Source organism: Gallinula chloropus, assembly GCF_964237585.1.
Source record: "Gallinula chloropus genome assembly, chromosome: Z".
In the NCBI taxonomy this organism is placed as follows: domain Eukaryota; kingdom Metazoa; phylum Chordata; class Aves; order Gruiformes; family Rallidae; genus Gallinula; species Gallinula chloropus.
The window spans coordinates 46,362,705-46,506,883 of record NC_140089.1 but is presented as its reverse complement, the minus strand read 5'-3'; the positions used below and the strand labels follow the sequence as shown (position 1 = coordinate 46,506,883).

Sequence of the window (144,179 nt, the reverse complement as noted above, 5' to 3'; positions counted from 1 at the left end):
TTGGAGAAGAGCAGGTTCTCGGGAGACCTACTGCAGATTTTCAGTATGTAAAGAAGGCTTATAAGAAAAGACAGTGAGATGCTTTGTAGCAGGACCTGTAGGGACACTACAGGGGCAACATTTTTATAATAAAAAAGGACAGACTTACATCAGCTATGAGGAAGAATTTTTTTGAAATTATACTGGTGATACACTGGAGCAGGTTAACTGGAGAAGTTGTGGATGACCAATCACTGAAAGTGTTCAAAGTCAGGCAGGATAGGACTTTGAGCAACCTGATCTAGTGAAAAATGTCCCTGTCTGTGTCCACGAGGTTGGACTAGGTGGTCTGTGAGTCTCCCTTTCAATTCAAAACAGTCTGTAATTCTGCAATTCTGCAAAAGCAGACCCTTGAGAAAGAGATTTGAAATTCAAAACCTCTAACATAATTTTCCAATCAATTAGGGAAATTGCAAAAATCCATACTGTTCCAAGTTTTCTCTTCCTTTATCTCTTCTCTCCACTACAAAATTGATCAGCTTAAGGAGAAAAATTCAAAATGTAACTCTGATCCAAACAGGTCAAGGCTACTTGCACAACATATTCTGAACTGTGCTCAAAGCACAAGCATGTTTTGCCTAGATGTCCTAGGCATGTGAAGACCACTCCACATCCTTCAGGAAATGTTGGTTTTTTGGGGCATTTTTCATTCCTTCAGGCCTGGACCTGCTCTTTCAAATGTGCAGGCACCAGGCAACACATGTACCACTTGGTGGAGTGGCAGCTGGTAAATTGTTTTCCACTGAGCAGGGTTCAATACAACCTACCAATCAAACAGCCTGCCACAGGAAATGATCATAGGCCACTTCAGCAGTCTACTTTTAAGGATAGTTTGGTTGGGGGAGTCGGGTTAAGGAAAAGAAAAAACACTGACTGAAACTTTAAATGGCTTCTAATTCTACAAGGAGGAACGGAACAATTTTATTCCAACACTAGATCACAGAAGGCTTATATATATCATGAGGCAAGTATTACATGATTCTACCTTCAATAAACATATATAAGGTGTCTGTAGGGAAATTAGAACCTGTAGTCCTCTAGTTTCCTGAAAAATTTCAGTGCTGATAGAAAATCTTACTCAGAAGTAGAATCTTTTACTGAACATCTGCACCCCCTGCTAACCTTGGCCACATTTACCAAGGATGATCATCATACTCGCCTCATAAATATTTACATGACCTATAAAAATGTTTATAGAGTCACTCTCAATTCCAGTAGCGTCTTAGAATATGTTCTGCAGAACATCTTAACCCATTTAGTGCCCTGTAGCTTAATGGCTAGCAGTGCAAATTCTTGCCAACTATAAAAAATACAGATAAAACATAATTGAGTGGTACAGCTGTGCCTGTCATCAGTAGAGCATAAAGAGTTTTATCCAGATGATTTGTCTGAAGACATTTTGACAGTCCTTATCCCCAGGTTCATATACTATACTTTAGTTTCATCAGTTGAGAAACATGGAAACATGGAAACATGGAAATTCTTAGAAAAACAGAAAGAAAAAAAAAAAGAAATGAAATAATATTCATTTAAGTTTTGTAAAAACACAGCTAACTGGTGCAACTCCTCACATGCCTGTGGAAAGGTGACCAAATTCCTCGACTTCAGAGCCGCAGAGTCAGTTTGTTGGCCTGAAAAGTAACATTGCTTTTCTGGTGCTAGAATATCAGTAAGTACAGTTCATCATAGACAGCAGTTTTGTTCGTGAAACTGCTGCCAAGAAACTTACTCAGTACATGCCAAATTCTTTGATGCAAGTCCTTTGTAGTCCTATGTGAATGACCATCAGCAATTCTGAGAAAGGGCAGACTCAAAAAAAAAATAGGGAGAAACTCAGAAAAACAAAAGCTTTCAAAGTAGTTTATCGCAAATCAGATAATTATATTTGGGAAAGGAATGATCTCTGTATTATTACTTTTAACGTGAATTAACAGAGTATTATAAAAGCAGCTGGTGAGGGAAAGTCAATGATGTGAAGTTTAAGACTGGCCTGGTATCCTCAAAAAAGATCAGGAGGTTAAATATACAGCTATTAGGCAACTTAGTTTGCACAGCTGCAGCATTGCTCGACAGAATCTGGCTGTTGTGTACTTCACTTTTAAGAACATTTAAGAACGAAGGTATTACAATTTTTTTTCAGCTGCTACAGTTCAAGTTAAACATAAATAGGCTAAAAGCTAAATAGTTGTTGGGTTGGGTTTTTTTTAAATTCCTAGCCATAAATCACACCAAACAAAAAAGCATTGATTTTAATAGCCACAAAGTGCCTATTCATGCCTCATCAGAGGAATGGAAATATTAAGAGTAGCCAGCCCTATAATTAACAAGCACAGCAACTGCCCTGCTTTCACATTTGTTAGAAGACATATTCCAGATGGGCTCAAAATTAATGAAACACTAGTTAATAAGTGTAAGTCAATGTGCCCTTCTAGTCTTTTTTTTTCATAATACCTCAACCTGTTGTTATATTCCTGCATCTTTCACTGAGCTACTGGGATACATTTTCACTTCTATACAACCTGTCAATATCATCTTAAGAATTTTTTCTTTCTGCTGTGAATATCATCCACAGCTTCAGTTCAGTACCATCTGCTATACACCTTAGGACTCCCAAACAAAAGCCTTTTCCTTCAAAACAACAATCATTTGGAGGCATAAAATCCCCTACTGTGTCAGTATAATTTGGAAAGCATCACACAATCACAAATTTCATTTAATGTTTCTCCACTGACTCTTTTACTTACATTTTTTCCTTCATTTTTATTAACATTTTGAGCCAAAGCATGTTAGATAGAATTGTTCTCTCTTTTCCTGCTGATTTGAAAGTGATAAAATATGAAGAAGAGACAGCATAAGGAGGGCATGTTAAATTTCCTCTGCTGGTGATACTCTGTTGTTCAGATGTTTATGAAGAATGGCCACCTTTCTGGAAACCTTTGTCCTCTTTGTCCTCAGTACTCCAGTTTTTTGAGGACAAAGAAGGAGATAAGAATTAATTCTGATGCAGAACTGGCAAAAGGTTTGGAGACAACTGAGTCAAGACAAGCATAAGTAAATTATTTCTTCTGTCATTTCAAAAAATGTTTAGAAATATATTCGGGTTTGATCAGTCTGAAAGAAAATCCAGATATTTCCCTTAAGTTTGAAAAAAAAAAACGTTCATAACCATCTAAAATATTATAAATCAAAGAAATTAATTATAGCCACACTTTCAGAAATGCTTCTGACGCATCTTTATCATGGCTCTGGTCTGAGACAATGCTAAGCTTTGAGGACCCAGAGATGTGTATTTCTGATAGTGGTATAGGTACATAAATTGTGTATAAACAAGTGAGTTTGCACCAGAAACATCTAGTGGTAATTAGACAGAACTTCACATGATAATTAAGGTAAACCATCCCTGTAAAGGTAAACCAGGCTGCAAAAGGGCTGATTCCAGTATCCAAGGTGGCTCAGCTAGCTCTAGTTTCTTCTACAGTCTGCACTGTAACCCACCCACAGACAAACTGAGGTCTTGGGAACTTTGTTTAGTTTTCATTGGTACCTGAAGCACACCCTAGTGTTACATTTGTGTGCACAGAGCTTTTGCCTGTGCCCAGTTCAGCATCACGGGGTACAAATGCTCACTAGACTGCATTGCACTTCTGCTAAATTAGCACTGTTTCCAGCACACAGCTTTTCAGTGTGGCCAAATATCCCATGTACTCTCATATTTTTTGTTTGTTTGCTTGTTTGTTTGCTTATATATGCAGGAAATTACTAAAGGAAAAATTGAAATAAAATTGACTCCAGGTCTGCTGAAAACATGATTGGATTCCTGATTTTTCTGTCAATTCCTAATGAAAGGACGTCATACTTTCTGTCTATATAAAAGGGAACGGTATAACAAGATTATGAATGAAAATATTATTTGAGGAGATATGACTTGCTTAGCTGACCTTGCTACTTGAAAACAACCAGCACTGTGGTTATGGTCCAGCAAGCATACTTTTAAAAATTTAACAGTAGTTAAAGGTGTTTGAAAACAACCTGTATAAAAATCATAATAACAGAAGTTATAGATACCATAGATGGATGCAGTTTGACTGAAAATGTCAATTAAATAAAATTCTAGGAATTACCGCACAGTAACTGAAACCTACAATAAGGTCAAACAGCTACTATGACACGACAAATAAAATTATCTCTGTTTGAAATCATTGCTCTAGATTTCCCCAGCTGTCATGGTGTAGAAATAGCAAACATATTCCTTAGTGGTTTTTTATTCTTTCTTACTTGGTTGTTGGTTTGTTTGTTGGTTGGACAGGTTTTTGTTGGCTGACAATTTTGCTATAATATAGAATTTATAGTTTTGTACCTAATTTTTATCTGCACCATGTCACATACAGGTTGGTAAGTCTGCCAGGGAGTGGGCAGCAAATCTAGCCTCTTTCAGTTTAAACCCACTGTCCCTCACCCTGTCTCTACGGTCTGTGAGAGTCCCTTCCAAACTTTCATGAAATCCCACTTTAAGTACTAGAAAACTGCTATATGTTCTCCTGGGAGACTTATCTAAATGACATAAATTTAAACACAAAGCAGAATTTGTCTGGGTTAGGCATGCACACATATAAATGCAACCAGCTTCAAAAACAAGAAGTAAATTTTTTTATAACTTGGTTTGCAGCTAAACAAAAATCCCTTTGACTAGTGGTTCAGTTTGTCTCAGGTAACATTAAGCAAATTAATGAATTCAATAATTCGAAGTCTTCTCAAGACACTTGTCAAGAATTTCCTTGTATCCTTTCCAAAGGAAGTAGAATTACAGATAAGGGATCTTTTTGTTGTCTTCCTTTCCTCTGCATCCCTTATCCAAAATATATAAGACATCTCTAGCATATGATCATAAAGAGGAAGAGGAAATATTTCAACTAGGATTGAAACATGCCTTCCCTGAAACCTCTGCAGGGGTCATAGCTCAGCTTTCTGTCTGTAGTTCTGCCCTTCCAAACACATACTGACACTACTGGATCTCCCTCTTCTTGCTCAAGAGCTCGCTGCATGCAGTTAAACTCTGTTTTGTAGAACTTCCTCATTTTTTTTCCATTTTTCTCTTGTGATACATTATATCTTCTATCTTAATCTTTCTCATTAAACATTTCATCTCTCCTTGCAGTTTTCAGCCTATAAAACAGGAACACAGTGAACTACGGACTTGCTTCAATAACCATATTTACAAAGCACCCTACTTCCTACTAGAAATAAATTTCATGGTTACTTCAAGCTTTCCAGTTTGGGGTTGTTCTTTTTTCTGTCTTGCTTTTTCCCAGGAGACTCTTCCAACCTGTTCTGAGAGGAAACTTTGGACGAATGGCAAGGAAATGGAAATATAAACACTGAAATTTAGCACTACTGGGGACTGAAAGCTTGGGGGATCAGCAATAGGAGATAAAGTATTTAGCTCCTAGGTAATTTTTTAGGTTGCAATATCCAAGTCAGCAGCAAGCTTCGAAAAGCTGCAAGAAACTGATGCTTATACTAAAAGCACATGTTGCACAGGTAGTTTCTTGACAATCCAGAGTCCAGTACAGAATATCCCTATCAGACACCATAACTGAAATGTGTGCTTTTGCTGCAGCTAGGAAAGACCACTGGTCAGTGATGAAGGATGGTCACCTCACAAGCTCAATTCCCTTTGACAATGTCAAGGTCCTACAGCAGGCTGTGATCTGTACATGGAGTTTTGCACTAAAGGAAAGCTGTGAGGAAAATAATTATTTCAGATTTCTTGTAGCTTTCAATAGAAGAAGAGAACTCAAGCACCACTACATTTTTATTATTAATATTTGCCTTTTAAAGGTGATAATTAAGTCCATATTCATTAAATAAAATGTCCAGAAACATATGTATGTTTCATAGTTGACAGAAATGCTGATTAATTAAATAAGTGTTTAGATATCAGGAATTTCAAAACTAGTTTCCATTCAGCAATGAGTTTTTCAAAAATCTTTGGGACTTAACAGTTCACCATTTAATTTGAAGCAAATTGCAGCCTCAGTGGCCCTTTAACATCACTCACTCTTTATCTTTCACGTCTTGTTCCAGGACACTAATATGCATCCTGTGTTGGTTCAGTAGTTCTTTCTTTTCATGTCATGAGTACAATTTTTTCTCTGAAGTGAAATGCTTCTAGTTTAACCTTCTGATATTCTTATTAAATGAAGACACAGCAGGAGTTAGTAAAGAAAGAGTGAAACTTCATGTTAAAATCAACAAAAAATAAATCCTCTTTGATGGCTGTAGTTGAAAGCATTCAGAAACATTTTGGTCTTCTTTACTTAAAGAACCTGTTTAATTTTCTGTTTTACACTATTATGTAACTCGATTTTTCTCATAACCCATTGACCTTTGTCTGTTTCACTGGAAGCTTCATCAATATGATTCTTACTTTCATTCATGGTATCAGAAAGAAGCATGGGATGCTTCAGCTCTGTGACTTTGTAACATTTAGACCATAGGTTTTTTGGTACATGTATTACTCTTCCTAATTTGAGCCTAAACAGGGGCTATCCAAGGTGTCAGTTTAAAACAATAAATTTATTACCTATAAAGCTTACCTGAAACCTATGAAGTTCTTTTACCTAGCATCCTAAAGCCACTGCTGAAAGAAAAGAATATGTTAAGGTCGATTTTCAATTATCTGAAATTTAATATCTCTTAATCTCTTAATCTCTTTATAAATTGAAACTTTATGTTTTAGGTGATAATTTTCCCTGACCTCAGAAGTCACAAGCATCCTTACACAAAAGCAAAACAGGTACACACAGAATCCTATACACAGTAAGACAAATTGTCATGCTGATAAAGCACCAGTCTCATCATTGCTTTGATAGAAACCATAAGAGCTGGCTATAAGGTGGAGAAAATTGCATAGAAGAGTTTGAATAACATTTGGGGAGGAGGGAATAAAGAAATCCCAACAAAAAAAAAAAGATTAACCTAAGTTAACCTGTGACTATAATTAATGTTCAAAAACATCAATTTCCATGTTTATTTTCTTTTTTACTAAGGTAAAAATATGGACATTTTTTCTAGAAAGAGAGACACCTGCAGAGTAACCAATTCATTTTATGGATGATTTCTGCTAAGAAAGTAATAATAAAAGCAGAAAGCATTTCTTTTTTGTCAGCTTGAGAATAAATATGGATGGTTCTGTCATGTGTCTTTGGATAGTCTGGCTCCTAATACAAACAAGTGCTTGTTGAAAGTGAAAAGAGGAGGGAGAAAAAAAAAATCCTCTTACTAATTGCAAACAAGTCTCTCTCTCTCTGCTCAATTAAAATTTAAACTAAGTGGAATAATTGTACATATGGCATGCATAATAACGACAGCGATAACATCCTGTTTGGTTCACTGTAATGGAAATCTACTACTGCTGCTAATGGTATATAATAGCACCAAATTAAAAAATTGAATGAAATAGCAGGTAAAAAATACAGTCCCTCAGGAAGCCTCATGCACACAGAACATCAGCATCTGACAGGACATCAGAAAATAAGCTCGTGACTGTAAGGTGGAAGAAGGTTTCACAAATGACAGCCTTCATTGTAAAGGCCTTAGTTTTCTAATCTTTGCAATAAACTTCTCCCAATTTACAGGGCAATTGCACCAGCACCAGATTTCTAAGCTTCATGCATTCATGACTCCAACACAGTAGGAAAGAACTACAAATTTTGAATCAAATCAGATTATATTATCATGAGTTCTATGATTGAAAGGGCTGCTCATGAGAATCTGACACCAAATTTTATTGCAACTGTTGATGACAGTCTAGGAAAAATAGTTATAATTCTGTCACAGATATTATGGTTTTTATTATTCAGAACATCAGTGCCTATACCAATATTTTCAGTCTGTTTTGCAAAAGAAGACAGTTCATTTCCAAAGAAAAGACCTCATTTCATTTTTAATTACAATGGTCTGAAATTATACATACTACAGAGTTAATGGACATCATCAATGTACATCTCATTCCTCATTATCTAGTTAGCTAACTGGTGCAATTCTATATTCTCTGCCATTAGGACCAGGCATCTCAGTATTTTCTTCCTTTCTCTATAACTTTTTAGCCCTAGTAATAGAGGTTTTAGAAAAAGCTGATGATCTTTATCTTTTAAAACAGGTTTCAGATTATTTAAAATCTATTTAATTTTATTTTTTATAGAAAAAAAAAGTTCTAAAATATCAAGACACCATACCATCACAAGATAACTGGCAAGCAAGATCATAAATTGGTTTTAATTAGTGTTAGATGGGCTGTGAAAAACTGTGGGTTTAACCATAATTAGGTGGGTCGTGAAAAAGAATAAACCATTTATACGGAATTTTTTATCAGAATTTTCCATCAATTTTCACAATGTGATCAAAACCTTTTTATCTATTTAATGCTTTTTAATATTCTGATTTTAATCACATCAAGATTTAAGACTTCAACTTCCATAAAATCATTTTATTACAACTCATAGACAGCTACTATCCAAACTAATTCTCTGGCTTCACAGAATCCTCTTCTTCATATTGTCATTTAACTATATTAATTCTATATGCACAAACATTGTTGCTCTAAACTTGACGTGACAGAAATTTCCTTTTATTCTTATTGCCTCTTATATTTTGTTCTGGAAAGGGTTTTTTTTTACATATTTGGTTCAAGGCTTTTGATATATAAAGCAGATGAAAATTTTCTAATGCACAAGATGATCCTTCAAACTGGAGGGCTGAAGGGAGGGAGAGAGGAAGGAAAGGGAAGAAAGAAAGAAATACTGAAACATCAGCCAGTCAGTCTTAATTGATTAAGTTATTGTCAAGTCTTTATTTCTCCTTCCTCCACTGCTGAGATTGTGATTTCTTCTTGAAGATAAGTTGCATTTTAGTCTCTGAGGGAAAGAAAGACATGGTAGGCATGGAAACAAAAAGTTTTGGCATGGCTTCAGAGGAAAGACGGTCTGATGGCTGCAGCAAGTTAACGTGGAAATATCTGATAGGCACTTCATGGTTATTCAGCAATAACTATGTAATAATTATGCAAATCAACCCTTCCTCAGTCAGAGTGCAGGGATTTGCATAATTGAGAAATAAACATACAATTATGGGTCAGCAGTGGCATAGCATTGAGGTACTTGTGAGAAAATGTTTCAGTATCAACTGTATTTAAACCAAAAATATGGAGTAATTGAAGGGACTAGAGGCAGCATACTAAGCTTCAGTCTACACAATTATGAAACCTATGAAAAATTTCACTGTATGCATCAGAATAAAGCTCCAATCCTCAGCTGTTGAAGGCCTGAATTATAGCAGAACTACACTAATTCCTATATTTAGGAACAGAGAACTTGCAGAACAAGTCAGAGTGATGTAAAACTGACCAAGGCTGACCAAAGGGATTTTCCACACCATATGACATCTGCTCCATAATAAGAGCTAAGAGAAAGGAAGAGAAATTGGGTGCATTCATTTTTCCTTTGGTTTGGCATATGGCCTTTGCTTTTGCTTTATTAAACTGCCTTTATCTTGATCCATGAGATTTATCTTATTTTTTCCTCTCCCTATCTTGCACAGGAGGGGAATGATAGAGCAGTTTGGTGGGCACCTGGTAGCTGGTCAACTCACCGGTCAACTCAATCAGGAAGATAAGTGTGTGGAAAATTTCCTAGAGAATTACAGAATTTTGTTTTCAATTTACCCCACAACACAAAATGTGGTTTGGAATTGGGATGTTATGATGAGCTGATCAGTTCCTTGACAGTACTGAAGCTGCAAGTACTGGCAGCTTTGTAGTCTCCCCAGTTCTCTGCTTGTGCTACACACCAGTACCCACAGGACTTACATGGTTTGGGCTTAGTGGCAGATATTTGGACAAAACTTTTTTGTCTTCAGAAGATGGGATTAAATAATTTTGTACTTACTTCCGGTATAATCTTTCTCTAGCTGACCCACATAGTGCCTGACCCATCCAGTTTGATTTTAAGGTTTGAAAATGCATAACAAGTCAGTTTGAAAGATAAATATTGGGTTTATCTGCATCACAGTATCCTTTCATTACAAGGAAATAAAATACACCTACCACACTCATCCCAACATTATTTTAATTTCTTTAAAAGACTAAAACACCCCTTAGTACAGGCCCTACAACACTGCATCAGCTAATCTTCAACTACCTCCTAAAGGATTAGGTGATCTTTTATGTCTTTCTTGATACTGAAAGTTTGGGTCTCAATTCCTACTCATGACATGCAGTCTTATCTTTTCTTGCAACAAGATTTTCATTAAGGTTTTCCAGCTCAAATATCCTACTTTCTAAACTATTGAGTTTCTTGCCAAATGCTGTTTCCATCTCTTTCTTGCTATTCATGCTGGAATTGATGCTACCCTTCAATGTCAAGCAGGAAACGTGAATTAATGAAGTCATATAAATGTGTCAGATTTTACAGACACTTCTTAAACCATCTAGTAAAAAGAAAGAAAGCATGCCAGACATGAGATGGAAAAAAAATTAAGAAATACACATATACTCTCTATTTGTTCATCAGAACAGGGAACTGGGAGAACAGGGAAAGACTTCCCTGAGTGAAAGACGACAAATAACCTTTGCTGGCACTCAATACATTATGTCACAGAAGGTAGAGGGATTCCCAGCATTAGAAAAGCAGCTTTTGCCTTACCATTAATGCTTCTTACTTTTCCATTGAAATTTCTTGAGTTTACTTAGCCAATACAGATGTCTGTCCTTTTGTTCGTTTGCTTGTTTATTTGTTTGCTTTGCAAAAGCCTAAATAAATCCACTGGATTATGTCTGTTTATGTAGCTGAAATATGTCTGAGGGCAACTGAAATAACATTATCATGTCAATTAACAATGTAGTGTCAGGTTAATATTGTTTATTTACTCTATAAAGGCTGTTTCTTACCTGTTGTGTTACATGAAGTCTTTTCCTAAAACAAAGGAATGATACAAAACTCCACATTAAAACAGAGGATGTGGATTATCATATAAAATAATCTTTATATCAGTACTGATTTGGAAAAGATTTTTTTAATAGAAGAATGCAAGAAATTTATTTTGATCCCTGTTACTAAATTCTGTGACAGCATCTTCTTTTCCCACTGGCCTCATACTACCATTTACTAACTCATGTTTTCACTACAGCACATAATCCTACCAATTGGAGAGTTGGTATAGTAAATTCAGCAGAAGTGCTAATATCTAGTTTCACACTCATCTGAAAGCTGATATAAAACACTGGCCTTTGTTTTCCTTTAATTCAAGATGGTTTAAAAATAATAATAAAATCAAGAACTGAATTTTAAAAAAATAAATAATCCCTCTTCTTGCTCCTACAACTAGCATACAATGGCATACGAACCCTGCAGTTTGTATAATGACACAAACAATGGCAATACAATTAGCTGCTATGTTAATTGAAAGCTGTAAGCATTTATAGAATCAGATATAAATGTTTGGAAGAAATACAGGTTGGAAGAGATCTTTAGAGGCCAGCTAGTCCAAACCCCCTGTAGTAAATAAGAACATCTTCACTAGATCAAGTTGATCAGAGTCCCATTAAGCCTGACCTTGAATATCTCCAGGGATGGGCCCTCCACTGCTTCTCTGGACAACCTGTTCCAGTCATCTACCACACTCATCCAACCTAAATCTCCTCTTTTCAAGTTTAAAACGGTTACCCCTTGTCCTACTCTACATGCCCCCTTCCCCAGCTTTCTTATAGCCACCTTTGGCATGGTCTCCCACAACATCCTTCTCTCTAAGTTGGAGAGATATTGATTTGGTGAGTGGACTGTTCAGTGGATAAGGAATTGACTGAATGGTCACATCCAGAAGGTAGTGGTCAATAGCTCCAACTCAATGGCTCTGAATCAAGTAGTCAATGGCTCCAAGGAAGACAGTAACAAGCGGAATTCCTCAAGGGTCTGTGCTGGGACCAGTGCTGTTTAATATCTTTATTAATGATATTGACAGTGGTATTATGTGCATCCTCAGTAAATCTGCTGATAACACCAAGCTGAGTGGTGAAGGTAATGTTCCAGAGGGACAGGATGTCATCCAGAGGGACCTGGACAGTATGGAGAAGTAAGCCTTCCTATTACGTTTGATATTGCTACTACTTCCTATTGCTTTTCATAATGCAGAAGATACTGTCCTTAATAAGTACATGGCATCAGTAACAGCATCATGCTGCTGCACAAAAGAAAGGAGAACACCTCCACAGTTCTAACGTAGCAATCCAGGCCCTGACTGTAATGTATAACAGGGACAGCAAAAGTACTAACCTATGTAGGAACTTAATCCTAATGTAGGAACTCTAAATCACAACCTTTAAATTTTTAAATGAAATGGGAAAGTTACTTTTCCCATCTTCATGGTGGCGTCCTGGATAGAGTTGTAATGACAAGCAAATTCTGTGAGTGATCAGCCTTACTGTGTTTAAACATGCTTACGTGCTACTCAGAACAAAACAGTTTTATAAGCTGAATTGAGAACCCACAGCACAGCAATAAACAATAAGAATTAAGAAGACATTATTAAAAGCACTTTAACTTTTAGGACAATCTCTGGAGACAGCATGCCCTGTTTTTAACCAGAAAACAGAGGTATGTTATCAGTCTCTGAAGTCTTACATGCCACTTCTCAGTTTTGCACCTGCAAATATTCTGCAGTAGTTATTGTTTGTACAAATTCAGGGCTTTTTGGACAAGCAGTCAGACTGTGTCTCTTTTTGTCAGCTGGCAATTTTTTCCATAAAGGATTCCAGCAAGGTTGAGCAGGCCAGTCCTAAGCACATTTCTGTAAACCAACCTGTTCAAAATGGACCTGGCTATATCATAGAATCACAGAATATCCTGAGTTGGAAGCGACCCTTAAGGATCATCACACAGGGCCAGGCAAGTCATAGCATGGGGCTGAGTGCATCACCCAGACGCTTCTGGAACTTAGTCAAGCTTGGTGTTGTGACCACACCCTGGGGAGCCTGTTTCAGTGCCTGACCACCCTCTCAGTAAAGAAACGCTTCCTAATACCCAATCTAAACCTCTCCTGTCACAGCTTCATGCTGTTTCCTCAGGTTCTGTCACTGGTCACCAAAGAGAGATTGGTGACTGCCCCTTCGCTCCCCCTCATCAGGAAGCCATAGACCACAATGAGGTCTCCCCTCAGTCTCCTCTTCTCCAAGCTGAAGAAACCAAGGGACTTCAGTGTCTTCTCATAAGACTTCCAGAGCCCCACCGGTCAGACAATTGCCCACCCAATACATTACAGATTTGTCTAATTGCAGGTTGGACATTTTGTCCAGCAAGATGCTGTGAGACACAATATCGAAAGCCTTGCTGAAATAAAAAAGAAAATAATATAAACTGGTTTCCCTTGATCATCCAGCTGGGTGACCTTGTCGCAAAAGGAAATCAAGTTAGATAAACAGGACCTTCCTCTCCTGAACCGGTGTTGGCTGTGACCAATGACTGTCTTATCATTTCTGAACAACGTGAACAATATGAACAGTAAAGACTGAGAGAAGACAATTTTACCCAGCTCATATCCTCTGAACTAACATTAGGAACCTACAGTGCATTCACTGATGGAAGTATATCTTCAAGTATGAATTTGCAGGCTTTGCCTCATTAATTAAGAATGTTTCTTAATGTTTAGAATATAATCACTAAACCATGCAAAACGAAGACAAGGCAAACTACATCAGAAACTTCACAGTGTAATGTTATATAGAAAGCCAGAGCCAGTTTCACAAGTGCAGCAGACAACTTCATATGTGTGTGTTAAGGATGACTTCTTTCCAGCCTACAAGGAGCATTTCAGTGGTGGCTGAAATAGGATAAGCTTTCCTTTGATGAAAGTAGAGTGATATAAGATCCCTCAGATCTTTCCTAACTTGAGCTATTTTTATCGACTCTTAACTCAAGTTCATTAGCACAGTTACAAGAGCTCTTCCTAAACATAATAATCATGATGCTCACAATCTAGCTGTTGTACATCTAGAGCAGAACCTCCAGTTTATTAAATTAATATAAATAGGTCACCTGTAGAGAACACAAACTCACCTAACATCTGAGGCTGGGATGCAATTAACATTCTCCGTAATGGCTTGTAGGCTGTTGTCTTCTGCACTCGTTGCTAGGACAGTACTGGCAACATACCAGTGTTTTGACTATAGCTGAACAATGTCTGTTTGCATAGCATTAAGGATTTCTTTCTTCTCCTGCTCTGAGCAGACTGGGGGAGGGAAAGAGGGTTGGAAGGCACATAGCCAAGACAGCTGCCCTGAACTAGCCAGTGTTATCTCATAGCTCAAGCATGGTGTCTTCTTCGGCTATAAAAGTTTGGAGAGAGGAGAAACGAGGGACCTTTGTGGTTCTGGCATTTGTTTGCCATGCAACCATTACACTTGCTGAGGTCCTGCTTACCAAGAAGAAGCTTCTTCCGCGTTTGCATGAATTCCTCATTTTACTTTTCTTAAACATGAAAACTTTGTTTTTCTTATTAAACTGTCATTGTCTCTATCTGTGAGTCTTCTTACCTTCCTTTTATTTTCTCCCTGTCCTACAAGGATGAGAAGCTGGGTGGGTCTTTACTTCTGGCTAAGATCAACCCAGCCACTCTCAACCTATAATTTAAAGTTATTTTTGCACAGTCCATTTACTGTAATATCTCCTCTCCATTGTTCACTTTGTTCAATTAAAATGTTATCCTGAAAAACTTGAAAATACTTTTCCCCCTTCCTTCTCCTTTTTATTTCCCTGGCGAAAAGTGTGTTTGAAAATTTTATAAAGCATAATTTAATGAGGCAAATGAAACAACTATGTACATTGTTGATCATACACTAACTAAATAAATATACTTAAACAGAATCATAAGAAGCTTCGTTTTCAACTTTTTCTGCTTTGAGTGTGGGAAAAGGCATATGTTTAAGGTTCAAGAAATATTTTAAAACACCCACATAAACTCTTTACAGGATTATAAGCAAGCACAAGGACTTACCTGTGAACATAACTCAAATTTAACAATATCATTTTAAGGTGGAATATTACATAAGGAGAATATACTAAACATGAACAATAATTTAAGATTCGTTGCAATAGTCTCCTTTTTTCTCCATAAAACTTTTCCTAAGGCAAAAATACCTCCTTCAAAATGAAACCCATTCATTTTGCTTCATTGCAAACAAATGGCTGAAGTACTTTGTAGAAAGCTGAAATCAAGGTGATAGATAACTAACAGTGGTTGTGCAAGGTAAGCAATTGGTTGAAATGGAGTCTTGTGACTTCTTTTCAATCATTTCCAACATAATCAGAAAAACCAGATTTTTCAGTAAATAACAGCGTGATGATGAGTCTACAGTGCTGGAGAGACATAGAGCTACAGTTTTGGCTGGTACATGACCAAACATTAATGTTGCTGCACACAGCGGTGCTGAAACATATATGTAATTCAACATACTGGATTAGTCACCAATGCAAAAGGGGAAAAAAAAGGGATTTAAAAAACTTGTACAGAGTAAAGCACCTAAGATCAGTGCAAATACCACTAAGGGAAAGCAACAGATCTTATTAGAGAAAACAAGCATGGCTTAAGAAGGAACAATATTCCTGCCAGTATACATTAGAGAATTATGTAAAAAGTCAAAAAAAAATCTTGTACCAACCCTGGTGCAAGACCAAACAAATACTGACTGGACACAAGTAAACAGGAAGAAGGAGACCTGTAATCGCCAGAATAAAAAGGCTTGACAACAGCAGTTGAGAGCACAGATAACATATGAACTTGGGAAAAGACTAAGGAAAAGAGTTGCTGAAATTCTCAGCTGCAACATGCCAGTTTGCAAGAGAGAGTGTTATAAGCATAGTCATGAGCAGAGTAGGCCTGGACTCGAACAATATGCCTTCCAGTCCTGTATGTCAAAACACCACACTGCCTGTAGTGCAAAAACTTTAAAGGTCTTCCAGAAATAACAAGCAAGACAAAATGAGATGCACTTCGTTCAATTTCTGAAACAGCCTACTGTCTCCTGGAGAAAAGGAAAACAAATATTTTACTTCTGAAATCTTCCTCTGTATTAAAAATGAATGGAAAATTATGGATATTTATTATCTGAAATATGACCTGAAAATTATTGTCACCTGAAATTATGCAGAACAACAGAGTCTCGCTTCTAAGTTTGGGATGACACCGCAGAGGACTTTTTATTTAAAAAAAAAAAATCATTTAGCTGGTTTACAAAAACATTGAAAAGTAAGTCAAGTTCAATAGCCAGTCAAAGTAGAAAACAGTAATTGCTGACTACAGATAAATAGAACAATTTTTCTGCCATTATCCACCCATTTAATTCTCTGCTTTCTTTTCATATCAGCAGAACTTTTAACCAAATATATTAACAAATTTATGATATATTAATAACATCAAAATATAATCTGTGAGAAAGAGCTACATTTTCAACATTACAAGTGGCAAGAAAAAATAATAATTTCTAAAACAGCTTAAAATGTTCTGAAAACACCTGTAGACTTAGCAGAAAAATAGATCTGCTTCAAAAGGTATAGTCAAAACAAAGAAAATAATTAAAGATTTTAAAGCTCTCAAGAAAAGCAATACCACAATCTTATGAAACTTATGCACCTATGTAGTGAGTCAAGCTGCATTGTATATTACATTACAGCTATAGTAAATAGCACACTGTAGTCTCCTGCCTTTTTGCTATGAGGCTACAGGTTTTATAAAACCTTTTCCACATAACTGGGGTGGGGGGAAGGGTAAGCAGTGGGTTGTTCATTTTTTTATAAACAAGTGTCAGCATTGAAGTTAAATCAGCAAGTTTCGAAAACCTCATGGAAGAAAAGTCTACGAGACTGGTACCTCCAATGCTTCTAACAAAAGACGGCTTTAACGATGTGAGACACATTGAACAGAAGCAAGAAAAGACCCATTTGTGAAGCAGTGGAGTTTGTTAGATAGTTTGGCTAGAAATCAGTCACAGGCTACTCACCTTGGGATTTACAATCGCTATGAACCCAGCAAGAACCTAAAGTTTGCAGGATATTCCTGTCTTGTGAATCTAAAGACATTGTCCTATACACATGAACCAGGTCAAAACAGTAACAAATATGTAAGCTGGGGGGAAAATTAAATATTTGTCCAGCTTCAGAACTGTTCAAAATCACCTGATCAGTTGCCAGCAATGTAACCACAACACTGTGAATTTACACTTAGTTTTAATTTTGTCAGTATATATAAAAATTACGGGTAAAAAGAAAAGCCCTACTTATCCACCCACACAGTGCATTTCATAGTCTGTTCCACAGTGATGGATGTTTCATCTAGATACCTTAAACTTATTTATTTTGCAGAATAATCCCTTTCAATCAGTTTCATTGCTACAGTATACACTCAGTGCTGTAGTCTTCTTCCTCCAACAGTTCTACTACAAATACCTGATTTTAAAAATATTATGTAAACATAAAATTTATGCTATTTTCTTTAACAAAACTAATCTGGGTGGACATTAAAATGCAGACAAGTATCTAGCATAAGGCTCGTTAATGCAAAAGAAATTAATATATATGAGTGCATGTAATTTCCTGAAAATTTCTACTATAACTTCAGAAGTCAAAGCAGAACTTGGGAACTCTTCTCCATTGGCAGTGCCACTGATTTCCAAGGCATGCATTATATGGAATCAGACTAATCCCCCCAATGCTGGGTAGCTTCCTTTCTAATAAGCCTTTCTACATCTGGAGTATGACAAGGCTTTAAATTAAAGTGCTAGACATTACAGTAATCTTCAGTAGCTGTAATACTGAGGAGGAAAATCTACATGCTGTACAGTGTACTTATTAAACATGATTCCTAATCATTTGATCAAAGCCTCTCTCAAGTAGTTGTGATATAAGGAATAGTAAAAGTACGCAACACATATTTGTATACCTCTAGGGCATAGCACAAATCACAAGAATAAAGCAGACAGCAGTACACCTAACATTTGTGATGCCACTTTCAGCGGCTGCATGCGAGTCCTGGACATATGTATTTTCTCCAGCCAGACAAGGAAAGGACATGAAATAGTCACAAACTGAGGTGACAGCAACCTTCTCTGCCCGGCCCGCGCTACTACCAGTGCATGTTGCAGAGGCGCAACAAGCAGGATAAAATGGTAGACTTCAGGATTACTGAGTGAGCTAGAGAGCTGGATCTCTGTGAATGTGGCAAGGTGGCTAGAGACAGGTAGACAGCCTCCTGCTGCAGAGAAGGAGACAGGTCAAGGGATAGAGTAGAAGTGGGAAAAAGGAGCTGAAGGATGCTACCTGGCTCCTACACATGGTAGGAGCTGCCGGGCCTGGCTCCTCAAACTTTGTCTTCGTTCATGCCACTTCTGGTGACTAAATACATCACATTTAGGAATCTATGAACCAGACTAGAAAGCAAGTCTCCAGTGCACACAGCTGTCATTTCTTCCAAGCTCCATTGTCAGGCAGAAGACAGGACAGCAGGAAGTTTTCTTATCACCACAGAAGTTACCCAGATAAGCCACTTCTCTCACTGCCTGCACTTAAAGTCAGCCTCTATGCTTCCTTGATGTCTCCTACAAACCATGAGCAGCCTGCACCTGGCTGAGCTGGAAATGGTTCTGCCCACACTCTTAGCACTCCTCACTCGGTGTGTGTGTGTGTGAAATGGCAACAGTAGTAAATGTCCCATTTATACATTACAAAAAACAGAAGAACTGTACTAAACCCTGGAAATTTCTTCCAGTATGTGTAGTTGCCACATTTTCTAAACACAAATGCAGCCTGCTATAAAATTAAAATGGAAATTTCTGTCCCATAAAGATGGGACCATGGAGATTCAGAGTGAATTTCCTTCCTGCTGCCCAGATTGTACTACTTTTTAATATAAAGATTTGTTGAAAGACAGCTGGCTAATTTCTATCTTGAAGTGACACAAATGAGAAGAGGCAGATACGTCTTCTGGGCTAAAAATCTGTCTGACACCTCAGAAACCAAAGCTTATACAAGTTTGGAGGCATGGGGTTTTTTTTATAGATCACTTGTAAATGCTAAGTTAATAAAAGCCTTTTGTGCTGAGTGTAGAGTTTAAGCTACTGTGCCTAGGAGAGATGGCAGTCTTTCTTTTTTGCAAGAGAGACTTGTGACTGTGATACCTTGTTCAGCATCCTTCTCAAAACCTCACAGGTCCTACTGCCTCTACTGTCCCTGCATTGCAGCGCTTCTGCTGTCAGCCCTTGTTATTTGCCTACAGAGGTTGAAATTTTACATACAGAAATAGACAGATAAAATCAAATTCTAATTATCTGGCTGCCCATAGCTTTTCACCACAGTTCTCGCTGCATCTGGACACAGGCTTTCAGGATGCCCCTTTTGGTCAGAGTGAACGTATGATATTTGTTAGGTGAGTTGATTAAGAAATAGTTACATGTTAGGTATCAAAAAATTAAGTAATTAAAAATATTTTTCTAAATTCAGGTGTGGTATAAAGCTACGTAATACACAAGGAAAAGATAATAAAGGCACAATGTAGGGTGAGGTGTATCAAAAAGGTAAAACAATGAAAAATAGTATGTGGTATGTGTTGACTGAAATAGCCTACATTGCTTCAAAATACAGTAGGTCATCTAGCCTTCATTAAACTTTTGCTTTGGTTCTGTTATTTTAGGGTTTCATTTTCATAAAGATCACATCTTTCAGTAAGTTAGAAAAATAAAAATTTATGTTCATGTTTGGAATGACCTAGGTAAGTCATGAAACTGGAAAACTAGAAAAATACTCTATTTCTAAACAGAAATTTGTCAACTTAGCCAGAGCAATTGTAGGGATGAAAGAAATTCATAACTCACACCCAAATTCCAGTGCATCTTTTAAATTAAAAAACTTTTTCAGGTATTCCAGTATGGGCTGATAAGCCTTTGGGCTTGGAAGAACACACCTGTTTATGTATTGCAACATTAATAAGGAGAGCAGGTCACATGTTCAACAGCATTCCAGAATTTTTCGAGGAACAGGTCCCAGCAAAATGTCCCACACTTGTATGAGAATAAAGACTGGACTGTTTTTCCCACTTGCCCAAGGAAATTCTATTCTAACAGACTGAAAAAGGAAATGGTTCTAACTATAGTTGCTAGAAGTTGCAAAAAATTTGAAAGTAAAAGATATTCCTGCGTTAAGAAGTAAATTCGTTATACTTTCTAAATTCCTCTCTCATGTATCATGCAGCAACTATTCCATTTTACATTTACAGCCACCTAAAACAATGCCCACAAAAAGTGAAAACTTTGAAGCCTCAGACCCATATATTGAATCAATATAAATTAAAACCTTTCCAAAATACTGACTTGTAGACAGTCATGCCTTCCAGACAACAGAAGACCTCTCATTTCATTTAGAAACACCAAGAGAAACACCTCAGTTTTATAAATTTTTTAACTTTCCCAAAGTCTCTAGCTTTCCCTTCCAATTGCATGATTTGTCTTTCAAACGCTCATATTGCTTCCTAGCAATTTAGAAAATAAAACAGGATAAAAATGGCATAAAACTGGAAGATCTTAAAAAATGTAACCCTTGCACTGTGATTTGCAGTAACACATTGAACTGTGTTTGAAAATATCTATATATCAGTGTTTCCTTCCAATCAGCTGACACTTAATGATATACTCTAAATTAAAGCATTGAGCTTATTGAAAAATACTGAGGACACAAGACACTAGTTTTCCCACATACAATTTATGAAAGCAGTTGTGATTAAATTAAGAGTTTCAATGGAAAACTCCTCCAGAAATGTTTATGTCCCTCTGATACAAGTGTAGGAAGGATCAGAGAATTCTCTTCAGAGCTATGATTGCTCAGACAATGGCTAGTTGGCCTTGGGATTTCTTGTTTCTCATATTTTTATATCTATATGCATTTAAATAGGTCATAAAGAATTCATTGTGAGCTTTGGAGTAAAGGAAGTGAAACAATCAACCAGATATGAAAGCCCTTGAAATTAGGAACTGCACAGAGCGTGGGGGACAGAGTACAATGACCAGAAAATTGCATGCAAAATACAATAGTTAAATACTACAGATGTGGCTGACATTTTGTTTTCCAGAGTTCATTCTTATTCCCATATTAGAGACGTGCCAATTACAATTGTTATTCTGATAGTTCACAGTGGCACTTCCCATGTGTATCTGCTACATTGGTTTTAAATGGATCACACAACATCAGGAGCCAGGTCTAACTAGATAACCTGCAACTCCGTCACAACTTGGTTACTAATGCAGCAAAGGCTGTAGTTTGGTGAAAATATATTTCAGATGTATTGTTAGAGTTCCTTTTCAGAGAAAATGCTTTCCTAAGCCTCTCTGTGATAGTAGATACAGTTAAACAGACTGAGGATCTGAGTTGAATTAAAAATAACCCACAAAAATCTTAACCCACATCAATTCCCCGAGGAGGCAGAAAGCAATATGAAGAACTAATTATGCTGACACTACTGCAAAAAGAAATGACTGTCAAACTCTGACCAGGATATCTTATTAGTGTCTTCAGAGATTTCCTCTGAAATTGTTCTCTCCTTCACTTAGTCTTTTATATTTAAAATTACTTTACTTACTGACCTGAGCCTGTCAGTGCTCCTCATATTTCAGATTGGATTTTAAACACAGCCAAGAAAAAGCTTTTTTTTTTTTTATTGAAACACCAAAAGCAATAAGCTCTAACAAAAGCTACAGCATCTGGACACACCAAACCAACTGTTCATTTAGACACTTGTTCACTACCTTTACCTGGAAGTCCTGCGGTACTAACAAGCATTGTGATTCAGCCACAGCTGGCAGCTGAGCACCACATGGCCTCTCACTCTCCTCAACAGCAGGATGGGAAGGGTAATGGGGAGACAAAGGCAAACCTCAGGATTTGGGATAAGGACAGTTTTTTGGGACAGCAAGGGGATAGAGAAATGACTACGATAGGACTTAGAATATACAACTGGTGACACACAATCCAATTTCTCACCAGAAAAACCCCACACAATTCAGACCATCCCCAAACTATATGTTCCCAGTTAGGCCACTTTGGTACTGAGCATGACGACATCTGGCCAGCACATGACCACTTCCAGAATTCATGGGGGACTGGAGATTCCAATGCTAACCCACTGTTTTATCAGTGTGACCCACTTACTCCACATAGCATCAGTTGCCTGACAAGTAAAGAAGCCCATCCCTTTGAACATGCAGTCCAGCACCTGTAGGGTGCCTACTGTGCCAGGAGGAGCTGGGCTTCAGTTCCAATCACTTGTGAAGTAGATCAAAAATGTGCATTAGCGATATCAGTTGTGGAATACCACCTGGCTGCTTGTGACTCCAGTTCACACTGGAGTTCTAGCATGTCCAGCACAGCAACACTTACAGGTGGCGTGACTTCATTCAGGCTATAATAGTCCTCTGTCAGCCTCCACTCTCCATTAGACTTCTGCACTGGCCATATGGGACTACTAAAGGGTGAGCAGGTTCTGCCAATCACTCCCTGACTCTCCAGTTGATGAAACAGCTTCCAAATGGGAATCAAGGAGTCATGGTTGGTGCAGTAGTGTGGCCAGTGCACAGTTGTGGTAGCAATCTGCTTACTCCTAATAGCTGCAATACTGTTCTGTACAGGTGGGAAATAGAGCAAATTCTCTTCAAGTTGATGAACCCTCTGGGACAGTTTCTTCACAGCTGAGACAAGGGAGGAAGAGAGACTTTCTTCATATTGTCAGAGGCAGCAAACCAATTCATCCACTGTTGGTGCCTCTTCACTTTTCTAGTACATTACTGCCAGTGAGTTGGCGCACAAAGATGTTGCAGTCCATATAAATTCCCACCACACCGGGAAGGTACATTCACCAGCATTAGTGAGTAACTGTGCTTTGTCCAAATCACAGTGAACTATCACCCACATAGCTCTGCTTCCTTGGAATAGCAACAGCATTTTCCTTTCAGATACTCTATCACTTTAGCAGAGTCCTGTGCTTGTTCAGGACTGAAGTTCCAAACCATTGGAGGTGAGAAGTTCCCTAGACAGATGCCCGTACTCTGTCACGTGCCATGTGACACCTGCCTATGCAGCCTTAGGGAAAATCTATGGGTGGTATTCTTCAATAGTATTTCATGTTCCTGAACAGGACTTGAAAGACATTCAGAAGGTATAACAATAGGAACATGTGGCCTGAACATCCCAAGGGTATTCAAAATTCACAAAAACTGCTGTAACTGGACTGAAGGGAAATGGGGAGGTGGAAGAGTGGGAGAAAGTATCTCACTTTGCTTACCCATAGATTGGGAGACATTATTAATCAATTCAAAAAGATTCCAGGTTCAAGGTATGGACAGGACAGTAATATCCCACATAAATACCAGATTAAGCTCATGCCCACGATTTTATCATAAGTTGATATCACACATACAGCAAAAATGAGAGTTGAAAATCAAGAATCCCTCTGCCAGAGGTGATAAACAGCACCACAAAGAATAGACACAGCAAGTATGAGTATATATACCACAGACACATGATCAAACACACCATGACTGTGCCCAATGACTGTTTAAATAATGAAATTGAATACTGATCACAATTTTGATTTTAACACAATTGGGTCAGATCTATCATCACACCAACTCTTCGTGCCCCATATCTGGCTTCAAAATGAACTGTTGTGGTTCAGCCTCATTTGGCAGCTGAGCACCACATAGTTGCTTGCTCAATCCCCCAAACAGCACAATAGGGAGGAAAACAGGGAGTCACAGAATCACAGAATTGTAGGGGTTGACCTCAAGAGATCATCGGGTCCAACCCCCCTGCCAAAGCAGGATCCCTAGGACATATCACTCAGATAGGCGTCCAGACGGGTCTTGAATATCTCCAGAGATGGAGACTCCACCACCTCCCTGGGCAGCCTGTCCCAGGGCTCTGTCACCCTCACTGGAAAAAAGTTCTTCCGCATGTTGGTGCGGAACTTCCTGTGCTCCAACTTGCAGCCATTGCCCCTAGTCCTGTCTCCACAGACCACTGAAAAGGGGCTGGCTGATTCCCCCTGAATCCCCTGCTTAAGATAATTATAAACTTTAATTAGGTCCCCCCTTAGTCTTCTCTTCTCAAGGCTGAACAGTCCCAACTTACTCAGCCTATCCTCACAGGGGAGATGTTCCAGGCCCCTAATCATCTCTGTGGCCCTGGACTCTCCTGGACTCTCCTGGACTCTCTCCAGGAGATCCCTGTCCTTTTTAAACCAGGGAGCCCAGAACTGGACACAGTACTCCAGGTGGGGCCTGACCAGGGCAGAGTAGAGGGGGAGGATCACCTCCTTTGACCTGCTGGCCACACTCCTCCTGATGCACCCGAGGATCCCATTGGCTCTCTTAGCCACCAGGGCACACTGCTGGCTCATGGCCAACCTGTCATCAACCAGGACCCCCAGGTCCTTCTCCACTGAGCTCTTCTCCAGCAGGTCATCCCCCAGCCTGTACTGATACAAATGGTTGTTCCTTCCCAGGTGCAAGACTCTACACTTGCTTTTGTTGAATCTCATCTGGTTTCTCCCTGCCCAGCTCTCCAGCCTGTCCAGGTCTCTCTGGATGGCAGCGCAGTGTTCCTGCATGTCAGCCACTCCTCCCAGCTTTGTATCATCGGTGTACTTGCTGAGGGTGGATGCTATTCCCTCATCAAGGTCGTCAATGAAGATATTAAACAGAACTGGACCCAACACTGAGACCTGGGGAACACCGCTGGTCACAGGTCTCCAGTCAGATTCTGCTCCACGAATCACAACCCTCTGGGTTCAGTCCGACAGCCAATTCTCAACCCACCTCTCTGTCCACTCATCTATCCCTTAAGCAAACTTCAGGTTTGGGATGAGGACAGTTTACTTGGATGCAGTTTCTAAAAAAGAAAAAAAAAAACTTGTCCAACTCAGACCATACAGCTCATACCCATCCCAAAGCCAGACTGTCCCCAAGCTACATGTCCTGAAGCAGCACTGCCCCTTTCTGACTAGCCCCCTTTTATGCTGAGCATGATGTCACATGATATGGAATACCCACTTTGGTTAGTTTGAGTGACCTGTTCTGGCTGTGTCCATCACAACTTCTGCTGAAAATGAACCTTATCCTAGCTGAATCCAGGATAAAGAAGAAGGGAATACAGTAAACTGCAGGACATTTGGTCATCTAGTCTGCAGTTTCCACCAGTCTAAGTCAATAGAAATGAGATGTAGTGAAGAAGCCATACCTTAGAAAATTCAGGGCTCGGCAGGCCTTCTCAACATGCAGCTCCTAGTGGTACACACCACAGGCCTGAAACACCCTGACAGTGGTGCAAAATGACAGCATCATTGCAAACTTCTGCTAAATTTCGTTCTGATACCCACATGTATTAATCCAAACATATGATGCGCAGTAGAGTGATACGGGTTTCAGTAGATATAGAGGGAAGGAGGTCTAGCACAGAGTGAATTGCTCTGTTTATTCAAGCAGCTTGTAATATCCTCAAATTATGATGAATGTCAGGCAGTATTCACTAATGACTTAAGATACTATTTCAGTCTAGTTCTCCCAAACACTAATGCTTTATAGAAATATTCAGTCAGGATTTATACTCAGGGTGTCAGAGTTGACAACACAGCAGATAACACTCTTCCATTAAATCTGCCATACTGAACCTGCACCCAGATCATACAAACAAACTTCCAATAATGCAGAAACATTACAGGTGGAATCAGCCACATGAAACAAAGCCTCTTTCAGTACACCTGTTCTGCACCTGTATCACAGAACGGTTCAAGATGGAAAGGACCTCTAAGCATCACCTTGTCCAACACCCATGTTAATGCCCATCACCTCTTTTCCTATCACTGAGCACAACTGAGATGAACATAGCTCCATCTTCTTTGCACCCTCCCTTCAGGTATTTGTATCCACAGATAAAATCTCCCAAGCCTTCTCTTCTCCAGACTAAACAGTCTGAGCTCTCTTATCCTTTCATCATAGAAGAGATGATCCTGTCCCTTAATCATTGTAATGGCCCTACAATGGACACTTTTCAGAGTGTCCATACATCTCTTGCAATAGGAAGCCCTACTGGGACACAGTATCCCAGGTGTGACCTCACCAGTGTCAAGCATCACCTCCCTCAACCTGTTTCCAAGAGTCCTCTTAATGCAGCCTGGGATACCATCAGCCCATGACTTCTCATAGCAAGGGCATATTGATGATTCGTGTTCAATTTGATGTCTACCACTAATCCCAGGGTAGTTTGGTAGTTTGGGTTTGGCAGACCCCAGTCTATATTGATGTTTGGGGATGTTCCAGGCCAGGTGCACAAGAGGTTTATACCTCTTGTGGAATTTCATGATGTTCCTGTCAACCATTGAGGTCTATCTGGATGGCAGCAGAATTCTCTTTTGTATCAGCCACTCCACACAGTTTTCTGTAATCAGCAGACTTGCCAAGGGTACACTGTTGTATCATCCAGATCATTAATCAAGGTGTTAAACACAACCAGACCCAGTATTGACCCCTGGGGTGCACTGCTTGCTACTGGGCTCCCATTAGACTGCACAGTGGATCACTCTTTGGGCCTGACCATTCAGTCAATTTTCAGTTCACCTCACTGTCTCTTCATCCAGCCTATGCATCAACAGCTTGTCCATGAGGACTTTATAGGAGACAGTAAGAGAATTCACCTTCTCTGGAGATATTCAAGACCAGTCTGGATGCAGGTCTCTGCAGGTAATCCTGCTTTAGCAGGGAAGTCGGACTAGATGATGTCCAGGGGCTCCTTCCAACCCCTATGAATTTGTGAATCTCTGAAGTTCATAGACAATATCCACTCCTCTCACATCATCTATCAGGCCAGACACCAGCAATGTCAGCACCCATGGGTGAATCCCAGTGACCATGTTCCTAGGTATGTCCCGTTTGCTGAAGTATTCCATGACCTGAAATGGAAGGATAGAGACACTTTAGGAAGGACAGGCAGGGGAGACCAGGAAGTGGTGTCACCCTTTGCATCAATGACTGGCTGAATGGCATGGAGCTCTGCCTGGGGATGGATGAGGAGGTGACCAAGAGCTTATGTGTCAAAATTAAAGGGAGGGCAGGGCCAGGGGATACTATAGAGAGGATCTGCTACAGGCCACCTGACCAGGAAGGCCAAGGTCCTCTGTGTGCAGACAGGAGCAGCCTGATGTTCATAAGACCTGATCTTCATGGGGGGCTTCAATCACCCTCATATATTTTGGAGGGAGAGCACAGCACAGCAGGGCATAAGATATCCATGAGGTTCCTGGAATACATTGATGTTAACTTCCTCCACCAAATGGTAAAGAAGCCAATAAGGAGAGGTGCCATGCTGGAACTTCATCTTATTAACAAGGATAGGTTGTTGGGGAATGTGACGCCCAAGGGCAGCCTTGGTTCCAGTCAGAATGAAGTGGTGGAGTTCAGTATAACTCTGGACAGTGGGAAGGGTGCAGGTGATTGTGTCCGTCCTCTCCACTTTTGTTTGACCCCATGTGGAAAACTGCATCCAGTTCTAGGGTCCCCAACATAAGAAGGACATGGATCCATTGGAGCGAGTTGAGAGGGGGTTCTGCGAAGATGATGGGATGGAGCACCTCTCCTCTGAAGACAAGCTGAGAGAGTTGGGCTTGTTCAGCCAGCTAGGAGAAGAGAAGGTTCTGCAGAGATATTGTAGCAGCCTTTCAGTTCCTGAAGGGAGCCTAAAAGAAAGCTGTAGAGGGACTGTTTACCAGAGAATGTCATGACAAGACAAGGGGTAATGGCTTTAAAATGAAAGAAGATAAATTTAGATCAGATATTAGGAAGAATTTCTTCCCTATGAGGGTGGTGACACAGGTTACTGTGGCTGCCCCCTCCCTGGAAGTGTTCAAGGCCAGGTTGGATGAGCAACCTTGTCTAGTGGAGGGTGTCCCAGCCCATGGCTCTCTAATGCCCACAAATCTTCTGTGCCTTGTGTTTATTTCCCATGTGTTGCATTAAGGGTAGCGATGCCCAGTTTATTGTTATAAGTCCAGTCATGTTCAGTGCACTGAACTATCACATTACAGACTCACAAATAACAAAATACGCCTTCAGGCTAGTCGTGTTCCTTGAACTACCACAGCTGCACTTAAAATATTTCAGTCGCGTTCAATGAGAACTAGCACAGCTAGCTTAATGAAACTGTAGTTTATTAAAGCTACACAGATTCTTTGGATTGCCTGTGATAAATTCACTGTCTGGAAAGAGGTTGTAAATATCAAGGGTCTCAACTGCTAACACGTTCAAAGATATACAGCAGCTCTATAGAGATTTATAGTCTCCCAGAGAAGCACTTGGCATTACCAAGTGTTTGAATCTTACCCAAAGGTGTCCTGAGTGGGGGGGAAGAGAGGCTTAGCCCATCAACTGATCCCAGCAATCAGAATAGTATGCTGTGGTATCTTCCCTACATGATGGTATCTTCCTTAACATCCTCTCTCCTGTATGCTATGTTTATGTTATTTCTTATCTCTAAGATGGAGCTTGAGTGACTCTACTCATGCACACCTTCATTACAACTGGTATACATTTCTCTCACTTTGTGTTTAAAGGTAAAGGCTGCCAAAATTCAGAATGTATGCTCAGTGGAGGGTGGTTGCATCTTGGACACAGGTAGCTTTCCGGATGGAGGTGTGGTTTTGCATTGTAGTGATATTATAATGGTCAAAGTTTAGTAAAGGACAACATTTTATCAAATACATGACAGATTGATAACTCAGGGCAAAAAATATGCTGCTTGTCAGTTCCATTTAACCTTCAAGTTCCCATATTATCACAGAGCCTGCCCATGATGTCTCTGCTCCACCCTCCATGCAGCTATCTCAGAGTTAGAACATCAACCTCCCCTGATGTCACCTTCAAGGTTGCCTTGGAACTTACTCCAAGGAAGGATGTTTAGGAAGTTATGGTGACAAGGATGCTTGGCCTATCTGTTGCTCATCACCCTGGAATATTTCTTGAATGCTGAAACTTTCTTTGAAATGTGAACATAAGTTTATTTTCTAAGTTACCCCCAGTAATTATTCAACACCATGCTGTGTGCATTAGTGTGCAGGCACTCCAAAGAGGCACTTCAACATGCTGATTCCTCAGAAACAGTCTGGGAGGTTTCCCAATAACAGTGTCTTCTAGGCACTTCCTTACATGAAAATATTTGAGCCTTGCCTTGTGGATTTTGTTCCCTTCCACTCACATTGCTGCAGCCCTCTATATGTCAATGCTGTCCATCCTTCACAGAGCTTCTGATGATTCTCTCCCTCTCTATCATCTCCAGATTAAAGCTCTTACCAGGCCAACCATCCTTCTAGCAAAGATACATTTGCCACTTAATTGGAGCCATTTTCTCTAAAGTAGATGTTGATTGTCAACCAGGATCACATGGCCATAGAAACCAAACCCAGCTGGCAATGCCAGCACTGAAACCAATTGTTAACATGAGGCCAACCCTTTCCCCTCATCAGCAGAACTGAGTGGAACAACACCTGTGTTCCATATACCTGACTGTCACCCCCAAAAGTGTCTATTTACTACTGACACACTTTAGGTTGTCCCTGGTAGACTCCTGCCCACATGGGAGAACAACAGGGGGTAATATAGTTGGACAAACTGTAACAGGCTCTCTATGGCATCCCAGATCCGCATCCCCAGGAAGCAGAAAAATCTTTTGAACAACAGGGCCGGCTGACAAGTGCATGCCTTAATCCCCCACAGGGCGGATTTGCCCACTGCTATCACTTTCCACTTTCTCCAGGTTATCCTGCATGGTTCAGAGTTAGTCATACTGATTATTTCGCTTAAAGACACCTGTCTCCTCTGCAGTTTTGAGGGCAGAAAATCTGTCCCACAGCTGCAAGGCTGCAAGCTGGAGCAGGAAACTTCCTGCTACTTCATGATGTGCCCTAGGATGAAACATACAACATATTTTTAACAAACATACAATATATTTCTAACAAACCTAGGAATTAGAAGAGAAGAAGGTCATGAGGAGTAGTCAGCATGAACTCACCAAGGGGAGATCGTGCTCGACCACTCTCACAGCCTTCTATGATCTCATCACCGGCTGGATAGATGGAGGGAGAGCAGTGGATGTCATCTTCCTTGACTTCAGCAAGGCTTTCAATACTGTCTCCCATGACATCCTGATAGCAAAGCTAAGAGACCATGGTATAGATGAGTGGACAGTGAGGTGGGTTGAGAACTGGCTGTCGGTCTGAGCCCAGGGGGTGGTGATCAGTGGAGCAGAATCTGGCTGGAGACCTGTGACCAGCGGTGTTCCCCAGGGCTCAGTGTTGGGACCAGTCCTGTTTAATATCTTCACTGACGACCTTGATGAGAGAATAGCATCCACCCTCAGCAAGTACCCGATGACACAAAGCTGGGAGGAGTGGCTGACACGCAGGAGCACTGTGCTGCCATCCAGAGAGACCTGGACAGGCTGCAGAGCTGGGCAGGGAGAAACCAGATGAGATTCAACAAAAGCAAGTGTAGAGTCTTGCACCTGGGAAGGAAGAACTGCTTGAATAAGTACAGGCTGGGGGATGACCTGCTGGAGAGGAGCTCTGCAGAGAAGGACCTGGGGGTCCTGGTTGATGACAGGTTGGCCATGAGCCAGCAGTGTGCCCTGGTGGTTAAGAGGGCCAATGGGATCCTGGGGTGCATCCGGAGGAGTGTGGCCAGCAGGTCAAAGGAGGTGATCCTCCCCCTCTACTCTGTCCTGGTCAGGCCCCACCTGGAATATTGTGTCCAGTTCTGGGTTCCCTGGTATAAAAAAGACAGTGATCTCCTGGAGAGAGTCCAGCAGAGGGCTACAAAGAAGATTGAGGGTCTGGAGCTTCTCCCCTATGAGGAAAGGCTGAGTAAGCTGGGACTCTTCAGCCTGGAGAAAAGAAGACTAAGGGGGAACCTTATTTATGTTTATAAATATCTTAAGTATGGGATGCAGGGGGAAATGGCCAGCCCCTTTTCAGTGGTCTGTGGAGACAGGACAAAGGGAAATGGCTGCAAGTTGGAGCACAGGAAGTTCCGCACCAACATGTAGCAGAACTTTTTCACAGTGAGGGTGACAGAGCCCTGGGACAGGCTGCCCAGGGAGGTGGTGGAGTCTCCTTCTCTGGAGATATTTTAGACCCGTCTGGCTGCCTATCTGAGTGATATGTCCTAGGGAGCTGCTTTGGCAGGGGTGTTGGACCCGATGATCTCTTGAGGTCCCTTCCAACCCCTACAATTCTATGATTCTATGATTCTATGAAACGCCAGTGTTAATTTAATGTCATACATAGAGCATTAAGTGACAGAACAAGCAGGAGACAAAAGGGATATAAATGAATCCCTTCAGCCAGGCTATCATGTTTCGCTGTTAAGAACTTCTAACCAGCAAGCCAACCCCTATTATACACATAACACAGGCCAATTGCTAATTACTGCATCTGATTCAGGGACAACTCAGTTTAGCAGATGATTGTCAGTACCAGGTACCAAATAATCTCCTGAAAATTACATGCATTACATGCTAATTTTTAATTTTTTTTTAATTTGTAGGAGAGACTTCTGATTTTTTTAGTTGTAAGATAAGTAAGACAGTGAAAGAAAATAGAGTAGGAAAGGAAAATTCAGGTAAAGCTGACTCCTGAAGTCTTTCCCCATTTGGCCTGAGCATGAAAGCTCCAGGTATAATACAGTTTAGCCTTATACTAGTCCCAAGTAAGAAGAAAAGGAACTGCAGGACATCTTCTGGGCAGAAACTTTCCTATAGCAAGTCCATCCAACATACAAAAGGGCTACTTCTAGAATAAAAGCAGATAATACACAAATCATTTTCAGCTATACCTCAGTAATGTCAATGGTCACTTTACTGCAACTAAAACACTATTGCTTTCTTTAAACCCTCATTCCTGAAATCATATGATATCTTAAAATGCCAACATGTGCTTTGACATACAGATCCCATAGCTATTGTGAAAGGAATCCTAGTGACACGGACCTTTTAAAAATTTAAAAACAAACCAAACATACATCTCATTTTAACAAAATTGAAAGCTCAACCTTCTCTAGCAACCTGGTCATATCAGGTGTTGTCACTGGTGGTTCCTGCAGCTGCCCATGTCTAAGCATCTAACTCACCTTCCCTCAATGCACTCAGATCAGACAACTGGCCTGTTCTGCCTCCCTGGAGCCGAGGCAGCACCAAGATAAACTTGGGATCAACTTATTTTCAAATATTCCTCTTGACAGAAAATTATACAGATACCACAGGTAACATACCATTTGCAGTTTTTAAAACAGCAGACACAGAATAAGAAGGAATTATGGAGTAACTTCCATGCCATTCATAAACCTGTAGAAATCCTGAAAGAAAAATATTCTGGTGTTACTTTGTGCAAAACTAGTGTACACACAAAATATCTGACATGTCCCAGGCACAGATAGCAGATCGGTAGCTCAGAGGAGTACCACATGTATTTATCAGCTTAAGGCCCTACAGAGCAACACTTTTTTCTCCCTTAAACGTATTATTTTATGTCATTATGTAGTACACAGGGCTGACTCAACCTCAGCTCATCTGGATCTGTGTTACAAACGGAAAAGAAAATTTTGTGTTGTATATATGTAAATCTAGATTCAGTCATTGTTCTTGTATAGACTAAAACTGATTTTTAGTTGTCTAGCTGATATCTCTCCTTGAAGATCTATTCACCATGTTTTGACAGCTAATCTAATTACTTTATAAATGCCACTGTTGATTTTAGGAAAAGGCTGCAAGCATTAGTGGAAAACAGAAGCTCTGAACATAGCAGAAGTAATACGTTTAAAATGTAATTGCTTTTCAGATATAAAATGCATCTTTACGAAGGTTTTGCTGAACCTCAGGTAGCTATGTTGCTGTTGGCAACAAGAAAACAGAAAGTTCAAGGGATAGGTAAGAAACAGTAATGATCATTTGATACAAATGTCAGTCAGCACATAATGAAAGCATCGTGCAGATCCCCTATTTACGCCAAGAAACACCCATAGATGTTAATGAACCAGTGAAGTGAAGAAGAGAGTGAGCTGTAGGATAGACCATTGTCATGGCTAGAATCAGCCGAAGTGGTTTAAAATATTGAAAAGAATCACGGAATAGCAGAATTTTAGGAGTTAGAAGGGACCTCAAGAGAGTGTTCTGTCACCCTTACTGCAAAAAAGTTCTTCTATGGGTGCAGAATTTCCTGCGTTCCAGCATGAGGCGATTGCCCCTTGTCCTACCCCACAGACAACTGAAAAGAGGCTGGCCATTTCCGCCTATGTCCCACACTTGAGCTATTTATAAACATTAATAAGATCCCCTCTTAGTCTTCTTTTCTTAAGGCTGAACAGCACCAAGTCATTCAGCCTTTCATCACAGGGAAAATGCTCCAGGCCTTTAATCAGGGTTGGAAGGAGTATCTGGGGAACTACAGTCCTGTCAGTCTGACCTCAGTCCCGGGGAAGACCATGGAGAGGGTCATCTTGGGAGCTGTCATGCAGCACATGCGTGATGGCCAGGGGATGAGGCCTAGTCAACATGGGGTTACAAAAAGTAGATCCTGTCAAACTAACCTGATCACCTTCTATGACAAGGTGACCTGCTTAATGGACGAGGGGAAGGCTGTGGATGTGGTCTACCTGGACTTCAGGAAAGCCTTTGACACGGTTTCTCACAGCATTCTGACTGAGAAACTGGCTGCCACTGGCCTAGACAGGTGGACCTTCAGCTGGGTTAGAAACTGGATGGATGGACGGGCCCAAAGAGTGGTGGTGAATGGCACAAAATCCATCTGGAGGCCGGTCACTAGTGGTGTCCCTCAGGGCTCAGTCCTGGGTCCAATCTTGTTCAACATCTTTATCAATGACCTCGAGCAAGGGATTGAATGCTCCCTCAGTAAGTTTGCAGATGACACTAAGCTGGGAGGAAGTGTTGATCTGCCTGAGGATAGGGAGGCTCTTTAGAGGGATCTGAATAGACTGGACTGATGGGCTGAGACCAATGGGATAAAGTTTAACAAGGCCAAGTGTAGAGTGCTGCACATGGGATTTAACAACCCTATGCAGCACTACAGGCTTGGGGGAGACTGGCTGGAGAGCTGTCAGGCAGAGAAGGACCTGGGGGTGTTGGTTGACTGCAGGCTGAATATGTCATCAGTGTGCCCAGGTGGCCAGGAAAACCAATGGCATCCTGGCTTGTATCAAAAATAGTGTGGCCAGTAGGTGTAGGAAGGTGATTGTGAGGCATTGGTGAGGCCGCACCCTGAGTACATAAGAAGGACACTGAGGTCCTCAAGAGAGACAGCATAAGGGCAACTGGGCTGGTGAAGGGGCTGGAGGGCAAATCATATAAGGAGCAGCTGAGGGAGCTGGGGATGTTTAGCCTGGAGAAGAGGAGGCTGACGGGAGACCTTATCACCGCCTACAACCACCTGAAAGGAGATTGTAGAGAGGTGGACAATGGTTCATCCAAGTAACAGGAGATAGGACAAGGGGAAATGGCACAAAGCTGTGCCAGGGCAGGTTCAGATTAGATGTTAGGAAAAAATTTTTTACTGAAAGAGTTGTCGGGGCCTGGAACAGGCTGCCCAGGAGGGGGTTGAGCCACCTTCCCTGAATGTGTTTTTAAAAAGGATAGATGAGGTACTTAGAGATATGGTTTAGCATAGGATGAGAACAGTTGGACTTGATCTCAAAGGTATTTTCCAACCTTGTGATTCTGTGATTCTCTGTAGCCCTCTGCTGGTCTCTCTCCAGGACATCCCTATCTGTTTTATACCAGGGAGCCCAGAACTGGACACAGTACTCCAGGTGGGGCCTGACCAGGGCAGAGTAGAGGGGGAGGATCACTTCTTTCTACCTGTTGGCCACGCTCCTTTTGATGCATCCCAGGATCCCATTGGCTCTCTTAGCCACCAGGGCACACTGCTGGCTCACGGCCAACCTGTCATCAACCAGGACCCGCAGGTCCTTCTCCGCAGAGCTCCTCTCCAACGGGCCATCCCCCAGCCTGTATTGATACAAGTGGTTCTTCCTTCCCAGGTGCAAGACTCCACACTTGCTTTTATTGAACCTCATCTGGTTTCTCCCTGCCCAGCTCTCCAGCCTGTCCAGGTCTCTCTGGATGGCAGCACAGTGTTCCTGCGTGTCAGCCACTCCTCCCACCTTTGTGTCATTGGTGTACTTGCTGAGGGTGGATGCTATTCCCTCATCAAGGTCGTCAATGAAGATATTAAACAGGACTGGTCCCAACACCGAGCCCTGGGGAACACCGCTGGTCACAGGTCTCCAGCCAGATTCTGCTCCACTGATCACCACTCTCTGAGTTCAGTCCGACAGCCAGTCCTCAACCCACTTCACACTCGACTCATCTATCTCATGCTGTCTTAGCTTTGCTATCAGGATGTCATGGGAGACAGTAACGAAAGCCTTGCTGAAGTCAAGGTAGATGACATGCAAAAAAGGGAGGACACTCTTCCTGAATTCCTCAACATACAGGAGGATATACCCGAGAAGTACATAACCAGAGTTATTCTGAGTTACAGTTCTATTTATTGGGACTAGTTCAAATGAGGCCTCAAAATCAGAAGAAAAAAAAAAAAAAACAAACCAACAAAAAAACCTTTCCAATCTCCTCACATTCTCTGTGAAACAGGAGTTAATCTGTACAGAAATTGTCCTTAGACCAGGACCTAGCAGGTACTGAAATAAAGTCACATCATCAAGAAAAGAGCATTCACTGTTTATCGTTTTGCTTGGTGTTTCCTTTATAGAAAATAAAAACAGTAAAACAGTCCTGACAGTGTGTTCAAGAAGGGTGGGGAGGGAAGATATTGCCCAACATTAACTGTGAATTTTAAACGAGTATCAGTAAGGCTTTTGGCACTGTCTCCTCACCAGTGAACTTAACAAGTGTGGGTTGGATGAGTGCACAGTGAGGTGGTTTGAGAACTGGCTGAATGGCAGAGCCTGGAGGGTTGTGATAAGTGGTTCAGAGTCTAGCTGGAGGCCTGTATCAAGTGGTGTGTCACAGGGGTCAGTGCTGGGTCCAGTCTTATTTAACATATCTATCAATGACCTGGATGAGGGGACAGAGTGTATCGTCATCAAGTTTGCTGGTGATACCAAGCTGGGAGAGGTGGCTTGCACACCTGAAGGCTTCACTGTCATTCAGCAAGACCTATACAGGCTGGGGAGTTGAGCAAAGAGTAACCTTATGAAATTTAACAAGGACAAGTCTAGGTTCCTACACCTAGGAAAGAACATCTCCAGGCACCAGTACAGTTTAGGGGCTGACCTGCTGGGAAACAGTTCTGCAGTGAAGGACCTAAGAGTCCTGGTGGATGACAAGCTCTCCATGAGCCAGCAGTGTGTCCTCACAGCCAAGAAGATTAATAGTACCCTGGGGTGCATCAAGAAGAATTTGCTCAGCAGGTCGAGGGAGGTTGTCCTCCCCTTCTGCTCTACCCCAGTGAGGCAATAGCTGGAGGCCCGAGTCCAGTTCTGGGCTCCCCAGTTCAAGAAAGACAGGGAGCTACTGCAGAGTGTCCAGCAGAGGGCTACCAGGACTTCAACATTTTCCATATGAGGAAAGGCGGAGACACCTGGGTCTGTTTAGCTTAAAGAAGACTGAGAGTGGATCTCATCAACCTGAAGGGTGGTGTCTAGAAGGAGGGGGCAGACTCTTTTCAGTAGTGCCCAGTGACAGGACAAGGGGCAACAAGCACAAGCTAGAACGCAGAAAGTTCCATCTCCATATGAGAAAAAACTTCTATCCTGGTGACCAAGCACTGTAACAGGCTGCAGTCACATCCCACCAGATGGGCAAAACAGGGAGATTCAAACCTGTCTGTCCTGTCCCAGCAGATAGATACATATAGAGTTAACCTTTCCTACCTGCTCCAGGGGCCAGGATAACCCTCTCTTAACTAGTCTCTTTTTAGCAACCACTCCAGTGAGAGTAGCTCCTGTAATCCTCTGCGCTGTACTCAGGAGTAAAACAATTACCCAGGAGGTCCAACCAAAGCACAACTTTACTTAAAAGCCAGTACAATTATAAAACTTGCAAACAAAATCACACCACAGAGCAATGGATCCCTTCAGAGCAATGGATTACAATTAGTAGAATTTAGCAAAGCTGGAAATGCTGTTAATTGTGTCCCGAGAATACAGTTGGAAGTTCAGAATGAGACAAAGATTGAGAAAGAGAGTAAAAGAGAAAAAAATAGAAGATATCACCACTCAGAGATCCAGCGTAGATTGTCATAAAGTTGTAGTCCTTGGATGATGAACATGCACCAGATGTCCCAAATCTGCATCTTTTATGATCCCTTGCCTACCCTTCAGTGGGGTAGTATCTTGTGCAGACTTAGTGTTGAGTTGCAGAGTGTTCTGGAAATGAGTTGATGGGGAATGGGGTCATTTGGTCATCTGACCCCCCACAACTGGGCTGATGGAGCAGTGGCCTCATTCAGTAGCCTCACACCAGATTTTAGCAAGAAGGTGCTGTGCCTTCGCAGGGCCCCACTTGCCTGTCACTGTTCCTTATCAGATAAGGACAGTGTCCTGTTTGTCAGGCTGGCTACTGACTGAGGGGCTGCCCTTGCAGGGACACTGTCCAGATGGTTTATCAAATAAGGAAACAGAATGTCCAGTTTGTCCAAGCAGCTGCTTTGAAATCGAGTCTGCAGGCCCTTCTAGCCGTGGGAGGATGGAAGCCCTAGTCCAATGCCCCACAGATGCTTGCAGGATCAAGCCCCTTCTGAGACAAGAGCCAGTCCACAAAACATTACCCTGTCTCTTCAAGTTCTGTTATTTTGCAAGACAGATTGTTTGAAACAAACCACTCATTCCAGTTCCTGTGAAATCATATTTGGAACAATACATCTGCCCAGAGAGGTTGTGGAGTCTCCTTCTCGGGAGATATTTGAGACACATCTGGATGCAATCCTGTGCAACCTACTCTAGGTAATCCTACTTTAGCAGGGGTGTGGGACTACATGTCCTCCAGAGGTCCTTTCCTACCCTTATGAATCAATTAATCTGTCAACCTGTGAATATCTGATGCAAGACTGTTATTCCTACATACTCATTAATTAATATTCAGGTTATTTTATTAATTTTAAATTTATCTTCCTGACTTATACTTTGCTATCCGTAAAAACAAGGCCATAACAACTTAGAAAAAGGATGGGGCCCTGGGCAGCCTTGTGTAGATCCAGGCCTGGAGGTTGGTGTCCCTGCCTGTGGCAGGGGGGTTGGAGTTCTATGATCCTTGGGGTCCCTTCCAACCCAGACCATTCTATGATTCTATGATTCTATGAAAGGAAAAGGAATACATTAAAAAGCAATTATCTGATTTACTTTTATACATAGAACCAGTGAGTATTCTGTAACACGTATTTCAATTGCTCCCAGTCTTGCTGCTTTCGAATAGCAGCTACTTGCACAGCAGAACGAAAGTGTTGAGTGTGGAGTTTTAGGAAGTATAGTATTTGGCAGCTAGTCATAGTCAATAAAAATGCTGTACACAGCACACATGCATTGAGTTTGCAGCTTGGAAGAAAAGCCAAATTTCCCTCTTTAGGTATCTAAGTATCTGACATCAGAAACTGGAAAATAGCATAAACTGCAATCAGTACAATTTCTTTCATTCAAAAAATTATTAACTTTTGAATATTGAAAAAGAAAGCATGCAACATGCTGACAACAGAATTCTCTTCTCTGGAAGTGGTGATTTTTAGTGAGAGATAGTTTAAAACAAAATTACTAGTAAAGTAAGCTAAAACATAAAAATTAGACAAAATTCAAAATGAGGTGTCTTTCGACCGGCAGATTTTGTACTGCAATCAATTATATCTAACAGCATGTGATAAGCATGTTCTCGATGTATTTTTCCTGTACAGGACATAGAAGTAGAAATCAAAGGCAGTTATTTGAAATTAGGACTTTCTGTTATAGCTGACACTACCCACTGGCCTTCTTAGGTGTAATTGAGGCAGCTGTGCAGGCACACTCTTTAAATAGAGGAATTCAACAAGTTTTGTGACAAAAATAATCCTCTCTTTCTGTGAATAAAATTTTAGAAAGCAACATTCTACAAGAAGTAGGAATAAAAGCTCTCAGGCCTGCAGGAAAGTATTTGAGGGTACTAGTGGAAGAAAATTGGACATAAGCCAGCAACATGTGCTCACAGCCCAGAAACCCAACTGCATGCTGGGCTGCATCAAAAGGACCATGACCAGCAGGTTGAGGGAAATTATTCTGCCACTTCAATCTGCTCTCAGGAGATCTCACTGGAGTACAGCTTCCAGCTCTAGGGCCCCAACATCAGAAGGACATTGAGCTGATGGAGCAATCAAGAGGAAGTGCATGAAGATGATCAGAGGGATGGTGCATTTCTCTTCTGAAAATAGGCTGAGAGACTTGGGCTTGTTTGGTCTGGAGAAGAGAAGGCTCCAGGGAGACCTTATAGCAGCCTTCCAGTACCTGAAGGGGGGGCTACAGGAAAGCCAGGCTGTTTACAAAGACATGTAGTGATAGGACAAGGGCTTTCAGTTGAAGGAGGGAAGGTTTAGAGTAGATACTGGGAAAAAGTCCTATGAGCATGGTGAGACACTGACACAGGTTGCCCAGAGAAGTTGTGGATGCCCCAATATGGGAAAGAGGCAAGGTCAGGTTGGACAAGACTTTGAAAAATCTGATCTAGTAAAAGATGTCCCTGCATGAAGCAGAGAGGTTGTGTTGGATGGTGTCTTAAGGCCCTTCCAACCAAAACCATTCTGTGATTCTATGAAAATTAGATTCATAGAGGTCCAAGGTCAAGTTAGGGAACACTAGCTTGATCCCCTCTAAACAGCTGATCTTACATTTCCCGTTGCTTAATTGTTACAGCAATTTCTTAATGAAAGTTTTAACCTGGAATTTGCTAGTGACTGCAAATTTATTGGTGTTTTGTGAGTTGTCCCATGGTTGACCTTACTGAAAAACAGGGCACTTTTTTTTTTTTAAGTTCAAATCTGTGAACATAGTCTTCTGCCTTATGCTTGTCTGCTGCAGTAAAAAAAATGTTTCTAGACTGATTTCTCATTGACAAGCATTGACAAGTAAATGGACTTGATCACTGTTCAATGAACTTAAAAATGCATGTTTTCTATTTATGCAATTATTTTTCTTCCGATTGTTCTCTAGTTTATCTACATCACTCTTATATGTGAACATTAGAAATCTTTCAAGTTAAATTAACAGCAATGCTAAATCAGAACTAATCCAACTTCTCCATTCAAGTACATTTTTTCCAACCATTCTGATGCTAGAATTTGCACTGGGAACTTTTGTTTAGTTAATTACATTATAACTTCTATCACCATCCTATAAACATACCAGTTATGATTTCCAGTCCTTGTTTTCAGAGTATCATATTACATTACAGTAGAACTCTAGAAATATGATTTCAAGAAATGCTATATCAATTATCTTAAAGAACTTTATTATATCAATATCAATACCAAATCAATCAAATTTATAATTTCACTGGAAGAAAGTTTGGTAGAGAAGTTTCAGATAGCCTGATTGCACACTTTGATTGCCACAGTTTTATCACATTTCAGTATCTTTGTAATTAAAAAAAGACCCAAACCCGTACTTCAGATCTTTCATTATACTGCTTCAGATCAGTGTCACATTTTCTTGGAGTTTTTTGCAACTTTCTTTTTGTTCCAGAACATGCTTAGAGTTATCACTAACACTTAGAAAACAACTCAAGAGGGATAGAAATTTTGGATAGTAATAGAACTGCATGAGTTTGTGAGAGGAATAGATAGCACACCTAGTATTTACAGATTCTCTTCTTTCAAAAGAATGAATGCTTAAAAGCTAATAAACAAAACCAAAAGCAGTGGTTTTATATGGAAGTCTTGAGGAGCATATAATTTGTTGCTTTGCTTTTTAAAGATGCTGGATTTAAGTGGCATTCTGCTGCACAAAGCTGGGCATAGCTGTCCTGGTTTCGACTAGAACAGGGTGAGTTTTTACCAGAAGCTGGAAAGGGACACAACCAGATGACTCTAACTAACCAAAGCATGTATTCCATACCATATAATGAAGGGCCTAGTCAGGGAGTATCAGCATGGCTTCAGGACGTGCAGCCTGGGGATGGTCCAAGCGCAATGGTTCTTGATTGTGTGGTCTGAGTGGTAGGGGTTTTGGTGAGAAAACTGCATTTTGTATCACCAGTTACGGCTATTCTGTTACAAGTCCTGTTGTTGTTTCCCTCTCCCTGTACTGTTATGGTAAAATGTCCTTATCCCAACCCATGAGGTTTGCCTTTGTCTCCCTGTTCTCCCCAACATCCTGTTGTTGAGGGAAGGGAGAAGTGCTGAACGAGCAACTGCATGGTGCTCAGCTGGGGACTGGGGCAAAACCACACCAATAGCTGATCCATAATTAAAAAGCAAGATATCTCTATGTATACTGTATATCATTCTCTACTTTCAGTCTAAATTCTCAAAATATCAAGCCTTTTAGATTAAAAAGTACTGATTTATTAAACAAAAAATGTATGTAAAACTAGATTTCTGAAACTCTACAGTATATACACTTACATAATTATATATAAATATACTATTAAATAGCAAGCAACATAAGTTTTTATCCAGCATATGCACACAATACATCTTGGAAAACTCCAATAAATGTCCACTAAACCCTGTAATCTGAAACCATTAGAAGAAGACCTTTATAATCATTTTGCTGATAGTATTTGTTCATGTCGCTTAGTCCTTAAAATCTTATTTAATACATGGCTGTATTACAAAACTGCTTAGCACAGAACTTTCAGTCATACTGGTGCTTGAATTTGCAAACCGGTAAAAGCTTATAATGTGCTTGAAAAATGCAGCAGAATTGTTACAGTTTCTAAATAAAAAGTTCTTGAAACTTATCTAAACTTAAAATCCCCAGAAGGAAAAGTTCCTCAAAGAAAGTAAATGCAAACAACTATGTATGTGTTTACATTTAAATATTGTAAAGAACTAAATGCATTATTTGGTCTTAAGAATACAGCAGATCACATTCATTTTCTAAATTAATCCTTACCCTCTTATAAAATCAAATCTCTTTTTAAGATGATGATTCCACTCTTTCAATTACAACATACAATGTCTTCATCCTGAGGGCATCTATGCCTGCATGAATGTTATTGAAGTGAATATACTTTCATCAGGTCTATGTAAATTAGTGGCTGTTGCTGTGAACTTGAGAATAAATATGTTTATTTAAAAGGTGAAACAGCATCTTAATGAAAGCTCTGCTGCTTTTTGTTTTATCTGGTAGCAACTATGGTAACAAAAAATTCATTATAATTTTGAAGTGTTTCTGGCTATCTATGGTGTCCAGTGTTTTCTATTCAGGTGGATAAAAATAGACTTATTTTGATATTCACCAGTGATTTAGAGATTTTTTTATCTTCAAAGCTGAAGACTAAGTAATACTTTCGTAGTGTAGGAAGGAGTAGAATCTGTGAAAAGAGAAAAGAGAAAAAAGAAATAACTCTCAGACTTCAGCTGGGTAATCCTGCACAAACTAATGGAGCCTTTAGGTAGAAACAGCTTGGTATGGTTTTATTTCAAAGGTACTCTACAAGCGATCTCTGTCCTTTCAGTCAGAAATTCTGTTGGCTCATATTATGCAGAAACTATTCTTTCTCCAGTCTGCACAGGTATTCAGAAGCAGGAAATCTAACAGTGGTTCATGATCCAAACTCATCATAAAAAGCATAGATATAAGGTTTTTTTAGGAAGGCAGAAAAATGTCTCTCTAAGCTGCTTTGCTCCAAAGGAGTATAAAGAGGGTCTCTGTTTGACAGGGCCAAACGCAGGTTTCAGGCAGCTTTATCTCAGACTCCAAGTTTCAAAAGTATGTAAATACAACTGCACCACTACATATTTAATGAGTATCTCTAAAACCAAAGTATGAGCTCAGTTTTTCCTCCATGATTCTCTGCATTTTGACCACTGTTGCTACCATTAACAGAATCTAGCACTTTTATAACAGGCTTTACTTCAGAAGTAGATGGCTTGAAGACTCAAGTGTGCAGCTTATGTACATTCAGGAAACAGAATCCAGTATCAGAACATGAAAAGAATTCTGCAGCTACCTCCTGTAGCATTTCTTTACAGTTCTCTCTTAGGAGGTCTTGCAGGACCACTACAGAGGTCACTTACATGGAATGCAAGGAAAGAAAAAGTATCATAAGATTCATTCCACAAACATTCATTCCTACACACAAACTCTCAAAGAGATTTAAACAGAGCCTGTAGGATAATTCCTGGCTCACAGATATTTTTCTCTGTTTCTTAACATGTTTTTACTAAGCAAGATGCGAGACAGTTACTTAATTCTAGTGAATGTAAGACAGAGCAGCAAAATAAAGTGATATGTAAACTTTCAGGTGCTGGGCAACAAAGACAAAAGCAGTGGGTTTACTGTAATAATTTTACAGTGGTTAATCAAGTAACACATTGATACAGATACACTGCTAAAATCTATTCATGCAGAGAGCACTTTGTATATACATTGTGTTTCCTTTTGAGGAGAGGCACTTCTGCAGGAATTCAAAATCACTAATGTTAATCCTAAGAGAAGTAAGTGTATCTGGAGAATGAGTATAATAATTGCACACATCATCACTGAATTAAGGTTAGTGCCTGTACAAACACACCATTAATTTTGTATACATTTGTTCAATATCAAGTGTTTTTAGTCAGGGCTTAATCTTTTAACAAAAAACATCTTACTTAATTTCATGATAGAAATTACAGTTTAAGGCTATATTGCTTTTACTCTTAAAAATTAATGTTCCCAATCTATGTCTGCATATATATCCCCGATAGCAGGAAGTATACTGCAGTTTAACACATACCCCTTTCCTTTAGATCTTCAATATATGCCTTCATAAACTCTTTCTCATATTGCTCCCGTTCACGTTCACTTTCTACAATTTTTTCAGTGTCTTCACATACAATAGTTTCAACTGGACTGTCCTTGAGACTTACAAATCTAGTGAGAAATTAACACAAGAATGTATTCAACATGACTGGGCAACATGGATCACATTTCAGAAGTTTCTACTTCAACCAGGAAGAAAAATGTAAAGAGCATTTTCTTGATTTTTGGACTATGGCATCATAAGGTTCCATCTATTAGTAGAAATAAAGATTTCAAATTACACTTTCTCTATATTCCACTTTCCATATAAAAATAATCAGATTTATCTCTTTCTGCCTATGTACATAAATCATTCTTTGCAATAACAGGTATATTTATTTATTATGGAACTTCTGACAGACAACACTGTAATTTCATTTTTTAATGACCAGTAGTTCATACAGCTCAATATTGTCTAGTAATCTGGAATTTTGCTAGCATCACATACCCGACAATATGTATCTTCACTTTTTGGTGGTGTTACATTATTTCTCTTTTACAATGCCTGACTGGGTGTGCATCATGTCATACTTGCAAGTTTCCTAAAGCTACACATTTCAGGTGAAAAACTAGATTGCCACACAAGCAGCTTACATAATGTGTAAATTAAGTACACAGGATTCTGAAAATCTCTGAAGATATTACAATTCCAAGAAGGCAATATATATATATATCATTAAAATTATTACATTCAAAAGAAAAAAAATTTACAGCAAATCATACGGCTTTTTAAAAGCTCTTGAGTTTTTGTGAGTCTGTGGTTGCCTGACATTGGCTGTCCAGGTGTCCACCAAGCAGCTCTCTCGCTTGTGAGAATTGCATGTAAGAGGTTAAAAGTGCTAGTGTCTGCACTTCTCTGATGCAAGCATTGCCAATGGAGATAGAGATAAGCAGATAAACGGTTTTAACACAGAATCTTCAAGGCCTCAGAGCACAGACAGAGACTTTTTGCTCAATTATCCATTAAATTAATATGAAAGTTGATACCCCTGAATATGATAATGAGCTTAAAGAAGTGCATGCTAAACATATGTGACTACAGTACTCAACTCTTCTCACAAATCATGCTAAATATCACCCCACAGAGGGGAACAGCTAAGATGAGAGTATAAAGGAATTGAGGAAAATACCCTGGTGAGGAAAGAAAAGACTGAAAACCCTGAAGAGGCAGTTGTCAGGCTGTGCTCCATCTCCTCTGCCCAAGACAGGGATGCCTTCCTGGTAAGTATTGCACCTTCATCTTTTGGTGAAGAATAGCTGGGATAGCAGTTTGCTGGCTCCACCATCCTACAGTAGCGCTGGTGCAGGAAGTGCATTTGTCAATGGCGACTCTGAACTCTTTATATCTGTCATCTGTACAAGTTATCTACCCTTTTCAACTTTATGAAACTACATCAGTGAAAGTCCTTAAGGGGACTCCAACAGGCACGTACTGGATCTGATAAGTGGCTACACACATAAACCCTTAGACATAAATCATTGAGCAGGTCTGGGACTAAGACTGGACCCACACCTAGGCTCTTCTCTGAGAAGGAGTTAGGAAAGCAAGGGAGTCCTTTCTGACTTTTTGACTCAATGGGAGGGCCTCCCTCACCCACACATCAAACTCATACCCTTTCACACAACCCTACCCTTCCACAACAAGACATGGAGCGAATATAAAAATAAAACTCACACCAAGATAAAATCAGCCTAATGAAGCAAAGCAAAAGCCATATGTGGAAGCAAAGAAAAGCAAAAACAAGTCAGAATTTGACCATCATGTACAGTAGAAACTAACACTTATGAAAGCATTTCTCCTGTGTGCACCTACCTTGTCTTCTTAAGAACATATTCCTTTCTCTTCAACTTTTACTTACTTTAAACCTGTAGTTGACTCACAGACGGCTGTGGGTATCTCAACCAGGTCATCACCACTGACAACTAGCAAACTGAGCTTTGGCATATTGACCAGAGCTCGTGGAAGATAAGTCAACTTGTTTTTCTGTATGAGAAGTGTCTGCAGTTGATCTAACCTTTAAAAAAGTAAAATATAGAGATAACTTAAAATTTATTTCGGACAGGACCATCTAAAGTAGCAATGCAGACCTAATCTTTTATAAAAGAATAATAATTATATTCACCATCACTGGCTTCTCAAAAAATTACTCTTACCACAATTTCACAAATTGTCATTACTTTTAATGGCAGTACCCAGAGATCGTTCAACATTATAGTTATTAACAGCACGCTTCTGACAAGTATTCAGAAGCATTCCCAAGAAAAAATGTTACAGAAATTACTGTCCTTTCATACAGAAGTTGTTGACAGAACTTTATATAAAGCCTTACCATTTTTATCCCAGAAACAACATAAAATACAGGTGACCAACTCACACCTTTGCCCATATGCTGATTTCTATGAACTAGGTACATCTGTGCTAGGCAGTACATTCCCATTTATTCATTTCGCTAGTAATTAGTACTGTGGGGAGCAAGAAAAAGACCATCTTCTGGTCATACCACTCTTGCAAGTTGCCCCACTGAAATCAATTTAATGACAATATTTTGGGAGGAAAATATTGAGCTTTTGCTTTATTTCCCCTGACTTCTCCTAATTCAATTGTAATTTGTGTTTGAGCATTAATTCCTTGGTGTAAATAGAAGACAAAAAGCATAACAAACTGATGAAACCTGTTTGTCTCATTTGACCAGAAGGGTCCATTCCTAAAACACTGTTACAGGTTGTCGGTTCTCAGGCCCATATAGTTTGAATTCAGTGAAAGACATTAACTAAGGCTTCAGTTTACTGCCAACTCCTCTTTTTTAATCACAGACTTCATGGTAGTTCATTAAACTTCTTTGACACTTCGAGCATTGAAATAATGAATCTGAATAAGAGTATCACTTCATTGGGGGAGGGGGAGATAGCAAGACACACCATTAATTTCCTAAACATTTTTCTAGTCTTCTGAATACACATGAGCCCAAGAGATCTCAAAATTCAAAACTCAAAGTCAGACAGGGAAAGCATTATTTTGTGGTGCCTGATCATAAGGCTATAGTATTGGGACTGGCAACTCAATATAAAATGAAGATGAAATGTAGTAAAGAAATATTTTGGAGATAGAGAAATATATATAGGTTTCAGAGGGGAAAATGACCCTTAAGTTGAGTGGATATCCTTTCATAAAATAAAAATATCCTCTTAGAAACTCATCAAATCTCTGCTCAGATCCCCTGGGGGGGCGGGGGGGGGGGGGACGGGGGGCGGGGAGGAATGGCAGGTTTATGCTGTTGTGGCTAGAGCATGTGAATTATTAATACAAATTAAGATTTCAGCCCTGCTGTCAGAGAAATCCATGATTATAAAATGTTCCAGAAAAGCCTTTTTTGCCCAGCCACAAAAGTCTTGGGAAAAGTTAAGGTTGAGTGAGTTTTCTGTGAAGTAGTTTCTTCTCCCTGAGGGATATTTATTCCCAGATAAATAAACTATGTTTGGGTTTTTTTTTTTTCATTTTGGGTTGTGGGGTTGTTTCTTTATTATTATTTAAATAAAGTTTAGTTAATATATGTTTTGTTTTACTCTATGGCTAAGTACAGTTTGGTAAACCAAGTTGCAACAGGACTCCAGAGTTAATAAACAGGCCCAGGAAAAAGAAAAGGGTTTCTTGGGCTAGTAAGTCTCATTAAAGGGACCAGCATAATGTTTTTAAAACTACTTCTAGCAGATCTCTAAATTGAGGGAATGACTATATATGTCTATATATTTCTTGGGCTAGTAAGTCTCATTAAAGGGATCAGCATAATGTTTTTAAAACTACTTCTAGCAGATCTCTAAATTGAGGGAATGACTATATATGTGCACAGGTATATATACTTCGGAGTGGGAGAGAAGGATTATCAGTGTGGGGTTTTTTTAATATTACCAGTATTTTGGCTTTATTACCAAATTTATCAGGTTCTTTCAGTAATTTAAGTATGTTTTAGTTCATCTTTCCCTCCACCCTATCTACTTTCTAAAGGAATACTGCTACCAACATCAAGTGACAAGTCTCACTTGCTGGAACTGGTGCAAAGTATGCACCATGAACTTCCCAAATAACAGTGCCTGAAATAATAACGAATTACCATGAATGCAACAGAAATAATAATTAGTTAACTGAACTGTGCAGTCACTGACTCTGCAATCTGCCATCAATGAGCTAGAAAATGTAGTTTCTGTTCTCCAAAATAGTCTAACAATAATAATGGTAAAGCTTACAAGCATAACTCTGATGCATTTCCAGATATGATTTTTTTCATTAACAGTGTCCCTTGGAAGCTTGTTACTTTCTAGATTTGTTTTATAGATCCCAATCTTGTCAATGAATTAAAACACAAACTACCTGTCTATGTCTTCTGGGAGATCTTTCAGGTTGTTGCTGCTAATATCCAACGACTGTAAATTAGACATCCGGAGTACACAAATTGGAATAGAATGGAATTTGTTTGCTGACACATCCACAACTGTGACTTGTTTCAGGTTACTAAGCTAAAAAGAAGTGGTGATTTATTTTAGTTACATTTTGCAAATACAAGAAGACATTTAATTCATCAATTCAGTTAGACAAATAAGAATCACACTATTTTTTTACCTCAGCTTTTTGCCTGTCTTATGTCTTAGTCATCATTTCATAAGAAAAAGGATTTCAGAAAAAACTACCTCCCAAAGTGTTCATCACTTGTCTAATACTGTCACGGTTTTGAATGAAATTGTCTTTCTGAAAAAGCCTATAAATTCAGACAACACCAAGGTTGGAACCAGACATTGACTTTGTTCCTTCTTAGGTTAAGCTCTGAAGTGACAAAACACAGTTTTCATAATTAATAGGTGTCAGGTTACCATTCTTAAAATCAGAATTTATAAATCTCATCAAAAATACATAGATTTCTTTTGCTATAACTCTGTTGTGTACTGAGTGTGTATTCCTAGGATACCCTTAGAAAATGAAACTGCCAATTTAAGATCGACAGAAAATTTGGTCTAATATTTTTCAAGGACCTCTTAAAATATATTTTCCAATGTGCAAAATAAATATATAATCAGGTGCACTAGAGCTTTTTATTTGAATACTTTGCAAAATAATTACATTTTTAAGAAATAAAATTTTAGCAGAATGAAGTATTTAGCACAATGTCGTATTTTATACTACAAGTATAAAATATATCTGTTAAAGAAAGCAAGGCGTGAAATAAATCTCTCTGTGTACTATATCAATTATTCACACTACCACTGTTCATAAAACCATGTAGCTAGCTAAACAGAATGTCTAAGAAGTATAAATGTTAAACAGAGAAAAAGTACTTTAGGATGGAAAATGTCTGAGTTTCTAATCCTATGTCATCATCACAGTCTAGCTCTACAGATCTTGATATGGAAAAGGAAATAGCAAGAAAATTTAATTGGCACTTGCCTAAAGGTTTCTTAGAATGTAGAAAATTATTAGGAGTTGAAAACTACAAACGAAATATATTTTCCACTTCATAATTGAGCAAATTGCAAGAAACAGCATAAATTATGAAAAAATAAGAAAGTAATAAAATGCATTCAAAATCCTTGAGAAGGATTTTTATTATTATTTACCAAGAATCAAGTCCCGTTTTGTTATATTTTATGGCCAAAATTAAAATACTGCCAGACTTTCATCTTAGATTGACGTCTGTGATTAAGAATTCTCACATTCGCAGCTTGGTGCTGTCTTGGAGCAAGTTTGATTGGGGTTTTCTTAGTGGTCTTTTGTTTGTTTCTTTGTTTCTGGGGTTTGTTTTTAAGGTTTTTGAGGGGGTTGTTTTTCCTAGATATAACCTCGTATTGTTGCCAGACCTAACACTTTCAGGAAATCTTTTAAGGGAGATTTACCAACATTATCATAGGAGAAATTACTACACAACTAAATTTACCTTCCAAAACTGTTATAATAGAGTTCAGTGTTTCTCAAGTCAAAGTTACAATTTCAAAACCTGCCCACCACTGTGTTAAAACAGCCTTGGTAATGTATTACCACAGAAATGTCTCACTCCTGATTCATAACAGACAAGCACACATTTTATTCTGATGCTTCTCACTTCCAAACCATTTCGTCATTTTGAGGACTACTACTAGCAATGAACACGTACTCCTAAACTGTAAATTTTCCAGATACTGAATCTTTTTTTCCAATAAAACAGAACCTGCCTTTGTAGAAAGAAAGAAGAGCAACTCTTCTAGACTTTTCTAGGCAATGACAGAGTAGAGAAAATAATTAGCACCATCCTCAGGCTGCATTTACTTTGTGGTTTCAAATTATTATCACTATTACAAATCCCAAGCAAACATTTCAAGTTTCTCTGCACTCAGAATTAATTACTAGAACTGCTGCTATATTTCTTTCAACAAACTCTCCCCAAATGGAATGTAGCAGGCACAGCATTAAAACTATGTCCCAGAGACTTAAACACCACCCAAAATGCTCTCAAACCATCCCCAAAGAATGTCTCTAAACACTAAGTAGTAGAATATTTCGAAATAAATTAACATCACAGTTCATCCAAGTTCCTAAACGCTTTGCTTTCACATGTGATCACCTGTCATGCTGAAACAACTTGGCAACATTAACACTAGGTGGTAAAATTTTATGCCTGCAACAGCAGTAACTAGTTTTATATGTTTTCCTGAAAATGCTTTATTGCATTAAATATTAAAAGTAACACTAATTTAGCAGTATTATTTTTTAATAAACAGAGTGGTTTCTGCCATTTTTCATGTAAAAAAATAGATTGTTTTCATACTTGATTAGATTAAAACCTACATTTTTCAGGAGTTTGTACACTTATAAAAATGTACGAAAAAATATAAGGCCATGGACTCTCTTGATATAAAGTTTGGTACAGCATGCTACAGAATATATGGACTTATGATTATATTGTGTAAGGTGCAAGCCCTCAGTACTTGTTCTTTTAGGGTAATATTTAACAACACCTGTCCATTTTCTATAGTATGTTGAAACTTAATGGAGTTTTTATTTAATCTGACTCTGGTATGTTACCAATAAACACCTATGATATATGATACATGGGAAATTATGGCAGCTTTGTATTATATTTTCTAAAGAAAACCATGTGTATTTTATTTCTTCTTGAAGGACTGATGGATTTTTGTACCTTTTATAACATTTCATTTTGAAACAAGCATGGTTCCCTTATCATTTTTATATTATAATTTATTTTTGCTTGATGTTGATTTTTGCTGCTTTCCTCTATTATGTGACTTTGAATCAATCAGTATATAGGCTTTATGCAAGTTCCATTTAAAAACAAAAAGCTGCATTTTATAGTCTAGCTACCTGAATCCACTTATTGTGGTCTTTATGTTTAATCATTGCTGTCGTTTTTATTTGACAAACTGTCCCATTTTTGCTTATCTTAATATTTTTGTTCATAGAAATAATCCAGATACCATTGTAGAACTGCATAGCATCTCTTTCCCTCTGACAGTTAAACCTTCAGTTGAAAGAAAAGGACACCTTGTCTCAGACTGAACAAGTTATTTGATTAATGGGTGTGTTTTTATTTCTGTTCTGCTTTTTGCCATGAAAGGGATTTACTGATAAGGTTGCCTGCAAGTTTATCAAGAGTTGCCTACTACTTAGCAACAATAAATGAAACGGTATAGAGTCATGTCAAGCCTTACCACAAAAATACTGTATTTTTCAATTATATGTAAACATTTTGTGACAGAAGCATCATCCCATCAAAGTCAGTGTATGACAAGACATACAAAGGATTAACCAGAGAATGTCTATCAACGCGTTACAGGCATGCTTTCACCCAGAAATTTCACACTCAATGAATTCAAAGAAAATTTGTACCACTTCAGTAGGATCAGATTATCATGTATGTTGTCTCCACAAGGTATATATTGCCATTCAGCATCTCATTAGATGGCTGAAAGCAGTATGTACATTTGTCAAAGGAGTACCCCAGGTGCAAAATGCACAGTTGACACTTAGATCTCATGTATTCAAACCAAATCTTCAGCTTTAGTTGCACAGAGCTGTAAGTGTAACCTCTTCTGTAATCTCACTGACATTCCTTGAGAAAAGCACCAATTAAAGAGACAGGGTGCAAACATCTTTACAGGCAGAACACATATTTTGCGAAGATATATATTTATAGCCCAGTCCACCATCAGACTTCCAAACTCGACTTTTAAACTTGAGGACACAAAGGTATTTAACAGCAACAGAATACTCGTTAATGTGCTTTGTGACAAAACACTCTGAAGCATAAAAATGCATGACTTCAAAAAGCACTTCATTTGGTGATAACACGATAAGCTAAATCCAAGAAACCTACGTGGAAGAAAGTCTTCACCCAAATGGCATTATAATTCTGCAATGTTAAAATCCTAAATCTTTTGCAAAGCTAATCCACAAACAGTCGCTGCTATTTGAATGCCAAACCATTTACTTGGAAGTTTAACATTATACCCTTTCAGCATATATCCCCTATGTAGCATCATCACAATTCAAATAACTAATGTTTAAAGTCTAATAGAGTAATTATAGTTATGATAATTTAAGCATAAAAAGTTCTTAGAAAGGGACTTCGTTCTTTATTAGAGCAGGTTTTTTGTATATGCAAGCCTTCATCAGCTCTGCAAAGAGTGAGAAAGCTGGCTTCTTATGCAATAATCACAAAAATATCAGGTATTGATTATTCACAGGTGATTGGAGAACCACACGGCAATAGGAGCGGAATCTCTTCATACAGTCAAAATTCATAGGAGTGTGTATCATGTTCAAATTTAAGTATAGGACTTTTTCCAAAACAATAGATAAGTCACATGCATGAAATTAAGTATCCAATTAATAATTTTCTGGGCTGAAGCCAAAATAAGCCTGCTGTCCCAAAAAATAAATTTATGTTGATTAGTTACATTAAATTTTCATAGTATTACTACTGCAGCTACACACAGTCTGCATTTATTATTGCACTTTGCCATCATAAAGTCATCTCATGTTCAAATCTCCAAAACTTGTAATTTAAGGACACACATTAGAAGGGAAAACTAGGCTCTACCAAAAATCAACTACAGGTTTCTCACCAACTTGGGTAACTTCAGGTGCATACTCTTCATAAGTTTTAATTAAAACCATTAGGAGAGAAAGAGCAGCAATGTCAGTAGCATATTGGTATTAACTGACCTTTCCAGAACGTTTGGATAGGAAGTGTACTTAGGATATATCAAGAGATCCTTTTAAGGCTCTGTTGCTTCACTGTTGTGGTTTAACCCAGCACGCAGCTGAACACCACACAGCCATTCTCACACTCCACCCCCTCCCGCAGTAGGATGGGGGGACAGAATCTGGAAAACCCAAAAAAAGCTAAAACTTGTGGCTTGAGATAATAACAGTTTAATAGGACAGAAAAGGAGGTGGAAATAACAACAACAACAACAACAACAACAACAACAACAACAACAACAACAACAACAACAACAACAATAATAATAATAATAATAATAATAATAATAATAAATGATTATTATAATGTTTCTTAATGAATATTATTACAATTATTAATTATTAATTATTGTTATTTTTATATATATGTTTTTCATATATATATATGAAAAACAAGTGATGTGCATTGCAATTGCTCCCTAGCCACTGGCTAGTCAGTTCTCCCTTCCTCTCCCAACTCCTTCAGTTCTATTGTTCAGCATGATGGCATATGGTATGGAATATCTCTGTGGCCAGTTTGCGTCAGCTGTCCTGGATGTGTCCCCTTCTGTATTCTCGCACACCCCCAGTCTGCTCACTGGCAGGGCAGCTGAAAAGTCTTAACTTAGTGTAAGCACTGCACACCAGTAAGTAAAACATCAGTGTGTTATCATCCTAAATCCCAAATACAGCATTAAAACAGCTGATAGGAAGACAATTAACTCTATCCCAGATAAAAGCAAAATATTCACCAAGACATGACCAAAATTTATCACTCTCAGAACAAAATAAGCAAAATAACCTTTTTAATTTCTGCTCCAGTATGCAAAAGCAGTTGAACAGATACTATTTAAATTATGCCATCTTAATTAATATTTAATTAATATTTAATTAATATTTAATTAATATTTAATTAATATTTAATTAATATTTAAATCCATACAACAACTCTGTTGTCAATACACTGTAGCCTGTGAACTGAATCTTCTGATTTTGAAAACTAAGTATGTTCATGTGACCTCATTCTGAAACCCAGAGTAAATCATTCTTTGACAAAGTGGGGCAAGGGTAAAACCACACAAAAGAGAAATTAATTTTATTCTGTAGGAACTCAAAAATATATTTTAGACAAAGATGACAGCAGAAAATAAATAATTGTAACACACTGTTCGATGGCTTTGTTTTACATTGATAAATCAGTGATCATTCGAAAGCAACAAAAAAAGGATATTTGAAGAGACAATATGAGTAGCACGGAGAACCAGATAATAGCATAATTTTGACATAAGCAAAATAAATAGTAAGAAAAAGAGTGTGAGAAAAACATTCAAGTGAAATTAATAATGTGGTCCTATTCCTGTAACCTATTACAGTAGCACTATTTTAATGATTGATGATGAAATCATGTACATTGGAATTATATATATTGGTACTGGGCAATGACAACAGCTTTCTATACTAGATTGAGCAAATATAGCCTGATAAACTTGGACAGAAGAGTTTCATGGAATGTCAGCCAGAAATCATCATGCTTATAAATGCAAGTGCAAGACAGAATATTAAGGGGAAAAAGACATTCTGACTTCAGCAGCAGAGGTCAAAAGGTTTATGATCTGTGAGCTGCCTCTTACGGTACCAGGGATAAGCATCAACATGTCTTTTTGTTTTACAAGCAGAAATGGTAGAACTTCTTTTGCCATGACACAGAGTAAATTCACTAAAACACACAAGATTCTTGTGTGCTGGGGTTCTGGGCAACCAAAGCAGTTTGACAAATACCACTAATTGGCTACCAGGCAGGAGAACCTTGCAAATTGCAACTGGGCTTATCTGTTCATGAAGCAGGAGATTCATAAAGAAAATCCCCAATTTCAAAAAAGTCACAATGGAGAGATAAGTCTGTTTTGCACTCCGTGACATAACCAGTCTGGAATTAGACCTTATCTAGTTGAGCAAACTGTTGCAAAATGTTTATCATCAAAATTATTTTTCTTTTAATGCCACAGACTACATGTGCATGACACTGATAGTACACAAGCCCACAACTCAGAACACTCAACAATTGAACTCAACAGCTCACAGCATTGTGTCTTGCAGGGAGTATAGCGAATTTTCTCCCCCTCCTCTTCTTTCCTTTCTCACAGTGCTGTTAGATACATGTGAGGGGTGTTTATATACTTTCTTTGAAGTGATGAGAAATCAAACATGAAAAATATTGAGTTAATTTCTTCCAAAATTACCTTTTTCTTTCTGTATTATAGCAATATATTTAGAAGGCTTTATATCTTGCTCTGATACAAACACGTAAAAATTTGAAATATAGTAATATTAGTAAAAGATTCAGGTATGGGAGACATCTTTTCCTGAACTGGACAAAAAACCTGAGGAATGGCACATACATCGTATGAATAGTAGGCAGAGGGTTTTTGCACAAATTGACATTTGGCTACTTTCTAAGAACTTGTTGGTGCAATTAAGAACATTAGGCTATGACCTCTTGCTGTGTCCAAGTAAACTGGGGGGTCCAAGTAACTTAAAATATTGCATTATTGTTCTTATTGAGTGTCTGCTAATAAATATGTAACTAAGTTGTATTCATATATGTACATATGAAAGCTTGTAATGAAGTTAGGCTTTCAAGACTCGTTTTGCAGGAAGAATTCCCATGATGTAGAATTTGAGTCATGGCAATGACGATGTTTTGTTTGATCACTTGGCTCTGCTATGTCAACCCACACCCACTTTATGTAATTCCTGTCCTGTTGTTTATCATCTCAGGGAGAGGAGTCAGGTTTCTAATTCTGTTATATTGTGTTTCCAATTTATGACAAGATAACATCCATGTTTGTCAGCATTTCTGTCATTTACATTCTACTGGGAAACATATCTCAGCATTGTTTAATATTCACACTCAATTTATGGGGAAGACAGGAGGGGATGTTTTCCCCTCGTCTTTTTGCCATTAGGTTAGTTATAACATCTTTCAAGAACTTTGAATGTTCCTGCAATGTTCAGACCAGTTCATGGCAAGATGTGCCTGTTGTTCACCCTCCTGCATGTGTTTCAAGTCGTCTAAGTTACAAAAAATTGTTTCAAGAATATTGCCCAGACATCCTCTCTGGGGCTGAATGGTCAGGGGTGGCATGGCATATGGGAGGGTATGAGCAAATATCTAGGCAAGAAAAACAGATTCATAGACACTGTGGCTATCCAAACCTCAGAAACCAACAGCGTAACTGAACCAGAAAAAAAACTTACAACAGGCACAGTAGCTATACAGACCTCAGAAGTTGCAGCTCCTCCAATCCCCACAACAAGCGCTATGGATACTCAAACCTCAGAGGCCAACACTGTAGCTAAGACAGAAAGCCAACTGGTACCAATATCAGTCACCCCTATACAGAAGAAGATATACACAAAGAAATCAGTCTGCATTGTGAAAGACAATGATGAACTGGGACCATCATGAGAACCTGAAGAGGAGGAAGTACTGCAGGTCATCACCCAATCCCTGTCCTTAAGAGAGCTGAGAGACATGCAAAAAGATTTCAGCTGCCTCTCAGGGGAACACATCATCACCTGGCTACTCCCATGCTGGGAAAATGGGGCCAGAAGGCAGGAATTAGAAGACAGGGAAGCCAAGCAACTGGGAACCCTGTCCAGAGAAAGAGGCATCGACAAGGTGATTCAAAGAAAGTCAATATGTAAGAGAAAGATACCCACTCAGCCAAGATGTTGTGTGTCAGCCAGGCAAGTGCACAACCATGGAGCAAGTATCCAGTACCTGAGGGAGTTAGCCGTGGGAGAGATGGTTTACCACGATCCTGATGATCTGTAGCTACCCACTGGTCCTGATGAAGTCCCATGTTCCCAATGCATGTGCTGTAAGTTTGTGTGGAGGGCACCAGTGTTATATGCCAACTCACCAGCCATAATACACCGGGGAAATGGAAGAAGCACCAACAGTGGATGAGGTGGCCGGTCGACTCTGTCTATTCAAAGAAAGTCTTTCTTTCTGCCTTGTCTTGGCTGTGCAGAAACGGTCCCAGAAGGTCCAGCGACTTGAACAGTGCAGGCCACAGTCTGCTTTCACTTGGAAGGGAATCCAGAACACCTGGAATTGGCTGCCCCAGGGGTGGAAACACAGCCCCACCATCTGCCATGGAATGATCCAGACTGAGTTAGAACAGGGTGAAGCCCCAGAGCACCTGCAGTATATTGATGACATCATTGTATGGGGTGACACAGCCAAGGAAGATTTTCAGAAAAGGAAAAAAATAACCCATATTTTGCTAAAAGCTGGTTTTGCCATCAAACAAAGTAAGGTCAAGGGACCTGCTCAAGAAATCCAGTTTTTAAGGAATAAGACGGCAGGACAGATATTGTCAGATCCCAATGGACGTTATCAATAAAATAGCAGTTATATCTCCTCTGACCAACAAAAAGGAGACCCGAGCTTTCCTCAGCATTGTGGCTTTCTGGCAAATGCATGTCCCAGTCTCATTGTGAGCTCTCCCTACCATGTAACCCAGAAGAGGAATCGGTTCCAGTGGGGCCCTGAGCCTTCAAGAAGATCATTCAGGAAACCCGTGGATTAGAACATAGCAACTCTATAAACCTCATCTGCTTTTTGCTAGAAATTCTTTTTTCTCTCTCCTTTCCTTTCCTTTCCTTTCCTTTCCTTTCCTTTCCTTTCCTTTCCTTTCCTTTCCTTTCCTTTCCTTTCCTTTCCTTTCCTTTCCTTTCCTTTCCTTTCCTTTCCTTTCCTTTCCTTTCCTTTCCTTTCCTTTCCTTTCCTTTCCTTTCCTTTCCTTTCCTTTCCTTTCCTTTCCTTTCCTTTCCTTTCCTTTCCTTTCCTTTCCTTTCCTTTCCTTTCCTTTCCTTTCCTTTCCTTTCCTTTCCTTTCCTTTCCTTTCCTTTCCTTTCCTCCCCTCCCATCCCCTTCCCTTCCATTTATTTTATTTTATTTCATTTTATTTTATTTCATTTTATTTCATTTTATTTCATTTTATTTCTTCCTTACTTTCTTTCTTTTATTTTCTTTTCTTTCTTCCTTTCTTTGTTTATTTCTTTCTTTCTCACTTTCTTTCTCTCCCTCTTTCTCTTTCTCTCCTTCTCTCTCTTCTTCTTTCTCTCTCTTTCTCTCTCTCTTTATTTCTTTATTTCTCTCTCTCTTTCTTTTTCCCTCTTTCTCTCTTTCTTTCTTGCTCTCTTGCTCTCTTGCTCTTCTTATCCCATGTACACTAAAGCACTCATTGAAATTGTCCTAAAAAAACCCACACAGAAAAATAGCTTTTTCCTCTATCTCTTAAACTACAAGGAGAAGTTGTCTAATAAAATTAGTCATCTGGACTGTCCTGGCATAGTCACACTGAAGATTAATTGTGTAGAATCAAGTTTCATGGTTCTGAAACAGTATAAACTCAGATTCTACACTTTTGCTTCTATGTCCTACATCAACACAGGCAGCTTCCAAACAAGTGTTCTATCATCCAGTCCCCTTCAGATTGTGTCCAAGCAACTTTTCTTAGCTACACATTGCTGCTGGAGACATATATTCCCCTAGTAATTTTTTAATAGTCAACAGAAAAAATCTTTATATTTCTGTAAATAATGTGCAATATTTTCTGCGAACACGACATTTTACAAAATTCCTATGTAATGTTTAGGCATATAAAACCATAAACATAACATAGGAAACTATGGCTGTTGAACAAATACCTAGAAAGAGCCACATCTGCTATTAAGATAATATATCTAACACTGTCAAGATTTTCATAACTGTGAATAAAATCTAATATGGAAAAGTGCAAACTAATACAAAAGTGAAGTACACATCTTTCTTAAACTGGCTAAAACCTGGGAAGAGATGGAAAGATTAACAAATTGACTATATAATTCAGTGAAAGTCTTGTGTTCAATATGCACTAAGTCTTGTGTTCAATATGCACTAGTGACCAAAAAAGAAAATAAATATTTAGATATGTATTTAATTTCATATTCAATAATTAATCTCAAAATTATTTGCCACTAAATAAAATAACTGTATGTCTACATATGTCTACACTTCTTGCTAGCTTTTCTCAAGGCAATATGCAGCAGTTCATGGGATTCAGAGATGAGCAACTATCATTAGCAGACTAGAAAGACATCTATTTTTCGGGGATTTTTTTACAGTAGTTCTGAAAGACCTAAATGAAGACTGTAAAGGAAAGACTGTAAAAAAATTAGAAGAGCAATAAGTAATAAATACATGGTGCATTATTCTTTCACAAGAGCATCGTAACCTAAAAGCATTGCACTTCCTAATAAAATGAAACTTCTATGCAATTAGGCTATAGGACTTGCAACAACAACAACATGGTTTCCAATTTAAGAACTTTCAGAATTCAGAGAAAGCTGACATTTAAACAAGTGATGAAAACCTCTATTTCTATGTCACAGTTCAAACAAGCACAGTTCAGATTTTTTCAACCTTAGAATAAGACACAAACACCTTACTGATATTCCAGTAGAATAATTCTGAAGACTCTATATTCAGCTTGCTTATTGAGGTTTCAAAGGTGAACACTGCTAAAAGTTGAATTCTTTGGAAAGAAGATCTGCAACTTAGTGTACTACAATACCCACGTCATTGTTATCACAGCACATAGAACTGCAAATAAAGCTCTGTGATACTGTGCTGTAAAAATGCACGTGGAGACATCACTATTGTGTAGTTTTAATAGCATTAATAGCCATGACAAGAAAATGAGAGAAAGCAAAACTGAAACACAGTGGCAAGAAGTCACTTGCCAAGGTCAAAAAATACATCAGAGAAAGTATAGCACCAGTTTCTTGGTTTCTAATCTTCAGATACTATAGACCACTCCAGGTATGTATTATGAAAAGTCGAAGGCACCTACTAAGAAATTATTTGGTTATTGTAAATAAATTAGTGGTGATTTAAGATGTTCTATGTATTTTAAAATTCTTATTTCTTCATTTTTTAAAAAATATGTACTTCAGCATTCTACAATTCTGAAGCATCCTGTTAGATCCTTGTGTCTAGTCAACTTTTTTTATTGCCTCTAACCACCATTTCAAAGAGCATCTTGTAGTAGTAACCTGAAGACTTGGAGCCAGCTTCAACTATATTAAAAGCAGTTTGAGGCAGCCTGTCCTCTTCTTAACCATCTCCCTGCCACGCAATGAGTATATTCAAAGAAAACAAAACAAAAACCAACCAAACAAACAAAAAACCCCAAACATAAACAAAGCCAACCAACCAACCACAAAATCCACCAGTAACAAAGACAGAAAAGAACAGCGAATCATGAAATTGTGATGGCCATCTGTGTTCCTGACAAATGTATCTTCTAGTTCATTGCATTCTTTCTGCCACTGCAATCATACAGGTCAGATATAACTTCTACCTGACCAGTTCTGTATTTCAAGATGAGACAAAATAGCATCTCAAGAAAGCTTGGAAGGTAGTGTATGCCGCCAGACAGTATTGAAGGTAGGAGTCATAGCCCTCAGCAGCGGTCTAGTGATCCATACTCTCCCCAGTCATATAGCTATATAATCATGTACCACACAACAAGACACAGTCAGGAGAAATTCTGTCACATAGTCATACATATTCTTCACAGAAACTCTATGCTAGGTGAGCATTGGCCATATACACCCAAAATCCACACTGCTCATGTAAACTGAAGCATGGAGTCTCAAGTTTTGGGTCTAGGAATTTGACGGGCTGGGATTAACAGTATCACCTCAGATTAGTCCAGAAGATCAAATGTCTGACATGGCTACAGTAATGCAGTATATGGGGAAGCAAACAGAATATATGTCAATTAAAAATAGATAGGAAGAAAAAATATCAGGATGAATTCTGCAAAGTAAAAGATAAGGGAGGTCAAGGAAATCTCACTCCTGCAAAGCTATATTTACACAATTAAGTATGAAGTTAATTTAACCTCACCATAACCTTTGTAACTTGTGTTTTTATTTTTCATAATATCGCCCACCAACTTCTAAATACCATCAACTCTATGACAAGCCACAATAGTGAATTAGCTGGATAGTCTAAACAGCAGGTAGAGACACCTCATTTTTTAAATTTGTTCTGAGTTTTTCAGCCATTAATTTCTTAACCTGAAGCTGATTATGCTTTGCACTGCAGTTCAGAAGCATCGCTAGAAGCCCATGTTTGTGAGCTAGCACCTCTTCAATAAGAAAAGCAGGAAGCTCTGGGCTATGCACTCCATTGTATTCCCTTGCTTCTTCAGTATCACTTCCACTTTGCATTGGGTATAATTCTACCCTCTTTTGTCCAGCACTAGTAGATCAGAGGTCTTACCTGACTTACCCGTATGTGAAAGAAAAAAATAAGATGATACCTGCTTTCAACTGATAGTACTGGCTCTTGTCTTTATGCCTTTCCCACTGATACATGATGATGAATAAAAACCACAGTCAGCCTTAACAAATGTTGTTTACAGCTGTGAAGAGTTGATCAATCATGTAACTACCTATAATTAGTTAGCAACTGATAGGAATGTATTCAGTAATAAGTGCATTAAGTTCAGTTAGACTCTCCAACTGTATTCTTCTTACGGAATAATACCTTTTACTAGGTGCACTTTATGGAATAACAAATAACATGCTTTTCTCTCCCTCTACCTACAACTCCCTTCTGACTCTCATCAATCTATGTATGTGTGCACCAGAGGCATTTCTCTTTACGTTAAAATATGCAAATGCGATATTTTCTCCTCTCTATTTCTATTCAGTATTTATACAATATCTGCCTCAGATTATCTCGCTGACAAACGGAGGATACGTAACCAGAGTTCTGAAAGCCTATTTTGCTATTGAACTCAATGAGACTTGGAACTGTTTCCAGAGCAAGCTGAGATGCAACAGTACCAAACACTCTTTCCTACCAGTGAATTCTTGTACAATTAGGTTCATGCTTTTTGTAACAAGATAGCCATTTTGTAGTGTTCACATTACGCCCCTTTGCTCATTGTTAAGTCTTCCCTTACACTGTAAGACTACTTCTCTGTCATTCCCTACTGTTAAAAAGAATCAAACCATGAATGGTGATGTTACTTTCATTGAACTCTTGTGAATGGTAAATGAAAGGTCACTAGCACCACAGCACGGACGTAGACATGGGTTGGTTCTCCAGTGAAGTAGGCTGTTATTATTAGCTGCTGACTTGCTCTGATAGTGGTTTTGAAGTGTTGCTATATTAATTAGTAGACTTTGGAAGCACAGGGTCAAGAACAGGATCAACTGACACACTTTCCTGTGCCTAACTGCATAATCCTGTTTCCTAACATAGACTAGTGCCCTTCTTTAGCCCCTTGTCTATTAAAACTTTTATAAGAGCTCCTGCAGCAGTAAGGCCTCCATGAATCTCTTCTGACACCTAACACCTTTGCACCTGCTCTTTTGGGTTTCACACTCCTCGTGCTAATGTTTGAAGTTACATCTTATACCAGATCTATAAAGCAGCTGTTGCTTTGCATGGATTGACAGCACTTTGGCCAACTGTATTGAAAAGCAACTCATAAGCATGGACATGAAGTAAATTCAAAGAGAACACAAGCACTGATCAACAAAAGGCCAGATGAAAACCACTCTAACAGAAATGCACCCAAGACTGGAAAAACATCTCTGAAATTGTTAAATTTATGCTGGTCTGATTTAAGTCAAGTGGGTATTTGCCAGTGATTTAAAATTAATAATTTTGCCAGAGGTTGTCTTAATGCTGTTGGCTCCACAGTACCAAGCTAAGCCCTTTGTTACACCACTCTTTTCAAATACAACACGACTCCTTTGCAACTTGCTGAAAAATCTACAAATGTGAAGATTTTACATGTCCTTCATAATCCCATTGAATGAGAGAGGAAGGATCTAAGGGTGAGTACTTACACTGCCTGACTGGATAGTGACACTCCATGGAAATTAATGTCCTGTACATTCCACTATGTTTTTTATTTTATAACTTTACAACCTTCCAGTTCCTAAAAGGAGACTACAGGAAAGCTGAAGGGGAACGCTTTATTGGAGAGTGTAGTGATAGGACTAGGGGTAATGGCTATAAACTAAAAAAAGGGTAGATTTAGATTAGATTTAAGGAAAAAATTCTTTACCGCAAGGGTGCTGAGGCACTGGAAGAGGTTCCCCAAAGAAGTTGTGGTTAGGACAGATTGGATGGAAATTTGGGAAACCTGGTTTAGTGGAGGGTGTCCCTGCCCATGGCAGGGAGCTTGGAACTAGATCATCTTTAAGTTCCCATTCAAGCTAAACCTGCCTGTGAACCTCTGATTCTATAATTGTTACATGCATGAAAAAGAAATGCAAGGGAAAGAAACAGGTTTCGAAGTTTACTGCTTTGAAGAACAACATGCTGATAAAACAACCTGTCATTTTACATTTCTGTCAAGACAGTTGATGTCCTGCCAGCATAACGAGGGCATGACTTTGGGAAGTGTGAGTCACAGATCACAAAGACAGGGGAAATGTCCAGTCAGTACTTGGCTGAAGTCTCCCCACACTTGCATAAAGCTTGTGCCTTTGCTTTTCTTGCTAAATGTTTCCCTTTGCTGCATAGGACTGGTCAGAGAAAAAGAACCAGACCAAAAAAGATGGAAAACTTTCTAGCTGTTAAACCTTGGATTTAAAGCTTCTTTTGAAGCTACATTCATGTGTAAAAAGATATTTATGTCTGTTCTAGGTGTTACAGTATTTGAAAACATTAGGAGACTAATAGCAGTGCTTAATGAATCTCTAATCACATCAGTTTGGGGTTTTTTTTAGGGTCACACACGTTGGCATTGTTGAAAGGTGCAGGAGACAACTAATTACGTTTTTCAGGTAACAAGCAGAAAAAAGAGTGCTAGCTATAACTCCTATAACTCTAGACAGCCTTACCATTACTGGGCCTGTTGGTCACCAACATAAGTGAGCTAACTGGTGGCATGAAGATTGAAGACAGTCTGGGCTGCAGTGATCATGCACTGGTAGAGTTCACAGTCCTGAAGGATGTGGATTAGTCAAAAAGTAAAGTCATGACCCTGAATTTTAGGAAAGTAAATTTCCAGCTGTAAAAGTGAGTTAGAATTTCCTGGAAACTGTCCTCAGGGACAAGGGAGCAAAGCAAAGCAGATCTTTAAGGACACTTTCCAAAGACCACAAGAGGTCTCAATGCCCCAGGCATAAGAAATCAGGAAGGGAAGGCAAAATGCTGACATGGATGAGTCAAGACCTGCTGGAAAAAGTGAAGGGAAAGCAGGAAAAGCACAGACATTGTTAACTGGGAAAGGTATTCCAGTAAAAGTACAGGGACACTTGCCAGTTGTTTAAGGATGGGATCAGGAAGAGGCTGGAACCAAACTTGGCAATGGGTACAAAGAATAATAAGAAAGCATACTACAGGTATGTCAGCCAGAAAAAGGTCAAAGAATGTGTACACACACCCCCTCCTCAATGAATGTTACTAGCAAATTGGTAACAACGGACAAGGAAAAGACTTAGATACTGAACAAATTTTTTGTGTCAGTCTTCACTGGCAAATTCTCTTCCAACACATTCAGTGGATGGACCACATGACAGGGGGAGTAAAGTCCCTCCCATTGTAAGAGAAGTTCAGGTTCATGACCCTCTGATTAGTCTGAATATACATAAATCTGTGGGACCTGATTAGAGACACAAAAGAGTAGAAAAGTAGAAAGGAGGAGCCTGGAAATTTCCAAACTGTCATCTACAGCTCTGTGCTTGGGAAGATCATGAAATCCTCTTAGATGTTATGCTAAGGCACATGGAGGACAAGGAGGTGATTCAAGAGAGCCAGCATGGCTCCCCCAAGGTCAAGTGTTGCCTGAGCATGTGTACCAATTTTGACTGGTATAGAGTTCATTTTCTTCACGCTAGCTACCATGGAACTATGCATCATAATAGAGATGTTCTAGTGTCCTGGTTCCAGCCAGGACAGACTTAAGTTCTCCAAGCAGCCACACAGGTGAGCTAAGTTGGCCCAGGCCAACCATGTGGCATCACTCCCCCATAAAAGGTGCTGGTCAGAGAGGGGTGCTCCTGTGCTGTTCTGGGGCAGTATGCATGGGACGGGGCTGGTCCTGCATGTCAAACTGTAGAAGCTGCTGAAGGACAAGATGAATCCAGACAGTTTGCAGAGGTAAAAGCTTTCCACATGGCTTTAAACATTGCCAGACAAGAAAAGTGGCCAAAATTGTACCTCTACACTGACTCATGGATGGTGGCCAGTACCCTGCAGGAGTGGTTGCAGCAATGGAAACAGAGCAACTGGCAGCACAGAGGCAAACTCATCTGGGCTGCTCCATCATGGCAAGATATTTCTGCCCAGTTAGAGAACCTAACTGTAAAAGTATGTTATGTAAACACCCATATATCCAAGAGTCAAGCCACTGAAGAACATCAAAACAGCCAGCAGGTGGATCAGGCTGCTAAGACTGAAGTAGCTCAAGTAGACCTAGACTGGCAATGTGAGGATGATTTATTTATAGCTAGCTGGGCCCATGACACCTCAGGCTATCAAAGAAGAGATGCCACATATAGATGGGCTCGTGATCGAAGGCTGGATTTGACCATGGACGCTATCTGACAGGTCATCCATGAATGTGAAACATGTGCCTTGATCAAGCAAGCCAAGTGGTTAAAGCCTGTGTGGTATGGGAGATGACGGCTGAAACATAGATATGGAGAGTCCTGGCATATCAATTACATAACTCTCCAACAGTCATGCCAAGGCAAGCAGTATGTGCTCACCATGGTAGAAGCAACCACTGTCTGGCTAGAAACTTAACCTGTGCCCCATGCCACCACCCGGAACACCATCCTGGGTCTTGAGAAGCAAGTCCTCTGTCACATGGCACTCCATAAAGAATTAAGTTGGACAATGGGACTCATTTGCAGAACAATCTCATAGACACCTGGGCCAAAGAACACAGCATCAAGTGCGTATATCATATACCCTACCATGCACCAGCCTTTAGGAAAATTGGGAGGTATAATGGACTATTAAGAACTACACTAAACACAATGGGTGATAGAAGCCTAAAAAGCTGGGATATGCATTTAGCCAAAGCTACCTGATTAGTTAACTCCAGGGGATTTACCAGTTGACCTGGCCCTGCCCAATCAAAACTCCCACAGGCTGTGGAAAGGGATAAAGTCCCTGTAGTGCACATGAAAAACCTGTTGGAGAAGACAGTCTGGGTTGTTCCTGCTTCAGGCAAAGGCAAACCCATTTGTGGGATTGCTCAGAGATGCGAGTACACTTGCTGGGTGATGCGAAAGGATGGGGAAGACCAGTGTGCACCCCAAGGGGATTTAATTTTAGCTGAGGACAGACACTAAATTTTTGCTGTATAATGAATCTGTGCATGGCAGATGATATAAATAAGGTATAAATTATATGTTATGAACCACACGAATCAACTGGAAATGTAAGATCCGGGTGTGATGTAGATGGTGTGGAAAAAATTCCTGGTTCTGGCTAGGCCAGAGTTAACTTCCCCAAGCAGCCAGCACAGGTGAGCTGAATTGCCCCAGGGTATTTTCTACACCAGGAGACATCACACCCCCATAAAGGGGGCTGGGGGGATGAGGGATGTTATGTGGTGCTCAGCTGCTGCCTGGGGCTGAACCACCACATTTAGTTACTGCTAAATAGTGCTTACATGAGTGAAGACCTTTTGTGCTTCTTATATCACCCTACATGTGAGGAGGCTGGGGATGCACAAGAGGTTGAGAGGGAACACAGATAGGAAACCTGATCCCAACTGACCAAAGAGGTACTTCATACCATGTGACTTCATGTTCAGCATATAAAGCTGGGGGAAAAAGGAAGGGGTGGGTGTTCAGAGCACTGATATTTGTCTCCCTAGGTAACTGTAATGCATGATGGAGCCCTGCTTTTCTGGAGATACCTAAACTTCTGCCTGCCCATGGGAAGTGGGGGATAAATTCTGTGTTTCACTTTGTTTGCATGTACAGCTTTTGCTCTACCTATTAAATAGTCTTTATCTCAACCCAGGAGTTTTCTCATTTTTACTTTTTTGATTCTCTCCCCCATCCCACCAGCAGTGAGTGACAGATCCGCTCTGTGGTGCCTAACTGTTAAATCACTACACCAACCTAGTGGCTTTCTATGACTGTGTGGGCAAGGAAAAAGCTGTGGGTGTCATCTTGACTTCCATAAGTCCTCTGACACAGTCCACAATAACATCCTTCTCTCTAAATTAGAGGTATGGATTTAATAGATGAACTATTTGGTGGATAAGGAATTGGCTGTATGGCCGCTTCCAGACAGTAGTGGTCAATAGATTGATGTCTAGATGCAGACTGCTGACAAATGATATCTGTCAGAAGTCTGTACTGGGACAAGTACTTTGTAATATCTTCATCAGTGACACATAGACAACGGGATCAAATGCATCGTCAGCAAATTTTCTGACAAGACCTAGCTAGATTTACACATCTGAGGGATGGGACATCATCCAGAGGGGCCTGGACAAGCTCAAGAATTGACCTATATGTACCCCATGAGGTTCAACAAGACCAAGTGTAGGGTTCTGCACATGAGTCAAGGCAACCCCTGGCATCAATACAGGCTGGGGGGTAAAGGGATTGAGAGCAGCCCTGAGAATAAAGACTTGAGGGTACTGGTGGGTGAAAAATTAGACATGAGGCAGCAATGTGCACTCACAGCCTAGAAAGCAAACTGTATCCTGGACTGCATCAAAAGAAGCATGACCAGGAGGCTGAGAGATGTGACTCTCCCCTTCTATTCTGCTTTCATAAGACCACAGCTGGAGTACAATGTCCAGCTTTGGAGTCCCATGTCTAGCTCTGAAGTTTCCTCAGTACAAGAAAGGCAGAAACCCATTGTAGGGACTCCAGAGAAGTGCCACAAAAAAGATTGAAGGGCTGGAGCACCTTTCCTATGAAGAAGGGCTGAGAAAGCTAGGCTTGTTCAGCCTGGAGAAGAGAAGGTTCTGGGGAGGTCTTCTTGTGGCCTTTCAGTACTTAAAAGATGCTTATAAGAAAAATGGGGACAGACTTTTTAATAGGGCCTGTGGCAATAGGGCAAGGGGCAATGGGTTTAAACTAAAAGATGGTAGATTCAGACTAGATATAATGAAGAAATTTGTTATGATAGGGTAATGGAGCACTGAAACAGGTGGCTGAGATAGGTGGTAGATGCCCCACCCCTGCAAACACTATCAGGTTGGACAGGACACTGAGCAACCTGATTTACTTGAAGATGTCTCTGCCCATGGCAGGGACATTGGACTAGATTACCTTTAATAGGTCCCTTCAAACCCAAACTATTCTATGATTCTGTGATTTTGAAAGGTCCTCAAGTCTGTACTTGCTTATATTAGGATTTAGCCAAAACCTTCTACCCATCAGAAATACAAAACAAGATTTTATTTGATCTGTTGAAAACACAACGTGCTAAAACAGTCAGAAAGCATAACCTTGGCATTTCTCTGTACTTCAAAGATTAGTTTATACTGGATTGACATGGAAATGCAGGCATACATACATATGATCTTTCCTTGAAAAAGTATTCATATGCCATAACTGTCTCATTTCTTCACTTTGCATTACTGAGACCTCATAAAAATATAGAAAACATGTTAGATCGCGTGCTGGGACTGTTCAGATGTGGTATTGAACACTGCTGAAAGCAAAATAACTTTGTAAAGCTGCTTTTAAAATTTATTTTCAATATCAGAACATCTATCTGTAAGCATTCCTGTCTTGCTGCTGCTAGTGTGGAGTGACTTGCTTGTCCTGCCTCTGAGAGGATGTGCTACACCATATGGTACAGGAAATGAGAATTTCTTCATCTCTCCTCTCTTCTCATTAAAGTTCTTTCGGGTCACATCTATAGATACTCTTGGCTGATGTAGCATTATTAACAGAATTTTACACTATGGAAGAACTGGCCCTTCAATACAGCATAGCTGTCCCTTTGAAACATCAGCACAAAAGCAGGTATTCTGCCATGCACAGGAAACGTTAATTGGGTGAATCAGAAAATAACTGTAGAAAGAAATATTTTCTGAAGGAAGCGCACCTTAAAATGAGGTCAGAGCATCTTTTCTACAAACTTAAAGCAGAAAACATGTCATTTATAATACTGATTTTATTCCTAGAAAAAAACCAAATTAGCTGTTTGATGTGTATGAAAGTAGCAATAGAAACTCTATCCAACAGTTAAAATACAAATACCAGTATCGTACTAAATCTTAAATTTACACATAGAAGGAACAAGAAATTTAGAAACAAATCCATCCTTCTCTCTGCAGCTACAGGGTATGATACCCAGAATAAACCTGCTATGCCTGGAGAGGGACTGAATAGCATACACTCATTTTATGATTCAGTGAGATGACTTACAAAGTGCTGGAAGTGGCCCTTGGAAACAAGGAAAGAGCTTTCTGCAAGAAATGAACAGACAAGTGAGCAGCGTGCTTGCCTCCGGATGTTATGGCATAAGGCAAGTCACTCAAGTTATGGCTCCAAAGCACACCCAAATAGAAATACTGACAGAAGTTCAGGTACTGGACACTACATTTTCTTAGCAGGCTGATACAGCAACACCATGAGACAAGTTCTAAGGAGAATGCTATGTTTTGTGGGCAGGGTGCAGGGATCACATACATTGAAAAAGGTGGATGTATTACTGACAAATATTGAATCTATTAACAGAGAATGAAGGTCCATAAGATTTCAGTTGTGCTACAGCATCTCAATCATAGCATACCTTGGCTTAAAAAAGCTGCACTGAAAAACAAAATCAGTAGATTAAAAACACAAGCATAGTCAGTATCCATGCTGGAAACCTCCTTAACAACCGTAGCTTGCCTGAAAAGTAGTACAAGATAATGATGCTTAACATCTTGTCTTTCCTGAAGCTTCCTTGTTTGCAAAACAAACTAACAGACATCATAACAGTCTGAGAATATCTTACGTGGCTGAGTGGCAAATTCAGGCACAGGAACAGCTAATATGCCAGCAAAAAATTGCACACATTTATGGTAGTTGTCTTCACAAATCAGGAACTTTGATTCAAGATGGGTAAATGGTTTGGTTTTGTGTAATAACCTACCTTCATCCTCTACCAATTTTGGATAGCAACTGCAGTCACATGTTACATGATGCATCTCATTGAAATTTCTCCCCCTAAATTAGTTTATGATGCAATATGTTGTGTCTAATTTTAAAAAACCCCACCTGTATTTCCTAAGAAATGTAACAACTAAGCTTTAAGACTTCTCTAATTTTTGCACCTGTCATGAAGAAAATGTATAGAAAGAGAACAGTGAGGCTGATTACTGAAATTGTAATTCAGTCTCAGAGTTCTGATGATTTCATAAACCTTTATGGGTCTGTCAAAAATTCTTGACTGAATCACAGATGTGTTACCAATCTCTTTGAATCCATTTTTGTGTATGTTATCAGTGTCTCTCTGGCCATTACTTTATGTACAAAACCAAGGTAAAATTAGACTTCAATCGTTTCAGCTTGACTCAAGTTTGCCTTTATTTCTTACAAGTAAGTTTTACACTAGAGAATACTGTTGCAGCTCTCACTCATTTCTTTAATCTTACCAGAAGAAACATTTAAGGATTTAAAAATCAAATAAATATTTGACTCCCTACAAGATGATAACCAGGAAACATTTTTAGCAACCCTCTACCTTATTTTGTGTATTAGTTCCCAAGTTTTCTCTTTTTTTTCCTAATGTTTCAAAGGGAATCCATTCACATACCAAAACAGAGCTTTCACATACTTGCTCATTGACACTCTCTGGTTCCCAGTACTCACACAAGAGACCAACTCTTACAAACATTTCACTGGATTGATAGATGCTAGCTACAGTTCTACTAGCTAATAATTGATCTAATCTTTCTAACCTGGGATCATAAATTCTTGGTTTGAATGTCCATGAGAAGGTGTTGGCAGCATGGAGGGATGCAGTGTGGCCTTTGTGGAAAAAGACATAGGGCTGGCCTGTACTGGACACAGTTACAGCCAGTTCAAATGGACTCAGTGCAGGACAGAGCCAAGTCTCTTGACAAAGTGTGCAGTGCCACTCTAATAGCTTAATTAAGAAAGAGAATAAAAAAACAGGAAAAGGATAAGAATAAAAAGACTGAGAAAGAGAAGAGAGAACACCAAGTCCAAGCAGAAAGAGGAGGTGCTCTATGGTAGAGCAGATCACCACAGTGCAGCACATGGAAGACCTGCTTTGCTGCAGATTAATACTCCTGAAGAAAGTCCATGGAAACCTGATGCTGGAAGATAGGAAAAGTGTGAGGATGAAGAAGCAGCTAGAAAACTCTGTGTACCATCTATAATTACCCCTGCCTACCTGCACAACTCAAGGCAGGAAGAGGGAATCTAGAGTGAAGGAATAAAGTAGACCTTGGGGGGGGGGGGAGAGGAAAGATGTTGTTTTAATGTCTTCATTAATAATGATATTATTTTAGTTAATAATATCTTAATATTGACAAAAATTAATCCCAAGTGCAGTCTGTTTTGCCTACAAGAGTAGATGATAAACAATCTCCCTGTCTTTTACCTTGAGCTGTGAGCTTTCTTATCCTATTTTCTCATGATGTCATGCTAACGAGGTGGTAGGAATGAGCAGCTGGGTAGGCCTTTGGCTATTAGCCAGTTATCCCACCACAATCCTTAACAATGCCCTTTTAGAATGTTCAGACTTATTCAATATTATAATTCATTAAATAGTTACCTGCCAGGGACAAACAGCTTTTGCTTATCTGAGAATCAAACATCAGGCACCTATTACATTAGCAAGGGTACAGATGCAATTCTGAATAACATCAACCATATCGACTACACCTTTGCAGCATTTTAAATCATTTGAAAAAAATATTCCTTTAATTGTATGTTCAGCTTCCAGAGCTGCCCTTGGAATGTCGATTTTTGAAAAAAATTTAATAAACTAAATCAGACGAGTTTGTGTAGCCTATCTCCCAGGTCACTGCAAGTATAAATTAACTACCAGCCTCCAAAGAAACCAAAGAAACGTGACAGCCAATGCCAATATTTTTCTTCTTGGCCTTTTAGACCACGCTGACATGGTGTTACTTCCAGCTTTTGCTGTTATATAGTCATTTGCACAGCTCCAATTATTTTTTTTCGGTAGATTGCAAGTGGACCATTACCCAGTAACCTCCACTCAGTTTTAGTGGTTTTCAATCCCATTGGAGACTGTCAAACAGGAACAATATTTTTGAACCTTCCAAAAGCAGCACTCAGATCTCAGGACTTAGCCCTGGGAAGACTCACATGCACAGTTAGGTTAAAATGCAAAGGCTACCTACAGTGTACAGACATGAGTAAGCCTGTGCACTCCAAGGCCAGTAGAAGCAACTGGGAAAATGTTCGTTGACATATCAAAGACTGGGGCTAAATTCTAAATTCTAGTCCAGAGGTTTGAATGTACTAACTTTTCCTAGATGCTTATATTTAATTCATTGGCCTGTTCCAGATATATATTTTTCTGATTCCATTATTGTTCCTTTAAACCAGTTCAATTTATCTGGTTTGTCCTCTGCCTTTGCTTTCTGAAGGAGCAGGAGAGGAAGTAGAAAGGAGGTTTGTTTGTGCTGCTGCTAGCATTTCTATGGAGTGTCTACTTAGAATGTGAAGCTAATGTTCACCATTTGTTTCTGTTTCCTTCTCATCATTTTTTAATAATTCTTTTCAAATAAACTACCTTACAACAAAAAGTCAGAGGAGAAAGTTGATGACAGTTTTCAGTTCCTCGGAACCGAACACAGGCTCAGCCAGACCAGGTCTCGCAGAAATTTAATACATGCCAACATTGCCTGTAAGTCACCAGTAACAGATGTTTAGAGAAAAAAATAGGAATCAGTAAAGAAGTGTCTGACACTTTTCCCTAATTCTCCCCCAACTCATCCTCCAGAAATCAGGATATTAAGAACCTGAGAAATACAGATGACATCTGAAACTGTGGTTAGGTATCAGCCGATGATTTCATTTCTCCAACAGAAGTCTCAGAGCAGCTGTGGCAGAGAGCAGTTACACATCCAACACAAGGGACAATGTTGGTGCATGCCTGGGAGTCCTTTTCTCAGTCTTTGTTATGTATTCATACCATGCCTCACACATAATATCCCTTTCAGACAGATATTTATGCTCACAGCAACATGCAGGGCTGTTTATGGAGCTCTCCATACTCTTTTTAAAGGAAAACAGACAAATGAAGGGTAGTATGTGAATTTGACTGTCAAGATGTACTTCACTTTCCAGAAAATAGCTATTTGCAGCCTTCTCCTTATCACCACTGGCCAAATCCCCTTTGGGATCATGTCGTCCTTCATATATCAGAATAAATACAAGCAAAATTTAGTCACTTGAAAACCAAAACAAAGAAGCTTGGTCCTGTTTACCTGCTGCTAAGGCATTTTCAATACTAAATCTGCAAGGGCTGTAATTTAATTTGTTAAGAAAAGATTTTAAGACTGTGATAAAATACCTTTTAAACCAAATAAAAAAAGACAGAAGAAACATAGTTTGTTGTCTTACTTCAAACGGGAGTTCTGTTATTTCCATGTTTCCAGACAAATCCAGTTTTTCCAGATTCTCACAATCACCCAATTCTGGAGGGACTGACTTCAAATTATTGAAACTCACATTGAGCACTTTGAGGTTTTTTAAGCAACCTGGTAGGAAAGATAATTAAAATCAGCACATTAAAAAAAAAAAAAAAAGAGAGACATAGAGAGAAAGAAAGTAAAAAAAAAAATTTTAAATCTTACTCAGTTTAGATAAAAATCATACTACATTTAGCAAAGGAAAAATGCCTTTAATGTGATGATGAGCAAGAGATTAATGTATATTTTCTGCAATGGTCAATTACTTTGGGGGTTGGAAGGGACCTTCCAGGATCATCTATTCCAAAGTCCTATCCAACCTGATTTGATGCCATGATAAGACATCTATAACTTCTCTAGGAAATATATTCAAGTGTCTTGTCACTTCACTGTAAAAAATCTCTTCCTGATGTCAAATCTAAACTAACCATTTTCAGTTTAAAAACATCGCCCTTTGCCCTGTCACTACAGGCTCTGATGAAAAGTTTTTCTCCCTCTTTCTCATAAGCCTGCTTTACCCACTGAAAGGCTGCAAGAAGGTCTCCTCAGAGTCTTTTTTTCTTCTTCAGGCTGAGAAACTCCATCTCTTTTTTTCAAAGGAGAGATGCTCCAGTCCTCTGTGTTTTTCCTGGCCATCCTCTAGACCCATTTTAAAAGGTCTACATCTTTCTTGTGCTGGGAACCCCAGAGCTGGCTGCAGTACTCCAAAAGGAGTATCCCAAATGTGGAGTAGAAGGGCAGAATACATTCTTCAACCTGCTGGCCATACATTTTTTGATGCAATTCAGGATAAGGTTGGTTTTTTGGACTACATGTACATGTTGCCAACTCATATCCAATTTCTCATCCACCAGTTTCCCCAAGTCTTTCCTTGCAGTGTTGCTTTCAATCTATTTATTACCCCAACTGAGAAGCAGGATTTTGCTATTGGCTCTGTTGACTTTCATGAGACTCACATGGACCCACTCCTCAAGCTGGTCCAGGTCTTCCTGGAAGGCATCTCTTCCCTCAAACATATCAACTATAGCACTTAACTTGGTATCATCTGTGATATTCCCCTCTAATTGATGGTATTACGGTGATACTCCCCTCTAACCAGTGACAGAATACAGCATTCACAAGCAAAAGCAACAGTGGTGAAGCATAGAAGCAATTCAGCATTTGGGAATCAGGAGAGAAGAATCTTGTGTCACCAGGTTCTCAAAAATAGAATATGTATTGGCAAATATAAACATGATATACATGAAATTCATGCTTTTATAACAGTCTTCTATTTATAACCAAATTTTTTTAAATAATCTGATTCTTCATGGGATTTGGATGACACTGGAAAGAATATGGTATTTCTCAAGCGTTCAGAACAGTGTCATGATAGCAAGCTCATCCTTAAGACACTAACACTTAGTTAAACTACCTCCAAAGACAAAAAAATGTTTTGGAGCTGATCACCTTTTGCAACATGTGAAAATCCTCACCAGAGGTCCTTCCACAAAAAACGATAGGGAAGAAACATAGGGAAATGAAAGCCCCATATTTTTTCCCTGAGAGACTGCTGCTTTCTGTCAGAGGCAGAGGTACTTAGTTTGATGACCAATAGTAGCAGCCACCAAATCACATAGCATTTTACATAAACCCCAGGGTTCTCTGTGAGCAGAACATTGTATTCAAATGATGTCTGGACCACTACTCGGATCTTTCTCACAGGTGGCAGACAAGCTGTATATGGTAAGAATTCCACTGTATTAACCTCTTCAGGTTGCAACAAACAAAAATTTATAAGCTTCCTCTCAGCCTTCTCCCAGTTTTAGCTCTGCCAGAAATAGAAACTGAGATGGTATTTTGAAATTCAGCTGTCCCTTTTGTGAGGTAACTTTGCCTTTCTTATTAACTGTGAAGTGCTATTTTAGTTAAAATAGAAGTCAAATTCTCTGTAACAGACTACAACAGACATAGATTTGGCAGTACATTACTGTCTCATAAGGGTCACGGGGGTTGATGCAAGTCAGTAATCAAAGAAACTTAACGGTATAAATGTGTGAACTGCCTTATTTCTGGATTTTTAAGCATACAAAAGTAATAAAAATTCAGTCTATCCATGATGAAGATTCACCAGGTTTACTATCATGATGTAGACAAATGAAGGTATTACGTCACACGCTAAGCAGCATAAACATCAATTTATCAGCTCATTGCAACAAAATAACCACTGAAGTAGAAATTGTGGATAACAAAATAGGGAACCAGAAAGTTGCAAATGAATTCATCATCCAAATAATCCCTCAGTGAAGGAGAGCAAATCCCATTGGAATGACAAAGGAACTACTTAACACTGGAATGTTTTATCTTTTCTTTTAGTCATGGGATGTTGTTCTGTGTCTGTCTGGAATTAATTTTCTTCATAGCAGCCCACATGGTGCTTTTTTTTCAATTTGTGACCAAACACATGGAGATAACCGATGATGTCACTGTTACTGAGCTGGACTTACACAGCATGAAGGCCTTTTTTTATTACCTACTCTGCTGTCCCAGTGAGTTAGTTAGAGGTGGACAAGAGGCTGGAGAGGGACATGGACAACACACGGGACCCAAATTGAACAACGGAATTTACTATAGCATATAACATCATAATCAGTAGTATGCAGAGAAGGAAATGACAGGGGGTTGGGCAGAGAGTTTTCCAAGGTCGCTATGGCTCAGGGACTGGCTGAGCATTGGTCAGCTGATGGTGAAAGATTGGCTTTGTATTTGTTTGTTTGTTAGTTTTTCTTCAGGTATTAAACTGTCTTCGTCCTGACACATAGGTTTCCCCACTTTTACCCTTCAATTTCTCTCCCCATCCTGCTGTGGAAGCCTGAAGAAGCAGCTTGGGGGGGTCTGAGCAAACTGTGTGAGGCATAGCTGCCCATGCATGTTAACCCACAACAGATGTGTTTGCTAACTTTTCAGCCACTGAAATTTCTACCTCTCAGTTCCAATAGTAGCTAGAGAAATAATGCAAATAAAGGCACCTAGTGTCACCAACATCCTAGTCACCCTCTTAGAATCATAGAATCATAGAATCATAGAATCATAGAATCATAGGGGTTGGAAGGGAAGGTTGAGAAGGACTTGGGGATTCTGGTGGATGAGAAACTTAACCTGAGCCAGCAGTGTGCTCTTGCAGCTCGTAGGGCCAATGGTATCCTGAGCCCCATCAGGAGAGGAGTGGCCAGCAGGGACAGGGAGGGGATTGTCCCTCTCTACTCTGCCTTCATGAGGTCCCATCTGGTGTACTGTGTCCAGGTCTGGGGCCCCCAATACAAGAAAGATGTGGAACTGTTGGAGAGGGTTCAGAGGAGGGCCACAAGGATGATTAGAGGGCTGGAGTACCTGGCCTACGAAGAGAGGCTGAGGAAGCTGAGCTTGCTCAGCCTAGAGAAGAGAAGGCTGCAGGGGGACCTCATTGCAGCCTTCCAGTACCTGAAGGGAGCTTATAAGCAGGAGGGGATTCAACTTTTTAAAAGGATAGACAATGGCAGGACAAGGGGGAATGTATTAAAACTAAAGGAAGGAAGGTTTAGATTAGATATTAGAGGTAAGTTTTTTTATAGAGAGAGTGGTGAGGTGCTGGAACAGGCTGCCCAGAGAAGTAGTGGACGCCCCATCCCTGGAAGTGTTCAAGGCCAGGCTGGATGGGGCCCTGGGCAACCTTGTGTAGATCCAGGCCTGAGGTTGGTGGTCCTGTCTGTGGCAGGGGGGTTGGAGCTCTATGATCCTTGGGATCCCTTCCAACCCAGACCATTCTATGATTCTATGATTCTATGATTCTATGATTCTATGATTCTATGACCTCGAGAGATCATCGGGTCCAACCCCCCTGCCAAAGCAGCTCCCCAGCTCATATTGCACAGAGAGGCATCCAGACAGGTCTTGAATATCCCCAGAGATGGAGACTCCACCACCTCCCTGGGCAGCATGTCCCAGGGTTCTGTCACCCTCACTGTGAAAAAGTTCTTCCGCATGTTGGTGGAACTTCCTATGCTCCAACTTTGTTCAGATCTGGTGTCACTGGTGCATAACCAGGAGATATAGAGCAAAATTTCATACCAAAAAAAAACATTAAAACTTAACTCTTTCTTTTCAAAGTGATGGAGACAAGCATGGCTTCCCTTTCTGACTTTTCTCCCTTCTGAAACCACAGCTTTGCAACTTTTTTTTCTCTTTTTACAGTTTCTACATATATGTCATTATTCACAATTCCCAGCTTGCAGATACGAGAAACAAGGAAATAGAAGATGTATCACATTTTTAATTCTCATATATAATCTCTCTCTAATCTGGCAGAAGTGCACTACAAAATGTATAGTCAATTGCCAGTAATTGCTGTGGCTAAAATTATCAAAATTACTGGGGAAAAAAAGCAGAAGTCTTTAATTCTCAAAACAAACTCAGGACAACATAGATGAGTGGAACACAGTTCACTGTGCTTGCAGGGAACAATCTCTTGCAATTCTGTATAACAGCTGTTTTTTTCATCTCTGGGCTCTCTAGTGGATTAAGATATGCCACCTGATAGCTGTAGTAAAGCGTCAGCCCTCCCCGTAGGACCACAGACCTCACCAGGACTTCCTGGATTAAACCCCTAAACCACCACTTCACATAATCCCATTTTTTGATTTATCACATCATCTCTTAAGAGTAGTTTGGTCTTTTACATTCACTGAAAAAACAAAGCTACAGGGTTTCATCCTTGTCATGATTTGGAATGATCTGAAGATTGCCAGTCATAATTTATTCATAGAAGTTAATGGTCAAGAACCATTAGTTATTTTGCCAATCTTATCTTTAAAAAGCTTTTTTTCTTCTCTGCTCTTCGCTTCTTTGATGTTTTCATAGGTAACAGACATGTCAGAATTTATTTTACTAGCCTGAATAAGGCAATTCTTCTAATGTGCTCTGACAAAATAAAAATTCCACTCCTCAAATAGTCTTACTAGTCTTCTTTTGCATCTGAAATAAACTTTGTTGAATATGGGTGACCACAACTTTATGTATGTATTGTACTGGATTGTTCTTCTGTTACTGTTAACAGTAGGAATTTTGTTCCTTCAAGCATTTGCATTTAATGAGCTCATAACTTGCTGTGTAAATTATTAGCTCCTGAATACCTGAACTCCATAATCATTAGTTTAATCTCTCTACTTTTTTAGAAGCCCACCTGCTCATCCGGTTTTTCATGTTTCCTACTGTTTGTGTAGTGACAAAAACACCCAAACTGTGACAGCAAAAAATTTCAGTAGCCTGGATCCTCAAAGTATTTAAGAAGCGAATTCAGGACTGGTCCTTGAGGAATTCCACAAGTGATCTCCATCATGACTGATAAATTCTCTTTCCAAACAAGTGTGTTGTTGCCTCTACTTTAGGAAGCTCTTTGCTTGTTCTCACAAATGTTGCATCAAAGTCTATTTTCTTAGATTCAAACATTCATTTTCCACAGTTCACAGTATCAAATATTTTATGGGAAGCCAGATAGACAAGACCTATTACTTGAAGCTCAATCATCTTCTCAAAAAAAGACAGAAACCAAATGAGTTGGGCACAACTTGCTTTTCCTTTATAAATTTTTAATTTGAACCTAGTTTCCATTCAGCTCCATGTCTCTAATTACTTCTTCCTCTAAAAACCTGTTTAAAATTCTTACAAGCCACAGTCCTCACAGGGACAGAATTAGGTTATGAGTTGCATAAATGGTAATGCAGGTTACAGACTGAGATTTCTTCCTCTCTCAGACAAAAGGACTATGACTGTCACTCTCCTGTTCCCTTTGACCTGTTAAATAAGGCTGCTGGACTATTTTTGTCACAGAAAGAATACAAACAACTAAAACAACATTCGTGGCAATTCACAATTTGCAAATCCAGGTAGCTTGACTGGAGGAGTGCAAAATTGGGGAGCATTGGATCCCTAATTAATTTGTGAATGCTAAAGGCATTGTAAGATTCCAACCAGCCTCACCAACATTCGGAGTTTATTGCAAGGGCAGCCAGGGGACTGGGAGTGAGAGGGATGGTAGGGCAATTTGAACAACTTTCATTACCCTGTAATCTGTATTTAGGGGATTAGTTATACCTTCTTAGTGCAGAAGTTATCTCCTCTCTTACATATAGTGCCCAGCCCCCAACAGGCTTAATGAGCGTGGAAAACAGACATCAAGGCAGCCTTGGGAGAAAGCAGAGGACATGACACCCAGTTCACAGATGCAGAAATGTAGAGCGGGATTCGGCCACCACACCAGTACCCTATTCATTCAAATAAGCACAACTTCCCAATTAAAAGTAGTAATAATAAAATCACCGCTGCTACAACACTGTTGTTAACTATGCTTAATGGCACTGAATTTTCAGTTCTATAAAAAATGCAAATTAGGGAGTTAAACAGCTAACATCTCTGTGTTTTCCAAGGAGAGGCAGTAAAAGCAGTAATGAAATCCACGGCTTCCCTGGCAGTTTCACAATTAAGAATATTTTATTTTTAAGTGGAAGCTTCAATGCTGTAGTTGTTGCCTAATACAGCATTTATTCCCAGTTTAAATTTTTCATTCCTTATTTTAAAAAATTAAACCAGTAATTAAACTCTATAATTTCTAATGGGCAATGCAGGATAGTAATAATTACATGCAGTTTCACCTTTTGGACAAGTCTATATTAGTACTCCTAGCAAAATGCCAGAGAGAAAATACTGAGTCTGTGGAGAGGCTTTATTATCTAAGGATCTCAGTCAACACAAATGCAGATCCAACTTGTATAAACTAAAGTAAAATGCAGATCAAATTTTTGCATTGATCTGCAATGATCTGATAGTAGTTTCCTATGGCACAAGACAAACAGTCTCTTGTTTCCAATGTTCTCTGCTGAATCAGTGACATTGCCTTTGATTTATCTGAAAGGAGATATTGATGTTCAAGCTTACAAGTAACAGTTAAAACAGCAATTTTTTACTTTTTTCTTTTTAAACTTCTGCTCAAAGCATCTAAGTGCAGGATGGATTAAGATTTCCTGAACTCCTTTTGCATAATAAAGTCACAAAACTTTTTCTGCCACTAGGGCTTAGAAAAGCTGTAGTACAGAATCGGGTTGGCCCTGGGCTGGTAAAAAATTCATTCTTTGAACAACCTTCATGTGGTCAATTTAAAAATTTTAAACACAATGAAAGAAATCACAAGTGACTGCTACAAACAAAAAATAAAAGGGATAAAGCTTGAGATCTTGATCTGTTGTTAGAAGAGTGTTAGTACAATGCAAGGGAAAAGAAAGAAGGTTTTCTTGTAGCAAAATATGAAGTTCTTGTGGGCAGAATGGTAGAGAGATAAACCCCTGGAGAAAAAATATAGGGTGAAGGTGTACTGAAAGGGCCGCAAAGGAAATTAATGAAAACAAAATACAATGAGGCCAACTGCAGATATTTTTGTAGGTCAGAAATTCTATAGAAAAATATGTGACTTCCTTTTTCTATGGGAACAGATAAACTGAAACATGGACTCTCCCTGGAAATCCCAAAAAAAAGAGTGGATCTCCCCAGAGCAGAGTAAAATAAACTCAGTCTCTAGGTTGGAAAACACTTTCTAAGCATCAGAAATAAAGATGGAATAAACTAGAAAAGACAGAACAATACATTTTGGTCACCTTGGAAACTGAAAAAACTTATGCTTGGATAAAATGTCTCCATCATCTGCAGAATAGTGTGCACAGCCTCCAACATGCCCACTCTGAGCCAAGTGAAGACTGAGAAATAAACTACAGTTTGCCAACATCAATCTGCTCCATGTAGAAGGACTGTGTTCTAATGCTGTTATACATAATATAGTTACATAAAGCAATGTGACAAAGCAAACAAGTAGGAATCTTTTGGCAAAAATAATTCATGTAATGAGTAGTTTCCATGGCAGTGATTATAGTTTTGAGATCAGTGCCCAATGGTACTATTTAAAATCCCTTCAAGAAATTCAGCTTAATAAAACACAGACCTTTGCAAGACCTGAGGATGTTGAAATTTGTCAAAGCAGTATATTTGAATCACATTTTAGCAAAATATTCCCATTTTGATAGCTTAAGCAGATGAATAAATAAAATTATTTCCTCTTTAGTTGGTCCAATAAAAAGTAAAATTTTGTACTTTTGTAATGCATTAATTAAGGGTTAAATATTGAACTTACCATCTGTTCATAGAAGCAAGCCATCATTAACTTGCAACAGAGGTGTCTAATAGTTCCCCTTCAAATGGGGAGTATAAAAACATATTTCCTCAGTTGCCCACAAGACTGAGCTGGTGGACAGATAATATTCAATACTGAATAAATGACAAGGGTAAGAGATGAGTCTGCAACTCCTCAGAACTAGACTGAATTTAAACTGAGAATATGTATTTTCTTCCTGGAAACTCACACATCAGCACACTGGGAATCTTATTAATAGAACAAGCTATTTTAGGTATCTAGAAGTCATTTAAAACTGTATTACTTATAGTTTTCCCCTCTGAGTTCTAGGAAATTGGATTAATGGTATTCACAAATGAAATTTTATACTGTGAGGTAGGGAGGAGACCAAAAAACCTCCCTGTGATTTCTTATTAAAATATGTCTCAAAAGCACAGTTATTTTTCCTCTTAAATATTTGGCATATCAAAAATGAGAGAGAACATAATGAGGTACAAAGGTTTTATTAACAGTTCTTTGAGATGTTTCATGAATAATTTGTGGTACAAAAACTCCTGATATAATCCCACTATCCCATCCCGGCACAAAAGCTTTGGGATCACATGAAAATATAGCCCACAATGTTCTATATGAATATGGGAATACATTCTATTGGATATTTTAAATTATGGCAATTACTAACTTACTAGCACTAACTGATATACAGAGACTGGACTGCAGCCATGCAATCCGAGCCAGAAATGCAAAGTCATCCAGAAGCCAGTGCCAAAGAAAATCCCCTGGTTACACCCTTGCTTATTTTTTCTGCTTTTCCTGGGGAAACCAGACCGAAAATTTGCAGCAACTCCATTTTACAGTTTTCTCCACTTCTGTTACTTGCTTCCTGTGAAGATATTTGCTATTAGACGAAAATAATCATATCAGAAGTATTCTTATCTGTCTTCTGATCCAATTTTAATATTTTCAAGTGCATAGGTGATAAGAATGTGATTTGAAATATCTGAGAATTAATATGTCTTTCTTCTGTGTGATTCAGAGTAGAACATTCCCTTCTAGATCAGGTAAAACTGGAGCATGAACTTCAGTTTCCGCAGATATTTTAAGCCAGAGAGTGCTATTGTAGCAATACTTTTTATCACTGAAAATATTCTTATCAGCTCCTGTTCTCTCACACCTTCAAAGCCCTCTTTTGAGAATCAAAAGAAGTCTGAACATGGCTCACCAGTTTAGCTTCTGCTGGATGATTTGTTGGTCTAAACTTGGCTTCCATTCCGTCTGAAGATTAAAGACTCAACAGCATGTGTGTCACTGCCAACTTTAACCATCTGTCATTACTCTCAAGTATGTTTTAGCTGTGATATTTACCTACTTGCTGCTGTTTTGTAAACAGAACACAAAATGATGAATACTTTAGCACTTAACCTTTCCAGCGACCTTACCTTCTGATTTAACACCCACTCCTCACTCCTTGCTTAGACAGAGCTCCCAAACCAAACCCACAACAACTATTTTCACTGTAACAATTTAGCAACTAGATGACTAAAGTATAAAAGGTTTCATTTTGAAGCAGCATCCAAAAACTTCAAAATACCAAACAGTTTTCATAATGTCTTATTAAAATAATACATATTAGTCTCTATGTCTTTATGCATATATGATACATGAGATAAAAGCATAGCCATTCACAAACATAACACCTGAGATACTGACAAAGACTAAGACTGAAATTCATTCAGCACTTTTGGCAAAAACATGCTGAACTGTGAACTTGCACAGTCCTAGAGTGGCTTTGGTTTTGTATTATTTCTTTTTAAACTATTTTGATGAATCTATGTCTTTCTTTGGATAGGCTAGAGTTACTGCTGTGATGTAGAATTGTTGTATAGATAGCACAGAACCCTATTTATTAATCTAGTTATGCAGTCTCAAAAAGAAAGGTTTTAATGTAGGTTTCACTGTATAAGTAGTCAGTACAGTCATGCTCACTATCATTTAATGAACCTTGACCCCAAAAAATGTTCTGAACAGGAGTTCACTGTGAAGAGGAGGATGGTGAGTGCTATAACATTGCATCTGAAGCAGGACCTGCAATGAACAGTTTTCTAATACTCACTGGCTCTTCCAGTCAAACATTTGCACTAAAAAGCTGCAGCAAAAACATTGAAAGGAGGAAAGCAACACCTTGGGTATAAACTAGAGGAATGAGCATATCAGAGGGAATGCGAATAAGTGGGAATAACACGAAAGCTACTACTGAGTAGAAATCACATCATTTAAACACAATTGAAAGAAAAGTGATTGCTATTAGAAGCATTTGAAACGTTCTTGATTCATCTCTACCTTACCTTCTACAGGCAATTGATCATGCTAGAATGATCTGACTTTGTGCCTTTATTCTAGAAACAGACTATTAGCTTTTATAATAACTGAGGTTGTAATGGGGGGATCATCTGCATTAAAGATGCAAAATGTTACAAAAAAGGACTCTCTCAGCCTTCACCTGCATCCGTTGTTAAGCTGCAAACACTTAAAACCTTCCATTTAATGGTTTAAAAGAGCCTCTGGAAGGGAACTAGGCCTCTTACACTTTCTTCCACATCACCTGGTAGAAGTTGTTTGTCCATTAAACGGACTGACCCAGTCAAAGTGCTGACAAAACAGTTAGTGTTTATTTTATGGCCATTATCTTCTGCTTTTGTCTTGTTTATGATTTGCTACTCTATTAAGCAGCCAGGTTGAAACTATAAAATATATCTCAATGTAAGTGGGAAGTTTTCTGTGTAAAATATGATGTCAGTAAGTAAATCAAAAGCATTAGGGTTACTCTACTAATAGAGTAGGAAAAAGTAGAAAAGAGTAGAAAAGCCCAGCACGAATTTCTGTGTTCCAGGATGCTTGCTCTTTTCCTGTTTTTCTTAGTTAAACCCATGATAACTGCAGAGGTGGAGGTTTTAGTCCTTATATTTTATTTGAAAGTTATTAGCTCTTAGTGTACATAAGGAATACCTGTCATGGGAAAAGCTTAAATTTAAATATATGGCATTTAAAAATAAAGGCTGAGGTAATAGTACAACTTGGGGGCATGGATTAGACTATGTAGGCCTCGTACTGGACCCAGCTTCTTCAGCTCCCAAAGAAACAACCAGTTACAGCAACAATCTTCTTTGACAGTGTGGTAAATACCTGTCAAACCATAACAGTCCTTTGACCAACCTTTTTATGTTGTAAGATCAGAAAATACAGGAGAGCCACATTGTTATTATTTAGCTTAAAATAGCTAAGGCCAAACCTTGTAAGTGTTAAGAATTTGTTTCGCTTAAAAGCCTGGTGTGACATTGTATATACTACTTTATTAAATGGGAATTATTACTTGAACTCATTATAAAATTCAGACAGATTTTATGCAACTTTGTATTTTTGATTCCTCTTTACTTCAATCTTGTTTAAATTCATCTTGTTTGATGAATTCTGTAATACTGCAATTCTGTAATACTTTTCTTTTTCTTAGTCTGTAAGGAAAATGAAATACCACCTGTTCCCAGGAAGAAATCACCATCTACTTGAATCCAAGGAATAACTGCCTTGTGGCCAGATAACAAAAATGGTACACACATGGTACTACATACTATTCAGCAGGTATAATTACAGCCAAAGAACTGTATATGTACAGGGCACTCTTCCCTGGAAACAGGCAGTACAATTATCAGTAAATGAGCAAGAATATCCACGGTGCTCATTTCCCTGCAATATAGTTACAAGGTGTAAGTAGCTGAGTATCTTAAACACACTCACCAATTTCCACTGGGATATAGCTGATTTGATTTTTTGATAACTCCAGTACTCTCAGATCTTGAAATAATGCAATGTAGGCTGGAATGGTTTGTATCAACGTATTGTTCACGTGCCATTCTTTCAGATAGATCTGTTCTTTCAGAGAATCTGGGAATTCCTGTAAATTAAATGAGAACAGGTAAATAGAAAGCATCAAGTTAAAATTTTGTTGTACTATGTTTCTAAATACAGACTGGAAAATTCCACAGCCAAACTTCAACACTTTGCTTTAATTATCTTGATGTAGAACAGCAGTTTGCCAAATCCTCATAGGAGATGTTTACTTTTGAAGAGCACTGCAGCTGTCTGTCACCACATAGTCATTTTTTAACCGCTAATGCAATCGTTTTGCTCTAAACCCTATCTGAAACACTCAACCTGTTTGGTGTCTCCCATATCACCTCCTTTTTCTAGCTGGAACAATTTTTAAAACACATTTCCATACTTTCATTCATACAAGGTGCAGTAAAATGTAACACAGAACAGAAGAAGAGTGGGTGAATGGAGAATATCCAAATACAGTTTGCCATTAAAAAAATTTTAAAAGTATGCTGTGTTCTTAGTACCTGCCAAGTTTCAAAATTTGTTTGTTAAGGTGGAACACAATCCAAGGAACAGAAACATTTCAGATAAGGTATACAGATGTCACATTTTGAAAGTCTATTTTCAACTAAGTGTCTTAGCTATATGTTATTTCAGCAATGTTTGAAAATTTTTACTAAATTTGTTTGTGAAGACTAAAAATACTCAATTTTTAAATCAGTCCACAATTGCAATTCTTTTGCTTTAGTCATACAGATTCTTTTTCTCTAGGAATTCTAGTGTTGTTCCAACTACATAGTAAATAAATTTGTTTCTGAGTTAATTTCAGCTTATTCTATTTGTCAAAATTGTCCAATGAATAACAGTTACTAAAACTAAAATTTTTAAGCCCTTTAATTCTTAGAAAAAATCTTTAGTTATTTGGTGTTCAGATCAGATGTACACATCTTTCTTTGAATTATGTAATCAAATTCCTTGAACTTGAAACAAAAATCAAGTCATTAAGTTGAAATTTATATCATTTAAACTAACTTTATAAAGGATCACATAATTTACCAGTCTGTCATGGGTTTTATATAACTGTAATAGTAACATCTGGAATAACTAATCTGGATGAGGTGCTATCAGTAACTTATCTCCATAAAAAGGTATGTTAGAGTTTCATCCTTTAATTCCTTCATAACTTCCAAATTTGTTTTCTGTGCATGAAGAACATGACATAGTAGGAATTATTGGTTTTCATGAAGAGGACATTGCCCACGTTATTTTTTTTTCTAGATATTCTAAGTATCTAGATATCATAGATACCTAGAACCTTAAAAATTGCCTAAAAAGCAATTACAATGCATTGCTATCTATGATATCTATGATACAGCATTGTAATTGCTTTTTTTATTATTTTTTTTTAATTCTGAACTTCTTAACTAGGAATATTGCTACTTAACTCTTAGCTAAATTAAACCATCCAGTAGTAAATAAAGATATGTTGGACTGTTATTCATAAGCTGTTCTTTGCTTAGTTCTTGCTGCCTCTAACTTCAGTTCTTTTCAAATTTACACGTGCAGACACATTGCCAACATACATATTTCTGCCTTACTCTCTGACCATCCATATTTGATATGGATCTTTTCATTTCTTGCTTCATTTTCCCACTAGGTGTATATTGCATTGTGATCCATCTTCTATATTTGTCAGTTTATGGCAGTTAAAAAATAAAATGCCTGAAATGCCTCAGGGCTAGTAATGAGAAATCTCTCCAACTCTCTGGAGTGGGTTTCCACTCCTCCACCTTCCGTTCTGAAGCAAAATAGAATAAATACAAAAAGACAAATCAATTAGTATCCTCTTTGCCACCTGTATAGATTTGAAAATGCAACACACAGGTGACAGCATTAAACTGGTGTGCCATAGGTGCCACTGTAGAGAAATACTGCAATTCACAGAGAAAGCAGGTGCAGAATAGTCATACTGGATGGAAAAAGACGTCTCAGTAACAGATACCATTTGCTACAGTCGAGGTCTGTCGTTGTCTTTCAACTAACCTACTGGTTTTGTCACAGCAAACCATCTCCAGCTCCTTACTGGCAGACAGAGCAGGGGCCAAAGGGGAATGCTTGTCCCTATGAAGCCAACAGTCCTGCTGTTCTCCCAGATATCAACAGTCCTGCTGTTCTCCATAAACTTCTCCTTGATACATTGAAAATAACGCAGCACAAAAAGTACTCTTAGATTAAGATCAAACTCCTTCATAATTTTAGAAATATTAAGCCAAAAATTTTAAATCTCTTACTAATGAAAAAAATTAAGATCTTTACTTTTTATTAAGGGCAGTTTAATGTACCAAGTTCTTATGTAGCAACTGAAATAAATTACTTCAAAAGAACAGAAGGAGGTTCCATTCTTCTACAAATTGCCCTGACTTGCTTTGCTTTCTGAGATTAACTTTTTTTAAAATATCTTTTAATCCTATTTGCAATTTGCAAATGTAGACTTAACCAATACTTCGTTATAATGTGGTTTTTAACATTCTCTGTCTCACAATACATTTTATTTGTGTTGCTGAAACATAAATTGGTGTGATATTTTACTTCATTTACAAACTACATGGGGATGGGAACTGAAATTTACACAAGCTTTACATTTGCTTTACTCTCTGATTCCCTTGTGTTCTTTTGTAATCTTCTGCTGCCACACTAAAGCTGGCAGCCTGCTGATAAATTGCTCCATGAAGACTGACACTTGGAGAATAGCCAGGCTCTTGCCTTTAACGGCAAAACAATACTTCAAAATCCTTTGATTTTTGGGAGAGGAAAAAAAAAGTATTTAAAGGAAATAAATAGCTAACCTACAACACTGTGGATTATACTAATCTAATTAGGAGAGAATTTACCTGCTAGACATGAGCCTGAACTAAAACTGTGATCAAAGCTCAGAAGTTTCAATTCTCTTTCTTTTCTAGCTCTGCAGATTCTTCTGTCATCAGCCAAACCAAAACTTTAGATCCAAGTCTCTGTCATATTTGAGAAAATTTGGAGATGGTCCCAAAACTAGTATGTCTCAGGACCACCAGTATTTCCTGAGTGGATCAGGAATTTATAGTTGTTTTAGGGGGAAAAAAATCTCTGGAAGCTAAATACATGAAGAAGAGCTGTTCTCTGTCCATTCAATGCAGTAATTCTACTTGACCCTTTGTGGCAAGCAAAGTCCTCACTAACAGCTGGGAATAATAAACAGAAATTCTCTGTTCTCTGAAAATACACAGTATGTTAGATGATAAAACTGGGAGAAGAAATACAAATGTAGTAATTAATTTTCTGCCCTTTTCTGTGAAGAAATGATATGCAAGAAGGTCATGATTTACCAGTAAAGGGTTTTTCCATCTCTCATTCATTCACTTGTTATGCACAATTGGCATTAAAGTTGTTTAAAGTAGAATGCATCCAGATCTTCTGCTTAGGAAAAGCAGTGCAGCCAAGAACAGTCTAGTCTGTATTTGAGTGAACATGATCATGTTTCCTTTGCCAATATTGATAACACAAATGCAAAATTTTTTTTTCCTGAATATTTTCTGAAATTTATTTAAAATTTGCTGATCCACTAGAGAATAAACATTCATTAGTTAGAAGCAGAAAGTAAACACTCAAAGGAGAAAAACAGAGTTAAAATGAATTAATTTTAAAATCCATATGAATATTCATGGCATTATTTTGCCACACTATTCATTCTGCTCTAATAGCAGTGCTATTTCTCTGAAGAACTAATTTAATTCAGTAGATACATGTTTACATGTACAAAGGATCTCAATTAAGTGTTTCATCAACTCTCCATCATTCTCTCCTAGGCAACTGATTCCAATACACAATTCAAGAGTCCAGAATTGTTATATAGCTCCTGTTCATGGTGGGTTTTCCTGGAAAACTCTCAGATGAATAAAAAGTTTTTCTGAAATGTACCTTGGGAACACCAATTTACTCGTGACACATTCTTGTACTGTCATGTCCCAAGGGTTTTGCAAACACAGGAGGATTTAGGACACTCACTACTGGGACACTACCTCTAGATTCTGCCCATTTTTACAAAGAGAAGAGAAAAACCTGTCTGAATTCATTCACTGCGATAGATTACAAGACTAGCTCATTTGTTACTATAAGACCTTACCTAAACACAAATATTAATTCATTACTCTTTGCAGCCAGCAGAAATGCACTACACAGAGCTGTAGACACTTGAGCCTTGACACAAGGACCACTGAAGCTTAAGGATGTTGTCACACAGCCTCTTCCAGGTGGAGCTCTGACATGTTATCAGAGCACTGATAGTAATACTATCTCAGCACTGCAGTTATCAGCTACTGTCCACAGCCAGAAGCTAAGCACCCTGGGCAGGCACAGCCAAACTGTTACCCAAGTTAGGGGGAAGATTTTCAGCTTCAGAGAGATTCGCTGAGGATGTGTTATTCAAGCACAGAGGCTTGATACTAATCCTGCTTACAATGTTGTAGTTCAGCAGATTTCCCATTACGCTACTGTGATCATGCTGTTAGAAAACCATTGTGACTCAAGATGTATAGAGGCTCAAACTGCATGTCTCAAAAAATCAGCCTAAAATGCATATTTAGCTAGTAGGAATTAATGATCAACAAGGAATTATGGATCTGCATAAAGAAAATACAATTCCTCAGAATTCAATATATTGTAAAATCAAGTCCTACTGTCTGTAGCTAACATTCTGTGCCTATTTGTCTACCCTAATATTCACTGCATGAGCTTTATCATTCCCCAGATATGTTGAAATAATTACTTCACACATACAAAGAATAGTTGGTCTACACCTAATGGAAATATATTATCATTTCAATGACATTTGAGAAGTGGGGGGAAGAAGTGGCACACAGGTCCCAAAGGAAGGAATTCCTATTAGGAATTCAAAATGTGTGATCTGCTCTGATTTCCTCCCTTGCAAAGGTTCAAAATCGTCATCAAAGAAACAGAACATTTTCATAATCGTACTATCAAGGTGGTTTTCAAAATAATTTTCCAAGCTAATCAAGTATATAATGTTTTACAAAAAACATTTTTAACCTTGTACTCAACAATGCAGAATCAGTGGGCAAGATTCACTGTTATGCTGTATGGATATGGAACATGAGACAATAACATCTTTTTAACATGTCTACATTTTTACCATGTAGACAGCCTGGACATATTAGTGACCAACACAAGATACCATTGCAATAGATTGAATCATTGCAAAATAACAACCTTAGCTGATTTTTGGACTCAGCTCATCTGCTGCTGAAATTTCCAATGAGAGCCCTTACACTGAGACCTGTGTGAGAATAGCTACTTGTTTTGATCTTGAAAAATCCCTATTCTAAGGATTACTCCTCTGTGAGACCTAACTTCATAGTGTCCAGAAAGAGAGCTGGTACAGCCCAGAAGCAAACCTAGTTCTCAAAATTAAATCTGTAAGTCTTACCAGCAACCTACTCAGATTTAGCTATCAACTGTCTAGAGGATATATTACTGTTTTGTTGATGAGAGGAAAGGGGAACCATAATAGAAATACTTATCATCTAAAAGCAAGTGAAATAGACCATTCAACAGCTAGTTCCCAAGTGGACACTTCACAGGGCTCTGCTATTTGCTGCTGCCAACGGTAAGTGGCCAGCCAACAGCAAACAAAGCTGGTTATGTGCCTGTAAAAACACACAGGCAACTCTGACTCCTCCTAGTGCCTGAGTGCTTAATCTTCCAAACTTTCAACCCATGGCTGTATGTGTGTGCAAAAACCATTACAGAAACTAAAGCACAGTTGATATCACACTTCCCAGCCACATATCATAGAGGCTTCTATGAGAAAACCATCACGTATCCAAAGATCTTTTCACATGCAAATTGTCAGCCTATGCAGCTTTGGTTGCACAATCTGCAAATTCAAGCTGCCTAAGTGCACTTTTTTTTTGTGAGAGAGTAACAGGAGAAAAGAGTGCCTTGTCAGATTCTGTCTTTGGTTTAGAAGCAGCAGTTGAGATTACAAACAGTAAAATAAGTAGTATGATCTGTATAACTGATATAATTTTTACAAAATTCCTGCCATAAGAGGAAATCAACTTCTTTCAGAACCCTGTCAAGTGGATTTGCACATTACTTTTAGTCACAGAACCAACTGTTCGAGACTGTCAAGGTTCTCTGGTTTTGAAGGAGCATTGGTCTCTAAATAGAGCTGCTTTGATTTTATCTTTGTCTGCAGACACCTGCACTATGTCACAGCATCTCATATAAACAGAAAGCTCACTTCAACCAGGCTATAACTGGACAATGAGGCACAGGGGCTGTGCAATACAGCCACAGTGAGTACATGGTATGGAGACAGAAGCAGAGCAAATGGTGGCTAGGCATGCTACACTCAAGGTGACATAGCGTGCACGACAGCGCTCAGGGTGGCATAATCTAAGTCACAGTACAGCGATATCTCCTAAATGTGATCTTTCAGCATGTCGAATTGAAATTAAGTGCTCTGGAAAACACAGCAGATTATGTATGTTTGATTTTGCCTCCTAATGTAAAGCTTTGTTTGTGATGACAAAGCAAAATGTTAACTAGCAAAACAGGATAAGCAACAGAAGAGTTTAGTTATGCAGTTCTCTGCTCTATGATGCACTGAAAATATTTGCAGTTGCTACTGTATCAGTGTCTGAGGAGCTGCAATAGCTCTTCTTTTTTGTCTCCTAATGTACCTACAAAGTTTACTAAACAGCAAATTGTGCAGCATAGGACTACACAGCTTTAATGTTAATATCCAAGGTTCTTGAAAGATTAGACACGATAGCTCTCCAGCAACCGATCTTACCACATGAATGATTGGTATCAGTTGAAAAAATAGGCTTACTAGAGCTGGATGGGAACCAAGGGTTTCTATTCTCCAGAAATTTCATGTATTTTATGTTTATTCAGGAAAGAAATAAAGACAGAAGTAAAAAAAAATGAAAACTGACAAAATACTTTTGTATTCGAGATCAAATCTGAGAAAAATTTATGTTTCAGTTCAATAAAAAGAATTGTGCCAGTGCAATGTGGACACTTCATCTATTTCCTTTTTAACTTGTATTCTTTGTAATTAAAATCTCAAACGTAAATTTAAAAACCATAAGCTAAAGTCAAAATTCTAATTTCACTTTCTCATTAATAATGTAGCGTACATGCAAAATGCATTTCAGTCAAAGCTTTAACAACTCTAGAAACTTCAAACAAACTCTAATCCACCTTTGTGGAATTTCAAAAGAGCATTAATTCAGGGCTTACTTCCACACTGCTGTTTAATATCAAACAAAACTGCAAGTAAAAGTGCTTTTTTTTCTGCAAGACCATTGTGGATTGGTGCTGATATTAGTTTTGATTTGAACAGAGCTTGAGAAAAATGTTATCACTCCATTATAGCAAGAAGACTGATCACTGAGTAGTAGAAGACATCAACAAGCCAACAAAGCTGAATATTATTTTCATCTCTTTCCACCCATTGGGGAATTTCAGAGAAAGATACCTTATTGCAATATGATTGCTTATACCAAAATTTTTCAGAGGGCTAAACTACATGTATTGGTAGAGAATTTAAAATAAGCATATTTGAAAAGTCTTGGGGATTAAAAGTTACAGTGCTAAGCTACCCAAAACCTTGAAGAGTAGCACCATGTTTTCCATTATATTTACCGTCCACTGCTCTCCAGAAAGCTGAAAAATGAACTTGTTTCTTTCTTTATTTGCTTCATCTGACAAAGTATGCCTCTTCTTGAGCTGAGGACTCTTTCTGTAAGTATCCAAGATCTTCTCATTGGTGTCTACAAAGCCATTCTTGAGGTATTTTGATTGAGGAATGCCTTTTTTCCGGCACTCTAGTATGAAATTCCATTCCTGCTTTATCCTGAAAGAGTGCCCAAAAGGGTTTATGTAAATCAGCTGAACAAATACAATATGGCAAGTAAGTCTAAAAGCTTGATCTTTGGTTTCAAATGTACTTAACAAAATATAATTATGCATCTAAGTTATTGATCAGTTTTTAAAAAAATAAAGCTTTCCTAGAGACATGCTTAGATTTTCTAGGCTTACATATAGATTTCAGATGAGCAGGACTTCGTTTACTGACTATAAAGCAGTGACATCCAGGGAATAATAAAAAAGTTGAAACAGTACACAGTCACAAAAACCAGCATGAGTGATGCCCTTTATTTCAATAAGTTAGGAAATACATTCTCACAGAACAGGTTATATGTATAAACAAAGAAAAGGACCTGGTGATGTATGCAAACTTCTTCAGTTGCAAAAAAGAGTAATTTGGAAAGTTAATAGTTAGAAATATTCCTTTTTCCCTTCCCTTTCTCATTGAAATATAACAATCTATTTTCATTTTTTACCCATTATCTTGCAATATAACCTTAGAAGGTGGAGGTAAAGGTCAAAGTTATCACATGCCAACTAATTTCAGATTCAATTTCAGTGTAACTTTAGGCTCACCTCCAGGGCAAACTTTTACCCATATAACTTCAGGTGCACATTCAATTTTATATAATTAAGCATTGCCAAAAGCATGTGCTTTAATTTACGATAGATTTATTTCAGTTTAGTCAATTAAGAAACAGGTTGATTAACTGAAGCAAGCCTTCCATATACCAAAATAAGACTCTGCAGAGCCCCTTGCATCATAAATTTGATCTCATGCTATGAATGCTAGATTCTTGTGGTACATGAGATTCATTTATATAACCTCCACCCTCTGGCAGAAACTTTAAGCTAAAGACTTTGAAAAAAGCTGACAGATAAAGAAGGGCACAAAGTTCAGGATAATGTGCCCCCTAGAGAATGTAAAAATTACGTCTTAGAAAAAGAATCAGATGCAAGTTTGTAAAGTTCAAGTAGGGAGTAACAAAACTGTACACATTCCCAGCTAATCATGGGATTTTGTCTAAAATAATAATTCTTTAAAACAGTGGCAGATGAAGCAGAATGCCTGATTTTAAGTTGCATGCAAGAAATCAGTTTCAAATTTAGATACAAGAAGCATCTTCCAGACTTGATAAACATAAGTAAATTTTGGACACTTACAGCAGATATGAGATAGATTATATTTATGGGAATATAATAATTTATGGGAATATAATAACTTAGATTAAAAGTAATATTTGACTTGATTCTCTCAAAATAAAAATTTAGGGATCAAGACTGTATGTCTAAATAGGAAAGTTATTACTGAGACAGCTATAAACTGCAAGCATGATCTGTGGCACTTACTGAAACCTTAGGTGATGTTAGACGGGTTTGAGAGCAGAGAGCACAGCAACAGCAGGAGACTTCAGCTATCAGCATACACACATTGATATACTGCAAGTAGTGCAAACTTTTGGAAAGTACCTATGCCTGTTTATCACAGCAGCTAGACTGAGAGCCCACAAGAGGACACGGTGTAGTTTCAAGGAGCAGTACACCACCCAGGGATCATGAAAGGACTACAGAAAGCCCCTTCTGTAATAATGACCATGATGTATTCCCATGCAATGAAGCTACTGTGAGGAAGCATTTCTCTCCCCCCTCATTTCCAAAAATAGAAACATGTAAAAAGTAAAATAGCATTTATGTTCAAAGGAAGAAATGAGAAGGCAAAATAAGCTCTGATAAATTGAATGTAAAACCACAAGCGAGCAAGTGAAGTCACTGCAGGTATACAGATGAGTAGGAAAAGAATTTCTAGAACATCAGAAGCAGAAAACCTCTCAGACAGATGGTGGGAGCAACAACTTATGAAGGTATGAAAGGAGAAGTGAAAGAATAGTTGAAGTTATTGAGAGCTGCAGAAAAGTTAGTCATCCTTGGCTTCAGTTTTTATTAGAGATCAGTAAGCTCTTTACAAGTAGGCATCTGTAGGACACCCTGATATTTGAAGTGTCGATAGAGGAAGCTTAATTTAAATATATATATATATATTTGAAGTAAATTGTACAAATTCTTTCAGTGTCTGACTGTAGACTGCTTTATACCACCACAAACTGATTCATAAATGACTTAGGAAGAAAAAGACTGGACAGAGAGAAAACATATCCAGCAACATGTTCAGTTTAGGGAGTCCCTAGAGGTGTACTGAAGCTGCTAGTACAGTTAAGGAAGAGACCGTTACCAACCCATATCATGTCAAAATCTTTTCTGAACCTACTTGATGTAACAAAGACAAAAAAATAGGTTAGAGTAGATGCAGCTCCTTTAGTCTATTTTGTGGTCCTTCAACACACTGCATCTGATACTTCTGGTTACAGAGGGAGAGCCATCCAAGTACCTGACTGCGCTAGGCAGCCCTACCAAAGAACATGCCTTACAGCTACAGTCTGGAAGAACTCAGATGACAGATTTTTTCCATACCAGCAGACATGAAAATTGAAACACCTCTTTCAGATGCTTTGACACATGAGCCAATTCAATTTTTATTGTTGATCTTGTCTATTCAACCTGCCATTTGAATCCTAGAGACCACCAGCACAACAGAGGTTGCAATAGCAAGAGATCACACAGTGCAATAGCAAGAGATCACTAGGAAGAGCTAGAAAATAACACTTTTATATACTATAAGAAAAATAAAGAGGCCCAAACTAACTACTTATCCTTTTTTTCCCAGCACCCATCTACCAGTGAGCAAAGCTAATTAGCTATAAAAGCTCTGTATTACTGTGCGGGGTGGGTGGGAGGTTAAGGGAGAGTGAGTGGAGTGAATTGGGGAAGTGAATTGAATCCCCAAGGAGGAGAACAGCAGAAGGAACTGAACTATTAAAAGGCAGTACCAAACCGCTAGCATTCTTTCCCCCTCTCTAAAATTTTCTAAATAATCCTGGATTTACTTACCACTGCTGAACTCTTACAACCTACCCTAGACAATTTTTCTGTCCCTGCATGAAGATGAACTCTGTGCATTACTGCCCCCTAATTCCCATGTAATTCCTTCATTTTCTACCAAAGCAACCAACATTTGATCTCAGTACATAATTCAATGCACTGAAAATCTCGCCCCCAAGATGCTTTTTTGTATTCATTGCTCTTCAATCATGCACAAAAAAATATGGACTCATTCTTCACACTAGAAATTCTAAGAACTTCAGAAACTTAACCAGAAAGAATAGGTCAAAAAGTGTAGCTCTTAGTAAAAAGTAAGGCACCAAGCTGCTCTGCTACACCTTAGTGCTGACTCTGTCTGATACACCCCAGGAACACAAGAGCAGAGAGCTTAGATCTAAAATTTTACTATTTTATAACAAGAAATATAGAAAATGGCATGAAGGGAGCTACATCAAAGATGGAAGAACAAACTGTCCTCTGACACATTACTGATAACGTGTACTGAACACAAATCTCAGGATTAACTGAGATTAGCCATAAAATGCACATAACAAAAAACACGGTTAACCAAATCAGTCAGTGAAAAATATTGACCTCACAAGAAAGACAAGCATTAAAAATTAAACCTGGTTAGGAATTCAACAGGGATATCACGCACTGATGTCAAATCCTGTGTCAAATTTCCTCTTTACTCATACATTAAATTATGGCAACATGCTCTGTTAAGCTTTTAAAGAATGCCTGCTTAGGGTCACCAGGCTAAGTACTATGTACAAGCACATTTTAAACAGATGGAAAATCAATTAATAATGGAGCAACCAACATGCATAATTTTGTACGGTACATCTCAGAACGAAAATATGATATATAACAAGGACCAAGGGTCTAACAATTTAGAACCCCCACTTGCACCCTTGGGGTACACACTGGCCAGATTAATCAATATGAGCTTTCTTGGCCTAGAGGTGTGACTTTCATCAAGCCAGTATATATATTAGTAAGTAAATTAGGTTACAGTTGAGATTCAACTGAAGGGATCTAGTCAGCTATAATGGTTGTCATTCAGCTCTGTCCTTGTCAAACAATTGAGATGATGATACTTCTTAAAGGATGCTAAACAACTATTTAAGTCTTCCTTTGGTGACTACCCTCAAATAAAATAGAACCACCACCACATTTGTTGTATCTGGAAAGTATTGTGATTCTTCAAGAAAGGCATCTAACCCAATGTGTCAATCAGAAAAGGAGGAAAGGAAAAAAAAATAAAAGCCACACAAATAAGATCAGCCTTTAAATATGCCAATATACACTTTTAGAGAAAGTAAATTTCTGGACTTGGTTAAAGGCTCCTGATATTCCTGGAACATGTTTTCACATATGACACATTGGTTATAAAATGACAGCCCTCCTGAAATGTATGTCTTTTTATTACTACTCAGCCAAAAAAATATTTTGATCTTCCTCTAGATCAAGCAGGTATAGTCAGATTAAAGAAGGATCTACCATTTTCAATATTCTTAAAGTGGGTGTTAGTCAAGTCTAGACTAATGTAGGTGGGAGAATGGACATGAAATAATTTTTTGCGGACATAGGACCCAGATGAGAACTAAGGTTCCAACTCAGATAATTAATCCAGTATTTCTACTTCAACCACACAAACAGTACAAGCAATTTTTTTTTAAATTTTGATTGCATGCTGCTTGTGTTTGCCCCAAAAAAAGTTATGTTTCACAGTTTTATATCTCTAACACAAAATCACACCTGTCACTAAAGCAGACTGTAAATGGTATAGAGGAAAGCTTAATTCTAGCAAGCTATTTCCGAATACATTGCTGCTTTTCAGTAAGCTTTCAGGGCAATACACTATAGATATGAAACAGAATCAACAGGGAAATGGAATATGCAAGTGTTTCCATTTTGGTTAGTGCTGAAGTTGTCTTCAGGCAATTGCTCCCCAAACATTATTTCTCTTTTGGAGTATATCTGCAGCAGAGATTTAACAACATATAATTTTATTATTAATATTCCTATTAGTAGTAGTAGTAGTATTGTTATTATTATTATAAATATTTCCTTTCGAGAATATGGGACTTCCTTGCTTAGCATCTTAGATTCTCCAACAAAAGCATGAATCTAATCAATATGATGCAAAGAATTACTGTAGAACAAATTCAATGACTAGACCCTTCAAGGGAGGGGTCAGCTTGAATAACAAGGAGTGTGCATTAGTAAGGATTTCATAGCCATCCCAGTAAATGAGGAGCAGCTGGATTTCTTTGCATAGTTCTTCCTTCTGCAGTTACCCACTGTGTTAGGAGGTCTCAGGGAAAATTTATGCTTCCCGGGCAAAGAAAGGAAGTTTCGTTAGATGGCACTGTTCACCCTAAATCAGGATGAAAGAAATAGCCAGGACACAACATGGTGACACCAGTTTAGTATTTCTGGGTGATGTTAGAATCACTAGCAACATACAGCCATTAAACAGTCCTATGGAATTTTTATAAGAGCAGTACAGTTAAACTGGAGCTCAGCCCAGACTAATATTCCTGGTGGACAAGTAACATTTGCTTCAAATGCAATTGGATTGATTTAACTTCATTCCCTCTGCCTGGCTCTTCCATGGGTTGTAAAGGATTGTGGCTCAACAGCAGCTTTTATCTTTCACCCATATGCATGTTCTATATTAGATGCAAGGCCTGTATGTATAAGCACATAGGAACAAAAGCAAATAAGTGGTTATTAGTGCTGCAGCTCTACTCCCAAGTTGTTACCTATAATTTGTGTTTGGGGCTACGGACTCCCAGCTTGAGTTTTAGTTTTGCTTAGAAAATTGTCTAAATTGGATGTTGAGTGGGAGAATAAAGATAAACATCACAAATAAAATCTTAGTCCAGGTACAAATACAGTTATAACACTGAAGTTTGGCAGAGAGATAGAGACAAATCTATTTTATTAAACAAACACATAGCATCTTGGGGAGGGAAAAAAGGCACTGTCTGCCTTTGGAGAGAAAGTTTTCTTCTGACATTTAGCATTCAGGAAGTGCATAGCTCAGAAAAGTAATGCATGCACATTTAGCTAGCCAGACCTTGAGAGGAATTTTTTTAAGAGACACGATGGCAATGGTGGCTGAATGGTTATCTTTGCTGTGTGTTTGGTTGGTAGACAGGGGAGGCTGTGCCATTTCACAGCAAAGATTTAGATAGCTAATCTGGGCAAACACCTCTGGCATTTCCTCACTTGAATGCTTAATTTGTCAGCCTTCAATTCTACCTTACCTGCCTTTCTCACAGAAGACAAACACATTGCAATCCTTTAAAAAAAAAATCTAAGTGTAAACTTTGACTCTCATTCCTCGTCCAAAAAACAAGTAGACAAAAAAAATTATTGAGGGAAATCATCATACCACATCAAGTTAGTCTGACAGCACTAAGCATTTCAGGGTACAATACCAGAATGTTCACAATTATTGGAATCAGGAAGATAAAATATAAAACAGTGCCACAAACAACTTTCCATAATATAGACTTTCATAAACATGTAAATAACCCCAGAACAGTATATATTTTGGGGAACACTTTGTGTTTCATATCCTATGGGAGATTTCAAATAGGCTTGTATGATTGAGCTAAGGACATGAAGTAAAATGTAATTACTCCTTCTCAATGGGCTAATGTTTCTTTTTCTTTCATACTCAGCTGTTGATTTATATGTGCCCCTCGCCACCGCCCCACCACCACAGAATTAGGGGTTCCTTAAACAGCCATACGTCCACAGTCCCACAAAACCAAAGGGGAAATAGAGTTGTGAATTAACACCACCCAAAGTGATCTGATATCCGTGTCTCAGAGACTCAGAGAAGAGCCTCTCACAATATTCTAAGTAGACTCTTCTCCCGAATCAACTTTCACTGCCCAGCTGTTTAAACAACTGCTTTAGACCTGTAAATTCCTGAAATCTTTACAAGACCTCGCCATTAATAGAAACACAGTTCAGGGTTTACATTTGTTTGTGAGATTTTCCTTTTAGAAAATCTTCAGTCAAATGAGAGAAATATCTTGCATGTGACTGCTTATTGACCCTGCATGAGCAAAATAATCTTGCCCCAAGGCAAGGTTCCCTGGACATTAATTGGGAGGTTTTCCTCAAACAATACATACCACATTTCACTACATATTATCAGGTCATTCTGCATAGCAACACAGCTGATAAGGAACTGAACAATCTCAAGGGCATTAGTGAACCGCAACCTCTTTAAGAAACACTGGATTTTGTGGGTTTTTTTTAAAAAAAGCAAAGCAGCCTCAGTAGGCCAGATTCCAAACTCATCTGTTACACAAGTATATTTGCAGAGAAACTCTATTAATTTCAGCCTACTTGGGAATTCGCTCTAGCTGCCGGCAAAAGTAAATATCTAGAATGCAGTCCTCCATTTGAGAAACTGCCTTTTTTGAAAGTCTTTCTGCAATTACCATTTGGGGTCACAATCCTTTCCATAATACTTTCTTACTGTGACTTAAGAGTAAGAACTAGCATTGATTTCAGTGGACAACCAAACTGACAGTGGTAAAATTTTAATCTCTGAATAGAATAACAGAAATCAGTCACACACGAACTCCCTAAAATAATGAAATGTATTTATTCAGGGAAACATCATTTCTGTTAATTTAATTAGCACTTAAATGTTATTACAATTTTATCTATACTTTTGAGCTAAGAGCAAAAAATTTTTGTCCTCTTGAGCAAAGCACTGAAAAGTACTTTAGAAGCACTGAAAAGCCTCTAAAATATAACTTGTGATCTAACCTTTAGGACCTAAAGGACAGCATCCACTGCACACCTTATAAAATAAAGAGGATTTTTCTTTTAACTGAATTTTGCATTTTATAACCAATATTTTTCCAATTTTCACTATTATCCTGCCAGTTTTATCCACTATATGGGGCATAGATTATAGGAATGAATGTGAACTTTGCCATTCATTTCCATGGGTGGAATACTGATCACTGACATTCAGGAAACAAAGTCTGGTGTATTTCCTCCTTTTTTTCAGTAGCACTAAAAGAAGTAGGATTGACTTGAAAGTAACCTGATTGCATGAAGACATGCAACAAGACAAAGTACTATATGCCAATTGCAAGCTCAAGGAAGAAAACAAAAATCTTTTGTAAATGCTGAAAGTGCACTTGAAACCTTTTACTTCTCTATATCAAATCCCAAATTCCCTATCTCCAGTTGGTGCAGGAAGATAACAGAATGACTTTGGACCTCATTAGTAGAAAAGAGCAGAACAGGAGGTCAAACTCCACTTTTTCAGCTGTAGGGGTGTCTTTTGACAAATAACCACAGGGAAGGTATCACTGTAATGGAATACACCGTTCACAGTAAGAAATGAGGCTTAATTTATGCTACTGACAAAAAAACCCACACATGGAGTGGAAATTAGCTGCTCCAGAGCACATAAGGTTACCCTCTTTCTTTCTTTGATACAGAAGTTCCCCATGCCTGGCACTTCTGGGTAGCTTTTGTACTAGTGAACTCAGAACTTATCTTCTGGACCACAGGAAACCAAAAGCCAAATAAAACATGGCTGGGGCGTGTTGACTTTTAAGTCCACATTGGTACTGACCTATCATGAGTATGGGTCTGGATTCCTAGTCATAATATTCTTTTCATGAAGAAGGCTGCCATGGCACCCCAAGAGCCACTAGCTGATAAAGAAAGCAGTAAAGAGTTGTCTAGTTCATCTGAATTAGAATTACATAAAGTCACTTCTTAATGTGTCATCTGGAACATAAATGAGATTTGATTGACTTTCATTCCAAATCCTTTCACTTCTCTTTTCCACCACAAAGGTATCACAACAGAAACTTTTTCTAACCCTCATTTTATATCAGAAAAGAAAATTTATCCATTCTAGAGAGTTTAACCTGAGGAATGAGCTTGCTTTTTTGTTGTTTGTTTGTTTGTCTTGAATTGGGGGGAGAGGGAGCAGGAGGGTGCTCGGATTAGGGTGTATTACGCAGGCTGTGGGTAGAAGTGGGAGAACCAAAACTGCAACTATGGATGTTTTGAAGAAGAAGGTCTTGCAGAAAGAGCAACCAAGACTTTGTATTACCCTAGTCTCCTCTTAGCCCAGCTGCTCTGCTGTCAGTGTAGCTGCACTGGCAGTGAGAATCTGTGCATGTGTCTCCTGAGACAGATGAAACACCACACAAAGGTTCAATGCAATGATGTTCTTAAACAAGGGCAATGCTTAACCCTGTGCATTTTATTTTTAAGAAGAAAGTGATTTTTATTGCTTTGTTCTCTTCTCAGAGGGAAAAAAAATATATTTCCAACATTTCCAACACAATATAATACTTCACTATCAGTAATAGGAATGAATATAAAGAAACCAAAATATTGTTTAAAGAAACCATAAATTAAATATAATAAAAAGAATAACATGATTAGTGGGTGTAAGCATTATAATCAAAGCTCTTCCTAATATTTGAACTAGGAAAAAAAATCCTCTGATAATTCTTTTATTCTATTCTCTCTCTCCTATTCAGAAGCAATTGTATGTGTCCATTTATTTAATTCCTTTTGTTTCTCCTGTCAACTCAACAAAAAGACTTAGCGTATTTCTTAGTACTGAAAATTATGAGCATGTTTTCATGGATTCCATAATAAAGACCTGTATTTTTATATAGCACATAAGCAATAGAAAGGTACAAAATGTGTTATTTTTCCCTTCAAATTAAATCACAGAATCACAGAACGTGATTCTACACAGTACACAATAAAATACACCATTAGTAAATCACAATCTCAGTAGGAAAGAGCAGGAACTAATGAAATACAAGCACAGTTTGTGCTGCATTTCTCTTCCAATCATCTGAGGAGAGATGGCAAGAAATCATTGCGATCAAACCCTTTGAATCATCTGATAATGCTTAGTACATGGCAATGTTAGTGGAAAATAATAATGGATTCAGTTAAAATGAACAGCAGAAAAGTTGGCTTACTTCTCCAATGAGCTTTTCTCTAATCTTTCTTTCTCTTTTCTCTGACGTTCTTTGTTCCTCTTAACTCGAGTTTCCCACAGTCCTCTTATGAGAGAAAAGTCAAATATTATCACCTGATGCCCCATACTCTTGACATTAAACTTCTCCTGCAAGAACAAGTCATCATGAACACTTCAGAAAAGAAATAAAGATAAAAATAAGGCACTAAACAATCATGTTTCCTTAAAATTATCTGGGGAAAAAAAGCTGAAAGCATAAGAAATATGAATATAGTATGCTTTCCATCTTACCTAATTTGTCTAGGGTTTTGTGCTGGCAGTAATCAATGTAGCATACAATTGACTTCCACATAAAATCTATGGCAACAGCTACATGTTGAAGTTTTTCTGTTCTGCACTTTTCCAATATAAAGATACAGTTGCAAAGAAATATTAATTCGATTAGGTAACACCGATGAAAATAACTTTAAAGACTTTGTATTTTTAACTATTTATGTAACAAGTACTAAAACTCATAAATAATTTATTTGTTGTAAATCATGCAAAAGCACTTAGTCTTAAATTCTGAGGTATTGATCTTTATGTATCCAACCTATCCTATTCTGGTGGAATTCAAGAATTTCTAGTGTTTTCAGAAGTAGGTGCTTACCAGTGAAAGGCCTTGAAAGACCAGCCCTGTAACACACCTTACCTAGATCAGAGAGAGATAAACTGAAGGGTTTGTGAACACATGATCTCCATTTTACTAGTATGTGTAGAGTTACCTTTCAACAATTAAAGCTTGGCATCAAAGTATTAGGTCCTGTGTTGTTAAGAGGGGATCTCAACTGGTCCCAAATATGCCAAGACTTCTTTATTTAGTTAAAAACACAGAAACTTCTTGCAGGAAGCTTGCTTCTACTGAAGTTCAAACACTACCTTCTTTTTACTTAAAAAAAAAAAAAAAAAAAAAGACCTCAGATTTACATCTTGAGAAACACAGTACAACTGGTGGCAACTTGGTGTTCCTTACTGAATAGTTTAGTAAGTTCACTACCAACAAAGGAAAGAAATCACTAATACAGGTACTGACAGAAATCTAGATAAAAGTAAAACTGTACTCTCTTGCTTGGAGTCACTGGTGAGGGTACAATCATCAGAATATACTGGTTTCCATGAAATGCAGCTAGATTGTCTACAGAGGACTTCTGTCATGCTTGCTTTTTTATAAAACAGTTTGCTGAAACACTGCAAACAAGTCTTATAAAACAAAGTTCAAAGCCTTTTAAAAATAATTGCTTCTGCCAAGATAAAAGCAGAGAAAAGGAAAATCTGTTATTTAAACTTTGCTTGAGGTTTCATTAGATACCACATTTATTATACTATCCATAAGCTTTAAAAAAGTAAGAAAAGAAGAAATCACTGCTGGACCATCTACTGATCATTTAAAAAGCAATCTGCCTCCTCCTTCACTGAGTGTTTTCACGCTTGTACCTATTACCTTTTCCGCAGACCTAGCTGTGATGATTTCTTCCAAGCTCTACATCCTTCAACTGGGGTTATTTATTATCTGTCCTTCTGTAATAATACTGAGGAGGAAGGGGAAATTATTCTCCCCTCTGCATTTTTCCTCTTGTGACTTTGTAACTGTCCCTTTTCTCTTTCACCCCCTTTCACCTATACATCTCTCTGTAATATGTAACACATAAAGGAATAATTTCTTCTGAGCCAGCAAAACCCCCTCATGTCCTCTGGAAAATGCACAGCGTGGACTAAAAAAAGATTTTGCATAGGTATACCAAGAGGAAAGGTTCCTGCCCACCCACCTTATTTGTCATTTCAGTAAGAAACACCTTTGCAAATACCTCCTACTTTCACTGAGACCAGTCAGAAACCAATATTTTTCTATTACATAGTCTTCTGTGTCTTAGGATGTCTATATAAACCACTATCTTTGCTCTTCATAAAGCTGCTCCCATGCCTTGTTCATTTTTACAAGCACTAACAATGTGACAAAAGTAGTTCCCAACAATCTGCTGACAACAGCCAAGTCAAAACCCCATTAATAGCAATGTAATGAGAACGATGACCTTATTCTCAGTGGAAAGGTTTATCTATAATCAGCTGTACCCTTCTAAAACATATTCACTAATAATTTACAGGAAACTGTTCACCACATAAAATAAGACATTCTCCTCTGCTGCCCAAATCAAGAAACCCAGTCACAAGGACTTCCCCCTCATAGTAGCTGCAGACCAGCAGTCACTCTGCAGGATCTAATTCATTTTAATAGACCTCTTCATAGCAGCGTATTTTGGTAGAAGGGATATTTGCAGAAGCTGAATTGCTGAGAGACAGTGAAGTGGCAGCTGGACACTTGACCTCTGTTGGAACTAGATGGCCTTAATCAACACAAAGTCTGAATAAACTGTGAAAGTACTCTATTTCCTTGACTTGTTCCCCACCTTCCTGTCTCCCAGGTTAAGTCATCTGTTCTTTATTGAGACACTGATATATTAGACACTCAGGATGGAAAAGTTTGTGCAGCTTTTATCCACTTATTGGATTGGGCTGCAACGCGTTGAGGCTTTTCTTCAGTGGTAAAACAAGCAGAGGAGGAAGGTGGGTGGGATAGCAGAGGTGTCTATCATAACTTCTCAGGACTAATCTCTTCAGGAAGAGTGAAACCACATGTCCTGGTCAGATCACAGAGTGGCTAAGGCTTTCGAAATATTCATCAAGAACACCATGAAACTTTGTTGCTATCTACAGATCTGAAAAGGTCAACCAACCATCACTGGGCTGTTGCTTTACCCCATATCCAAGTCCAAAAAATGGGCATGAAGTATCAAGCATGACAGCAGAAAGTGTATTTCCCAAAGTTCAAGTGCCACCATATTCCTGCTGATGAAATGTTGCCCAGAAAAGAAACCCTGGCAAGCTGAAATAAACTAGACTTAGCTGATCCAAAGTGTAGGTTCTTCAAGGTGCTTACTCACACATGGCAAAAATTTCTGACAGAAACAGCAACTACCAATAATAATTTCAGTTTCTAGAAATAAATAGGGCTGTACCTGTTCTAGTCACAGACAGCAGTTGCTTTCTTCCAATGGTCAGGTTAGCCCTGCAGAAGCAAACCCAAATATATTGTGTATTAGTCATAGGTGGAAAAGTTACAGTTGAGTAGAAAATGCCTTATTATATATTTCTTTTTAACAACTTCTTCCATTTAACTGCCACTCCACACGTGTGTCCCCTCACATATTTGGGCTATTCACAGGTAATCATTATTAGCATTTTACCCATTGTCAGAAATCACAGAACTGGTAAGGTTGGACACTGGAGGCCAGGCTAAGAGGTAGGCCTCTAGAGGTCACCTAGTCCAACTGCTTTGAGCATTAACACGGTTATTTACCCACATATTTACACATGTTTCAGCCCCCCTCCCCTTTCCAGATTCCCTGACCTTTTCTAATTCAGCATAGCTCCTTTCACAACCCGTACTTACACATGCTCATTAAGGACAAGCTCTGGTCATATTTGTGAGAATTACCTGATTCACAAATATGGCTGTAAGTGAAAAACAAAGCCAGACTCATGAGCCATACATTTCTCACTCAGGAATAAGGCAATCTTCTCTCATTAAGGACAGCTCCTGACATCAATAGCAATCATCACATGTGTCTGCAAGGCCCTACTTCTGAGTTTGCAGCTTAATACCAACTTCCTTGGATGACATCTACATCCACATTACACTGTAGTTCATCAGCATGCTTTTCTTGGATGATGCATGGCTATAATACCCACTCAGTCTTATGAGATATTAGTGCTCTATATATATTATATATATTAGTGCTCTTCAGCAATGTGTAATAATGAAAGCACAGTACTTTCCAAGGGAAAAGGGATTCAGGAACATAAAGAGAAGGCAAAGATGCCATTTACAAAAGAATCACTTCTGGAGAAAATGATTCTGTGTGTGTCAATGAAAGTAAATAATCTTATCCCTAGCCATTTACACCCCCCAAGAAGTAATCTACAAGGCCTTAATCAATATCCTTAAAAGGCAACATACTGGGCAGTCAATCTGTTTTTTTATCTTTCTCATAAGAGCTAGCTCAGACACAAACTGGTCATTCAGGACACATTTCTCTTTTCATAGAATCATAGAATCATAAAATGGCATGGATTGGAAGGGATCCCAAGGATCATAGAGCTCCAATCCCCCTGCCACAGGCAGGGCCACCAACCTCAGGCCTGGATCTACACAAGGTTGCCCAGGGCTCCATCCAACCTGGTCTTGAACAATTCCAGGATGGGGCATCCACTACTTCTCTGGGCAGCCTCACCACTCTTTCTGTAAAAAACTTCCCCCTAATATCCAATCTAAACCTTCCCTCCTTTAGTTTTAATCCATTCCCCCTTGTCCTGCCATTGTCTACACTTTAAAAAGCTGAATCCCCTCCTGGTTATAAGCTCCCTTCAGGTACTGGAAGGCTGCAATGAGGTCGCCCCACAGCCTTCTGTTCTCCAGGCTCAACAAGCCCAGCTCCCTCAGCCTCTCTTTGTAGGGGAGGTGCTCCAGCCCTCTAATCATCTTCGTGGCCCTCCTCTGAACCCTCTCCAACAGTTCCACATTTTTCTTGTATTGAGAGCCCCAGACCTGGACACAGTACTCCAGATGGGGCCTCACAAGGGCAGAGCAGAGAGGGACAATCACCTCCCTGTCCCTGCTGGCCACTCCTCTTCTGATGGAGCCCAGGATACCATTGGCCTTGCGAGCTGCCAGAGCACACTGCTGGCTCAGGTTAAGTTTCTCATCCACCAGAATCCACAAGTCCTTCTCAGCAGGGCCACTCTCAAGAAACTCTTCTCCCAGTCTGTATCTGTGTCTGGGATTCCTCCGGCCCAAGTGCAACACCTGACACTTGGCAGTGTTGAACCTCATTAGGTTCACCCAGGCCCATCTTTCCAGCCTGTCAAGATCCCTTTGGATGGCTTCCTTTCCTTCTAGGGTGTCGACCACACCACTCAGCTTGGTGTCATCTGCAAACCTGCTGAGGGTGCACTCAATTCCATCATCGATGTTATTGATAAAGATGTTAAAGAGCACCGGTCCCAAGACAGACCCCTGGGGGACACCGCCTGTCACCGGTTGCAAGAATTTCCCTTCATAAGCAGTTACACACTACATTAAAACATCCATATATATTTTAAATAATTAATTTAAAATTTAAAAAGAGCTTTTTCTGAAAAATACCTTTTATCAATAAAAGCTCTATTTTTTGCATTATTTGGCAAAGTGACACCAAAGTTTCTAACCATAGGAACTCGTACTAATAGCAGAAGAAAGAAGTTTCCCTTTGCTTCACTCCTTCCCTCTCTTAATACTTTTCTTAAGATGAGAAAGAAGAAAAATCGTACCAAATATCTTTAAAAAAAAAAAGAAAAATCCTTTGGAACGCGATGACCTTCTCAACATCCTTCTTCAACTAGCAAGTTTCGTAACATGCAAACCTGTCCTGGTTTTTATATAAAAGGGATTCACAGGACTTTTCATAACTAGCATTATCTCTCTCAACATTCTAAATCACAAATTCATAGTTCTCTTCAGGGTTACAGCATAGTATGAGTTTCAGGTAGTATGACCTATAAACTTTTCTCAGTTTCACTATTTCTGAGCCCTATACCTTCACTGGAGCACCTCACCAAGCCCGTCCCCTCATTAACTCTCAGCCTTGCACTACTGCAAGCTCCATCTCACCACTAAAACCCATCTTTACTTAAATTTAATAATCCACTACCTCTCTGGGCCAGCTGAGGTGAGAAATGCTGGCTCACATAAGAGCACTCTTGTGCTATCCACATTTGGGTTTAGAGCTCTGATTGCAATGAGCTATCCCTGCATGCATGGAACAGAATACATACCTTTACAGACACTTCTGTGAGATTTCTGGACTCAAAAAAAAGATAACAGTGCTCCTTCATAGTCTTGCAAAAAATTTTATTCATTTCCTTGAATATATAAACAGGCCTATTAAAATCAAACACAGTCCTTATGTGTATAAGGATATTGACACTCTTTGAGGATTATGAGGCAAAAACCCAAAAGCTTAGTAATGATACTCATCACATGTTTTTATTTAAATGGCACAACATTAATGCCAAATGTTATTGCTAGTAAAAGCATCTGCTTAAGCATCTGCATGGATTATTTTTATTTTATCATTCATATTATTTATTTTGTTGTATAAATTCACTTAAAGCTACACAGTCACTTCTGTAGCATCCACCTCAGACTTTATTCTTTAAATAGTAGGAGCATCCGGGAGCTCTAGACCAGTAAATTGTTGAAAAAATTCAGAATAGAAAAGAAGTTATCTGTCTTGCAATGTCTATAATCTTCAGGATTTTCTATTATTGTTATTCATGTTGTTGGTACAACAATAAGTGTGCTTCAGACCATGTCGACCTGCCAATAAAACTGGAGAGGTTTAGCCCCTTAAATACCCTTGCTCCATTCAACTACTGATATCACAGAATTCCAAAATCACAAAATTTTAGTGCTTGGAACAGACCTCAAGAGATCATCAAGTCCACCCCCCACCCCCAGTCAAAGCCGGTTCCTTAGGACATGTCACACAGGTAGGGGTCCAGATGAGTCTTGAATATCTCCAGAGGAGACTCCACATCCCCCCAGGCAGCCTGTCCCAGGGCTCTGTCACCCTCACTGTGAAAAAGTTCTTCCGCATATTGGTGTGGAAATTCCAGTGCTCCAACTTGAGGCCATTACCCAATGGCAATCTCCTCCCCTTGCTTAAAGCTCTGCCACAGACCTGCCAGATGTTTCTACAGCCCTCCGTGACAGCAGTCAGTGATCTCATGACCACATGATGACTTAGCTGTATTAGTTCCCACTTGCCTTCAGTTTATTTTGAGTCTGTGTGTGTGTGTGTGCACGTGTGTCTTTTTATCCCACCCAGGCTGAATAGAAAGGGAGGAAATTATGACTTGCAATACATCTGGAAGTATGACCAACCTGGGATATGGAAAAACAATCAAGAAACACTTTTAAAATGTGACTGCCTTTTGGCAGATACTGGTATTTAATTATGAAAGAGTTGCTTCAGAAGATGCCATTGTCTTCCTGATCTTCAAGAAGCAAACCATTCAGTGATAGACAAGCTAAATGTAACACTGACTTCCAGAAAGAAGGCCTTCCATAGAGAAGGAGTCCTCCTCATCGAATTCACAGCCTGCAGCCTTTCTGCACTTATCTGAGTCTAAGATATGTCAATGTTTATCAATGCACTGAGATGCACACTACAAAAAATAAAATACAAGGCAAGGTCTTCTTTGGAAAGTATTTGTGCACAAGGGGAAAGTGTTCTTAGATATGGTGACTGCAGCCTTCAACTGTACCAACACTTCTACAGTTCCTTCCTGTTTATCAACGTTATCTCTATCTTGTCTGGAGCAGTTTGGATACAGCCAGTCATAAGCCAAAATTATATCAGCTTTATTATACAACAATCTAGCATCCCCTGAACACAGCTGGCATCAGTGTTAATGTTGTCCAGATTGCCAGTGCACAGTGTATTCTGTAGAACAAGACCTGTATCTTCTCTTGAGTCTGGAAGATGTCCAACATAGTTTTGATACTAGAGACACAGCCAATATTAGTCTCTGTTAGAGCCCTCCTGAGTACATACAGGGCCTGGTTGCTCTCAATAACAGCACTGTGTGTACCTTCTTTTGCTGCTTTACATGAGTTACATTAATGTTTTGGTTTCTTCAATTTATTTAACAGCCTTGTTCACTTGGGTCCTTTTTTCTTTCAGATAATCACTGTGTGAGATCTGCTGCAATCTTATGAATATTACTGTCAGCATCACATAGGGGAAAATGTGGGTGAACATATTTCCTACCAACCCTGCAAATAATTTTTTAGGAAAGAAGCTCACTCACACCGTGCTTCAGAATGATCAAGTAATTTTTCTCACAAGTCTTTAAATAATTCAAAGAAAATCTGACATTTGGATAGCAACTGATCAAATTTTTTGTTATCAAGGAAAGATTAAATTACAGAAACATGCTGTCATTGAAAGAGCAACAGAAATGGTGACAATGTTCACACTATACAACTATTTTATGCTAACCACGCACAGTGTGTAAGTGTGGTATCACTTCCCTGTGCCACTTAGAGACTGAAAGAGGCCTGCAAAGCAGGAAGCTTCTTTTCCCTACCTAGCCTTGCTACCAGTAACAATCTCCTGTTGCTCTACACAAGCAGAGAATTATCCTCCCTGCTATTTTGGCAGGTTTATCTGTCGCTAGACTTGCTGAACGTGCAGATTTGACAGTAAAGAGTTTTGGTTAAATCCAAGTCAGCTTGTGCTTCGGATCATGTATGTCTGCATGTGACGGCTGGGTCCTTGGGAACAGGTGGGCAGAGCAACGCTATGGATCACAGCGGGTGCTCCCCTGAAGGCCTGGGTCTGCAGAGATCCAGCAAATGCAGCTGCACCATGGAATAAATAGAAGAGGAAAGGGACAAGCTGCTCCAGAGCTGGAGAAAGCTGTCCTGACACCTGGACGCGAGCCCAGATGTTTTAGAAGTTTGAAATGTTCCCTCCTGCTCTCTCAAGAGCATAGTCTCAGCCAGACAGCTCCTAGATAAACAAACACAGACAGACAGTGACACTTTCAAGCTATTAATTAGTCCAGCTTTCACTGAAGTTAATTTCAGAAATTAGTGTCTTTGTATATCATGGGGCTTAATGCTGAATAGTATGATGAATCAAGTTCTTTTTTTGGAGTTTTCTGCTTTAGTTATTTCATAAAAGAGGTGTTTATGAACAGGATCTGACATTAGCATCTTTCATACACAAATAATTTTTGTACTGTTTACATACCACAGCTAGGAGAGCAAATATGTCTTTTCTTAACATACTCCTTGTACTTCAGGTAGAAATAACTATGAACATCGTAAAGTTAGAAAGACACATAAATATAGATATGCAAAGGCCGAGCTTGGCTTCCACACATTTTTATGTGAGCATTTCTTTTTGTCCAGTGATGCAGCACAACGTTTTACTGACAGTTTTCATTAATCAGTTCCTATTCTGGATGTAAATTAACCAGTCTCACAAACAAGATTCCTCTTTATCACCGCAGTCTTCACATCTTGATTTTTAGACAATTTTTCACAGGGTTATTCATTAATTAGGTCTTTAATTATGGATTAATTAGCAGCTGAATTACAATATTCCTTATACTTCCTCAACTCTTGTAGCACTAATATGTTTGCCATCAAGCATGATAGATGTTACATATGCAAGGGGATTTATTACAGATGTATTCCCCTAACACTTCAGTGAGCTGACTAATTATTCAAAGTGATTCTTCCACTGACAATGAAGCTAATGAAACACTGGACTGACATCTGTGACATAAATCCATACTTTTTTTTCTTTCACTGGGCGTTGCTGAAAAGATATCTAATTCTCATATGACAGAGAGGGCTGATGTGTCTGAAATGGGCATATATTTTAAGCCTGTTTCTTGTTAAACAAAAACCAGTAAGCTCAAAAGCATATGACATACTTTTAAAGGTGGTTAAATGTATGAACATAGCTGTACTCAGCAGGTGAAAACAATTGCCTTAGGAAGTAGACAACATAGTCCTGGGAAAATGTGAGCACATGCTAAGAACTCTTTAGAGAAACCCCACTTACTCAGGTACAAAGACCCACGGCAAATGAAATTGCACTCAGTGCCACCGAACAAAACATGGAGGCTTTCATATACAATTAGATTATCTTAATTAAGCATAAATTTACAGCCTCGGGTTTCTCAGACCTGTTTTGTGCGATGTAGATTCTTTAGCACAATGTGTCATTGAATTATTCTCATTTGTCTTAAGGTTAACAGACCTGGAGCATCCCTAGGAAGAGAGGCTACTACTGTTACATTTTGTGTGCAGGGCCCAGCCTCTGAAGTTATCTATGTGGATCATAGATATGTCATTTTAGGCTCCCTGTCCTAATTGAAACTAGCCAAAGACCTTCAAGATTTTGATCATTTCCTTTTCCTCACAGGGGTCCTTTTCCCATGGACTGATCTAAAAATCCAGTCCTATCACATGCATCTTCCTCTACTGCAGGAGCACAAAAGCCTACTTTTGACCTACAACAGCAAAACTTCTAGTCCTATTTCCAGGGTTGGATACAAGATCATTTTACCCATGAGTAAAATGTTCATAGCCAGTTCATAAGCAAATTCTGTGAACGTTCCCGTGGTTGTGGATAAGAGACACAGGTGACATGGACAGCTGGACATACTCCTTGAAATAATTCTCCACTTTCTCCACTTTCACCTTCGGTCTGAGAAAAGTGGATGAAACTCTGGTATGATCTACCTCTTTGGCTAATGGGCACTACCATCTGTCACTGATCCTTGGAATGATACTCAGTTAACTACTGTTGGGAGAAAGAGAGCTGGTACTTTTTAGCCTACAGAAAGTAACATGTCAGTGACAGACAGCACTTAAATACTTATGGTAGCAACAGCAACAACAATAATGACAATATTTGACTTTAAATGATAGGTTTTGTCCACAAAAGATTTAGCAGGCTAAATTTCCTATACCAGTTAGATTAGCTGTAAGTGGCCTTCAGAAACTGAAGTTCTATAACTCTTTTTAAATTCCACTCTAAATTTTGACAGACAACAAAGATAAATGACCAACCTCTCCAAGCATTTTTTTTAACTGAAAATCATTCTCACACCAGCATATGTCCTTGAGATGTAATAGCAAGGGTTTATTACAACTGAGTCATGGAGCGAGTCTTGAAAGCTTTCCTAAATTATAAAGTTTGGATTTGTCATGGGTGTAAATCTACTTAGAGAACTATATTGGGATGGATCTTTCTGTCTTTAAAGGTACCCAGCAAACACACCACTTTGGAGTCACGCTCCATGTTTCAGCTATTTTTTCCATACAGACTGTCATTTAAAAATCCACAGCATGGTATCAGCAATTAAGACATGATAATGATGTCTCACTTTCCCTGCCACTCCTACCTTGACCCTGCACAACTGAAGAAACACAATAATCAGCAAAACTGTCACTTACCTACTACTAAAGAACACGAGTGTCCAGAGCTCCCAAGTGTGCTCTGTGGTTATTCAGTTTGGGACACCGAGGTTGTTTATAGCAGCAGCATAGCTCATGGCCAGCCAGACCTGTTTGAACCCCACAGCGTGACTAGCCTTCCAGATGTACTAATATGCTATATTTGTAAAGTGATAACATGATCTGTGATCTTACAGCAGAGACACGAGCAGGATAAAGTATCCACACTGCATGACTCAACACAGGACGAGAAACAACAGCGCTAGGACAGCATCTCATTTGCACCAAGGAAAGTGTGACAAAGCTAATGTTACTTATGCTTATGTTTTTTCCTTGTGAAAGGGCAAGGAGAGTTAAAAAAAAAAAAAAAGAATTAACGTAACCTCTGGTAGAGGCTATCTTCCTCTCCACATCCATGCAAGTGGTAAACAGACACACATGCACACAGACTCTCACTGTGCAGTTGCCATGAGTGATTGATCTACAGCAATTCTACTTTTACTTGCTGATAGTGGATTGCTCATTTACGCTCATTTCTTGGTATTAGTGGAGTATTCCAGCTTACTGTTAGTGTTGCCCCATGTCCAGGCAAGGCAGGGCTGCAGGGAGCTGGAGACCATCCCTGCTGCAGCACTGGCACCACTGGCGAAGCAGGTAATGGCCCTGGGATGCTGACCTGGAGTACAGGGCTGTGGCAGATAGGGAAGGCCCTGGTGTCAAGGCAGGGAGAGGAATGGGAGGAAGACACAGGCTGGGATAGGAAGGTTAATAAGGGCCCTTGGGGACTCACCACTGAGCATGAATCATTTAAATTTTCTGATTGTACCTTTGATGAAATAAACCCATTCATTACTAATTAGAAAATCTTTCTTAGTCAAAAAATAACTAATTTACACCCAACCAGAGAAAGAAAGGAAGAAAGCACTTTTAGCACAAGGTTCTGGGTCTGATGTTTTGGTTTTTTTAAAAGGAGTTTTTCATCAGAAGCATTTCCAGAAACTGCTTTTGATTTAATTTCCTTTTAAATTCAGCTTTCAATTAAAATATTATTTAATTTTCTAATAAAAAAGTACTGGCATTTTCCAACCATCTCTGTTTATTATTCATCAGTGCCAGTAATAATAAGCATTAATTACAACAGCTGGTCTTGGCTGAAACTTCAGATACCAGTTTTACATTGCTGTGTTTTCAGTGGTCTCACTGAAATCATATCACTTTGGTACCAACAGAAGAGGAAAATCAGGGAAAATAAGGAACTGTGGAATTAAACATTCAATTTTGTCTTCGAGCCTGGAGGAGATAATGTCAGGACTCACCTTCTCAAAATGATCTTTTTTGATGCAGAATATTTCAGAGTATGGTGATATGCAAGTCCCTACTGTTCAGCCATCTTATTCTTCACCAATATCAGTAATAAAAATTACATTGATCACCACTATACCATGCCTGAGTTGGCAAAGATATTTTTATTTTCTGATACATGTCTCCACCAACATGCATATTGTTTGGCCAAATAGCTATCTGAATTTCTTGTAGCTGTGATGTGTATCAGACCACAGCTGCAAGAGCTGATGAAGGAATCAGTGAAGGAGACAACACTTTGGAGCAGAAAAAGTGCATGCCCTGTCTGAGCAAAAGCACGCTACATATTTCTGCTTTCTTGAACACTGCCTAGGAAAACAATAATAATTCATAATTAGCAATTATATTAAGAAATATGTGATCTCAATCTCACTTTTTCAGGATCTACCAGTTGCTATACAGCTGTTGATTTTGGCTAAGGAAGGTAAGAGTAGTTGTACTCTGTAATTGTTGAAATACTGAGATGTGCCACAGCAACAGACAGCTGACCTTGCAGTTACTTCGCCAGCCTAGCCAAAGAGTCATAGATAGTCTATAATTCAAATTACAATCATAGCCTATCCATGAGAAGGATAAACTTAGGATGTGTGCTGGGAAGGGAAGGAGAAAAAAGGTTTAGCTGGTGAAACAGACATCACCTAACTTAAAAAAAAAAAAAAGCTATCCTATGAAAGAGAAGACACTAATGATAGAATAGCTGAACAAGGGCATTAGAGAGGTTGTAAAAAGTGACAGAAGAGATGGATAATATATAACATTGTTTAGTGCTGTATCTCAGTGTACTCAACAACAACAACAATAAAAAAAAGATTAAGGAAAATTAAAATTTTAATTAAAGTCAATGTATGCATAAATGTGCCTCCAAAATGAGCTACATTCAAAAGTGTCTTGCACCTAAGGTTGCAGACTCCAGTCAAAGCATAGTCCATTCTTAGAGCTAGCAGGGGAGCTGCTATACCAGCAAATAATTAGAAAAGTCTCACTATCTAGGCTTTTCTGATTAAGAAACCATAAACAAGGGAGTAGTACACAGCATAGACAAGTGAACAGACAGAAGGATTGTTTGCATCCAACCAAACCCATTGGCAGGCTGGAACCAATTTAAGCTACATTCAGTTGACAGAAGGTAGTTACCTCAAACATGTTCCCTGCACACTGCACCACAGTCTCAGTCTGACAGAGCCAAACGGGTCTTGGCAGAGCCTCAAACACAGCATTGTACACCAGCCGAAGTGGTCCTCGTCCAGCTGATCCAGTGGACTGACCAGGGTCTGTGTACTCATGTGGCACAACAGTCTACTGAATCGTCTTGCTGGATGAGGAGCATTGCGTAGAAAGCAGTACTGCAGCAGTCATTTTGTGAAGGGACAGGTCCATTTTGGCTACTGGAGGAGCTCATCAGCCTCACAGAACTGAAGCTAGCACCAAATGGAGATAGAGCCTGCACGGAAATCAGTGGCATCCCAGTCTTGGGAACAACATGCAAAAATGCTCAGGCTGTCTCAGTGTGAAGCCAGCGGCTCCATGAGACAGCAGCTATATTGCTTCCAGTGATGAGCTTGTCCTGAAAGCAAGATGAATCACTGTACTCATCTAACCCTGCGACTATCCTAAAATAGTAGATCCTCTACCCATGACACTGATAAATCCACAACTCAGATAATCCAGCCAGGGTAACTGCGAGTTGACTCTCAACAAACAGGCCAAGGGATATTTCTTTTTTCTATTTCTGCACCAGCCAGAGCACAGCTTCTCTACTGAATCTGTTCTGTTGTGCCACTTTATAGAAAACTCACAAAGTAAAGGCCACAAAGACATTAAAATAAAATTTACTGTATAAATGATTGCTATAGTCAATAAATTCCAATAGATATGTATTTATTTTTTGGTCTCTCTTCCCTGTTCATTCTAGTGTGGATAACAGTATGCAATTAAATTGAGAAGACTTTGGACATTCAAGTGATTGGGTAAAGCAGGCTCCCACCAAAATCTAACATGGGTAGAAGTGGGAAGAGTATTTAGTGTAGGCAAGGAACCTTCACAATAACACTTCAGACAAAAAGGACTGACAACAGAAGCACTTTTAGCACAGCTATCATCAAAACACCTATTAGAAAGACACACATGATAATTAACACCTTTTTATGGACACATTTCCCATAAACACACAGCAAAGCAATAAGAGAAGACAACACAAAGTCAAGGGAAGAAGAGATAGAACTTGCTGTACTTATTTATCATGTGCTGAACGGAACTGATCAGCAAAACAAAATATTTTTGCTTGTTGCTTTGTTTCCACACTATCAATGTGGCCTTCAGTCTAGAGCTGTCAGACCTGCAGAATAGCTGTAATAACACTGCAGACTCCATAAGTCACATTACAAATCACTTCAGCAGAGCACATTCTTATATCTGTGACCTTTCAGTCTTGAGGGGTCAGCCCTTTCTGATACAATCTCAGTATGCACCAAGGGGAAGATCCAATTTATAACTCCTGACAGAGCTACAGCCCAGAAATGGCTGTTGAGAGAAGTGTCCAGAGCATTAGTATGATGGGCAAAGTCTCAGGCAGTGTTTGTAATTCTGGGCTATGAGTCACACCATCTTGCTGTCCTATTTGTGCTATGAAGCCCTTTTGTGCAAACTTACCTCAGCTTCAGCAGCTTGGCTTACGGCTCAGTTTACAGGTTTTTGGTGAGGTTGCTTAGCTCTGCTGAAAACAAACCCTTTTTCTGCTGCTGTTTAAGCACTTCATTGGGGATCCTGTTGATGTAGTGGGTAACTCCTCAAGAATCATAGCTCCCAAGTGATCTGGGAATAATCAACTCTCAAAGAAACACAAGATACCTATAGATTTGGTTTCCAGTATTTCATAAATAACTTTAAAATAATTTCAGCTCATTGAGGCTGTTTGTCCAGAGGTAAATCACCCTCCAGTAAATATGCAATGACCTTAAAATCATGACAGAAAGAACACCTAAGAGTTGCTAAAGGATTTTGCAGGCACTGTGAGGAATAAATACAGCACTTAAAATCAAGGATTGTACAAGGCACCACAGACTGTCAGTCTCTTTGAGCAGACAACAAAGCCGTGACTGGTTGAGTTCTTCCCAGGAGGTCGTTAACAAGGTTATAAGGGATCCCAAAATGAAACCATGTCAGTACTAATATCAGCATTAGCATTTGATGATCAGCCCTCCACGTAAAAGGTGCACAAAGATGTAAGTGGAAGCACAGCTTTACTCAATGTCAGGCTCCTTTTAGAGCAACTTACACTTGTACCTGATTTGAACTGAATCACCTCATTTAAGAAGCATTTTCTGAGCAAAATAATGGGCATGTTATCTATTGATCTCTCTCTTATTACATTTAATTGTGCAACAAATTGAAGGCACAGACACCCACTGGTGTGAACGAACAGAAATGAGATGTATGTTACATTTGATTGACCAGCAATTGCCAAGAACAGGAGGCTTTTTGGTAGGAGCCAGGCTCAGTAGACAGCCTCATTAGGTATGTCATTAAAGGGAGCGAACCGTAGCTATTCGTCCACCTTGACCAAGTCAATGAAGCAGCACAAGCTCTTTCCAGGGGTACATATCTTCATCAAGGTGTAATAGGGCACTATCAAGGGATACAAACTCATTGTTTTCCAAGGATGATTAAACCTGGAAGAAGAAGGGGAAAACTCAGCTCCCTTTATGGTTACTTTTGTCCACTGGGAGCACAGAAGCAGACGAACCACGGGACTATCAAATGCAACACCCTGCCGTGGCAGCCCATTCAGGTGGTATGTCTGAGAGGACGCGGTGACTCGACAGCCCTATGAACACCGCATCACACCGTAGATACCCGCAGGTTTATGGCTCACGCCCCGTTGCACTCCGCTGTGGTACACTAAAGGAAATCAAAGAAATGTTCCTACTCTGAGCCAGCAACGAAAAACCACACACATTGTTGCCACCCCCCCACCTGCCCCCCGCGACCCCCCCTCCTGCAAGCCTGCTGCTTTACAAAGCCGCAGCATCATCAGATGTTTTTAAGAATGAAACAAATGGTGCCATCTACTGTCCAAATTGTAAGGACACCCAGCTCTGCACATCTCTATCATTGAACCCGGAGGTTTTTCCGCCTTCCACAACACTACTCTGGACAGATGAATGCAAACACCTGCTTTTTCCTTTATTTCTGTGTATTACACGGAGCCTGAGAGATAAATCCGCCTCGGCAGTCTATTTTGCAGAATGCACGAAATATGTTAGCCGAACGCGTAATGCTCTGGCGTGACTGCCTTGTTCCAGCAATACCACTGTGGTCCCATATACAATATGCAGCACACAGGTCTACGTCTCTATTACTCAGCCACAGACAGCAATTTTCTTGGAGGAACAGCGTGTATGGGTGCTAGATACCGGCAGAGCAGACAGACAGAAAAGAGAGAGAGAATCTGTCCCTGTCTTCTGACCCAGAAACATTTTTATTTTCACTTCCTGACCTGCTGATTAGCTAAGAAGTTAGCTAATCCAGTAACGCAACCTTTGATATTTAACTTTATTTTTTGTAGCCAGCATTATTTGTGAGCATTCCTTGCATACCTCATGCTTGGAATTAATTGTTACAGGAAGATACAAAAGCAAATAATAGAACTGGCCTTTGCAGCATCCCTGAATCCAAGGACAATGAACTTTAACTTGATTAAATAAAAGAATATAGATAACAAAGAATTTTTAAGAAAAACAAAATAGAAACCAAACACAAAAACCCAACAGAGAACTCATGAGGCTCTTACATGGGGAAGGTCAGTAAGTGAGGAAAACTGACATCCAAAAACTAACTTGTCCTGCAGTGCAAGGTGCCCACTCCTATCTTTAGGGGGAAAAAAGTGTAATCTGATTTAAGATTGCCGTTCTGATATATGGTTCATCAAAGGAAGCTGAACTGAAAGTTCACCATGAACTCTGGGATTCTGAGCACAGGCAAAATTTTGAGACTGGCTGACACCAGTTTCGACTTATACAATAACACCAGATCATTTTAATGCTTTTCTGACTGATGAGCTACCTCTTAGACTACGCATAAAACAGAAGAAAGACTTTATTACAACAAAGATTTAACCCAGGTGTCTTAAATAGAAAATTTGCCTTGAGAGATTTTAAAACTTGTTTCTTGCTCATGTGCAGGCAGCCACCTCTTCTGCCCCTACCTGCACAATATTTTTGAGCTCTTGCCAAATTCTTATCATAACTCGGTGAGGCAAAATGAATCTGCAGGGAAAAGGATTTTTAATCCGTGCCTATAAACTATGAGCAGACGAACTGGGATCTGGACATGATCTTCTGCACTAGAAGCAACTTTCAGATAAGCAGAGCAAGAAAAATTGCTGAGTGACTTTTCAACTCAGTGTCATGCTGGCGATTATAGATTAAATTTAGATCACACTGGCATGACCTAATAAATATAACAACAGTCCAGGTAAATTTCCTATGCTTGCAGCCCAGTTGTGAGAGCCATGAGACAAGGATAATTTCTACTTACAAAGTGACACAGCTCAAACAAGGGCAATAAAGGTTGACCTAGGGTAGAAATGAGAAATTTGTGGTCACTGTAGCTCTTGTGCCATCAGAGTTAAATTAATTTTGTAGTGTTTCCCTCCATGCTTTATTTCTTGCTCTATACTCCAGACAGAGCTGAAAGAAATTGCACTGAATGAAAGTTCAGCCTCAAAAGATGCCATTTTAACACTGCAGTTGTAAAGACTTCAAGAAAAGCCCTGAAAGGAAGAGAAATAACTTAATTGTGCCAGCCTGATGGGTTGGTAATGGTTTTCGTTCATATAGAGTACTGGGTTTTAACTTAAAAGGGAATAAATACAAAGACTAAGAATAAGAATAAAGTCCTGGAGGTGGATAAGGAGAAGTTTTAATTTCAAGAACATTCTTAGCACACATTAATATTGATAAAGTAATTCACCCAGAAACAGTCAGGCATCTCCTATACACATGACTCATGGGGCTAGTTAACAGAAGGTAGATGCCACTGAATCAAATATTTAGCAGGAGCAGAGTACAATCTCTGGCAAAAGGGATTATTCTGCAAGGACAGAGTCACCAACTGTGCTGACCCCACAGCCTGTAAATCTTCACATAGCCAAAAGCCACAAGATATATATATATCCCCATGCCATAGAGAGAGGAGCACATGGGGAGCTCTGCGAGTGCTACACAGGGTGGAGGTGACACCCAGTTCAAGGAGTCCTACCACCCAGCTGCAGAAGAGTCAGGACTGGATTTAGCAGGTGCTTGGGTTCAAGAATGGTTGAAGGTCCCAGCAGCCCTTTGTGGATCTCCCTGCCGAGCCAGATATATTAATTATTTCTGTGCCCACACAGACACACTACAAGTTTTGTAGCCTTTAGTCTCCAGACGGAAGACACACTTGAAGACCTTGCCAGCCAGCAGATGAAAAGCACCACACCAGATAATTCTGTACAATCAGCACACTAACTGTGTTATCCATTACCAGTACAACTTTTAGCAGTTGAGCTCTGTATTGTCGACAACAGCAAATACTAAAGGTGCTACGACCATTAAATATATATTGCCTTTCAATCTGTCAAGTAAACATTACAAGAGGGGCAGTGGCAATTACAGAAGGTAATTACAGGTGGAGACAGAGCAGTTTATCACAGCAGATGATGAATTGCAAGAAAGGGTGAAGGACCCTTGTTGTCTGGGCAATTCATACAGATTAAACAATAACTTTAAAATAATTAACCTACTAGAATATAATTATTTTTTTAAAACAGTTTAAATGGTGTTTAATTTGTTCAAATGGACTATCCCATTAAGACTCAAATTCATCATTTTTATTTGGAAGGGAAGTCTTTATAAGCCCAACCTTTAGCACAATTTTAATAACTGTATGAGAGATTTATTGATGAATGTGTGAGGTGGAAAACATTCTAATACAATGAACTCATAAACAGAGATGCTAATAATTCCTCAGAAAGTTTAAAATCAGATAAACTTGTAATAATTTTAATGGAAGTATTTTACTGTTTTTAACTATTTTAAACAACAGGAAAAGATACATTTATACTAGCACTGTATGGCATTATCTCTAGCAACAAAATCACAGGCTTCTAACATGGATACTTAAAAAAGGCATATGAAGTGCTTAGGTACTACAGCAGAAACAACTAAACACCCCAAAAAGAAAAGGCATTATTCAAGTGGCAATGTACAGACAGCTACTGTGGTGAAAACATTTTTTAAGAAGGTCCTCTCAGCTCCAGGGTCTCTTGAATCTGGTACCCTACTACTGCAGGCACCAGTCAGGTTTTTTCACCAGCTGATCAAACTCCACCAGCACTACTAAAAAAAGGGGATCCCGCATCTCATTTGTTTGGAGGTGAGGAGCCCTCTTCTTCTGTCCTACCTATAACTACTCAAAACAAATTTGTGCTGGGACAGATTGCTGCGTTGCATAGTGGCTTGCACAGCACTGATCCACAACCACACAAGAGATGAATAAAGGACACCTCTAACAGACTCCTTGACTCTGCCATAATTGCCAAACAAGGCAGGATGCCAGGACTAGAAGAACTAAGAAAAATACATACATACATACAGAGCAATTAAACCCCATGTTTCTCTGTATATAAGAAGAAAAAGGGATTCGAGCAGTACTTTGCTCTATATGGACAAGTAGTGGGGGCCAAAAAAAATGGAAGACAATAGGTTGCTTTCAGGTAGTTTGTGTTTTAAATAGTTCTTTTTTAGTTCTGGTAAGGTCAACTGGAAGACTGTATTTCAGCTATATGAGACCTGCCTTACAAGCAAGTAATGAAGGAGCATAGAAAATAAGATAAATATTTTTTAAAGAGTGAAAAGACACCTATGATGGATTTAAGTTTAGAGAATTTTTACTAGTGGAGGGCTACATGAGTCCAATGAGGGGAGGCAAAACAAGAAGAGCTGAGATAAGACCTGTCAGAGAAAGAAAAGCTATCAAACCTGCTTCAGTCAACCTACTTTTTTCTCCTTTACCCCATACATGTATCCCTGTCTTTCTGTTCTGCTAGCACTGCTACTTGCATTGTTCCAGAGACATCAAGTTTGGGATGCTAAAGCATCTGGGGAAACAATATCCATCTCTTTTTCCAGTGTTAGTTTCTGCATGTGTAACCCCACAACTGGCTAACCTCAGTCTCAGGTGAACACCAGCAGCAGCAGAAGGGACATGTCCCACACAGGAACGGCTATAGATAAGTGGGACAAAGGCAAAGCCAACTTAGGTCAGTTCTTGGGGAACTGAAGCCTCAGCACAGCCCAGGACAAACAACCACAACTCATTTGGACTGCTGGTAAGAGAGCTACTGAACTTACTGCTACTAGGCAGATTTTAAAAGAGACTTAAAGGTCTTCAGAAAAGCCCCAGGGGCCTCAAAAGACCTTTTTAGCCTCTATCAGGAGATTGTGTATAGGTATTTGAAATTTTATACTTTTAATGTTGGCTGGTGAGTATAAACATTGGCAGGTTTGGCTCAAGTGTGGACAACAATATCTTGAAGAAGTTCCAGTACAGACCAGTGAGAACCACCAGCTGTGCTTGATCCTTGCAGTGTTCATCAGCTAAACAACAGGCACTGAGAACATCAGACCTTTGCTTTGCTGTGTGTGGTTTTTGACCTCACAGAGAGATGATGAGATGCATCCACAGCTTCTCTTATGAACTATTGTTTCCCTGTTTGTGCCTGGTCCATAATGACAGTAATTTGATGGTATAAGGTTTTGTGAGACAAATTCACATTTGTGCCTGTATCTCCAATGATCTGTTCTGGCAGAGAACAATGTATGCCATGGCAGATTCTGCCTGCAGGTCTGAGTAGCATGCAAGAGGTGTCTGCAGGCCTTCATTCCCTATAATGGCATGTACCCAAATCTGAACTTAGCATTTAAGACATGATTTCATGAAACAAGGAGAACTGACCTGAAATTCAATTTACATTAAAAGCAAGAGGTCTTTATGTCACTGTTTAAATCCTAATCCCTTTCCTGTTCCCATCTGGATACTTCCACCATTTACTTTGTGCCAGCTCTGGCAATCATCAGTTCTCCTCTGTGAGCTTCTTATTAACTCAGAAGAAAACCATTCCAGGAAAATACATCTGTACCCTTCTAAGAGATAAATTAGTCTAGTATAGAGTTTCAGGATCTAACACATACCAGCACAACTGGGCTGCTCATCTGGGAATGGGAAGAAAAAACATCAGAGTCAGAGGGAGATCTCCTCCATCAGTGGCAACAATATTTTTATATTCAGTTCAGCAGGATGTGAAGCTAGGTTGTAGGGTTTTTTATTAAATGGAGGCAGGGGTGGGTGGTAAGAAAGAGTGTCCCATCAATGTTAGCTTTGTCTTAAGTCATAAATGTTTGATACATTCTTGGAAGAAACAGCATTTGCTTTCTCCTCTGAAGTCATGTTACTTCAGTATCTAACTCAGCATCATTTAACACTACATATCCAAATCCTCCCTGAGGATTTATAAGCATATACAATTACAGAAGGGAAAAACTCACATTATGTTTACTCACACAGACTGTTATGCCTAGATTTATATCCTCGCAATTGCAAATAAAACTATGGCTAAGAGCAGACATAGATGTACGGGATCTTCAAGTTACTACACATCTGATATGTTCATGGCACCCTGTCTAAAGTACATTCTGATGAATGCGGAAAACAGGCAGAGAAAAACATAGTTTATTGTATTTAGTTTACATCTCTAGGAACTTAATTTATATAGTTTCAGTGGCCTCAACACATTTCTCCCCCCCCCCCTTTTTTTTTTCATGTCAATCAGGCTAATGTACCTGATTATATATCTTTTTATATTTACAGATATGAAACATTTAAAAAAACGCTGTTGGCCTGCAGGCCAGTGCTTGTCCCATTGTACCCACTGGGAGGTCTTAACAATTGTACATTATCATCTCACTGCAGATGAGAGAGGCTGTGATGTATCTGACCTTGTTTTTAGGATCCAACACTTCATATTTACATATTCAGCCAAATCCACCCCAAGGTGAATTTCAGTGGGATTGCTAGAGCTTCTTGAAAACAATAAAAGCTGTGCTTCCTACTCTTCCCTTTTCAAATTACCTTCCCACCTCCTGCGCTTTGACCAAGAAATGCCCAATCTGACACCAGGTGAGCAATTCAAGCCACAGCCCAAAGAAAGAGAAATACACTTTTTCTTGTTGTTCAATGTTTTTTCTGTCTGAAGGAATGGGAGGAAGTGATCAGCCAGTGACTCAAAACAGTTCATTGGACAGGAGCAGCTCATATATTCCCTATTAAATTATATGACCTGCCCTGCCTAATCCAGAAAGAAATACATCACATCAATAGAAAAGAATACAAAGAGAAGAAAAAAATCTCTGCCCTCGCTCATGCATCAGGGACCTTCCCTATTCAGCACAGCACAAGCTATATTGTAACCAACACATTTGCTTCACTGTTGAAGCACAGCCTCTTCAGCTCTGGTGCAACAGTGAAATGGTGTGAACTACATGCAAGATAATATTAGTATGTCCAGTCCAATACTAACTTAGCTACTTGAAATTACAGTCATGGGGAAATTGTGTGCATTCAAATGTAAACCTGCCTGTTATAACTTGCAAGCCCACTCAGACTGGTTCTTAGATATACACATATCCATATTAAAAAAAATTAAAAAATAAAAAAGAACATTAATCCTTTTTTAATCATACTTAGAAAGGTTCACACAGCTGGAAAACTCGGGACATTTGTGTGGAGAAGCTGATAAGTGCTATCACTGCTTCCTCATTGACTCTTCATTGGCAGCTTCACACTTGCATTTCTGCAAGCATCGATTTTAAATGGCCTGTAACGCTGCCAGCTCAATTTAACACCAAGAAACTGAAGCTAGTAAAAGAAGAAGGTAAGGAAAAAGCTATGCAAGCGTTACAAGGAAGTCTGTGACTTGAAGTATATCTCAGTACACCCTGGAACAGACATTGATGCTCCCTTCCTGTAGATTTCTTTCTTTGCTTTGTATGAAAACCAGGGAAAAGCATACGCATGGAAGGAATGTTGGGATCTCAGAGTAAAATGTTTGTAATCACGTATTTATATTTGGCCTTTAAAGTTCCATTTCCTCAAGTTACCTAGCAAGTTATTTTGCATTTTACTCACGTAGCTTTCCACATGAGAAAAAGAGATGCTTGTTTTTCCAGAGACTGCAGTAAAGTCATTCTGTTGTATGATCAGGAAACTGCACAAATTCTGAGATCCATCCCAAACAGCTGCAGATTACAGCATACCCAAAACACCAACAGTGTTTACTCAAGGGCCCACCACTAATTTCAACAGTAGCGGAACTGGCTGATCATTACCCCCCATATTAAATGACATTAATATTTTCTTAATGGAGATATGGCTTCTAGCCCTTCATTCTCTACTGCCTTGACCTTGTGTTGTGCTCTCGTGTTGCAAAATGAGTGCATAAATCCATATTGTCATACCATTTCTCCCAAAGGGATAGGCCCTTTGACATGGCAATTTACTTATAATTTACAATGCCCTCAAAACTTCGATGACTTGTGTTAGACTTAAAGAGCCTTGGCCAGATGCCTGACATTCACCTGGTGATTTGTTCAAATTTAAACTTTACAGATGCAAATTTCCTTGAGGCAGGCATACATCTGCATACAAGGCAGGTTTCGCATGCAAGGCTTTCTGTTCCGCATAAAAAGCTTCCCATTTTGTATTGGCTTGGCAGATCTTTAAGCCTACCTAGAGATACTGTTATATCATGAGGCTTTGGCAGGACTAAAGAATTGCCAATTTGTAGCAATTTCCAGTTCCACACCCAAGCGATGGGTAGGGACCTTGTTTGGGAAGGACCAACTTCAAAAATTGTCTGTTACTTCGTAAATCAACCCTATTCAGACATCCTAGACTTCAAGAAAATTAGGATTTACTTTAAAGATTATAAACTCTTCAAGTCATTGCTTTAGTGTTTCAGATTTTTTAAATAAATCTTTCCTTGAATGAGTTACAGATGTGGAGGCTTTTTCATTCACAAAAATATTTCTGTACTACCTGCTGGCTTTCCAAAATGTTCCTGGGGCAATTGTTCCTGCACAGGTATAAATAAACCTTCATCTCATGTATATCAGTGGTCACATCACGTCTGTCTCTGACACCCACACCACAACGTACACAGCAGTGGGTCAGCACATGCCAGAAAGAGGTGGAGGAGCAGCTGGTGTCTGCGGTGACATATGTTCACTCAGGTGAGCTCTAGTGGAGATTTCCATACCGGGAGCGTGGGGTAGACAGGTGATAATTCCCTTTCGATTGCTTATTGACCAACTTGCTGGGCAGGAAAGCAGAAGTAGCAGGTTTAAAGTTTTACAGGAGGGGAAAGCTGTTTCGAGTCCTCACAGTGATTTGCTCCTGAAACAGCCGATGGTAAGCAATGGTACCAGGGTCTTGACTACAGGACACATTGTTATTTCTTCCTTGGTGCTGAAAGGCTACAAAAGGATAATGAGTAAGAGCCTCCCTACGAGGCTAGTGAGGTCAAGACCCTCTTTACAGCTCTGTCAGTGTTCTTGACTGGGTTTTTTTTACTAACAAAAGCAAAAAAATTATCTGTTTTTCCAGTGGGGTGAGTTTAGTTGACATGAACTTTTTGCTAGCTAATTTTTTAAATCATATATATTCCTGCTTTGAGGAATTCCTTCATCTTTCCCACCTAAGCTGCAACTTGTCTTTTATGCTTCTGCTGAGCCCCCTTTTGTATCTTGAATACTCTTCTGATCTCTGGCACAGTGAAGCTGTGACTGCTAACAGGTAAGCTCCTTTTCACTTTCAGTATGCTAGGGAAGATTTGAAAATTCCACCCCACCTCCTCTCTCCTATGTCCCCTCCCCACCCCCACCCCCCTTTTCTTCCCCCCTAGTTAATATTCACTTTTTAAAATTAAAAGCACAATAGAAGACATCCACAGAACCAGACAGAGGCAGTTGCTTTAGGACACAACTATTCCTGAGGTATTTTAGATGCTCTGTATGGTCAATTAATGGAACAAATATCTTTTCAAAGGTATGTCCTCAGCTACCCATCCTTGGCCTCACAGGTAGTAAGTTCATTCGATTGTCCACCACACTTCCTCCGCATGCTTCTTGTCACATTAGATGACTTGCTTTTATTTTAAGATCATTCTAACATAAATCCTCAGGATTCCTGGCATCATTCTTGTAGGAAAGTATGTCTGCTGCTAGCAAGATTTCTCACTTTAGAAAACTTACATTCAAAGAGGACCACCAGTTATGACAATTCAAATGTGTAACCTTGGTATGTACTCATGAATGTCTGCTTGAAGCTGTTAAAAGTCTTTCACGCTGGAAGCCAGGGAGAACTTGCTGTTTCAAAGAACCTATTTTCCAATCACTTGAAGCAAATATTTCTTAAAAAGGAGAAGTCATGTGGGAAATGAACTATACCTGCTGTGCTTTGAAAATAACTTTTTCTGTATTATAACAGGATTGGTCTTCATGGGGAAAGACCTATGGGTGAGGGAACCAACTTGGCCTTTTCATGACCATATTTTAAAACTTTGGCAATATCCCAAATTTCTTCTCTCAAAATAATTTTTTTTTAGGTGCACTCTTACTTGAAAAAAGACTCACAAGCTTTCTCTGTATCCTTGCCAAAGTGATGCTGGCAATAAATTAATACAGCTCCCAGACCACTGCAGACTGGGATGACTTTTTTTACTAAAAATGGCTTTAAAGAGCCATTTCCTCCTTTCACCTGACTTCAATCTGTGTTAGACAATAACCTGAGGAAAATATAGTACTGAAGGACAATTCTGTTTCTCAGCTTCTGCTGAAAGAATATCAAGCAATTACAGAACCACAAAAAAACAGGGGAGACAAAACATCAAGAGTTCATCTTAATGTCCTGCCCTGTGGTCTAGGACAGGATGAAGAATTCCCAAAAGCTACATAGTCCTTGTACAACAGAAATTTCTGATATTTCTTTGTTTTAAAATATATTCCCTTCGCTGCAGTTCATTGTATTTCAATGCAGTTGAAGAAGCATCACTATTCATAACTCTCAGATGATGGCAGATGTAAAAATGCGTGCATATATGAAGGTAGGATTTAGGAGTGTAACACTGCTTTTAAAAAAACATCACAGGCAAGTTGATAAATTTGTTAAAATCTCCTGCAACAATGAAGAACTTGTATCTTAGGCAGCTTTTTTTGACTGTCCTAAACACTTCTATGGCTGACACTGTGGCTGATGAAAAAAACCGTCAAGGAAACTTGTAAAAACAGTCTGCTTCTACTGGTTTACCAACTGGGTCATTTTTAAAGCACTGTATTTTTCTGTGTTTTTAACGAGAGATTGTGACGCTGTTAGTCGTCTTAGAAAGGAAGTAACTCCTCCCTGAACAAGTGTGTTTGTGGGGCTCTGCATTGTATACCGGATATTTCAAGACGACTGTGTAAGCAAATTGATTAGCGTTAGAGTCTGGGCCTGCGTGTTTATAACGTAGTGTATATAGTACGCGTTTTCTGACTAAGCAGGATCCTACACTGCTGGACTGCAGAAGGCGTCTGGCATCAATATTGCAACTGGGCCATCAAACATGTAAAAAAATATCTCAGAGAAATGTGATACCAAAAAGTAACTCGCTAGTTTGTTGAGGAGAAAGATGCTAAATCATTAATAATAACAACGAAAATGGGAAAAATCTAGGTGTAGCAAAGGATTAGTTTTGCAAGCTACCTGAAGTCCAGGAATCTGACTTTTGCCTACCAGGTAAAGAGTGAACTGCTGCTCTAGCTTTTCTATCTTCCCCTATCTTGTCTCCTCTGAATGCAACAGTTAGCAGCTATTCACAGCTCCTTTCAAATTTCCTGTGCTCCTGAGTGCCCGCCAGAAATGCATTCCAATGGCTCAAAAAGGTTTTCTGAATAGAAGGAGAAAATGTGCATGTTTCCTACTGAAAGAATTCGTCCTTTTGATTTATGCTTGCAGAGGAAAGGAGAGACGAAGAGGAGATTCTCAGAATACTTTCCCAGAGTGTTACCAGCAGAAAACATCTGTGGTTTTTTCACACTGCTTGTACTCCGCCTTACAGTATGGAAGCAAGCCAGAACATTTCCACTTGTCCTTGGGCTTACAACTGAGATTTCAGAGTTGGGTTTTGTTCTGTTAACAGAAACGTTTCGTGGAACCTAACTAGCAATACCGGCTTCTCCCGACTATTTTAACAGTCCTGAGAAATGGAATGAGATATTTCTTCTAAAGCTATGGCTTTCTGTACCTGCAGGGCTCTGTCTCAATCACCGTGGAAGATGTTAACACAGAAATCAAAACGACTGTCAGTAGACCTCAAGTCACTATCCAGAGATCTTCACACTCTTTTGTGAGAGGAGAAAGAAGGAGGGGGGGGGGGGGGGGGGGGGGATTTGCAAATAGATGGTTTTGACACAGGATGTTTTCTACAAATGTATAGAGAAGATATTTTCCCCTTAAATATCTGCAGGTTTTTCATGGACATCTAGAGACGTCTATCCGTTTTGTCTCGAATTCCCCAAATTATTGTCCTTGAGAAAAATGGAATTTTTTAAGTAATGATTTTTTTTCACCTAAGTACTGCAAAGTAAAAGAAAGTATATTTTCCTTAAGAAGGATTATAGGAGTATAATATATCTCTTTCGCTAGCAGATACAAAACTTAAAATGGAAAATGAAATAAATCCGGAACCCGCTTTAAAAGTTCGAGTACCTATTTATTAAACCTTTTTTCCCTAGGCAAGTAGGTGTCTTTTTCTTATGACAGTTCTTCAGACAACTGAGGTGACTATTCCTCACACCCTGAAAGTTTTCCTTTTTCTATCTCGTCAAGAAGGTTAATTTGAATAACACTTAGCTTACTTCAGACTTCTCTGTGTACACGTCTCCTACGGTTTGAAGCATTCCTGCCATGCATGTACAAATGTAATGAAAGAATTGTAATTTGTGTTATAACCCGCTGGTTTAGTTACCTTAATTTCTGTACTTCAGTCATGGCAAAACAAACAAAGCCCGTAATACTTTCTAAAGGCTCCCCTTAAATCTTTTACCTCTTGCCAAAGCTTACGCTTTTAATAAAAAAGGTTTAGTATCCTTAGAGTTTTATGTTTCCCCTGTTACCCCTTGAACTGCTTACAATTTTCAAACTTCTCATCTATCTACAGTTGATACCTGCTTTGTGCTTTAAGATTATCTTCTATATAAAAGCATTTTTATAGCACAACACTCGCTGAATTTTTTGCTGACCTGCAGATTTAAACATGGTTGATTTTGATCTCACTGTGGCCATTTCCTGATTTGCATAGTCCAGTGAATCAGACTTTTCCCTGTGTATACAGAGGCAGTCTCTTCTAAGAATGGCTGTAATGGGCAATATCTTGTGCTCACAACTGCTAATAGGCTGTGGTTTTCCATGAAAAACAAATTCCCTCCTGCTGCAGGGCTGTAAGATGGTCAGCCTTTGTTTCAATCAAAGCCACGGCAAACTGTAGCTACAAAGACCTTCAGATCCCCAGCTTCCAATGAGGTCTGAAACTGATGGTTTAAGGAATTTCTTGCAAATCAGCAGCTACAGATTTCACATTTATGTTTTACATCAACATCTCTTGCGCCTACAAGAAACATGAAGATCTCATGGAGATAGACTCAATATAAAGAGATGGAGAAACAGATCCCATCACTGGAAAGATGACAGGTTATATGAGGCAAAAGAAATGAATTAGGGATTTATTAAAATTAGTAATAATTTTGAAGCTGTAAAATTGAGATCTAGAGACAAAGTAGCTCTGGAGCAAAAAGTTACATTTTAAGAAAGCATCACTGGATTTGTTGAGGACTGGAACTGTGCCTCTGCCCTAGAGCTGGCAATTTAGGAGCTTGATGGAAATGTAATTGCTGAAGCAGTTTTACTCTTAATGTCATCAGTGAAAATTTGGAAAGTAGAGCTTTCAGGTCTTTGTAAACCAGAAAACATAGTTTTATTGTAAACATAGTACTCCCGAGAGCTACACTTAGTCTGTGAGGAGGTATCACTAGGGAGAAATGCATAAAATCTTCTAATAGTTTTGTATTATCTAAGCATTAGCCTTGCTCAGAATCTAGCCAGTACATAACTGTCTTTATGGGATTACCTCATATCAGATGGCCAGATTAACTTCTGGGACAACGTGACCCTTATTTCTGGTGCTTTCATCTAAAAAGTACCAATTTTTTAACCTGCTTTTGAGTTTCTTGACTTCTCCCCCAGTTTCCTTTCTAGTTTCTAATCTCATTACTACTGTAGATACCATCTAAATAGGTTAATAGACTGCTGCTGTTGAGCACTGAAAATCCATCTAGGCAATAAGTCTTATGTTTAAAGCAGTCAAGTGAAGCTTTAAATTAAAGATGGGGCCCGGATCAAAACATTAGGTCTAAGCACCTCTACCCAGTGGGACAGACTGGACACAGGGTCATGCTTAGTGGCACTTTTCTGAGTTGCTCAATTATCTCACCTCACACACAACCAGCAATGGGAGTTTCTCAGTTGCTGTTCAAGTGTTCCTAACAGAAAAACAAGTATTCAATCAGAGGGATATTAAACAGAAATGACCACCACTAATTAAATAGTGTCAGACCTAATCTTTTCAGCAGGTAAACTGAAAAGCCCAACTACCTGCCTGTGCATCACATGGATAATTAGGTCCAAATTCTCTTTGGTGATTAGGCATTGGTTGGCCTTCAGTTCAGGAGGAAAAGACATGTGAATGCCTTTGGATGACTCCATAAATTATGCCAGAGAATGCAGTATGCCAAAAAAATGCTAAAGTCTTCAAAAAGAGCAAGGAGGAGGACCAGGGACCAACCTCATTCCATCCCTGGAAAGGTAATGGGACAGCTCATTTTGGGTGTCATCCTTAAGTGTGTTGAGAAAAAGAATTTTAAAAGGAGTGGTCAACATGGATTCAACAAAGGGACATCATGCTTGGCCAGTCTGATGACCTTCTGTGATGGCATGACTGGCTGGGTAGAAAAGAGCCCTGGATGTTGCCCATCTTGACTTCAGCAAGGCTTTTGACACCATCTCCTGTAACATCCTCATAGGCAAGCTTAGGAAGTGTGGGTTGGATGAATGCACAGTGAAGTGGATTGAGAAGTCAATAGCAGAGCTCACAGTGGGTGTTGTGATAAGTGACACAGTCTAGTTGGAGGCCTGTAGCTAGCAGTTTGCCCCAGGAGTCAGTGCTGGGTCCAGTCTTGTTCAACACATCGAATATTCATCGGTGATCTGTATGAAGGAACAGAGTGTACTCTCAGCAAGTTTGCTGATAATACAAAACTGGAAGAAGAATCTGATATAGCAGGAGGCTGTGTTACTGTTCAGCAAGATTTTGGCAGACTGGAGAACTGGGAAGAGAACAATCTAATGAAGTTCAACAATACCAAGTGTAGAGTTCTGCACCTATGAAATAATCCCAAACAGGAGTACAGGTTAGGAGTTGACCTGCTAGCAAGCAGCTCTTCATGGAAGGACCTGGGAGTCTTGGTTGACAAATTATCCATGAGCCAGCAATATGTCCTCATGGCCAAGAAGGCCAATGGTATCCTGGGGTGCATTAAGAAAAGCATGGCCAGCAGGTCAGCAGGTCAAGAGAGGATATCCTTCTCCTCTATGTTCTCTTCTGCCTTGCTGAGCTCACACCTGGAGTACTGTGTGCAGTTCTGAGCTCCTCAGTTCAAGAAAGACAGGGAACTACTGGACAGTGTCCAGTGGAAGGTTACAAAGATGATTAGGAGACTGAAGAATCTCTCTTATGAGGAAAGGCTGAGAGACCTGGATCTGTTTAGCCTGGAGAAAACAGAGAGGGAATCTGATCAATACTTATAAATATCTAAAGGATGGGTGTCAAAGGAATGGGGCAATACTTTTTTCAGTGGTTCCCAGTGACAGGACAAGGGGCAATGGGTACAAACTGGAACAAAGGAGGTTCCACCTGAATACAAGGGGAAATTTCTTTACACAGAGGGTGACAGCCCTGGAACAGGCTGTCCAGAGAGATTGTTGGGTCTCCTTCTCTGGAAGTATTCAAAACCTGCCTGAACGTGAACCTGTGCAACCTGCCTTAGGTGACCTGGTTTTAGCAGATGGGTTGGATGAGGTGATCTCCTGAGGTCCCTTCCAACCCCTACTCTTCTGTGACTCTTTGATTCTGTAAAATGAAAAGGTGCTTTGCATCTCCTGTTGTTCCTAGACAGAACTTTCATGTGTCAGACACCCCTGAAAGAAGAGCAGGCATGTTGACACAAAGGCACTCAAATACCTTTGTAGATTCATACTCAGCATTCAGATGTTGAATGGCAGCGAGTGGAAAAGGAAAACAGCACCATTAATTATCCAGACAAGCTTGCACTGAATACTGAGCATGCTTGATTTAAACTGAAACAAAGCAGCTTCCAGGATCAGAACGGTGATAAACCCTTCTTCAACAATTCCTTCCATGAAATGCAGATATAGCAGGACATTCTGGCAATGATGTGCTTTAGAAAAGTCTTCCTTAAGTTGTAATAAACTAGAAAAAAACCCTGAAGCACCCCCAGATAATACCTCGCACCAAATCTAACCTTTGTGACTCCCAGGACAAAAATGGCTTAAAGCCAAAGTCTGGGCCAAAGCCTCTCTCTGCTTTATGTTTCTCCAAAAACTGTCACAGAGACAGATAGTATCAACAAACACCCAGAAGAACCAATAAGAAAATGTGACCACCACCACGATAAGAATGAATAAGTGACTCTAAGGACACCCAACAGTAGCACAATGCTGATCTTAAAGGGATTTTGTTGGTACAGATCCTGTGGAAGAAACACTTTCAGACACTTATTCTGACCTATGCGTTTTGCTACATGTACAAAATTACCTTTAGCAGTATTTTTCAATTTTTCCATTGCAACTCTGACCACACCATGGATTCTGTATTGTTTTATCTCTCTACTGAGGTAGTTGAAAATACAAGTATGGATTTTGCTGACCCTCAAGGGGAAAAAAAGAAGTATTTTGCTGGTGTGATTATATCCACAGTAGATTTTTCTCTTTTCCACATTTCTAAGAAAAATCTCTGTACCAGCAGAGATTACACAGAGAGAAAGAAAGACAGAAAAAGAAGAAAACAACTTTACAGTGCTTTGAATGTTTTTGGTGTGCTCACTTGGGGTTTAGGGGTGAGGGGGTTTTGCTAGCAAAAATCAGTAACAGCATCTTTAACACTGAATCTATGCTGCCTTTTTGTTGGTTTTGTGGGCTTTTTTCAATCCCATTTCAGAATGGATCTATAACCTCTTGAAAAAGCCAGAGGTAATACGTGTTTCTCAAGGAGGGATCAGGAGAAATTCTGATCCTCTTTAGTGTCTTGTGAGTATATGCTCTAGTTTGGAGGGGAAATGCCTGCTGTGCACAGCAGGAGCTGGTGCCAGGCTGCAATCTCACAGGATAAATTGTGACAAGGTCTGGTTTTTCCCATATGTTTAAACTTAACCCCCTCCCTGCAAAACCTTGGCAAATAGCTTTATCATTTTCAGATTTTTATGGTAAAGGAGTGATATGATGATGTAATAATTTGTTGCCTGAATGGTGTCACTTTACTTTCCAATGGGCAATTACAGGGGTTTTTGTTAATAAGTGGCACCTTTTTCTGGAATCATCCTACAGGCGATCATCCATTTTATGAGTTGACTGACTCTTTGAAGAGACTGAGTGATCATCCTGAACTGCTGATGCTGGTGCAAAGACTTAACATAAATTGTTTGTTTGACCTTTTTAAGACTGAAATATTTACATTTTTTGAGCATATAGTAATGTATTTATTTTGTAAGTAGAAAAAATTCTTCCCCTCCCATTCACCCTTTGCTCTAGAAAAAGGGTTATATGCTGAGGTTTTGAAAGTTATATCATTCTAAATACCTCATTATAGATTGGTTCAGGATTTTCAAAAAAAAACAATCCTTCTTACGAGAATTGTTATCATTTATCCTTCGGTTTTGAAAGAAGTACCATATTAACTACATAGTTAATATTTATGTGTTATGAACTCTGGTAAGCTAAAGCAGTACCAATGGCTTAAAGCAGATCAAGTTACAGGAGTAAAAAAAAAAAAAAAAAGAAAATGCATAATTATTCCTGAGCAATTCTATTGTATGAAGTATCTTGACTGCAATATAAGTGCACATTCACATAAGGATTTATATCAGGAAATTACACTCCTCACCAAAGTGATTATAACAAGAAAACACTTAAAAGATTAGGCAAGTTAAAATTATGTTGCTGATTTATATTTATTCTCTGTAGGAAGGTTTCCTCAAGGTCTGCAGGCTTTTCTTAGGAAGTTATGTGTAATGGAATTAGGACTCACCAGGCATTATCCCATGCATGTCCCAAGCGCAGAGATGCTATCTTCTCTCACTCAGGCTGATATAAGATTCTTTGTTCTTTTAAGATCTTTCTCACACCTTAGGTTTGAGGGGAAGCACCCGTTTTGTGCCTCAGCAGAAAAAAACTTGCATAGAACTAAAGAACAAGTCACAATTCCAGTGTTCAACCATCCTTGCAGTAAAGAAATGTTTCCCAAAATCAAGTCTGAACTTCAGCATCTTATGGTCTCTAGAGAGAGACCGTGTCTTGCAGCTGGATTATCCTCCCAGGGCAGACCTCTGGCCCTCTGTGCAGTTCCAGCATGGTGGAACCTGATCCACTTTCACTCCTTTCTGCCCCCCTACCTGCACAGCCTCACCCCCTCTGCTTGTCCCCAGGTTCCTGCTGCATGCCTGAGGCATGCAGGATCACCTGTGACCCTGGTATTGGGACCTGGATCTTTCAATGGGGCCCAGCAGCAGCTCTTAATGCCAAACCAGGCATCCACCTGCTGTCCCTCGGTTCCTCTTGCATGGCCTGCCTGGCTGCAGAAGAGGTCGTCTGCAAGAGGAAAAGGGATATATGCTGGACCCCCCTGGTCAGGGGTCCTAGTGAGCAGGAGATGATCTGCATTTTCTGCAGGGTTCACGTACAACAGAGAGAAGCTGTGGGTGGTGAGGTGTGCTGGGGAACTTACAGTGCCCATCTGCCAAAGCAGATGTCCTTCGCAGCAGAGGAGAAGAAATGCCAGCCAGAGCAGGAAGAAAACCTGTGTTCAAGGGTGAGGAGCAAAGCCACCCTTCCCTGGCTTCTTCCCAGCTGTGCAGCTGGCCATATGTTGGGGCCTGGGCCCATCCCTTCCCAGGTGTAGGGCTTTGGGCTTTCCCTTGCTGAACTCCTTGGGGCTCCTGTCTTGGCGGGACCCCAAGGTGACTCAGAGAGGAGCACCGAGTTGTGGCTCTGCACAGGAGGAGGGATTTGGGTGGGTACTGCCATAGCCAGGCTGCTGTACCCAGCAGTGCAGGCTGGTAGAAAAGAAGAACCCAGGGACATGGAGGCAAGGGGATGAGGACAGGCCAGAGGAGTGATGAGTGATGAGTGAAGGGGCACGGGCTTGCCCTGGAGAGCTCCCAGCTGGAAAAAACTGCCCTGGGACAAGCTGCAGAAATGGAGGCCTGGTGCACTGTCACACAACAACACAGATATGCCACCATGAAGTTTTGCTGGGAGACTAACATCTATACCAGCATCTCTGCATTCATCTCAACAGTCAGGATGGATGAAGAGTGCATAAGAAGTCTGAACCTTCCCTGACACAGCTGTGAATCATTCACAGACATCCTATTGCTGGATCCCAGGCAACAAAGCTCAGCATCTCCCTCCCCACTTTCCCTTCTCAGGAAGCAGAGAGCAATGGGGTCACCCTTCAGCTGCCTTCTCTCCAGACCAGAGAAACCCAGAATCATCAGCCACTCCTCACAGGACATGCCTTCCAGCCCTTCCACCAGCTCTGCTGCCCTTCTCCAGTTACAAAGACCTTCACATCCTTCTGAAATTGTGGAAGCCAGAGCTGCACACAGCACTCACAGGGTTTGCACCGACACTGAAAACAACAGGTAAATTCTCTATTTTGGCTGTCTCATCATGCTGTGTTTGATGCACCCCAGGATGTGGTTTGCCATCTTGGCTGCTAAGGTACATTGCTGATGCACATTGAGCCTGCTGTTGACCAGCACACCAGAACCCTTTCTGCAGGGCTGCTCTCCAGCCCCTCCTCTCCTGATTTATATTTGTGCCTGGCATTACTCCATCTCCAGTATGGAATCTGGCTTTTGCTCATGTTAAATTCCACCCCACTGATGACTGCCCAATGCCCCAATCTTTCTAGATCCCTGTACAAGGCCTCTTGTCCCTCAAGGGATTCAACAGATCCTCCCAGTTTGGTGTCATTAGCAAACTTGTTAGCCATGCATTCAACTCCTGCATCCAGATCATGGGTAAATACGTTGAACATCTGGCTCTAGAACTGAGCTCTGAGGAGCACCTCTAGTGATCAGTCACCAGCCAGATTTAGCCCCATTAACTACAACCCTTTAAGCCCTGCTGTTCAGCCAATTCTTCATATAAAACACTGTGTACTTGCTCATCTCACAGTTGGACTTGTCCAGAAAGATGCTGTTAGTGACAGTATCAAAGCCTTACTAAAATCCAGAAAAATTATGTCTACCACCTCCCCTTCATCTACTAGGCAAGTGACCTTATGTTAGGAGGATATAAAATTAAATAGGATTTTACTTTTGTGAAATGATGACTGTGCCTGATGATTGCATTGGTTTCTAAATGCCTTCCAATGACTGTGGCAGCTGCATAGTGACATATCTTTACTTTCGTTAAGGCAGTTGGCAGTTAAAGACTAACATTTTTCAGCTTAAACTGCCTTTCCTTCCCTCCTTTGTGTCACCTGAATTTTGCAATTATCACACTTATGATATCACAATGTGTTCAGTCCTTCTCCCAGATAGGCAATGAACTGAAAATAGTGAAGACTTAAACACTGAATAACTCCAAATAACAAACTTTCCTACAACTTCTCTAGGTATAAAGTAGTAATAACCTAGTAATAAACTGGTTGCTTAGTTCAACCTTCCAATAACTTTTTCAGAGATCCGAGCTATTACATTACCACAGTAAATCCAGACAGATGCCATTAATTTCAGCACTCATTAAATACCCAAAATTTATGCAGGTTACATTCTTAAGACTTTCACTTTTTGGAACATTGAACTCTTACACCAACAGAATTGACAAGGGTTTCATAATTTTCTAGTTCTCTCTATGGTATTTTTTCATATTTTCTGAGCAGCTCAAGAGCTTACTTTCATAAAAAGTTTGATGCTTATCTTCAAAAAGCAAGTACCAGGTGAGATCATCAAAAGATTAAGTCTTCCAAAATGAATAAATGAGAAATTCAGAATTTAAGAGTTCAGAATTTTAATTTTCTGAGACAAGATAAGGACAGTGCAATCTAGCTACAATAATATTTGACTGCTTAAATATATATATAATATATATAAAGCAGTACAGAAAATAAAATTTTCATGCAGCTAGTGGAACATTTCTAAAGTATATTTACTTTTTTTTTCAATTAAACAACTGGGTTTGACCTAAACCAAAGAGAAGAAAGATCTTTGCAAAGGTTCTTTGCTGATTTTTCACACTAGAAGATGAAAACAGCTATTTCAGCACGTCTTCAGTTGCACTCAGCTACATTTCAGCAGGTACTTGGGTAAAAGCACAGTCATTTTACATCTTTCCAAATAACTCCTGCAGAACTCAAACAAGGGATCTGAGACAATGGGAGATGTTAGTTAACAAGCGCAAGTCTCTCTAGATGGAGGCAGGATCCTTTCTAGGAAGATTAATCTGCAATGAAATTATGGATAAATCCATGCTATGCATTAAATAGTGAATGTGAAAAATTACACAGGTGTAAAGAAGAGCTATAATCCATAACATAGGTTACCTACTGTTGACTTCCTTGTCATTATTCATAGGCAGGCACTACCTAGATCAATGTCAAAATTGTGTTCTCAATCTATCTACCACATGTGTGTGCAGCTAAAACAAGTGTACAACAGTATTTAAGGAATCAAGTTATCATACCTTTCCAGCTGACTGAATTAAAATAATTTTCTGAGCTGATACCCATCTTTATACACGCAGCTGCTCATACAGAAATGGAAAATCTGCTTTTCAGCGTGAGCAACTCTCATTTGCCTCTCTCACTCCCAAGCTGAGAGCTGAAAGCACTATTTTAACACTTAGCTATCAGCAAGGGCATCCTTTACTGCTGCTACTGAAGCTGTGCCAGTGCACAAACTCACCAGACTAGAAAGGAATTAGAGTTATGCTTTTGATTTACTCCGATGTTAAGTGCACTCATTTTCAAAGCAGAGATCTGGGCTGTCGGTCTCCATTTACAGATTTCTTTCTGATTTGCATAGAGAGAGTTAAGATAAAAATGTATATATTTGTCATCACACAAGAAGTACAGATTTATGCCTCCTGTTCTCTGTAGCCCACAGAGCTTTTTGGTACCCAGGAATATAGCTTCAAAAGAGCAGTTTACAAGTTTAGACCTACTCTCCACTATGAATTTAGCCTGTAGTTAGGTGGTAAGGTCAGTCTCACCAAATCTAGAAGACACGAGTTTAAATTGCCTTGGGCTAGAATACGTGTCTCAAGCTGCCTACTGTCTAAAACTCTGGTATAATAAATCTTATCAATAAAACATTCAGAAAGGACGTGCACAAAAGTCATACAGATCACATGTGTTGAATCTGACAGCTCTTGAAACACCAGCAGAGCTAAGCTAGGAAAGCACTCCGAACAACCTAGCTGTATGTGTCATTTACAGAAGCAAATTAAGCAGAACGATATTAGAAGTCCCTGACTACACTCTGGTATTTAAAAGAGCAAGTTATTTGTCCTTTTGCATCCTAGTCGTACGGTGTCTCACACTATTCCTGTAGACACAAAAAGAAGCTGGCCATTGCTTTAAGGCTGGCAAGGAAGAAAAATTGAAAACAGACATTTTGCTTTTCTGTGGCTTTTTATAAACTTGCTACAATTTCTCCTCCTTTTGCATTATTAGCACAGATTTTGTTGTTCCTGCAGGCATTTAACAGGCGGCCATTCAACCCTTCTACTGCACAAGGAAATCTTAACCCTTTCACTACACAAGACAGTAAGTAGGCTCAGGCTCTAGCAGGAGCTCCCTTGGTAGCTTCCACAAATGAGCTGCTATGGAGACATTTCTGTCAGAAGAGGCATCCAAGCAGAATCTTTGCCTGTGAAGCGACAACCTGGTGTCCCAGGTTTTGGGCATCATGGTGAATACTTTGTTACTGCCTCAGCTGGAGCAATAGCATTGACAGAATTCCATGAGGTATGGAAATCCTCCATATATACACACTCAAATCCATTATGCTTTACCCATCTGTGATATGGGGAGCTTTTATTTTACATACCTTCCACCCACCACACAGGTCTGTCAGTGTGTCCCAGGCATTTTAACACTCATGTTTATGTTTTGTGCAGTAATTTCCTACACCAGGGCAAAGGACCCCTAAATGCAGTGTAACAAGTAATCACATGGTGGTTGTTTTGCAGTAATTGCACAGATACCTGTTCTGTTTATGTAGTGAATATGAAATACACTGCCTTCTGGTGAAAAAAGAGTAATCTTCATATGGTAATAGTTTGCATATAAGCCTGCCTGTATCTTACAGTAAATACTAGGTTATCCAAGGCCAAGTGCATTTTGTATCTATTTCATTTGAACTCATTCACAAAAAGAAGGTATTATTAATCAACCCCCAAATTTTTGGTGCCCATACTTTCAGGGAAATTGTTGCTCAGGGTAAAATGCTTCACAAAGCACTGCCTGTACAGAGATGCATGGGTGGAGAACCTAACAGCCTGGTGAATTCAGGCTTTTAAACTGAGTGTCCAAGTACAGCATGAAGTTTATTACAAGTGAAAGACAAGTTCTACAGATAAGATTTGGCAGGACAGACCAGACTCAAGGACTAAGAAAGGCATTTACAAAGTATGCTAGGGGCAGCACCTCTTCTGCTTTCCTCTTTTCTGTTCATGCTGGTCTCCCTCTCAACACAGACTACCACTTCAGAGAAGTAGCCTTAGAGCTGAAGGGGCAAGGAGAAAAGCCAGCTACAAACTACAGCCGGCTTTGTCCTTGGGCTTGTGTTCACTTGTCCCTAACACAGTTGCCTATAAAACAACGTGCTGTTTTCAAAGAAGCGTGGTGGCTTTGCAATTTGGTTCTATTGCACTTTATTTCCCTGGTGGGGAAAAAAAACCCCAAAACCTGGGCACCTCCAAGTAATCTATTGTCTGTGGAAGTAAAGTTGCATGAGGGGACTCAAACATAAGCTTTCAAATTTCTAGCAAGATATCCAAATTTCCTTCTTCCTCCTGTCCCCAGGGTATTTGTCACCATTTGTTTTGTCCAAACAACACTTTCACAAGGAAAAAACCTATGAAATGAAAAGTGCTAACTTCAAGAAAGCTTCCCCCCCACCCCCCTTTTCCAAATATCCGAATTCAAATATAAGCTGAACCTGGATTCCAAAATGTTAGTTTTACTCTCGGT

General features: G+C 39.2%; 1 protein-coding gene across 1 annotated transcript; it reads right to left on the bottom strand.

The window, feature by feature from the left end:
* Nucleotides 1–37,191: 37,191 nt before the first annotated feature.
* LRRC2 (leucine rich repeat containing 2) lies at nt 37,192–115,259 on the bottom strand. The gene is made up of 10 exons (XM_084277983.1): nt 115,139–115,259; nt 107,076–107,125; nt 104,024–104,169; nt 93,852–94,062; nt 86,061–86,217; nt 74,010–74,146; nt 48,522–48,667; nt 46,015–46,170; nt 44,091–44,227; nt 37,192–42,686 (listed from the first exon to the last, which is right to left on the bottom strand). Exons 3-10 carry the CDS (start codon nt 104,146–104,148, stop codon nt 42,637–42,639), a joined length of 1,119 nt encoding a protein of 372 aa, XP_084134109.1. The 5' UTR covers nt 104,149–104,169; nt 107,076–107,125; nt 115,139–115,259; the 3' UTR covers nt 37,192–42,636.
* Between the last annotated feature and the right edge of the window lie 28,920 nt (nt 115,260–144,179).

What these genes read in the sequence shown, in the direction of transcription:
- LRRC2 (XM_084277983.1), bottom strand. Translation starts at nt 104,148, where the DNA reads ATGGGGCATCAGGTGATAATATTTGACTTTTCTCTCATAAGAGGACTG. An exon ending in TTTCTGGAGAGCAGTGGACG is followed by an intron (nt 86,218 to 93,851) that starts GTAAATATAATG and finishes TTTAATTTACAG; the next exon opens with GAATTCCCAGATTCTCTGAA. An exon ending in TAACAGAACTCCCGTTTGAA is followed by an intron (nt 48,668 to 74,009) that starts GTAAGACAACAA and finishes ACTTCTTTTTAG; the next exon opens with CTTAGTAACCTGAAACAAGT.